Below are 144179 nucleotides of genomic sequence, written 5' to 3'. Positions count from 1 at the left end.
CCATGGAGGTGTTCTTCCTGTTGTTGCATCTTTCTTTCAGCCAACTTTTCCTTCCCACTGTATACATGCTTTGTTGATGATGGAGGCAAGGTACCTCCGACAATATGTGGGGCAAACACTTGCCTATGCCCCCTCTGATAAGTATGCACCAGGCTACCTGAACCAACCCTTGAAGACTTGCTGCTTTGACCCTGATTACCTAGATTTTCTTTACCACTATCCTGTTTCCTGTCAGGTGAAGGAATAGGTGCATGTGAAGGTGATAATGGAGGTGAGGGTGGATGTGATGATGATGACATATTTTGAACATTCTGGGTGGAAGCATGAGCGAAAATGGGGTTGGCAATGAATTTACTCCAATGTTAAGTTCTGTAAGGTGATAAAGAACTATGATATTTATGAGAGCATGATGAAATATCCTTTTCAATTGATCTTTGGGTTCTCTCTTTTCGGCAATGTAAGCGATTTTTTCCACACTCCTTAAAAGACAGTAGGGTATATTTGGAATTGTAGTCCTAGTGAAACGCATGAGCAATCTAACGTGATAGGAATAGACCCTAGAAAATCTTCCCTCACATGAAAAATATTTCATACTAATCTTCATCATAGGTGCATGTTTATCAAGGAGGTATGAGAAAGGAAAATAGCCCTTCCTTTCATGTTTGTATCTAGGTTTGATGTATGGTTCATAGAAATGTGCTTCTATTTCAACCTGGTTGAACCATTTTTCTCTAGCTTCTGGAATCTCGATGGTAGCTGATATGGTGGCAACAGACAATGTGAAGGTTATGCCTGCAAGAGTGACTTCATTACCTTGAATCCCAGTTATGAAAATCCTAGTCAACTGAGGGTGGTACTGAACTACTTGGACTTGCTCACAAAACTCAAAACACCCTAACCATTTGAAGGATGTCACTGTCATGGGAGAGGCTAGAAGGTCTTTGAGATGTATGGGCTCAAATCTGTGAATATTCCCTCCTTTATGTGGTATTCTATGTTCTATGTTTCCCTGTCTGTCTAGTCCATCTTCTTCACTGTGTGGTTTGTATTCCTCATCAGCCATGGTGTTTTTGAAATGAAACCTCATGTATATGGTATGGTAATGCAAGGGTGTAGGGAGGAAAAAGGAAGGGAAGGGTAGATGAGAGTAAATGAGGGTCTCATGGGGTAAGGATAGAAACTTCTGAGAGGGAATATAGGGTGTATATTAGGTGCTTTTGGGGAAACGGGAAATTTGCTTGTAAATCTAGGGTTTAGAGTGACAGACTAACACCATACGATTTTCATTCTTCAAGCATGAAGGGAATAACCTTAATGAGATGGAAATTACAATACTTACTTGATTTAGGGCTTAGGAGAGATTTTGCAAGCTTGAAGACTAAAGGAGTGTAAAACTGGTCAAGTGCACAATGCATGAAGGGAGTGCACATGGCTTTAAGGGAACGTGCAGCTCCTGTCAAATGCATAGTGTCTAAAGAGAACGCCCAATCCCAAGAGGAAACATGCAACACTTGCTCTCCTTTCACAATTTTGCCTTGATATTGCCCAAAATGCAGCTCTGGTTTTCTCAATGCATGGTAATAGGTAAATAAAGGGAAAGAAGATATTTATAGGCCTTTGACTTTAATCATTAGCTCCTCAAACCCCTTTTTCTAATGTTTCTTTGCCTTTTATGACTTTCACCTTTTAAACCCTGTTTTGATTCTTTTTCTTCTTTGTGCTTTTGCAGGTGGACAAATGCTCAACTTAAATTGATTTTTGCAGTCGTGGTGTGTCTTGCAGGAAGGAGAAATATTTTGATGCAGCTAAGATGCACTATTACATATAGAAACTTAAAATGACATAAGAAATTCAAATGAACCAAAATACTCTGTTTTCACCTCAAAACCATGTTTCTAAGGTGAAAATTACATTAGGTTACAAAAATAAAAATTTCAGTAACTATGACTTTCAATCCATCATGGTTGATTTATTTATCATCTTCATACCCTTGCTGACCTTTATTCACATTTGAAAATAAGTTTCTTGACCTTGTTAATGAAACCCTAGACCTAATGAAATCAAACCCTAGGACCTAATGAAATGGACTGTAAATTGTTTATCAACCATGACTGAAAGCACTATGAAGGAGAATCAGCAAGTGTAGTCTATGAGGGAGGATCTAAAGAGAAAACAACCATCAGTGGATCCATATATCATGGCCTAATGGAATGATGCAATATTTATAGTATGGAACTCCCACTATGAAAATGCAAAAGAGAAAATTTTGATCCTTGATGGAAGTATGAAAAGACTGACACTAACATTGGCTCCAATGGGGATGGTAACTCCTTGGAGGTTCCAAGAAAACGGTAGACCTAGTAGCCTTATCCATTGGGCAATACAGTCAACAATTTTGAATACAAGAAACTGACTCAATGAAAACTAAGACTGACTCAATGCAAACTGAGACTAACTCATGACTCTAACTATAAACCAAATCAAAACAGCCAAACTCTACACATACCATTCAAGATTTATAGGCTTCACTTCAAACCCCAACCTTCAATGACTGTGTATTTGAAATCTTTCAAGGAAAATCAAATTGGTATATACAATGAAAGTGACATAATGTCAAATAACCACCTCAAAGGTAGTAGTGCTTTAGGAGCCTACCATCCACTAGCCCTCTTGAACAATCATGACCGTCCATCTCCTTGAGTAGAAGATAATTTTTTCCTCTGTATGATGAAATCTTATATGGTCCTCTCCATAAATTGTCGAACTTACGATGCTTTCCTTTGTCCTCATTTCATGCATCCCACCGTAGCACTACATCCTCTAGCTGAAACTTTTATGCTTTGGTTTTGCGGTCATAGATATTCTTATCTTCTCTTGTAACTGAAAAGTGTTTTGCAAAACTTCTTCCCTTGTTTGCTGCAAGTGGATCATTTGATTAATCCTTCACTGATTGTCATCCCCTTCACTACCAGCTTCCTGTAGTAATCTCATGACCGAGACTACAAGTGATGTAGGAAATACTGTATTAGTACCATAAACCAACTCAAATGGTAACATACCTATGGATTTCTTGCTGCTCATTCTGTCGGCCCATAAGCCATTAACAAGCTTCCGATGCCAATTCTTCTTATTTTCCTCCAACATTTTGTTGATTATATTCACCAAGGACTTATTTGATGACTTGGCCAATCCGTTTCCCTGTTGTTAGTATGTTGTCGAATGACCCAATGTAATCTTGTACTTATTGCAGAACTCCACCATCTTCTAGGACTTAAATTCCGTTGCATTATCTGTTATGATCTGGTGAGGGAAACCAAAACAAGACAACATATTAGATTCTAAAAATTGAATAATCATTGTATCCATGGCCTGCCTTATCGCAATGGCATCAATCCACTTGGTGAAGTAATCGGTAGCTGTCAAGATCCATTGATGTTGTGCTGATGATCTAGGATGGATTTCCCATATGAAATCAAGTCCCCATTGCTGGAAGGGTGCATTTACTTCAACTAGTTTCAAAGGAAAAGGAAGCAGCTTCCTTTTTCCTTGAAAAACTTGGCATTCATGGTAGCTCGTCACTGTTTTATAGAAATATGAAAGTAAATTCGGCCAATAGTATCCTACTCTCAACACTTTGTTAGTTGTTGTTTTCCAAAACAAATGACCGCTACAATTGCCTTTATGAAAATCATGCATCACGTGCTGAGCTTCATCTTCAACCAAACAATTAGGAAGAACTCGTCCCGGATCTTTCCAATAAAGAGCACTTTTTAAAATGCAGAATTTTGAAAATTTGAGTTTTAGTGATATACCTTTTCTTCTAGACATTCCTAGAGGTAGTGAAAAATGTTGAAGAACATAAATTATGTCTGAATACCATGGTGATAGAAGAAACATTTTTGAAACTTGAATGAGCGAGCCATCATACTCATCTTGTGACATTGCTACAATAAGGTTTATGTCTAGAACAAGCAAATTTGATTCTTCCATCAGTTTTGCTAAACCTCATCCTTTGATTAGTTTGGTGGGCTTAATTTCCAGATCATATTCCAACATTGGTGCTATCCACTTACCTCTTCTTCCCTCCAGATTATTTTGCATGAGGACATCCTTTACTGATGCATTAGGAACATATGATATGGTATGTGAATGTAGAATGTACACTTTGAAATCCTTTAATTCTTTTATGAGAGCCAACACCTGTTTTGCAATGATATTATACCACAAGGCAGCATCTTGAATAGTCCTACTGAAAAAAGCAATGGATTGGTCAATCTGATCTTTCTTTTGCATCAATACTGCAGTCATGGTGTGCTAGATGCAAATGAAAATATGATGAAATCTTGAGTGTAATTAGGACTAATCAAGATTGGGGTTGTGGTCAAATAAAACTTTACCAAATTAAATGAATTCATGGCATCCTCAATGCATTTTACAGTACTGTACTTTTTCAACATATTAGTCATTTCACATAAATGTTATGCCAAATTGGGTATAAATTTGTGTAAGGAGTTCATCTTACCATTGAATACCTGAATCTCCTTTTTGTTGCACGAAAAATATATATGTTGAATTGCCTCCACTTTTGAAGGATCAATGTGGATACCATCTTTAGAGATGATATGGCCAAGGAGCTTGCCCTTGTCCATGGCAAAAATAATTTTCTTCGGGTTGAGAGAAACCCCAAACTTTCTTCATCTCTGAAAGACAATCCTGTAGTGGTGCAAGTGTTAATCATCATAACCATAAAATAATGTCAAATCATCTAAATAAACAACTAAAAATACATCCTTCTCATTAGCAAAAGCAATGTCCATTGCTGACTAAAAAGTATCTCCAACATTTTTCTATACGAATTGCATTTTTGAGTACTAAAAAGTTCCCCAACGTGTTGTGAAAGTAGTTTTTTCTTGGTATTTTTCATGCACCAAGATTTTATTGTAACATGAGTAACCATCAAGTAGTGACATCCGCGATGCTCCAACCACTCTTTGCAAAATATGGTCCATCTTCGAAAGTGGATAGTTATCCTTTAAGGATACTTTGTTGAGGTTCTGGAAATCTATGCACAACCTTATTTCTCTAGTCTTCTTTCATACCGAGACCAAATTAGAAATCCAATCAGAAAATCTGATTGGAACAATGATGCCAAATTTGAACAATCTGTTCACCTCCTTCTCGATAGATGGTAGCAACTTTCGATTGGTCCTTCTCACAATCTGTCTGAAAGGCTTTTGATCTGGCTTGATAGGAATAGTATGTTGAATTATATCCTTTTCATACACCTTCAAATCTAAATAATCTCACACAAACACATCAGAAAATTCATAAAGTAATCTAACATATTGGGCCTTTACCTTGGGAGACAATGTTTTTGATAGCTTTACAATCTTGGGCTTATTAGTTGTTCCAAGATTGACATATTCAACTCCTTTTTCAGTAGGGATCAAGCTTGGTGTTCTAGCCACATCATTCTGATCGAAAAGCTCCTCTAAAGATAAGAGACCTCTAGGAATAATGTTATCTTTTAGCTGCAATATCTCCATCTGATTCACTTCAATCTCTTGTTCATTGGTATCATAGTCATCATATATGGAAGCATCCTTGAATTTTCCTTCATTCTGCAAAAAGGTATTGATTTCATTATCATCCAAAAACACATGCCAATACCCTAAATTACCCAGAACAACAAGCCGGTGTTTTACATGAATTTCAAACTTTTTACTGGAGTTCATTGGGTTCTTCAAATTACTTGGGATTTCAAGAAACATTCTCAAAACATCTAAGACTACATTTCTATAGGCTCTCATCTCTAGATTCTTTGCTTCATAATCTCCCTTTACCTATTTGATCACCAACTCTGAATCACCATAGACAGAAACTCCTTTTGCATTCAATTCCTTAAAAATTTTAAGACCTATGATCAAAGCCTCATACTCCACGTCGTTTTTAGAGAAATCAGAAGCCAACTTGTAAGAACATACCCTAACATTACATGGGACTTTCGTGGGCTAAAAACATGGCTATAAATCCAAATACCTATATCGACTCCATCCTTACCTACGGCACCATCACAATCCATGCTACAAAGGCCTACTTCACGTTCTAAATGCTGAAATTTTACTTCCTTCTCTATCTTACATTGACTGATCACTTCATTTTTCTTCTCTTCACTAACCTTTTGTTGTTGTTGTGTGGACTTCTTAGAAGAACTTGCTATTTTTTCTTTTTCCTGATTGAGGACTTCGTTAAAATTCTCTGAAAATTTCGACACACTATCTACTTCTACAATCTGAATATTTGCATCATTTAATCTGCTATCAGAGTACAAAACAAATGATTCTAAATCAGTATGTACAACATTTATTGGATGTTTGAGTGGCTCCTCTTTGCTAGTGATCATGTACTTCATTTTCTTCTCCCTATGTAACTTTATCAACTGGACAAAAACAAGAATGGTAGCATAGGAAAAGTCAAGTTGTAAAGTTCCCTTAAGTTTAGCATCCAATGATCTAGACAAGAACATACCAAATTGCAGTGGAATATCAGCAACAACCACATCCATCAAAACATTTTTGGCTGGGATTTGAACTAAGGATACTACCAAACCTTCGATAAAACAAATGCAATGAACTCTACCAGAATTGAGAGAGTACAAATCATGGTATCTCCGAGTAATATCCATGCCCAACTTCTCCATAATGGCTTTATGCATCAGGTCATGAGAAGCTTCAGAATCAAAGATGACATTATGGAGAATGTATTCATGCAATCTGAGACTTAGATAAAAAGGAGGAACTTCAATATATTTAGACTAACCTTCTATGGCTAGACCAAAAATGAGCTTAGGATGATCATATTCTACATTTACCATATCTGACAAAGGGTCTATTTGCAAAATTCTGGACACATGATGTTTATAACTATTGTTCTTAACCAGCTCAGTCAAGGGAATGGACACTTTAATTTAGCAATTTCATTTTCTAAATTAAAGGATGAAATTTTTTCTACCTCTTTAAAAGTGAGGTCCTTCTTCTCCACTTTCTCTTTCGTTGCATTTTGCTTATTATTATTCTTGTTTACGGTGTTATTTGCTGATGATATTTTGCTAGAACTTAGGTCAACAAGCTATTTTCCATTCTTTTGAACATTTGAGAAGTCATTTGTCAATTGCAGTTCTTTTCTTTTCTGAATGGGATTGATTGGCACATCTATGCTCCTCAGAGAATATTGCTTCTACTGTGCTGTCAAAGCATTCGTATAACCTCGTTGATAATCATCAGACTCATCCTCAAAAACTGCATCATTAGCTAGTATGTAATCTTCATCCCTTTGGGTGTCTGGAACCTCTACATATTCTTCATCTTTTGTCAGAAAAATGTGCATACCATCGGCAGTGAAGAAATTGTTTTCTTCAACTACCGGATCATCATCATCTTCATCTTCCATTCTTCCATTCCCTAAACATAATTCTGTTGCAAAGGAGTTATGATCTATTGTTGTTGTGCTGGTTGGTTTGGTGCCTTTTGTTCCATTTTCTTGATCTAGAATTGTGGTTGTTGCTATCCTCTAAAGTTTGGATTCCTGATTGACAGTTCAAGTCCATCTACAATACTTAACCGGTCAACCATCCTCTCAACTATTCAGATCAAAGTATCCATCTTGACATATGAGGTAGATGCGTCCTCTTTTATAGTCACTCTCCTTTTGGATCTCATTCTTGCACTTTTGGCCAACAGATTTGCTTCTACACTTACGAAATTCTTCTACATATCTTCAAGTGTGGTGGGATCTCATTCTCGTAACTGATATTCCATATCAACATTAAAACCATCTGGAAACTTGGGCAAGGATAACCCCTTTGGTGGTTTAATGTTGGCTAGAATAACATTATAAACTGCATTAAACCTCACACAATAGTCTTGCACACTTTAACCTGTATTCCTTTTGATATTCTCGTATTAAGATAAAATTTGGAGTGGATTCGTCTTTACCTCCCAACGATCCAGGAATTGTCTATGCAGGACTGGAAAAGTGGTGATAGAGGTTGCAGGTAAAGCTCTGAACCACTTTCGAACTTCACCTCCAAAGCTTTGGACAAACAATCTCATAGTCACATCTTCTAGCTCTACCTCATGATGGTCAAAAAATTCATTCATTCTATCAACATGTTGTTGAGCTGTGATGATGTTTTGAGTGGCATCAAAAAGTTGTATCTTACTTTGGTAATCAACAAGCATAGCACCGAGATTCTAAGGTAAAACAAGGGGTGCATACCATGCAGCCATGACTTGAGGTGGGGGAGGTGGATTTAAAGCAAGATTTGTGGTACTTGATATATTCAATGGAGTAGCAACAATAGGTGGATTAACAATCTGCAAAGATGAAGGCAATGGGTAGGGGATTGTTTGAGTTACAGTAGATGTAAAAGAAGTACTTCAAAGATCAAAAGATGCCCTATGTTTCACCAAAGTGTCTACCTTTGAGACAAGATTTTGTAACTGATCAAGAGCATGGATAATTTGTGATCCTGATTTACTTTCGGTAAAGAAATCTTCAACGGGGTTATCAAGAGATATTGAGGAGTCAAAAACTATTTGATCAATCCAACTCAAAGATTTACTTTGAAACAAACATTGCTCAAAATTTATATCAATTTAATATCCTGTAGGGTATCTAACCTTTCTGGGAGTGAGTCGACACAAGGAATAGAAACTTCACTTGATTGTTCAGTCAATTGCTCTTCAGCAACATTGAATTTCTCTATAGGTTTCCCATGTTTCTCCCCAATATTGTGAGTATCATTGATAATGACTGGTGGATTTGGCTCTCAATTGGATCTGGTGTGCCTTCTCGAAGCGGGTATGCTTAAATTTTGAAGTTTTTCTATATTGCTTTACAACTTTCCTATTTCAACCTAGAAATTCTAAAACTCATCATCCGAAGTTCAAGAATTTGAATGAAATATACTACTGGGGTGATTTATCTCTCATTCCCCTATATGGTAGCCACTATGTTATCCCCTAAATTGACCTCAAGCTAAAGGGAGGAAATTTCGAGGGTAACCAAAAACCAAGCTTAGCCTAGTAGCTAGCCCTACTAGGTCAACAGAGGGATCTATCTGTAAGGATCTTAGTCAAGATGTCTGGATTAGGTAAAGGATTTTAGGCTAGGTATAGTAGCTCGAAAGGTTTTGATTAAATTTGTTGGTGTTTTGCTGGATCAAATGGAGCTGGACATTTTAGGTCTAGGAATTAGGTTAGAAATGTAGGGTGTTCTATGGGGCAAGGTAGGCATAGGCTTTAGCACTTTAGGCTTAATGGTGTGAGGTGTTCAATACTGATGAGGAGTTGAGGAGGGCATGTGAAAATCATGGATCCTTCTAAAAAAGTAGAAAACATGAAATATTGAATGATTTCCCAAGGCATAGCACTGTTACAACGGATTCTACCTATCAAAATTGATAACACCCAATAAGAAGCAATGAAATGGATGATGGCATACATAAAACAAGTAAAAAAAAATTACAAAAGAAGAAACTGTGCTAAAACTCCATACCACAGGGATCTCATCAAAATAGCTTCAAATCTCATTAATCTCCTTGCCAAACTGCTTACAATGATGTACAATCAAGCTCTGAGCATCCAAGTGAGTCCAACCCACAAAATGATTGAGAAAGTACATAATAGAGGCTTCAAAATAGCCCATCCTAGCCTCAGAGGTCGAATCCATGAGAGGAGGATCAGTTGCACAAAAAACTGATTTGGAAGCTAAAGACTAGGGAGGTCAAACTGACTCATCCCTAAGATGATGCAAACTAATTCATTACATGCCACCTAGGCCATTTATCTGATGTATCTACCCTAGATAACCAAAATATAGATTAATTACATCATGCTTTTACATTTTATCACTGAAAAGATAAAAATCCCATAGGTGAAAAGCAAATTCTAGAAGAAACAGTGAAAAAATCGGCAATCTATCAAGTGTGCAGTGCTAGTGTCAAACGCGCAATGCATGAAGGGAGTGCGCAGTTTCCAGCTAATTTTAACTGCCTTTCTGACCTCCAAATCTAGCTCATGATAGCTCATTCGAAAGCTTCTCCTGTCTAGTTTCCAAAACATCCCTTGGTTTCCAATTTGAGCTTGATTTGACCCTCCAAACTTGAAATCTCCCAAGATTGCTCAAACGCGCAGTGCCAGGCTCAAAAAACAGGCTGAAACATGAAATTTTGGTTTTTTTTTGGCATTTTCACCTCACAAATTTGACTTTCACACATGGAAACATTGTTTTTTTTCATGTACGTGGCCTTCTGAATCCGATGGTGGTGGCCATTTCTCCAAAAAGTGCCCCAAAATAGTGTGCAACACCCTAGGTGCTATGCATTTGACCAGTGGATTGATAAATTAAATGCCTGAAAATCACAGAATATCTAGGAAATAAAAAACTAAGCCAAGGCTCCTCAAAAATGTTTATGATGGCTGATGTTATAGGTGACTAGGCCTGTAGTAAAGCCTCCACCAATAGGTTAAGATTATCCTTCTCTTCCTGGTGAGCTAGGGCTTCAATTTTTGCTTGAGCCCTTTTGAGCTTAGCTCTAGCAATCTTGTCCCTCATGGCATAGTGTTTGGCCATCCTCCTTTACACCTCTACATCTCTAGTGGCTTTGGCCAACAAGCCCTCAAGGTGAGTGTTAGCCCTCTCAAGCCAATACTCCCTATTCTCATTCACCATTTTTCCCATTTGTTCATTCAAGGTAAGCTGATTCACAAGTTGGGCTTATTTTTCCTTCTCAAACTCCAAGGCTCTCTTTAGGCCTCTAGTCCTATGCCTTCTCATGGGAATATCTTCCTCCATGGGCTCACCATATTCACCATAAGCTTCCTCAAGTTGCACCTTAACCTTTTCTCCCTCTCTTTTGGCCTAGATGAGCTGAATATCCATAAGCTCATGCTTACTCTCCAATTGCTTGTTTTCCTGTTTGTAATAAGAGATGATGTATTTGGATCTTTGCAAGTTCGCTTGTAACTCAACTATCAGTTCCTTTTGCTCTTTGATGAGCATTCTAGTGTTTGTATGTCCACGCTTCTCATCTAAGTTCACTAGCTTAAAATCTTGTTGAGTTTCATGGAGGTGTTCTTACTGTTGTTGCATCTTTCTTTCAGCCACCTTTTCCTTCCCTTTGTGTACTTTCTTCGTTGATTATGAAGGCAAGGCCCCTCCCACAATATGTGGAGAAAACACTTGCCAATGTCCCCTATGATAAGTATGCACCATCATACCTAAACCAACCCTTCTGGACTTGCTGCTTTGACCCTGATTACCTTGATTTTCTTTGCCACTATCATGTTTCCTGTCAGGTGAAGGAATAGGTGCATGTGAAGGTGATAATGGAGGCGAGGGTGGATGTGATGATGATGGAATGTTTTGAACATTCTGAGTGGAAGTGTGAGTGAAAATGGGGTTGGAAATGAATGTAATCCATGCAATTTTAAGTTCTTTAATGTGATAAAGAACTATGATCTTTATGAGAGCATGATGAAATAGGATTTTCATTTCATCTTTGGGTTCCCTCTTTTGGGAAACGTAAGCCATTTTCTCCACACTCCTAAAAATATAGTAGGGTATATTGAGAATTTTAGCCCTAGTGAAATGCATGAGCAATCTAATGGGATACGAATAGACCCTAGGAAATCTTCCATCACATGAAAAAGACTTCATAATGATCTTCATCATAGGTGCATATTTATCAAGGAGGTATGAAAAAGGAAAATAGTCCTTTTTTTCATGTTTTTATCTAGGTTTGGTGTATGGTTCATAGAAATGTGCTTCTATTTCACCCTGCTTGAACCATTTTTCCCCAACTTCTGGAATCCCGGTGGCAACTGATATGGTGGCAGTAGACAATGTGAAGGTTATGCCTCAAAGAGTGACTTGATTATCTTGAATCGCAATTATGAAAAGCCTGGTCAACTTAGGGGTGGTACTAAACTGCTTGGACTTGTTCACAAAACTCAAAAGACCCTAACCATTTGAAGGATTTCGTTGTGATGGGAGAGACTAGAACCTCTTTGAGATATGCGAGCTCAAATTTGTGAATATTCCCTCCTTTATGTGGTCTTCTCCATTCTATGATCCCCTCTTTGTCTGATCCCTCTTCTTTACTATGTAGACTGTATTCCTCATCAACCATGGTGCTTTTGAAATGAAACCCTAGGTAGATGGTATGGGAATGCAAGGGTGTAGGGAGGAAAAAGGAATGGAATGGTAGATGAGAGTAAATAAGGGTGTGATGGGGTAAGGATAGAATCTTCTACGGGGGAATATAGGGTGCATATTAGGTGTTTTTGGGGAAATGGGAAATTTTCTTGTAAAACTAGGGTTTAGGAGAAAGACTTAGGATTTGGAGTGAGAGACTAACACCATACGATTTTCATTCTTCAAGCATGAAGGAAATAACCTTAATGAGAGGGAAACGGCAATACTTACTTGATTTAGGGCTTAGGAGAGATTTTGCAAGCTTGGAGACTAAAGGAGTGTAAAATTGGTCAAGTGTGTAGTGCATGAAGGGAGTGAGCAATGCCTTAAAGGAATGCACATCGCCTGAAGAGAACACATAGCGCTAAGAGGAAACACGTAGCGCCTACTGTGTTTTCACAATTTTTCTTTGAAATTGCCCAAAACGCAGCTCTAGTTTGCTCAATGCATGGTAAGAAGTAAATAAAGGGTAAGAAGATAATTATAGGCCTTTGACTTTAACCTTTAGCTCCTCAAACCACTTTTTCTAATGCTTTTTTGCCTTTTATCACTTTCACCTTTTAAACTCTGTTTTGATGCTTTTTCTTCTTTGTGTTTTTGTAGGTGGACAAATGCTCAACTTAACTTGATTTTTGCAGTCTTGGTGTGTCTTGTAGTAAGGAGAAATATTTTGATGCAGCTGAGATCCACTATTACATATAGAAACTTAAAATTACATAGGGAACTCATATGAACTAAAATACTCTGTTTTCACCTAGAAATTCTAAAACTCATCATCTGAAGTTCAAGACTTTGAATGAAATATACTATTGGGGTGATTTATCTCTCATTCCCCAGTATGGTTGCCACTATGTTATCACCTAATTTCACCTCAAGCTGAAGGTGGGAAATTTCTAGGGTAACCACAAACCAAGCTTAGCCTAGTAACTAGCCCTAGTAGGCTAGGAGAGGACTCTCTCCATAAGGATCTCAGGAAAGATGACTGGATTAGGTAAAGGATTTTAGGCTAGGTATAGTAGCTTGAAAAGTTTTTATTGAATTTGTTGGTGTTTTGTTGGGTCAGATGGAGCTGGGTAGTTTAGGTCTAGGAATTAGGTCAGAAATGCAGGATGTTCTATGGGGCAAGGTAGGCATATGATTTAGCACTTTAGTTTTAATGGTGTGAGGTGTTTAAGACTGATGACGAGCTAAGTGTTGTAGGGAAAAGTATCCGACTCGGATGACCCTATCCCACTCTAAGGGTGACAGTTCCTTAGCAACAACTGTAAAACAAACTACTAAAGGTTTACTTCTTTATGAAAGCAAAAGAGAATGGAGAAATGCACTAACCGCTGCCTTGCGCTTAATGTCGAATCCAAACTCTTCTCTTTGGCCGCTTGCTCCTAGCTCCTTGTTGTTTTGCTTGCCCAGCTACAATGAGATCCTGCAAAAAAACAAAGAAGGAAACTACAAGAGACATGCAATCATAACTGGTTCATGGATTAGTGTAAACCAAACATGCAATCATCGCAATATATTATTGAAACAAGAGCACATAGAAGAACCTCAATAGCTTTTATTAATGTAGAAGAAAAGGTTCTGAGAGTATTACAACCATTGAAGGCTCCAACCCAGCAACACCTCCCAGCAGAAAGAATTGCTCTTCTTCACCTCTCTCAAACAATCACCCAATAACTCAATAGTGAAACCAACAACATATCATTACTTTGCACAAAATTCCAGCCTCCTGAGCTCATAGGAGAGAGCTCAATATATAGATGAATTGAGAAAGGATGAGTCAGCTTGCAACTGATGTGTAGCTGCCTTGTGTCCTCTCTCTCTTCAGTTAATCTTTAGTTGATCTTCAGTTCTTGAGTCCACTTGGAGAACCTTGCTTCCACTTGGAGAAACAGAGCCTCTGACTCATCACAAGGCGAAATACCTGAACCAAGTGTCATTTTGGAAGATTTCAAAGCAATGACTCATTGTGCCACTTGTCCCATCTCGCTCAGCGCAGGTGGCCTTTGTTCCACTTGCTTTGCAACGCAGGTACACCATGGAGCAACTGAGTTTCAGCGCAGAAACCTAGTGGAGCACCTGCTTTGATTTCAGGATTGCTTGTTTTTGAGTGTTTTCAGGTGGAGAACTGATCTGAGAGCTGTTGGCTTGCTGACCTTGTTCCTCTAGGGGTAGGAACATCATGTTTAGGGAACTTTGGATCCCTTGGATTATTGACAATTCATACTTGTTGCTGTAAGGCACAAAATTGTCTATAACAGATGCCCCCTAAAGTATGAGGTCATTTATCGGGTGAAATGCTTTATTGAGAGGATCTGAAGTTCATTCAATCTGCTGAGAAGTGTCCTGTAATAAGATACAATACAATACATTATTTTTCATACATTTTCATGATCTAGCTGAGGCGGGCATTCCCATGCTCAGCTTTATAAATACATTTTGGTACATAGAACAGACGATCGTCTGATTATAGACTGATAATTCTCTGCTGAAATTATCATCCTTTGAGAAGGATGATCATCTGCTGTAATGATGTACATATCAAATGTCTTTATGTCCTGAATATATATCGCAGCCCGGATGGATGAAACTAGATCCGGGGTCTTCAATCTCTTCCGATCTTCACTCGATGTACAAGTCGATCCATGTGAGAATTTCTTGAAGTCGAACATGGAAAGACATCGCTTGATTACCGGTCAATGATGTAAACCGTTAACAAGCGCGAGAGGAATCACCGATAAGGATGATGACCCTCAAGGTACAGCAGTACAATCCACATGGTGGGAATAAAGGACTTGGCGTCGACCACCATGCAAAATCTTCTGGTCGAAGGTCATTGATGTATACCTGTCGCCGGAAGTGAGAAACTTGCTATTGAGGCATGCAAGCTTCAAAGTACTGAAGGGGGTGTTCCTAGATCAACTCCTTGGATAATGAGCTGATGTCGACAAGGAGTGATCCGTCAAAGGAGGGCCTTAATGAATCCCACATCAGTGACACGGAATGGAGCTAGTGATTGTGATGAGGTGAAAACAAACTGTGATGTATGATTCAGGGTGGCGGTCATGAAGTGGATGAAGGATAATGTATGGCAGTGGGTGGAACACAGTTGACTCTTTACAGAACCACATCTCTTGAACATATAACGACACTGATGTGATGGATTGGTAGCATTACCCCAATTGCGGATGGTGTGGCGAGGACCATGGTTACGAGACCGGTGAATGAAACAACCCAACCCGATGTGATACGGAGGACAAAGTGTCATGTTCAAGAGCGGCTTGCTACCATTAATGCTGTGAGGTTCTCCCAATTTTTCCCCAGTCATTGCTGACCAGTACCTCTTTATTTTTGTCAAGCTTGAGGAGGATAACATATGCTTGTTCTATAACCTGCCCTTCAGGCAAGCCCATCGCTATGTTTTAACGAGCCTAGCGATAGGGAAACTCGTTCTCGTCTAAAGAGAAGTTTGTCGCTATTTAATCATTTTAACGAGTCTAACGACAAGGAAAACTCGGTCCTTTTCATTTTTAGAGAGTCTGAAAAGGTACGAAAAGTTAACTCCACAATTCCTTTTTCGTCTTCTAGTCCCTTAAGTCCGAAAAAGTATAAAACCATACAGAAGGGATGAATTTTCGATTTCTTTAACGAGCCGAACAAGACAAGCGCTCGATCTTTTTGTGCAATAATCCCTCAGGTCCAAAAAGATTAAAATCTAGAGGAGGGATGGCTCTTCTTGTCCTTTAACGAGCTGGAAGGCCAAAACTCGGCAAACTTTTCATATTTTACGAGTCAGTGAAAAGAGCTCAAAGAAGACTCGTCTTTTGAGGAACGAGTGATGAACAGGGATAGCAGCAGATTCCAGGTATAGGTTGGAATTCTCCAATCACGGCAGTGTCACAAGGATGGCTAAGTGAAATCACTCTTCGCAGCTGTTCCTCAAAATGGGTAAACACACATATGGAGGTGAACGATTGGCCAAATGAACGGATGGAGGTGATGGCATATAAACACGACCAAGGGCTTTTAATATGGCTTTCAAAGGTTACATTTCTCCAGGTTATTTACCGGTTCATTTTTTCTGGATGAGCTTGAACTGCTTGGGAAAGATTGCTCACAACTTGTGTTTATTTTTTAACGAGCATGAACATTGCTAAAACTGCTCGATTATACCAGTCTTAATACAAGGAATGCCTTAGGTGAGGTAATCTTATTTAAGGAGCGATACCCCACTAATTACTCCAATTTGGCAGGTTTTAACTTTTGCCCTTCATCCTTTCTTTATGCAAGCTGGAAACGGCTAATCCTACGAGTTTAACAGGTTAGACCTACAGGTTTAAAGGGAGGACCTAAAAATTTAAAAAATAAATAGTCGTCCCGTGCTTGCACTCCAAAAGGTTTGCATGCCCCCAGGGATAAAGTATAATTTCGAGATTCAGTCCTCTTACTTATTATCCAAAAAATGGCTTTGTTTGCTGCCGCAAACTAAACTCTCTTTTCGGCGATGTCTATCATTAGGTTGCTAAGGATGGTGACTACTTGTTACAGCAATTTCCTCTCTTTCTTTGAAGACTGCCCCTACTTCTCTTTTAAAACATATTGTTTTAATGGGTGAGGCTTGACATTCAAAGATGGTGCCTTCTTGCTGCCACAAACTGATCCCCTCCTTAGGAGAGCCCACTTCTTTAGACAAAGGGAGCGATTCCTCCGCTTCTACATAACTTTGACAAAAGAATTTTATCCTAGAACAACCCTCTCTTCCTTTTTCAGACGGGGTACAGACTAGTCCATTCTTCTGCGGAAATTTACTTTATACCTAAGGTTTTCTCTGCCTAAGGCAGGCCAGGGTGCATGCCCCCTGGGTCCCAGTTCTTTTCTTCTCGAACTACTCGCATTCATCGGGAAGTAGAACCGGGGGCGGTGGCATTCCTTGAGTGAATAAACCGTTAAGAGATGGTATTTGACTATTTGCAATGCGTGATCCTAGAAATGAAAGTTGGTCTACGAGCTTGACCATTCTTCCTTCGTGCGGAAAACACGTGACTCTAAAGAGCGAGGACACTATTGCCTCCATGCAATATATATAGTCTCGTCCAAGGAGTAAGTTATAAACCAAGGGTCCCTAGACGACCATAATGTTCATATGAACTGTCTTCCCTTTCAATGTAACTGGAACATTGGGGAGAATCCCTAACGGGTGACTGGTTCCTTTATCAAAACCTGATAGATTTCTCATCTCAGGTAAAAGCGCCGGGCAACCCAGTGCTTTCCAAGCAACAGAGGAAAGGATACTCACAGATGCCCCTTCATCAATGATAGTTCCAGCCATCACCATTCTGTAAATTTCGACTATGATTCTGAATGGGATACTGGCTGGTAACCGGGGTCTGCCTAGTTGATTCCAATCAAAGGACACAACTAGGTTGCTTGGTGGTGGGACCGAATATACGGCCGGATACGACTCTGACGATGTTCCTTCCTGCGATAAAGGAATGGGCGCATTGCCCTGATGCTCATCAGAGTATGTGTTGATGAAAAGAATATGGATGGTGTCATCCTTATCCTCTTCAGTGAGGGCGTCATTTGAGGATGGGTCCTCAATGACGGAGTCATTGGATGATGAAACCTCTGAAGGAAGAACCGGGTCAACTGCCGTTTCGACCTTTAGACTTTCGTCTGGTCTGGATTCAGTAGGTTCATTCTCAATGACCAACACTTCAGCTGACCACTTGAGCGGGTCAGCTGGATTTTCAACTATCGAGGGATTAGGCGTGAGTTTTTGATATCCAGGAGGAAGTCGTAACGGTGAAACCGGACGATCTTCTAAAACTCTCTTTGCCTCATCTAAGAATGGACATCGGTGGATGGCATGCTCGCCTTCACACAACATACAGGGTGATCTTGGTCTCCCTCTTCGTCCTTCACTCTCGCTAGTTGACGGACTGCAATCAACATGACTACCAGAGGTTGATGCTACCGGATTGTGCAACCTTGGGGACCAGTCCCTTAGTATCCGGGGAATACAAGGACAATCACGATGGAAGTGGGTCCCTTTGCAAATGACACATGGCGATTTAGGCCCGGTCGGTGCAGTGTGTGGGTTTTTGTCAGCTGTCTTCTGCTTGCCCCCAGTCGCCTTCGCCATAGGCCCCTTCTGCTTCTTTTCTCTCTTCTTCTTTTCCTTCTTCTCCATGGGAGGCTGACTTTTGCCGGCTCTACCTCGTGAAGATGAAGGATCAAAGGAAGAATTGTAAGAAGTGGAAGGCTGGTGGGTAGCTCTAGACTGTTCTGACTGTTGATTCGACTGCTCAGGATTAGTGGCGATCTGGACTACATTAGTTGAAAAGAGCCATACAGGTAGGCCAATTTTCAATCCTGGAAGTGACAATGTTGCCATATGAGGCGCACCAACATCTCCCCAAGAGGAGAAGGGATTTGGACTTCCTCCAAGGTTATTTCCTTGGTTGGTGGGCTCCATACTTTTCAACTAAAAGATCAACGTGGGAATAACAGGTGATTATGTTCCGCTTAAAATAAATTTTATTAACGACGCTTTTAGACACAAACTTTCTTTTTCATGTTTTAAGAGTCGAGAAAAAGCTAAAGATGACTCTAGTCGCCTTCGATGTTTTAACGAGCCCGAAGTGACAAATGCTCGGATGGACTTTTTCAGTTATAGAGTTTGAAAAAGGCCAAAAGAAACTTCTCTGGAGTTCTAGGCAGAGGGTGTGCCAAACTTTTCGCGAAACCACAGAATACGTTTTACGGTACGGGTGGTCGATCTTCGTGAATGCTGTGTTCACTGCATCGCGATCAGTAGGGCGGTCGACACGGCTTCCTATGGATAAAGGATAATTGCCTATAGGGGTCTCCCAATATATACGCGACGGTACGTGGGAGCACAAGTTCGTATTAGTACCACCGACTCTCAGGAGGAATCACCCACCTTCGTAGAGATCGACAGTCACTATGTTTAACGACGCCGGAACACGTCTCTACCTAGACCTCTAGATGTTTGCGTTATGTTACAAAGCGTTGTTATGTAAATTGGATTTATTTTAATGTTGATCTTGCTTAACAGTTTGCCTTTAAGGATCACCACAAGATGTATATAACAAATTCCTGAATGCAATCTAAGATGAGAAGCAAACTTTTCAATATTTCAACTTTGAAAACCTTAACTACTAAGGGAAAAGAAAGGCAAACCTTTTCACACAGATCATAGAGCACACACTAAATGCAAATTTTTCCTAAATCGTCAAGCAAACAGTCAAATGCAAAATGCACAATGCATGTATTTTCTTTTCCCTTTCTTAATGTGGATGGATACAAAAAGAAAGTGGTTATATAACTTTGATTTCGGTTTAGAGCGAAAACAAACAAGTTTGTCCAAAAATCAAAAGACACCTTAAGATTCACTTGCTTAATCACTGGAAATACATGAAATCAAACCATACTAACGAAAGTAAAATGACTAATCAGCTATGGACAGCAAACAAGCTAACTCTTTAGACCAGCAAAATGCCTAACACAGGTTCAGATCTAAGAGGCCAAAAGCAAGACTAGTTTACTCTTCGTTATGGGAAATTGTAAATGAGTAAGAAATACAAAGAACAAGTACAATTTCGTTATATAACAGAGGCAGAATGATGGCAAGTAATATTGGTTTCAGAACAGGTACAAGACTGACACTTAGCAGCAAAACTAAGTGGAAACAGGCAAGAGAAAGGAGGAAACCCCAAATGCACTAGGCAAATTTGGGCCAACGCAGGCTCTGCACAGCCAATCTGGCTCTCACCGCAGGTAGCCCCTTCGGGACCTGCGTTGCAAAGCAGGTAGCCTGTGTACTACCTGCTTTGGAAAACGAGAATTGCGTTTTCAGAGTTTCCGGGTCATAATTTTCTCAAAAATGCACGGTTTTTGCTCAAATCAGAGACAATCAGTCAAGCACACTCAAAGGGATGATTAAGAAGGTGAAAAGCTATCACTAAGAGCTTACAAGGATCCTTGTAGATCAGCTCTTCAAATCATGAACTTGCTCAGAAATGAGCTAGAGTAGCTCCCCTCTACTTCGCTTTTGATATAGTCAAAAGCTTTTCGATTTGGTACTCTTTTGTTAAGGAAATGAATAGCAAAATACTACAAACACAATCAAATGGATACGGTCCCCAGCGGAGTCGCCAGTTTGTTGTAGGGAAAAGTATCCGACTCGGATGACCCTATCCCACTCTAAGGGTGACAGTTCCTTAGCAACAACTGTAAAACAAACTACTAAAGGTTTACTTCTTTATGAAAGCAAAAGAGAATGGAGAAATGCACTAACCGCTGCCTTGCGCTTAATGTCGAATCCAAACTCTTCTCTTTGGCCGCTTGCTCCTAGCTCCTTGTTGTTTTGCTTGCCCAGCTACAATGAGATCCTGCAAAATAACAAAGAAGGAAACTACAAGAGACATGCAATCATAACTGGTTCATGGATTAGTGTAAACCAAACATGCAATCATCGCAATATATTATTGAAACAAGAGCACATAGAAGAACCTCAATAGCTTTTATTAATGTAGAAGAAAAGGTTCTGAGAGTATTACAACCATTGAAGGCTCCAACCCAGCAACACCTCCCAGCAGAAAGAATTGCTCTTCTTCACCTCTCTCAAACAATCACCCAATAACTCAATAGTGAAACCAACAGCATATCATTACTTTGCACAAAATTCCAGCCTCCTGAGCTCATAGGAGAGAGCTCAATATATAGATGAATTGAGAAAGGATGAGTCAGCTTGCAACTGATGTGTAGCTGCCTTGTGTCCTCTCTCTCTTCAGTTAATCTTTAGTTGATCTTCAGTTCTTGAGTCCACTTGGAGAACCTTGCTTCCACTTGGAGAAACAGAGCCTCTGACTCATCACAAGGCGAAATACCTGAACCAAGTGTCATTTTGGAAGATTCCAAAGCAATGACTCATTGTGCCACTTGTCCCATCTCGCTCAGCGCAGGTGGCCTTTGTTCCACTTGCTTTGCAACGCAGGTACACCATGGAGCAACTGAGTTTCAGCGCAGAAACCTAGTGGAGCACCTGCTTTGATTTCAGGATTGCTTGTTTTTTAGTGTTTTCAGGTGGAGAACTGATCTGAGAGCTGTTGGCTTGCTGACCTTGTTCCTCTAGGGGTAGGAACATCATGTTTAGGGAACTTTGGATCCCTTAGATTATTGACAATTCATACTTGTTGCTGTAAGGCACAAAATTTTCTATAACACTAAGAAGGGCATGTGACAATCATGGATCCTTCTCAAATAATAGAAAACATGAAATATTGAATTATTTCCCAAGGCAGAGCACTGTTACAATGGATTCTACCTATCAAATTTGATAACATTCAATAAGAAGTAATGAAATGGATGATGGAATACATAAATAATGTAAACAAATGATTACAAAAGAAGAAAGTGTGCTAAAACTCCATATCATAGGGATCCCATAAAAATAGTTGCAAATCTGATTAATCTCCTTGCCAAACTACTTACAATGATGTACAATCGAGCTCTAAGCATCCAAGTGAGTCCAACCCACAAAATGACTAAGAAAATACATAATATAGGATTCAAAACAACCCATCCTAGCCTCAGTGGTTGAATCCATTAGAGGAGGAGCATTTTCACAAGAAACTGAACTGGAAGCTAAAGACTAGGGTGGTCAAATTGACTCATCCCTAAGATGATGGAAATTGATTCGTTACATGCCACCTAGGCCATTTATCAGATGTATCTACCCTAGGTAGCAAAAATATACAATAATTACATCATGATTTTACATTTCATCAGTGAAAGATCAAAATCCCATAGGTGAAAAGTAAATTCTAGAAGAAACAGTGAAAAAATTGCAATCTGTCAAGTGTGCAGCACCAGTGTCAAACGTGCAGCACCTAAAGGGAGTGTGTAGTGCCAACTTCCAGCTAATTTTTAGTTGCCTTCCTGACCTCCAAATCTGGCTCATGATAGCTCATTGGAAAGCTTCTCCTGTCTGGTTCCAAAACTTCCCTTGGTTTCCAATTTGAGCTTGATTTGACCTTCCAAAATTGCAATCTCCCAATACTGCTCAAATGCACACCGCCGGGCTCAAAAAGTAGGGAGAAGCATGAAATTTTCGTGTTTTTTTGGCATTTTCAACAAGTAAATCTCACTTTCACACCCAGAAGCATGGTTTTCCTGTATGTACATGGTCTTATGAATCCAATGGTGGTGGACACTTCTCTAAAAAGTGCGCAGTGCCCTAGACGTTGCGCGTTTTGCTAGTGGACTAATAAGTTAAATGCCTGAAAATCACAGAACATCTAGGAAATCAAAAACTAAGCCAAGTCTCCTCAAAAATGGTTGTGATGGATGATGTTGAAGGTGACTAGGCCTGTAGTGAGGCCTCCACCAATAGGTTAATCTTATCCTTCTCTTCTTGGTGAGCTAGGGCTTCAATTTTTGCTTGAGCACTTTTGATCTTAGCTCTAGCAATCTTGTGCCTCATGGAATATTGTTTTTCCATCCTCCTTTGCACCTCTACATCTCTAGAGGCTTTTACCTACAAGCCCTCATGGTGAGTGTTAGCCCTCTCAAGCCAATATTCCATGTTCTCGTTCATCATTTGGCCCATTTGTTCATTCAAGGTGAGTTGATTTGCAAGTTAGGCTTCTTTTACCTTCTCAAGCTCCAAAGCTCTCTTTAGGCCTCTAGTCCTAGGCCTTCTCCTGGGCATATCTTCCTCCATGGGCTCACCATATTCACCATAAGATTCCTCAAGTTGCACCTTAGCCTTGTTTGCCTCTCTTTTGGCCTCGATGAACTGAACTGCCATAAGCTCATGCTTACTCTCCAATTGCTTGTTTTCCTGTTTGTAATAAGAGATGATGTATTTGGCTCTTTGCAAGTTCACTTGTAACTCACCTATTAGTGCCTTTTTCTCTTTGATGAGCATTCTAGTGTTTTTCTATTCACCCTCCTCATCTAAGTTCACTAGATTAAAATCTTGCTCAGTTTCATGGAGGTGTTCCTCCTGTTGTTGCATCTCTATTTCAACCACATTTCTCTTCCCCTTATGTACCTACTTTGTCGATGATGAAGGCAAGGCCCCTCCCATAATATGTAGGGAAAACACTTGCCTATGTCCCCTCTGATAAGTATGCACCATGGTACCTGAACCAGCCCTTCTAGACTTGCTGCTTTGACCCTGGTTACCTTGATTTTCTTTGCCACTATCATGTTTCCTATCAGGTAAAGGAATAGGTGCATGTGAAGGTGATAATGGAGGTGAGGGTGGATGTGATGATGATGGCATGTTTTGAACATTTTGAGTGGAAGCATGAGTGAAAATGGGGTTGGCAATGAATGTACTCCGCGCAATGTTAAGTTCTTTAAGGTGATAAATAACTATGATATGTATGAGAGCATGATGAAATAGGCTTTTCATTTCATCTTCGGGTTCTCTCTTTTGGGCAATGTAAGCCATTTTCTCCACACTTCTGAAAAGATAGTAGGGTATATTGAGCATTTTAACCCTAGTGAAATGCATGAGCAATCTGATGTGATAGGAAGAGACCCTGGAAAATCTTCCCTTAGATGAAAAATACTTCATAATAATCTTCATCATAGGTGCATATCTGTCAAGGAGGTATGAGAAAGGAATATAGCCCTTTATTTCATGTCTGTATCTAGGTTTGATATATGGTTCATAAAAATGTGCTTCTATTTCACCCTGCCTGAACCATTTTTCCCCAGCTTCTGGAGTCTCGGTGGTAGCTGATATGGTGGCAGTACACAATGTCAAGGCTATGCTTGTAAGAGTGACTTGATTATCTTGAAACCTATTTATGAAAAGCTTGGTCAACTTAGGGTGGTACTAAACTGCTTGGACTTGTTCACAAAACTCAAAACACCCTAACCATTTGAAGTATGTCACTATCATGGGAGAGGCTAGAAGCTCTTTGAGATCTATGGGCTCAAATCTGTGAATATTCCCTCCTTTATGTGGTCTTCTTTGTTTTTTGTTTCCCTTTTTGTTTGATCCCTCTTCTTCCCTGTGTGGTTTGTATTCCTCATGAGCCATGATGTTTTTTAAATGAAACCCTAGGTAGATGTTATGGGAATGCAAGGGTGTAGGGAGGAAAAAGGAAGGGAAGGGTAAATGAGAGTGAATGAGGGTTTGATGGGTAGAAAATTTTGAGGGGAAATATAGGGTGCAGATTAGGTGTTTTTGGAGAAATGGGAAATTTTCTTGTAAAACTAGGGTTTAGAAGAAAGACTTAGGGTTTGGAGTGAGAGACTAACACCATACAATTCTCATTCTTCAAGCATGAAGGGAATAACCTTAATGAGAGGGGAATGGCAATACTTACTTAATTTAGGGTTTAGGAGAGATTTTGCAAGCTTGAAGACTGAAGGAGTGTAAAATTGGTCAAGTGCACAACACATGAAGGGAGTGCGCAATGCCTTAAGGGAACACACAATGCGTGTCAAATGCACAACGCCTGAAGAGAACGCATAGAACGTGCAACGCCTACTCTGTTATCACAATTTTTCCTTGAAAGCGCCCAAACGTAGCTTTGGTTTTCTCAATGCATGGTAAGAGGTAAATAAATGGCAAGAAGATATTTATAGGCCTTTAACATTAATCTTTAGCTCCTCAAACCCCTTTTTCTAATGTTTTTTTTTTCCTTTTTATCACTTTCACCTTTTAAACTCTGTTTTGATGCATTTTCTTCTTTGTGTTTTTGCAGGTGGACAAATGCTCAACTGAACCTGATTTCTGCAGTGTTGGTGTGTCTTGTAGGAAGGAGAAATATTGTGATGCAGCTGAGATCCACTATTACATATTGAAAGTTAAAATTACATAAGAAATTCAAATGCACTAAAATACTCTATTTTCACCTCAAAAACAGGCTTTTGAGGTGAAAATTACATTAGGTTACAAAAATAAAAATTTCAATAACTCTGACTTTCAAGCCATCATTCCTGATTTATTTATCATCCTCATACCCTTGCTCACCTTTATTTACATTTGGAAATCAGTTTCCTAACCTTGGTAATGAAACCCTAGACCCAATGAAATCAAACCCTAAGACCTAATGAAATGGACTACAAATTTTTTATGAACCATGACTGAAAACAATATGAAGGAGGATCAGCAAGTATAGTCTATGAGGGAGGAGCTGAAGAGAGAACAAGCATCAGTGGATACATATATCATGACCTAATGGAATGATGCAATATTTACAGTATGGGACTCCTACTATGAAAATGCAAAAGAGCAAATTTTGATCCCTAATGGAAGTATGAAAAGACTCACACTAACACTACCTAAAGAACTTTCACATTTTGACTTTAAAGGATCTTACACATGAGTTTTAATTACTTTTATTAGGACCTAGATGGATGACTTATGATAATTTAATAATTCACTCAAAAATATGATGTATGTAATAAAAGTGAAAACGAAAGATGCAAAGTAATACATATGGTTGTGATATGAAGTATGACATGTTCGTTCGAGTTCTCTAATAATATGGGATGACTCGTGAAGCTATAACATATCTACAAGAAAACCATGACCGACCATGGGAAAGAAAAGGTAAAAGTCAAGATTCTTGTTATACATTATTATATTACATCGAATTCCCACCACATCCAAAGCACACCTATGAAACATTAATGCCATGTTGAAGTAAGAAACTCATACATGAAACCATATTAGATAAACTAAAGTGAACAAGATAAACCAAGATAACATAGTTCCATGTTGTGAAAGTATAGTGTGTCATATGTAAGTGCATTTCCATTCTACGATGTACTATGTAGTAGTTGACATATCATGGTTGAAGCATGTAAAAAAATTGAGGAGAACTAATGTGAGATGAGATTATCATACCTCTAAAGGAGAACTAGGAGAAAGTGTTGAAGGATTTTTAACTTGTCCACTCTTTGTACTCATTTTTAGCCTCAGAGGTTATGTTCGAAAGGGAGGTAGAGTTTGTACACCACAATAGACTTTACCACTCAAATTGCTACCCAAATATGGGTCCCTCACGCTACAAACAAGGAGCCCTCATGGACCAATGTGGTGGTGCAACAGTCAAGGGTATTTCATACACCAATTTATTAATCTCATAATAAAGAGACTCTCATCCATCAACTTTTTTTGTTATTATTGTCAATAGAGCTCAAATCCACATTTTATATTATTAATATTTTACCATCCTCATATTATAATTATTAGCCATAATTAAAATACAAAATCTCAAATTAAAAACTCTAAATATAAAAAGTTGATAATGAATTAACATTGAATGAGTTAAAGGTATAATAAAAAATATGTTGTAATAAAATGAAATACTTAATTCATTTAAAAACTTTAAATTGCAAAACTAACTAAACCCATTTCATGCCCCACATATGTATATAATTTTCCTCCATAAAGGTCATCCATGCTCGTGTGGAGGTCATGATCTTTTACATAAAACATTGAGATGTAAAAGTATTGACATGTCAAATTTATATTAAATACTTCATTATATTATAAATCAAAAATTATATATTTTTCATAATATGAATAAATAGCTTTTAATATATATATTATTCCCCAAGAGAAATCTAGTCAAAATAGTTGTTACATAAAACATTGCAGTGTAAAAGTATTTACTAATATTAAATGCTTCTTTATATTGTGAATTAAAAAATTATTTGTTTTTCATATTACTAATAAATAACATTTAATGCGTTTCATGACTGGACATGACTAACGATTTCTAGTCGGCTTGAAATTAGGTTTTCCACATCTCCACTATGTATTTAACTGCACTTTTCTCTTTTGAGTTACTGTGGTTCACTTTCTTGCTTATTTCTTTATATGTGGTAAAACTCCAGGTAAACTCGATCGATCAGCAAATTGGTCTTTAAAGTGTGGTAATGGAGGCTATTCCGGAGGATGTCGTTCGAAAGTGTTTGCTGAAAATGCCTTACAAATCACACGATACTCTGAAAGCTGTGTGCAAAAGCTGGGAGGCTATACTAAGTAGCCCTACTTTCTATGGTGACAGGAAGAAATTTTGGACCAGCGAGCATCTTCTTTGCTTCGTTCAAGAAGAATACAAGTTCCTTCCAAATGAATACTTCCCACATGTACTAACGGTATACGACCCTGTGAAGGACACCTGGGAAAGGCTACCTCCAATCGATGATCCCCCCAATACTAAAATACCATGAATCGCAAGCTACTTCTCATAGGCGGATTCCAATCAACAACTTTGATGAAGACAGTTTATATTTAGGACTTTGAGTGTGGGAGATGCCGACACCTCGAGCATTCTTTGCGTGCTGTGTCTCTGTTTCCACCGGACTTGTCTACGTGGCCGGCGGGATCGACGAGCTTGACAACCCTCTTGCCTCTGCGGAAGCATATGACGTGGAGAAAGACAAGTGGGAAACATTGCGTCCTATGATCGAAGCGCACGGGCAGGAAAGCCGCGGTGGGTTGGTGGAAGGTAAGTTCATGGTGTTAGACAACGATGGTGAAAGGGCAGAAGTTTTCGATCCTTGTGAGGGAACGTGGAGAAGGGCACATTTCAGGATAGAACCTTGGAGAAGTTGTGTCATTTCTTCTTCTTCTGGTGGGGGGCAGTTGTACGTTTTCACCCTAGAAGGACGGGTGGAGAAGTATGATGTGGGGAAGGACATTTGGAGTGTTGTATCTACTATTCCCATTCCCCACGATATTGGCTTCCGATTTACGTGCGGAAAAACATATATCTTATCTATATATCTTATCTATTCAATATGTCAACCAGGCAGTTGACTGAACTTCACTGTTCTGGTGGGAAGCGCTTTGTGGGCATCATCCTATCTGCAGCAACGGTGGAGATTTGATGCACGCCCAACTTAATCATTGTGTTGTGTTCAATTCTATTTTAGTTATTAGTTCTCGTTGTTCATACGGGAAATGGTTTTTCTTTCAGTTTTTTGCTGGTTAAAAAATTCTGTATATAATTTTAAAAGTTGGTTTAATTATTTTCAACTTTTGAATCTATTTTTTTTAAGTTTTCCTGTAAAATAGAATTTAATTTAATACACCAATGTGAAGTTTTCTTCTCCACTTTTTGTTGAGACTAGTTATTCAGATATAATTGTTTCTTTATATTGAAGCCTAATAATTGTTTCAAATTCTTCTTTAAAATATAGAAAATAATATAAAGAATAATATTAGTTTAATTTCATTTTTTTTTCTTTTTTTCTTTTTCTTCTACTAGTACTAGATTTACTAAGTTTGATGTATGCAAATTATGTGAAATAACTAATATTATTTATTAATTTTGATTTATTGAGTTTCAAAAATGGAATAAATAACTAATATTATGTGAAATATAGAAGATGTTATAAATGAGATGGAGTGTGCATGGAATAGTAACCAATGACCATGGTTGTTTGGTTGTTGTTTGAAATGCAAAGGAAAACAACAAGATCTCTCACTAAACAAAATGCACACGTCTAATTCACATTTGTAATTAATTTTTTAAATAAGCCAAGTTTTCAATTTCTAATTCATTAATTCCAATTATTTTTTTAAATAAAATACTTAAACCATCAATGAATAGTTAAGCTAATTATTATTTCAATACCTTCAACATTTTCATTTTAATATCAAAATCTGTTATAACAAACATATATCTTCAAATTCTAGATAAAAAAATATTTTAATAAACAAATTTCTGATAATAATTTTATTACTTCTCGTTAACAAGTTTTCATAATAACATTTCACAAACAGATAAAGTGCATCTGCCAATTCCGGGTAGATCCCGGTAAAATAAAAACATAAAGTAGATCTCACATAAAACCGTAAACATGTAAACTTAAATGTAAATGTAAATGTAAACAAGATGTATGGTAAAGAAATAAAAATATAAATAAATTAGAGGTATGATAAATAAATAAAACCTTTTTTTTATATATATATTTACACCAGAGGTATGACAAGTAATTAAAAATATAAATAAAACTTTAAGTATGGCAAATAAATAAAAGCTCCTTTTATATTTATTCCATAAACCTCTTTATATTTAGGTTAAGACTATGGGCCAAATACAGTGGGACAAATAATTAATAACGTCATGGGCCAAATATAAAAGGGGTTTAAAGAGGTATGATAAATAGATAAGAATATATCAAATAGGATTATAAATCAACATCTAATTATATATCAAGCTTATGGGACAAATACCATGGCAAATAAAAGAGATATGTTAAATAAATAAAAATAAAAATAAATCAGAGGTATGGTAAATAATAAAACCCCTTTTTATATTTACTGAATAAACCTCTTTATACTTACTAACACTCAAAAAACAGGTTTTATTTAGGTGAAGCCTATAACCCAAATACCATGGGCCAAATTATTGTTAATACCATGAAAAAAACATTATTAAGCCTAATATTAATATTAATAGATTATTATTGTTAATATTAATGGACAAATTTAGTCATCCTTTCATTTTTATTGTTAATTTAATTTTTTATTATTATAAATAAATAAAATTTTAACTTCTTTTGAAAAAATTTGTGTGTGAAATGATTTATACTTAATTCAAAAACCATTTTCAATGCAAAGGAGTGAATTTATTATTTTAGCACTTTTTTAATGAAGAACATGTCATTGAATTTTGAATTGGATTAACACCATCATCACACACACACACATAAATAATGAAATGATTGGTAAGTATTACATTGAAATTATGGTTTAAACCAAATTATGAAAATGAGAGAATCTATTATTTTATCAATTTTTTATGAAGAAAATGTCATTGAATTTTGAATTGAATGAACACTGTCATTATACATAATTTTTTAATAAAAATAATGAAATGATTGTTAAGTATTACATTCAAATTATCATCTCAACCAAAGTAAACCATTTTTCATATTATATTTTGAAATGATCATGATATTAAGTAATATTGGAAGATAAAACCTTATCACCAATGGAAAATAAACAATTTTCCAATCTAAATTACCATTTTTAGATGAGTGGACCATATGAGATCTATTTGTGGGAAATATCAAGAGATTCAAAATCCATTTTCAATACCAAAAAGTGAAATTATGATTTTATCAATTTTTAATGAAAAACATATCATATTGAATTGGATAAACTTTTTCATCACAATAATTCTTTTAGAAAAATAAATCTTTCAAATAAATCAAATTTATATGATTAAATATAAGAAAATGAGTTAAAATAAAATAAATTCATTAAGATGTTGAATATGTTAACATAAACTACAAATTTACAACCATACAATCAAAAATTCACATGAATAGATCTAATGGACAACATAGCAACACTTGTCATCTCTCCCCACCATCAAGAAAATGTCCACCACCAACTTTAAATTAGGTACCCATTAAGACACTATCCAAGAACACTAATGTTCATGAAATGTGTATCACGTGCATGTGAGTGGGATAAAAAGATTAACTCGCTTAATGTCATGATATATCACATGCAAATGACCACCACATAATAACTTAAAATACCTTGCCATACAAATTTGACCACCTATGGAGCCAAACATGCATGTGGTACAACCTGCACTATGTTATCAACTCTACAGCAAATCAATGCAAGTGATAAAAATGATTGGAATCTTTATGCAATTAGCTTTATTGAGAAGTTAGAGAGTGGATTTTGTCCTTGTTTGGCCAATAGGTAGGATCCTTACTCTACTTAAATTAGTTGAGAAGTTAGAAATTATAATCCAAACTTTGTACTACCTGAATTTCTCTAAAGAACAAAATATTTATTAAACACGAATATGCTATAGGAATAATATCCCCATGTTATAATTGTTTCTTTATATTGAAGCCTAATAATTGTTTCAGATATAATTGTTTCTTTATATTGAAGCCTAATAATTGTTTCAAATTCTTCTTTAAAATATAGAAAATAATATAAAGAATAATATTAGTTTAATTTCATTTTTTTTTCTTTTTTCTTTTTCTTCTACTAGTACTAGATTTACTAAGCTTGATGTATGCAAATTATGTGAAATAACTAATATTATTTATTAATTTTGATTTATTGAGTTTCAAAAATGGAATAAATAACTAATATTATGTGAAATATAGAAGATGTTATAAATGAGATGGAGTGTGCATGGAATAGTAACCAATGACCATGGTTGTTTGGTTGTTGTTTGAAATGCAAAGGAAAACAACAAGATCTCTCACTAAAGAAAATGCACATGTCTAATTCACATTTGTAATTATTTTTTTAAATAAGCCAAGTTTTCAATTTCTAATTCATTAATTCCAATTATTTTTTTAAATAAAATACTTAAACCATCAATGAATAGTTAAGCTAATTATTATTTCAATACCTTCAATATTTTCATTTTAATATCAAAATCTTTTACAACAAACATATATCTTCAAATTCTAGATAAAAAAATATTTTAATAAACAAATTTCTTATAATAATTTTATTACTTCTGGTTAACAAGTTTTCATAATAACATTTCACAAACAGATAAAGTGCATCTGCCAATTCCGGGTAGATCCCGGTAAGATAAAAACATAAAGTAGATCTCACATAAAATCATAAACATGTAAACTTAAATGTAAATGTAAATGTAAACAAGATGTATGGTAAAGAAATAAAAATATAAATAAATTAGAGGTATGATAAATAAATAAAACCTTTTTTTTATATATATTTACACCAGAGTTATGACAAGTAATTAAAAATATAAATAAAACTTTAAGTATGGCAAATAAATAAAAGCTCCTTTTATATTTATTCCATAAACCTCTTTATATTTAGGTTAAGACTATGGGCCAAATACCGTGGGACAAATAATTAATAACGTCATGGGCCAAATATAAAAGGGGTTTAAAGAGGTATGATAAATAGATAAGAATATATCAAATAGGATTATAAATCAACATCTAATTATATATCAAGCTTATGGGACAAATACCATGGCAAATAAAAGAGATATGTTAATTAAATAAAAATTAAAAAGAATCAGAGGTATGGTAAATAATAAAACCCCTTTTTATATTTACTGAATAAACCTCTTTATACTTACTAACACTCAAAAAACAGGTTTTATTTAGGTGAAGCCTATAACCCAAATACCATGGGCCAAATTATTGTTAATACCATCAAAAAAACATTATTAAGCCTAATATTAATATTAATAGATTATTATTGTTAATATTAATGGAGAAATTTAGTCATCCTTTCATTTTTATTGTTAATTTAATTTTTTATTATTATAAATAAATAAAATTTTAACTTCTTTTGAAAAATTTTGTGTGTGAAATGATTTATACTTAATTCAAAATCCATTTTCAATGCAAAGGAGTGAATTTATTATTTTAGCATTTTTTTAATGAAGAACATGTCATTGAATTTTGAATTGGATTAACACCATCATCACACACACACACACACATAAATAATGCAATGATTGGTAAGTATTACATTGAAATTATGGTTTAAACCAAATTATGAAAATGAGAGAATCTATTATTTTATCAATTTTTTATGAAGAAAATGTCATTGAATTTTGAATTGAATGAACATTGTTCATTATACATAATTTTTTAATAAAAATAATGAAATGATTGTTAAGTATTACATTCAAATTATCATCTCAACCAAAGTAAACCATTTTTCATATTAGATTTTGAAATGATCATGATATTAAGTAATATTGGAAGATAAAACCTTATCACCAATGGAAAATAAACAATTTTCCAATCTAAATTACCATTTTTAGATGAGTGGACCATATGAGATCTATTTGTGGGAAATATCAAGAGATTCAAAATCCATTTTCAATGCCAAGAAGTGAAATTATGATTTTATCAATTTTTAATGAAAAACATATCATATTGAATTGGATAAACATTTTCATCACAATAATTCTTTTAGAAAAATAAATCTTTCAAATAAATCAAATTTATATGATTAAATATAAGAAAATGAGTTAAAATAAAATAAGTTCATTAAGATGTTGAATATGTTAACATAAACTACAAATTTACAACCATACAATCAAAAATTCACATGGATGGATCTAATGGCCAACATAGCAACACTTGTCATCTCTCCCCGCCATCAAGAAAATGTCCACCACCAACTTTAAATTAGGTACCCATTAAGACACTATCCAACAACACTAATGTTCATGAAATGTGTATCACGTGCATGTGAGTGGGATAAAAATATTAACTCACTTAATGTCATGATATATCACATGCAAATGACCACCACATAATAACTTAAAATACCTTGCCATACAAATTTGACCACCTATGGAGCCAAACATGCATGTGGTACAACCTGCACTATGTTATCAACTCTACAGCAAATCAATGCAAGTGATAAAAATGATTGGAATCTTTATGCAATTAGCTTTATTGAGAAGTTAGAGAGTGGATTCCGTCCTTGTTTGGCCAATAGGTAGGATCCTTACTCTACTCAAATTAGTTGAGAAGTTAGAAATTATAATCCAAAATGTGTACTACCTGAATTTCTCTAAAGAACAAAATATTTATTAAACACGAATATGCTATAGGGATAATATCCGCATGTTAAGTTTTTAAAAGTTATGGAGTGGTACAGAATAAGTCGAAAGTACATTATTATGTTATTTTTTTCTACCTATTATTATCGAATAATTTTTTTGTTCACTTATATTCCGTCAACTTCAGGATTAGTAAACTAAAATCCAGGTCAATTTCGTGATTACTAAAACAAAACCCAATTAATATGTCATTAGCAAATGAGTAGGTTACAAATATTAGAACATTTGAGCAAAGGGATCAAGAAATTGGCTTCTTGTTAAAAGAGGAGGTGGCCTTCATTTATCATTGGTACTAATGGAGCCATGAGTAGCCATTACAGAAACTCTACTCAACTCCAAATCTGAGTCAACCTGCTTGAACTTGCTGCCATGAGAGTTAGCATGCACCTTGTTTCCTTTTAAAACATAGCCCTCTTCATTCTCCACTCGATTAAAACCATTGCCTCCATCTGCATGTCCTCTGGTTGTCTCTAGGCTATCTGTGCTCCCAACTCCATTTTCTTCCACTTCCAAATATCGCAGAGCAGTAACATAACACAAACATACACAAACATACGATGCCCATATGCCATTTTATAAAGGGTTTTCAACCCCTCGGCTTGGTGTAATTGGAATGTTAATTGATTTCGAAAAGGCTTGTTGCCATGTTTTCTAGAAATTGTATGACTATTGAAAACTCATTCGAGGAAAACAAATATGATTCAAAACAAGGTTAAAATTGTCAAATGAAACAGAATCTAGTGCAGCCATCTCCCAACTTATAGAGAATATTAGGGGGCTCTTAATGAAATTTGTGGAAAAACTATGACAAGTAAAGTAAATGCAATTCTTTTGAGAGGAAACCAGTGTAACTTGAATAACTGTAATTGATTAATACATGCAGTTATTTCAAAAGGAAAACCTACATAAGTTGAATAACCATAACTCATTAATACTTGATTAATACTTGTCTAAAATCAATAGAATGGTTTAGACTATTTTAATTGTCTAACATTCGGATCAACGGATCATGAAGGTATAGGTGGCCAAGGAGGAGAGTTACTTTCACATGGAATGCCTTACTAAGTAATTATTATTATTATTATTAAATCCAATACTCATATTAATATATTATAATAGTAATATTATTAAATTTACTAACTCTCGATTAATACAATATTAAATTTGCTACTTTATAATATATATTAATATATCATAATATATATTAACTCTAGATATATATGGGAGGTAAGAACAAAGATAGATTAATAGTGGTGTAGAGATAGGGGGAGTGACAAGGTTGAGATGGAGAGAAAGTTTGTATGTTTGGGGGTGAGATAAAGAGACAAAGAAGGAGAGATGGAGAGAATGGGGGAGAGAATGAGAGAGGAGACATGGAAGAATATAGTAAAAGGGTTAGAGAGAGAGAGAGGATGTGAGAGAGTGGAGAGAGGGAGGTAAATAGAGATGGAGTTGGAGGGGTGAGAGGGATGTAAGGAGAAAGAATTAGAGAGATAAAGGTGGATAGGGAGATGGAGTGATAAGGAAGATGGAGAGAGAGGTAGAGAGGACAAAAAGAGGGAAGAGATATAGAAGAAGTGGAGAGGGAGAGCAGGGGAAGGGAGGGAGAGAGATGGAGAGGAGGGAGGGATAGATAAATATATAGATGGTGTCTCCACGCCTATTCAAATCCATGTAGTAGGTAGTTTTTTTGTAGTTAAGAGGTCAATAACTTCTAGTACATGAGAATGAATAGCCTATGAAGCAGTGTCCATAAATATTGATACTTAAATAAAATTTATTTAAAAAAAGACCACATTGCAGAGTATAAACCCTGGTATAAATAAATATATAATATATATAAAAAAATTTGAAGCTCTGATTTTTTTATAGCCCCTTCATTTTGACCTTTTTCAAAATTATTTGAAAGTTCATGGTGATGTGTTTATGTTAGAATTAATTGTAATCTACGGCTAAAAAGAAGAAAAAAGGGTAAGCCATCATCAAATTTAAATCCTTTCCTACATCAACTCACCTTTTTCACATAAATAAAGAATCCCGCAAATTAGGGTTTGAAGGAAAAAAAAATCACTACTCATTTTAATCTCATATTGCACTTTCAACTCACACAAGTATAGGAGGATTTAGAGATTGGAGTTCTTGCTATACAAACACGATTCTATTTCTCAGGTTTTTGGGTTCTCCTCTGCTCACACAACATCATTCCTACTACCATGAGGAAAGCACTATTGTCCCTATGCAAAAATAACATCTCCATTCATCGACTTTCTTTCTACAGTTTGAGAACCATTATAGACACACACATAAAACACTTTGTCATGTAAAAATACTTTAAGAGGCACTTGATACCTTCAAGGAATTGCTATCACCTAAATCTACACCCATCCCCTCTCTCATCACCTACAATATCTTGTTGAGTAGCTCAGTTCGACAAAATCGATATAAATCTGCATTCTCTATTTACAAAATTATGATTGAAACCAACATTATTCTATATCTCATAACTTTGAATCATCAATTGTCATTGTCAAACAGGCAGACTCGATTATGCATTGAAAGTGTTCGAAGGAATAGAAGAACATGGATATCTTCGAGATGTTGTAAGATTGACTACACTAATCAAAGGGCATTGCAAGAAGTTTAGAGTCGAGGACGCTATCAAGGATTTCAACCAAAGGAGGAGCAAACAACAAGCACCTAGTCTTGTTATGTATAATACCCCAATAGATGGCCTCTGCAAGGCCTGAAATCCTACGAGGCATTTGGATTGTTAGTTGTTATGTTGAAAAAGGGCTATGAACCTGAGACATTCACATTCAACACGCTCATGGATCAGCTATGCAAAGAAAGTAAGCTACAAGAGGTCTACAAACTATTGTATCTCATGATATAATAGGGGTGTAATCCAAATGTTATTACATACAAACTATTGTATCTGATGATATAATAGGGGTGTAATCCATCTGTTATTACATACAATATACTTATTGAAGGCTTATGTAAAGAAAGTAAGTTGGATGAGGAAGGAATCTCTTCTCTAAAATTTTTGAAAAAAACATATCCCGTGATGTGGTCACATACGATGAATTTATTGATGGTTTATGTAAGGAAGGAAAGTTGGATGAGGCAATGAATCTCTTCTCTTAAATGCCGGAGAAAAAAATATCCCCTAATGTGGTCATGTACAATTCGGTTATTGATGGTTTATGTAAGGAACATATGTTGGATGAGGTGAGGATGCTCTTTTCTGAAATTTCTGGGAGAAAAATATACCTTGATGTTGTCACATACAATGCATTTATTGACTCTTTATGTAAGGAAGGTGAAGCAGGAAACCTCACATATACCCACAATATTCATGTAAAATGCATATATCTATTTTCCCCTAGGAATTTTAACTCTCTACTGAGTCAAATATTAAATCCTTAATGGCTAGGGCCCTTTCAATAGATTTCTATAGAATGATTTATTAACTAACATAGTCTGCCCTTCATTAATCCTATATATCGGGACTCTATTCACCTCATAAACCTTCTATACCTTAAGCTCGCACATATATAACCAACCCCATTCTTACTTTGGTTATAATTGGACTTAACCCATAAAAACCTTATCATAACTCCCATTGATACATAAGGTAAAACATTACAGTAAAAAAAATTAAAATTAAAAGTATATCGATTATGTCGATTACAAAGTTGCAACTCGTATATCTAAATCATAACATTTATTAAATGGATACAACTGAGTAAATATGACATGACTTTGCTGTAAGAGTAATCTCGGAATATCATTTTGGGTTATGTGTCCGTGTTGTCTCATTTATTTCCAGTGCTATTGGATTCACCCTCCATGACTATTGTTGCTAGACCCATGGCAAATCCAACTCTCTGGTTTCTCTAAATTCAACATCTTACAGTTTGATGAATTGCTTTTTCACTAAACTAGTTTTGTATTAATTGCCTACTCCATTCCTTGGTACATGGCGTAGGCAGGTCCACTCTACCACAGGTATCACCCTGAGACCCTCGTTGGGCTATCCTACGAGTGGATCTGTTTCAGTGTCTTACACCTCCCTTTGTGCTGAAACGATGACTCACTTTCCAGTTGCTTCCTTGGCTCCTGCTCCGATTCCTGCTCCCGTTCATGAGCTCGCTCAATTTTCATTCTAGGATTTGGATGGGGTCCTCTCAGAGGTTTGAATCATGGTCATTCTCTTAGTGAGCGTGTCTCGGGTGAGTTCAGTAACAGGTTAGGTTTGCTTGCCTGTTGTATATTTTATTAACAGTTGGATGAGCTTTCTTTGAGTTATGGAAAACCTAAACTCTCACCTTGTTTCAGTGTATGTCTTTTGTAGGAGATCTCGGTTACGGGTCCAAAGTTTGTAGCTGTTACCGAATGGCATGCGTGGCTAACCTGAACAGAGACACCATTCAAGGGTTTCCACCAGGTATGATGGTCTACAATCCTAATAATAATTCAGTGTTGGTATATTGCTAGGTACTGAAGCTAGAGCTTCAATTCTATTTCAAATAGGGTTAATCCTTTTCCTCTATTTTAGGTTAACTATTTTTTTGGTGAATGCCTTTAAGGGTTTAAGAATTGCATGTTATTTAACTCCGTTGTATATTCAAGTGTCCTCCATTTTCGGTTTTTGGTTCAGAGTCCATGATCGTGGACATATTTATTATGTTAAGCTTTTTTTCGTTTGCAGATTACTGTGGTGTGATTTTTGCATAGAGTTCGGATTTTCCACAGTGTTCATGTTTTTTAGTCGACGTTTCGAGTCTGAAACTAGACTCATCATCAGGACAAAATGTGAGGAGAAAAGAAGGAAATGCAAGATATAAATATGAAAAACCTAGGTTGTGAAGACCAATGGCCGACTCTTTATCTCATTGATGATTTAATTTATTATTATCTTTTAAGTTTTTTGATTTTATAATTAATTATTTAATAACTCCTTGTAATTATTTTTAATTTTTATATTAATATTACAATTTCATATTTTGTCTTATTTTATCATTATGCTTCATAATTAAATTTATGCTTTATTAATTATGGTGTATGCTTATTGATATTTATGATGCTATTTTTAATTGATTAAATTGAGATTTTATTATCATTGTTATGTAAGTTTATTTATTATGTCTTCTTATAAATTAATTTATTTGTTATTAAAAACTCTTTTTGTAATTCTTAGATTATTTAGTATTATTCTTATTAGTATTTTAATATTAAATGCTTTTTTTGTTTATATTTATTATTTTTTTATTGTTAATGTTATTCTAGTTCTATGTTATTATTTTGCTCCTATTATCTATATTATTATTAATGATATTTACTATGATATTAGCTAAAGCTCTTCTATATATACCTATTGTTATCTACTCTAATTGATAATTATTATGATATTTATTAATGCTCTACTATGTATACTTATTAAAATATTTATTATTTATCTATTATGATAGATGTTTTTCTTATTGATAGTTGCTAATCTATATTATTATATATGTTATTTACTGAGATATTTATTAATGTTCTTCTATACATGCTAGTAATATCTATTACAAACTATTGAGCCAACTTTGGCTGGCTTCCTGGAGTCACAAACCATGTGGGATTTTTATTATGTTCTAAGTCATGATTTTGAGTGTCACTTAAATCTAGAATTCCATTTTGGTTTATATATATATATATATATATATATATATATATATATATATATATATATATATATATATATATATATATATATATATATATATATATATATATATATATATATATATATATATATATATATATATATATATCTTTGTCGTTCTCCAAATGTTCATGAACTTCATATTCCTAGTTGTGCACAGTTTTAGAATGGTTAGAATTGATTATTGAGGTGTTGCCCTGAATCTTACCTTTCTCTTATTTTTCATTTCCTATTTAGTTACTCTACTCTATACTATTTCTGAATAGAAATCGTCTTTGTTTTCTTTGCAAAGTAATTTCCGGATTTTTTTGTTCATCTTGGTTAGAAGTTAAATTCCGTAGGGTAGACTAAATGGGGGTTTTGGAATAGTTTGGGGTTTTTAGTAAGACTCCTGCAAGGATTATGGGATTTGTAGGTAGGGTGATAGAATCTACTTAATGAAACCCCCTAAGCTTCCTCGGCGCTTTGCGGTTCTCCGAGGTTTAAACCAGGGTTGACAAACTCACGGCTTTTTGGTTCTTACCTCATTGTACACTGGTATTCTCTTGAGAATAACTTAGTTTAAATTCTCTGCTTGCAATTCAGTTCTATACATGGACAATAGAAATGGTTCTCTGTTTCTCTGCCATGATGGTTCTATTTTTTTTAAGAAAGTTCATCCCGCTTCTAAAACGTTCTATGCATTTTGGTTATTAGACTTGATTATTTCAAAATTCATGAGTGTTTTCACTTGCATATGTTTTCCAGTTCTTATTAGATATTTTCCAAACTGGTTCCATGATTAGAAAGTTCCATTTCTTAAGTCTCTTACATATGAAACTTTTTCCTGGACCAGAAAGTTTCAATTTAACTAAAAGTAACTGCTACTGTAACAGAATTAAAATGATTGGTTCCAATTAAATTTGACTCTATTTCTTGTTTTCTCGATACTTAATGAGTAAATTAAAGTAACATATCTATTGTGGGCTTCATATTCATCATACCACTAGATAATTTTCTTACACTATAAAACGCATTATTTTTCTTTTGTTCTATGCTTCAGAGTGTCTTTTCCAAGAGTTTCCACTTAACTGGAATGTTGTAGTAATGAAGCTCTCCAAAGACTAGGATCACCTATGTTCTCCCACTAATAGTCAACCACTTGTCCTTGAGATTCGTCTTTCGAGACCAAAATCTCCCCCCTAGCTCACTTGCAAGACAACAGTCCTCAACAATTTTCTCGCACTCAGTGCATTGCTATCTGGTCATCACCAGACATAGCCATTTCGCACTTTCCTGCGTGTCATAACAACGCAGTTTTTCCCTCCCCCCACTTCCTTTTCTTGGAATCATATTCTAGTTATGGGAGGTAGCTAGGGTTTTATTTCCAGCAACTCTCTTTTCCAATTTCCTTTTCCTAGAAGTTACCAGTTCTGCTCATACTTAAATTATTTCTCATTTTCACTAATTAAAAATATTATTCAATTCAAATAGGTAACAACACTAAATATTCAGTTTGTTCTTACTGCGGTAATAAAAGATATTTATGGTTTCCTAGGGACATTACATCTCCCCCTCTAGAAATGAAACGTCGTCCTGATGTTTCCCAGCCACTAACAATCTTGGATAAGCTTCTCTCATGAGATGTTCATCCTCCTAAGTGGCCTCATATGGCCCAAAGTGCTACCATTGCACTTTAACATGGGTGATGGTTCGTTTATGCAGCGTTAATTTGTTATGATTGAGTATATTCAGTGGCTCCACTAAGATTTCTCCTTTTGGCTCGACCTGAAACACACAACATTTTAAGTCATTATTTTTTTCCTTCTTAACCACAATTATGATTGGTTTACCTAAGACTCTTTCTTACATGTATGTCTTTCCAACTGATTACATGCTTAGGGTCATAGACATATTTTTTTAATACAGATACATGGAAGACGTTGTGGACTCGAATATGACTTGGCAGAGCGAGCTGGTATGCCACTGGTCCAACTCTCGCTAGGATCTAAAAAGGTCCACAAAATTCGAGTGCGAGATTGGTGCTCCCATTCCATTGTAATGTGCTCCTCTTAGCTCAAATTCTTACATACACATGATCTCCTACTTGGTATTCCTTAAAATTCCTCTTTCGGTTGGCGAAGTTCTTTTGTCTATCTTGGGTTACCTTTAAATTAGATTATACCTTCTTGACCATTTCTTCCATCTGTTTATGCATTTCAGGACCCAACATCAACCTGTCTTCTAGTCCACCCCAACTTGAAGCGGTGCGACATTTTCGTCCGTACAATACTTCAAATGGGCTCATTTGCAAGGACGTATGATAGCCATTGTTGTATGCAAATTCTACCAAGTGCAAATAATCTTCCCACTTGGATGGTTGTTGCATTACATATGATCTTAGAATATATTCTAAAAATTGATTCACTCTTTTTGTTTGTCTGTCGGTCTAGGGATGATAAGAGGTACTGAAATTCAGTTGAGTTCCCAATTCCCCAAACAGAGTTCTCCAAAAGACCGATGTAAATTTTACACCACAGTTAGAAATTATTATTTTTTGTAACTCGTGCAACCTAAAAATATTTTGCATAAAGATATGAGAAATATGCATTGCCTTGTAAGTAGATTGCACTGGTATAAAATGAACTGATTTGCTTAGTTTGTCCACCACCACCATGATGGAATCATTCTTTCTTTTTTACTTGGGTAATCCTGTTATGAAGTCCATAGAGATGGTTTCCCATTTCCACTCTAGAATTAGTAGTGGATGTAAGAGCCTAGCAGGGTGCTCGTGTTCCGCTTTAACTTGTTGTCATTCCGAGAAACGTGTTAAGTATTCTGCCACGTCTTTTTTCATTCCCGGCAAATAATATTCCTTTCGGAGTGCAGTAATCATCTTCTGATACCCCAGGTGCCCAACAGAATGACTTTTATGAAGTTTATCTAAAATCAAGCTTTTAATGTTATTTTTGTTGGGCACATGCAACCTTTTTCTATAATACAGCATACCATCAACATCCATAGCATATCCTTGCTCATTTTCATTGTTGGTTGAATTTGAACCTATTGTCCTACTTGTTGATATCTCGCATCTCCTTCTGCAACTTTTTTAATCATTTCATTGAAGGTACTACGCCCCTCGCTACAAGAAATTTCATAGAGACATTGCACTCTTTGACTTAAAGCGTCTGCCACATGGTTCTCTTTCCCTTTCAAATGCTTAATCTCGAAGTAAAAACCACTTATGAAATCCACTCACCGTTCCTGCCTAGAATTTAAGGTAGGCTGACTAAAATAATTAGTCAAATTGTGAGGGTCTGTCAGTAATAAGAACTTTTTACCCATCGGATAATGGTGCCACATCTTCAAGGCATGAATAATAGCTAGCAACTCCAAACCGTAGGTGGAATATTTCTACTCATGTTCTTTTAATTTCCTAGACTCATAGGTGATTACCTTTCCTTCTTGCATCAATATTCCTCCTACGCCTTCCTTACTTACATCTATACACACCCCATAATCCTTGCCTAAATTAGCTATGCTTAGTATAGGTGCAGTGGTGAGTAGATGCTTGATTTTTTCAAAACTCTTTTGGCATTTTGTTGTCCATTTGAATGTTTTCCCCTTTTCTGTAAGGACATGATAGGGTAAGCCACTCTCAGAAATCCTTCCACAAAACCGCCGGTAGTAACCCGTTAGCCCCATAAAGGATCTTATGTCCACCATGTCCTTTGGCACAGGTCATTCCATTATGGATCTTATCTTTTTCGGGATCCACAGTGATCCCATCCTTAGTGATTATATGTCCTAAGTACTGCATTTGTTCCTTAAAGAAGTTGCACTTGCTATATTTGGCATATAATTAGTGTTCTCAGAGAGTTTTCAATAACATTCTAAGGTGCTCCTTGTGTTCCTCCATATTCTGGGAATATATTAGTATATCGCCAATAAGAATTAATACAAACTTGTCTAAATACTGATGAAATATGATGTTCATTAAGCAAATAAAGGTTGCGGGGGTGTTGGTTAACTGAAAGGGTAACACCACAAACTCATAGTGTCCATAACGCGTTCTAAAAGAAATTTTGGCTATGTCCTCCTCTTTAATTCTGATTTGTTGATACCCTAACCGTAAGTCAATTTTTGAGAATATCGTTGCCCCTTTCACCTGATCAAAAAGTTCATCAATATGGGGTAAAGGGTATTTATTCTTAAATGTCAACTTATTCAACTGGCGATAGTCCATACACATATGAAGGGTCCCATCCTTCTTTTTATCGAATAGCACCAGGGCTCCCTAGGGTGACAGACTGGGGAGGATGTAATTTTTGTCCAACAACTCCTGCAACTTCATTTTTAGTTCTATTAATTCTAGTGTGCTCATTCAATAAGGAGCCCGGGATACCGGGGCTACCCCTAGCACCAATTCGATAGTGAACTCTATGTCCCTCTTGGGTGGTAGTCCTGGTATCTCCTCTGGGAACATATCTGCAAAATCTCGTATCACCGGGATACTTTCCAATGTGGCAGTTTTGTCTTTTGAATTGGAATAACCCACATGGATGGCATAAATCTAACATCCTTTTCTAATACATTTTGCCAACTGAGAAGCGGTTATTGGTTGAATCTGCACTGGCCTCTTAAAACCTTGCATCTCCTCCTTCTCTCCTAGCTCATCCATGTAGTAGATAGTTTTGTTTTATAGTTTGTAATGGACCATTGTATTTCCAACCATTTCATACCTATCAACACATCATACGAACCAAGGAGAAGTAAATTTAGATCTACCATCATCAATTGTCCTGCTACCTTCAAGGGGTAGCTATTGACCTTAGCTAACACACGTCTCTTTGCCCCTGTTGCTAGCTGTACTAGGAAAGGATCTTTAAATTTAACAGTTTGTAACTTACATTGCTCCAAAAACTTAGTACTAACATAGATTAATGTAGCTCCATGATCAATTAAAACAGTTACAGTATAATAAAAAATCTTACCTTCAAATTCCACCATGGTCGGTTGGTATTCTACTTGACGATTTTCTAAAGCAGAATTAATTCTTGGTAAACTCCGTCCCACATCACCAACTGTAGATGCTTCATGGATCTGTGAAACCTGTTTGGTACCCTTTCGATAAGGACAATTTTTAACATAATGAGGCCCTCCATAGCCCCAACATTGTACTGGAGGCCTTGTTGTCCCTTCATTGTCAATTTTTCCAGATTGTTCACTGATTCTGGATTCAATGGGTGGCTTTAATCTGAGTGGGTTCTTTTGTAAATTTCTGTTATTTTTCCCTTTTGAAAATCCTTTGTTAACACTACCATGATTTCCTTTAGTGTTCCCAGCCATCTTATTACTTCTCTTGTCCACCCACCTCTTTCCTAGAATTTTTCCCTTTTGCTTACTTTGCTCATAACATATTCTGGCCTTTCATATCACCTCATCCATCGTTTTTGGATTATCAAAATCAACTCTTTCCTTCATTTCCAAGGGTAAAATACTGATGAACCGTTGTACCTTAGCCTTCTCCTCTCATATGTAGGGTTCGTAACGGAGTAACGAGGTGAATCTGATGATAAACTCATCCATCGTTTCCTCTCCAAGTTGTAGGTCATGGAATTCGCTTACTTTCTCATCATAAAATCATTCAGTCAAGTATCTTTCCTTGAAATATTTTTGAAAATTTTCCCAGGTTATATTTTGTTCCTTACCCTTCATACAATCTTAACCTCTTCCCACCACAGGGTGGCCTTCCCTTGCAATTGGAAAATGGCCAGTGCGCCTTGAGGTTGTGATCATATTCGTATAATTGAAAATATTTTTTTATGTTAATCAACCAAGCCTTGGCTGCCTCCTCTAGCTCTCCATCGAAGTGTGGCGGTTTTATTTTTCGGAACTCGCTTTGTAATTCTATCCACTACATTTTTGATGTCTAATGTTCGGAGGCATTATCCAACTTTTCTTCTCGATTCTCTTCCCTTCCTTCTGACTCTTCCTGGTCAGTGTGGTAGCCTTTTTCATCCGACACTCATTGCTACTCAGGGTTGGGGTTTGGCGGGTGCTAATTCTGCTTGTCAGATAGGCTCCTCATGATCTTTTCTTGTTCTATACTTAATCTCGCATTATCCTGCCGCAGGTGGGCCTTTTGATTCATTAATTCCTGAACTAATCTAATATCACAAGATTAGTATTACGAGCCTCCTCTCCTAACTATACCCATATCTCAGGATTAGTTTCAGGCCTATTTTAGGTCCCTGACCTGCCACAAAACTATGTGGAACACTATCTGTTCTCCTCATATTCTGCTGTCATCTGCTTCCTCCTTAACACAGGGAGAGAAATAAAAAAAAAAAAAACTTAACGCAATAATTGTTTTTTTTTAAATAATAATTTACACATTATCTGTTTATTACCATTTTCACCATTTCGCAACAGGCCATAGTTTTGTAACCTTGTCTCTGATACCACTTGTTATAACTCCCGTTGATAGATAAGGTAAAACATTACAGTAAAAAAAAAATTAAAGTATATCGATTATGTCGATTACAAAGTTGCAACTGGTATATTTAAATCATAACACTTATTAAATGGATATAACTGAGTAAATATGACATGACTGTGTTGGAAGAGTAATCACAGAATATCATTGTGGGTTATGTGTCCGTGCTCTCTCATTTATTTCCTGTGCAATTGGATTCACCCACCATGACTATTGATGTTGGACCCATGGCAAATCCAACTCTCTGGTTTCTCTAAACTTAACAGTTTACAGTTTGATGCATTACTTTTTTGTTAAACTAGTTGTGTATTAATTTCCTGTTCCATTCCTTGGTACATGGAGTAGGAAGGTCCATTTTGCCACAGTTGTCACCTTGGGGCCCTCGTTGCATTGATGGTGGATAGACTGAAGGGAGATCCTACGACTGGATTTGTTTTGGTGTCTTACACCTTCCTTTGTGCTGAAACGATGACTCACTTTCCAGTTGCTTCCTTCGCTCCTGTTCTGATTCTGGCTTTCATTCACGAGCTTCCTCAGTTTTCGTTCCAAGATTCAGTTGCAAATGGGGTCCTCTTAGAGGTTCGAATCATGGTCTTTCTCCCGATGAGAGTGTGTACCAGGTGAGTTTAGTAACATTTCCATTCCATGATATAGTGTGTCATATGTAAGTGCATTTCCATTCTATGATGTACTATATAGTAGTTGACATATCATGGTTGAAGCATGTAAAAAAGTTGAGGAGAACTAATGTGAGATGAGATTATCATACCTCTAATGGAGAACTAGGAGAAAGTGTTGAAGGATTTCTAACTCGTCCACTCTTTGCACTCATTTATAGCCTCACACCTTCTGTTTTAAAGGGAGGTAGAGTTTGTACACCACAATAGAATTTAGCACTCAAATTGCTACCCAAATATGGGTCCCTCACTCCACAAATAAGGAGCCCTCATGGATAATTGTGGTGGTGCAACAGCCAAGGTTATTTCATACACCAATTTATTAATCTCATAATAAAAAGACTCTCATCCATCAACTTTTTTTGTTATTATTGTTAATAGAGCTCAAATCCGCATTTTATATTATTAATATTTTACCATCCTCATATTATAATTAATAGCCATAATTAAAATACGAAACCTCAAAGGTAAGTTCAAGGTGTTAGAGGAAGATGGTGAAAGGGCAGAAGTTTTCGATCCTTGTGAGGGAACGTGGAGAAGGGCACATTTCAGAGGAGAACCTTGGAGAAGTTGTGTCATTTCTTCTTCTTCTGGTGGGGGGAGTTGTACTTGTTCACCCTACAAGGACGGGTTGAGAAGTATGATGTGGGGAAGGACATTTGGAGTGTTGTATCTACTATTCCCATTCCCCACCATATTGGCTTCTTCTTTACATGCGGTACACAGTGGCATGACCAATTTTTTGTAAGCGGAATGGGGCAACGAGAACCGCCTCCCTACCCAGAAAAGCATATATCTTATCTATTCAATATGTCAACCAGGCAGTTGATGGAACTTCACGGTTATGGTGGGGAGCGCTTTGAGGGCCGATCCTATCTGCAAAAACCGTGGAGATTTGATGCACGCCCAACTTATTCATTGTGTTGTGTTCAATTATATTTTAGTTATGAGTTCTCGTTGTTCATACAGGAAATGGTTTTTCTTTCAGTTTTTTTTGCTCGTTAAAAAATTTTGTATACAATTTTAAAAGTTGGTTTAATCATTTTCAACTTTTTATTTTTAATTTTAGTGTAAAATATAATTTAATTTATTATACCAATGTGAATTTTTTTTTCCACTTTTTGTTAAGATTAGATATTTTTCATATAATTTTTTTTTATCGAAGCTCAATAATTGTTTCAATTTTTTCTATAAAATATAGAAAATAATATAAGCAATAATATTAGTTTAATTACATGTTTTTTTATTTTTATTTTTAGTACTAGATTTATTAATTTTGATTTATTAAGTTTCAAAAGTGGAATAAATAACTAATATTATGTGAAATATAGAAGATGCTATAAATGAGATGGAGTGTGCATGGAATAGTAACCCATGTTTGATCGTTGTTGTTGGTTGTTGTTTGAAATGCAAAGGGCAACAACAAGATCTCTCACAAAAGAAAATGCACATGTCTAATTCAAATTTGTAATTAATTTTTTAAATAAGCCAAATTTTCAATTTCTAATTCATTAATTCCAATTATTTTTTTTAAATAAAATACTTAAACCATCAATGCATAGTTAGACTAATTATTATTTCAATACCTTCAACATTTTCATTTTAATATCAATTTTTTTTTATAACATACATATATCTTCAAATTCTAGATAAAAAATTATTTTAATAAAAAAATTTCTTATAATACAAGTAATACAGTAAAAAGGAAGAGCATTTAAGTTTGTCCAAATAAGGATAATTCTTTAGTAATAAATTCATATAGCTAGAAAGTAACACTGTGTTTTACTTCTAGTTTTCATAGTAAAATTTCACAAACAGATAAAGTGCATCAGCCAACCAATTCTTTGATTGCATATGAATTTGAATCATAAAATATATACCCAATTCCTTATATTGGGCTGAGAGGCACTCTACAACCCAGTATTAGGGTAGATCTCACATAAAAACGTAAACATGTAAATGTAAATGTAAACAAGATGTATTGCAAATAAATAAAAATATAAATAAACTAGAGGTATGGTAAATAAATAAAACCTTTTTTTACATTTACACGAGAGGTATGATAAATAAACATACCACATTTTATATTATTCCATAAACCTCTTTATATTTACAAAAAATCAAAAAATGTGTTTTGTTTAGGTTAAGCCTATGGGTCAAATACCATGGGACAAATAATTAATAATACCATTGGCCAAATACCATAGGTATTGTAAATAAATAAATATAAAAGGGGTTTAAAGAGGTATGATAAATAGATAAGAATATATCAAATAGGATTATAAATCAACATCTAATTATATAGGCATGGTAAATAAATAAAAGCTCTTTTTATATTTAGTGTGTAGATCTTTTTATACTTACTAACACTAAATAAAACAGTTTGTTTAGGTGAAACCTATGAGCCAAATACTATGGGCAAAATTATTAACCCTAATATTAATATTAAGAGATTATTATTATTATTATTATTATTATTATTATTATTATTATTATTATTAAATCTAATACTCATATTAATATATTAAAATATGAATATTATTAAATTTAATAACTCTGGATTAATACAATATTAAATTTGTTATATTATAATATATATTAATATATCATAAATATATTAACTCTAGATATATATGAGAGGGAAGAGCAAAGACATAGATTGATAGAGGTGTAGAGATAGTGGGAGTGACAAGGCTCATATGGAGAGAGAGTGTGTATGTTTGGGGGTGAGATAAAGTGACAAAAAAGGAGAGATGGAGAGAATGAGGGAGAGGAGAGAGGAGACATGGAAGAATATAGTAAAAGAGTTCGAGGGAGAGAGAGAGAGAGGGGATTGTTGGCATTATGTTACAGATGTTGTACTTGATGGCAACTCCCATGTCAAGGCTCTCAATTTATGAAAAATTAAGAAAGACGCAGGATATCAGTTCAGAAGGTGCGTACCTGCAGGTACACCATGCAGGGACCGCGTCCAGAGTCGCAGGCCAGCCATTCAGGAGGTGCGTCCACCCAGTGCACACATTTCTAGGCAGAGAAACGCCCACGTGGGGGTTTCTTGTGTTTTACTCTTGGTATCCAGCCGACGGTATTGTGTTATTATGGTGTCGGCTCGTGGTATTGTTCCATTTTTTGAGGAGGAGCTTGCCTATATAAAGCAAAGGAGATCATTTGGTTTGAGATGTCTTTGGTTGAATATCTTATTGGGTGAGATCTGGTCTAGATCTAAAAGGTGAATCTACTGAAGGACTGAGATCTCTTTGGCGCAAGATCAGATCTGTAGATCTGACTGTTTGGGTTATACTTAAAGTCTTGAAATCATTCATACCCGAAGGGACGCAGGTACAATGAAAGGAAAGCGCGCCGGGACGCAGTACAGAAGCTGGAGATCTGCGTGGGGACGCAGGGCAGACGAAGTTCAGGTGCGTCTGGGACGCCGCTCAGTGACTGGAGATCTGCGTGGGGACGCAGAGCGATCAAGGTTCAGATGCGTCTCTGAAGCAAAAGGATGCGGCGCGATAGTGTTTTTGGGTGCGACCCTGTAGCAAAAGGACGCGGCGCGATAGTGTTTTTGGGTGCGACCCTGTAGCAAAAGACGCGGCGCGATAGTGTTTCTGGATGCATCCCTGAAGCAACAGAACGCAGAGCAGTTAAAGGAACAGTACGTGGGCACGCAGCGTAGCAGAAGGATATCTGCGTCTGGACGCAGGGGAGAAGAAGGTTTACTGCGTCTGGTCGCAGGCCACAGAAGGAAAAACTGCGTCTCTGTCTTAAAATGTTCTGTTGATTGAACTTCTCTGTTGATAAGGTGTTCTGGGTTAGTTCTGTTATTGCTGATCTGATATATGTAGTGGACTGTAACTGTTATGTACTTGTTGATCATCTGATGCTTTATGAAAAGAAGTAGGGGGTTGTAGCTCCCTTCCAGGAGTAGACTGGAAAACGAGAGAGAGAGAGAGAGTTGTAGCTCTCTGCAGGTTGCAGCCTGCGTACTGGTAAAGGACTGCACCAGTACAAAATCATTGTAAAAGAAGTTTCTAATTTGAAAGAAGATAGAGACATATTGCAGCAGGTGGTTTTCACCCACATTGGGTTTCCACCTTACATCTTGTGTTCTTTGGTGTGACTATCTGTTTTCTTTGTTCATGCTCATTATTTTATGGTACTGACATGCAAAAATAATTCAAAGATCAAATAAGGAAGATTTATTAAATTGCTAGATAATACTGATTCACCCCCCCTCTCATTATTATTTCCAACAATTGGTATCAGAGCAGGTCCTTCAGAGAAGCTTGATCGCTTGAAGGTAGATCGTTCATCATGAGCAACTACGAGAGAGAAGCATCAATCAGGCCACCGGTTTTTGATGGGACAAACTTCAATTATTGGAAGGAAAAAGTTATTGCATATCTTCAATCTCTTGGTATAGAAGTTTGGGACATTGTAGAAATAGGCTATGCTTTTCCTTCAGCTACTCCTACAGATCCAGCTGAGAAAAATAAGTATGAAAGAAATGCAAAAGCAGTCAGTACTCTATTAGGAAGTATATCCCAAACAGAATTCATGAAGGTAATGCACTTCAAATCAGCAAAAGAGATATGGGACAAAATGGTCACGAGCTATGAAGGAGATGAACAGGTAAAGCGAGCTAAACTTCAAACTCTCAGGATTCAGTATGAGACTCTCAAGATGTATAATGATGAAAGTGTGGCTAATTATTTTCTTCGGGTAGATGAGATTGTTAATTGTATGAAAAATTTGGGTGAAGAAATAAAAGAGGCTATAGTAGTTGAAAAGATTCTAAGAACATTATCCCCCAAGTTTGAATCTAAAGTATCTGCAATAGAAGAAAAGGAAAATCTCTGAATTCTCACTATGTCTCAGCTACATGGAATTCTAACTGCTTATGAAATGAGAAAGGGAGGTCCATCAGACAGACAGGAAGCTGCTTTCAAGGCATCAGGCAAGGAAGATTACTATGAAGCAAGCCATGTTCCAGAAGAAGAGGAAGAAGAATCCAATTTTGTCAGAAATCTTCAAAGGGGTTCTGGAAGGTTCAGAGGTAAGCTACCTTTCAAATGCTTTGCTTGTGGAAGAGTAGGTCATTATGCTGCAAAATGTCCTTATAAGGATAAAGGAAAGGAACCTGCTAGATGGAACAAGAAACAAAGTGCAAATAAGAAAAGCTACTACACCCATGAAGATAGTGATGGTCTATCAAATAGTGATGAAGATGAACGAGGTAATGAATATAAGTTATTAATGGCATTTGAAGATGATGATTGTATGGATGCTATAGATGTGGATAACCTTTATGATGAAATCACTAGACTCAAGAGATGTATAGAAGAAAAGAATGTGATCATTGATACTCTACAATCTCAAATTGATGAAAAGAAAAACATCTTGAAAAACTAGAAGGAGAAATTGTTGGTCTTAGAAAAGAGATTGAGAAAAAAAAAGCTATTAATATTAAGTTTGTCAAAGGATCTGAAACCTTGGATAAGATTATCAATGTGCAGCGGTCTCCTCTAAACAAGACAGGTCTGGGCTACAATGGAGAAACCTCTCAAGCATCCACCTCAAAGAGTTATCTTGATGCAGCAAGAAGAAATGAGCAAAAGAACAATGAAGATCATCAGGTAAAGCAGGGACGAATTACAAACAGAAACTATCAAGGGCAATCCATCTTAAGGGTGAACCAGCCACAGGTAAAATCTTCTCAATTTGGTCCAAGAATAGATGAAAATAGAAATTACAATCAGTTGGCTGGTAGATTCGATAACCGCAGAAGTTTCTTCAATGGACAATGCTTTTCTTGTCATAACTTTGGTCACAAAGCAGCTCAATGTGTTGCATATAAAACAATCATGACTAGGGAAGCTCAAAAACAAAGAAGTATGACAGGGATTACAAAAAGGACCTATAACAACTTTTCGGTTCTTGAAAATGAAGTCGAATGTTCTATTTGCAATAATTTTGGTCATGAAGAATCTGAATGCAGGAGCAGGTTTCAGCAGAAAAAGGAGCAAGCCTCAAGCACCAAAACATGGAGAATAAAGGAACCTCAAACAGAAAGATGTGGAATAGCATTTTATGCAGAGGGACAGGAAAATCTATGGTACATTGACAGTGGATGTTCGAAGCATATGACAGGTGATAAAGAAAAACTTGAATCTTATTCTGCTCTAGAAAAGGGAAAGAAAGTCTCTTTTGGAAATGATACTCCTGCAACTATAAAAGGAAAAGGGATTGCTCAGTTAAAAGAAAAGGTCAAAGCTGGAAATGTTTTGTATGTTGATGGATTGAAGCATAATCTTCTAAGTGTCAGCCAGATGTGTGATCAAAGAACTGAGGTTTTTTTCAGATCGAATGGATGTCTTGTTCGTGATCTTGATACAGGTAAAACAGTTCTCAAAGGCAAAAGAACTCCAAATAATCTGTACATATTTGAAGAAGGACAACAACAATGCTATCTGAGCAAGGATGAAGAGCACTGGTTATGGCATCGAAGGTTGGGACATCTAAGCTTCTCACAAATAAGGAAAGCATGCAAATATTAGGCAGTTCGCGATCTTCCAGATATCAAAATTCCTGACAACACCATATGCAGATCATGTCAGTTTGGAAAACAAACCAGAACTAATTTTCCAGAGAAAGAAGGATCAGCTAGCATGCCTCTTGAGCTAGTACATACAGATACATGTGGTCCATTCAGGAAAAGAACACCTAGAGGAGAGGAATACTTGATATTATTTATTGACGATTTCTCCAGGTTTGTCTGGTTAGGACTTATGAAGCACAAAGATGAAGCATTCGAAAAATTCAAATCCTTCAAAGCCTTGGTTGAAAATGAATCAGGTCACAAAATTAAGTGCCTCAGATCCGACAGAGGTGGGGAATTTACTTCAAATGAATTTTTCGATTCCTGTGATGAACATGGGATAAGGAGAGAATTCTCTACAGCTAGAACTCCTCAGCAAAATGGAGTTGTTGAAAGAATGAATAGAACAATCCAACAAATGGCTCGTGCTATACTTGATGAATCAGCAACTCCCGCAACTTTCTGGGGTGAAGCTGCACATGCTGCGGTTGTTATTCTCAACAAAACAAATGTCCGGGTGAACAGCACTCAAACTCCTCATGAGCTTTGGAGTGGCAGGACTCCTTCGGTAAAGCACTTCAAAATCTTTGGGAGCAAATGCTATATCAAGAATACTGATGAGCAGCTTGGCAAACTTGAACCTAGGGCAGATGAAGGCATTCTTCTTGGTTACTCTCCATATAGCAAAGCATACAAGTGCTACAATAAAAGACTTGGCAGAATTGTTGACAGCATTGATGTAGTGGTTGATGAGAAGGGATACATTCCTAGGCAAGTCCATCATGAAGACATCGAAGAAGATGAAGGATACCCTCAAAGACAAAATGATGAAGAAGAAGAACCTCAAGAAGAACCTCAAGAAGAGCCAGAGGAGCAAACAAGAATAGAAGAAAAGACTCCATCCAGATATGTTCAGAAGAATCATCCAGAATCTCAGATTGTGGGGCAGAAAGAAGCAGGTGTACAAACAAGAAGAACAGTTGCAGAAGCCTCAAGCTATTTGGCATTACTCTCCTCTACTGAACCACAAAATGTGAAAGAAGCATGCAAAGATGAATGTTGGGTGAAAGCAATGGATGAAGAACTTGAGCAAATCGAAAAGAAAAGCACTTGGGAGCTGGTTCCTAGACCAAAGGATAAGAATGTTATCGGAACAAAATGGGTCTTCAAAAATAAATTGAATGAAAATGGAGAAGTAATTAGAAACAAAGCCAGACTTGTTTGTAAAGGGTATGCGCAGCAAGAAGGAATAGACTTTGAAGAAACTTTTGCTCCTATTGCAAGACTTGAGGCCATCCGAATGTTCCTTGCTCTCTCAAGTTTTCAAAACTTCAAAGTATTTCAAATGGATGTGAAATCAGCCTTTCTGAATGGAGACTTGGAAGAAGAAGTGTACATTGAACAGCCAGATGGGTTCATTCTTGGAAATGATCCAAATCTTGTATGCAGATTGAAAAAGGCTCTCTATGGTCTCAAACAAGCTCCAAGGGCTTGGTACTACCGGTTGGACAAATATCTTCATCAACAAGGTTTTTTAAAAGGTTCAGCAGATAGCAATCTGTATATAAAAGTTGAAAATGACAAATTGCTAATACTTGTTGTGTATGTAGATGACATTATTTTTGGCAGCAATGAAGAAGCTATGAGTCAAAGCTTTGCCTCGGTCATGCAGAAAGAATTTGAAATGTCCTTGCTAGGAGAACTGACATATTTCCTTGGTTTGCAAATCCAACAAAAAGAAGGAGGAATATTTTTATCTCAAACCAAGTATCTCAAACAGATTTTGAAGAAATATGGCATGGAAGATGCAAAACCAGTATGTACACCCATGGTCACAGGATGTAGTCTCAGTGCAAATGATGAATCTGCAGCAGTACATCAACCAACCTACAGATCTATGATTGGAAGTTTACTATATTTGACAGGTACCCGACCAGACATCATGCATGCAGTTAGAATAGTTGGAAGATTTCAGGCAAATCCGAAGGAGACTCATCTTCAGGCAGTGAAGAGAATTTTCAAATATCTTCAAGGGACTCAAAATTATGGCTTATGGTATCCTAGAGATACAAATCTTACTCTTCATGCTTATACAGATGCAGATTGGGCCGAAAGCGTGGATGATAGGAAAAGCACAAGTGGTGGTGCGTTCTTTATGGGTTCTAGACCGGTATCTTGGTTCAGCAAGAAACAGAGTACGATTGCCTTGTCTACAGCTGAAGCGGAATATGTTGCTGCTGCATCTTGTTGCACCCAACTTCTTTGGATGTGATAACACAAGTGCAATCAGCATCTCAAAGAATCCGGTTATGCATTCAAAAACCAAGCACATACCAATCAAGTATCATTTTCTCCGGGAACAAGTGCTTGAACAGAAGGTCAAGTTGGAGTATGTTCCTTCTAAGGAACAAGTTGCTGATATTCTCACCAAACCATTGCCCAGGGACACTTTTGAGTACCTCAGGAAAAAGCTGGGGGTTGTTGATGCATCATCTTATTGTTGAACCTTTTCTGATTGATGGTACAGGTTCAGGGGGAGCATATAATGCATTGTTGGCATTATGGAGGATGGTCAGAAGGAGATCTTGGAAATAGCTGCAATATGCCTCTATCTCTTTCATGGAGGATTATGGTTCTTTGTTACAGATCTGGTTCAGGGGGAGCATGATCTTAGGGGGAGCATACCCCTTTGCCCTTGATGTCAAAGGGGGAGAATGAAGCAAGCTGAAGCTTGTAAGGTTGCCATCAAGTCCAAAGGGGGAGATTGTTGGCATTATGTTACAGATGTTGTACTTGATGGCAACTCCCATGTCAAGGCTCTCAATTTATGAAAAATTAAGAAAGACGAAGGATATCAGTTCAGAAGGTGCGTACCCGTAGGTACACCATGCAGGGACCGCGTCCAGAGTCGCAGGCCAGCCATTCAGGAGGTGCGTCCACCCAGTGCACACATTTCTAGGCAGAGAAAAGCCCACGTGGGGGTTTCTTGTGTTTTACTCTTGGTATCCAGCCGACGGTATTGTGTTATTATGGTGTCGGCTCGTGGTATTGTTCCATGTTTTGAGGAGGAGCTTGCCTATATAAAGCAAAGGAGATCATTTGGTTTGAGATGTCTTTGGTTGAATATCTTATTGGGTGAGATCTGGTCTAGATCTAAAAGGCGAATCTACTGAAGGACTGAGATCTCTTTGGCGCAAGATCAGATCTGTAGATCTGACTGTTTGGGTTACACTTAAAGTCTTGAAATCATTCATACCCGAAGGGGCACAGGTACAGTGAAAGGAAAGCGCGCCGGGACGCAGTACAGAAGCTGGAGATCTGCGTGGGGACGCAGGGCAGACGAAGTTCAGGTGCGTCTGGGACGCCGCTCAGTGACTGGAGATCTGCGTGGGGACGCAGAGCGATCAAGGTTCAGATGCGTCTCTGAAGCAAAAGGACGCGGCGCGATAGTGTTTTTGGGTGCGACCCTGTAGCAAAATGACGCAGCGCGATAGTGTTTTTGGGTGCGACCCTGTAGCAAAAGACGCGACGCGATAGTGTTTCTGGATGCGTCCCTGAAGCAACAGAACGCAGAGCAGTTAAAGGAACAGTGCGTGGGCACGCAGTGCAGCAGAAGGATATCTGCGTCTGGACGCAGGGGAGAAGAAGGTTTACTGCGTCTGGTCGCAGGCCACAGAAGGAAAAACTGCGTCTCTGTCTTAAAATGTTCTGTTGATTGAACTTCTCTGTTGATAAGGTGTTCTGGGTTAGTTCTGTTATTGCTGATCTGATATCTGTAGTGGACTGTAACTGTTATGTACTTGTTGATCATCTGATGCTTTATGAAAAGAAGTAGGGGGTTGTAGCTCCCTTCCAGGAGTAGACTGGAAAACGAGAGAGAGAGAGAGAGTTGTAGCTCTCTGTAGGTTGCAGCCTGCGTACTGGTAAAGGACTGCACCAGTACAAAATCATTGTAAAAGAAGTTTCTAATTTGAAAGAAGATAGAGACATATTGCAGCAGGTGGTTTTCACCCACATTGGGTTTCCACCTTACATCTTGTGTTATTTGGTGTGACTATCTGTTTTCTTTGTTCATGCTCATTATTTTATGGTACTGACATGCAAAAATAATTCAAAGATCAAATAAGGAAGATTTATTAAATTGCTAGATAATACTGATTCACCCCCCCTCTCAGTCTTATTTCCAACAGGGATGTGATAGAGTGGAGAGAGGGAGGTAAAGGGAGATGGAGTTGGAGGGGGGGAGAGGGAGGTAAGAAGAAAGAATTAAAGAGATAAAGGTGGATAGGGAGAGGGAGTGATAAGGAAGATGGAGAGAGAGGGAGAGAGGATAGAAAGAGGGAAGAGATATAGAAGAAGCAGAGAGGGAGAGAAGGGGAAGGGAGGCAGAGAGAGATGGAGAGGAGGGAGGGATATATAGATATATAGAAGGTGTCTCTGAGCCTATTTAATTCCATGTTGGAGGTAGTTTTTTTGTAGTTAAGACGTCAATAACTTGTAGTACGTGAGAGTGAATACCTTACGAATACTTTAGTAGCCCAACGCTTATTGGTGACTTAGCCCATAAGAATCAGGACGACGAGGTGAGCAAGGTGGTACCATTCAATTATTAGTGCCAAAAAAAATTCGGTGGTCCCAAATTTCAAGTACATCGAATTGGTGCATGATACAAACTAGAGCTCAAGCTATGGCAAATGAGAGGATTGACAGCCTTGAATCACAATTGAAATAGGTCGTGCTGCAGTTGCAGAACTTAAATGAAACACTCTCTGAGGGCAAGGTGGAGGCACGCGAGTGGGCATATATTGGCAATGGAAACACTAACGGTGAGTCTAGCCAGTCTCTTCACCTCTTTGGCACCCACCAACAATCCCATCCACGACCACCCAAGCTGGACATGTATAAATTTGATGGCTCTCACCCGACCGCACGGATAGTACAAATGGAGCAATATTTCACACTGAATTACATCCTGGATAATGCGACTTAGCTTAATGTGGGTATCATGTACTTGGACAATAAAAGATGGCAATGGTGGCAATGGCATCAACGTTGCTATGGAAGGCCCTTGACTTGGGATACATTCAAAAAATCACTTATGGATCGCTTTGACCATGAATCTGATTTTTTGGGTTGTCTCACTAAGCTCTGACAGATAGGAATAGTGAACAAATATATAGGCATCTTTGAAGCCTTAGTTTTCCGCACTGGAGGTCTACACGATGAGTTATACGTGGAATGTTTTGTCTTGGCTACATGCTTGCAAGATAGCTCGTGAATTAGAACATGCGTTAGTAGCCCAGTCCAATCGCCCAAATTTCATCAGCAAGTGTCGCCCCCCATAGGCTCAAAGTACTACCCAAACACTCAAGGTTCAAAAGGTGTCACCAGGAGAAATGGCGGAAAGAAGAAAGAAAGGATTATGTTACTACTATGATGAGAAATACTCCCCCGGGCATAAATGCAAGGAGCCCAAATTCTTTCAAATTGATGCTACTAATCACAGCTCATCGGAGGAAGTCCCACCACTTGAGGAACCAGAAGAGGAAGAAGAGGACAACCAGCAGGACAATGTACTGAAAGAGCAATTATCTCGCTACATGCTTTGGTAGGAATTTCTTCACCCCAAACTCTCAAAATCAGAGGTTTTATTATGCATCACCCAGTAGTAGTCTCCATTGATGGTGGCAGTACACATAATTTTATCCATCAAAGAGTTGCGGAAGCAGTGCATTGTTTTGTCTGAGCAGTTTCTAACTTCCAGGTCCAAATTGCTAATGGGGGGACAATGAAATGTGAAGGCCACTGTGAAAATGTCAAACTTCAAATGGGGTATTATCAGTTAAAGACCTTTCTATCAGTTTCCAAAGGGATGGGTTATCGCTGCTGAACCCTTGACTGATAAGTTGCCTAGTTTTATGAGTGTGTGATTTACTCTTTTGAAGTAGCTTAGTTGTAGACAAGCATCTGTTTAATTTTGTATTTCTGAACGTTGTACTACTAACATTACTCTGCCAAATGATAGCCTCAGACTGAGACACTCTTTGAAATAACAAAACGCTCCTGGATTGACATATTAATGTGAGGTAATTAGAGGTGAAAGAGACCCTTTTTATAGCTCTACAGAGTCTGACAAAGGTGTAACTCAGTATCTTCTCCATGTTTAGAGATTTTGAAAAAGACACGTAAAAGAAAACTCTACATGGTCCCTTTTCGTACATTTGGGTCTCTCGATCCCAAAAAGGTAGAAACCAATACTTGAGAGAACCACTTGACCATTTCAACCAAGGAGTACCTTTTTCGTAAATAGCGCTTCCCAACCTGAAAAAGGGGTAAACTTATATTGCACGCACGAAGTTTCATATCTGCTAACTAGTTCAAAACGACAAGGGCTCAGGCATCTTTTTGCTTTTAAAGTGTTGGAAAAGATCTGAAAGCGGACCCCCCATTTTTATTTTCTTTAACGAGTCAAAAAGGAAAAAAATACTTGGCAATCTTTTCATTTTTTATGAGTTGGAAAAGAGCTTAAAGGTGACTTGTCATGATGGAATGAGTGGTATAAAGGGTAGAAATTGGTTCCGACAATGGAGGAACTGCTCAAAACACATAATGGTCAAGAGGTTGGCTAATAAAATCACTCATCGTTGTAGTTCCTAAGGAAAGGAAAATGACCAAGTGAAAGCATATGATTGGCCAAAGATATGGTGGCAATGGAATGAAACAACCAAGGCTCATCTAGTAGAAATTAGGTGATTAAAATGACAATCACGAGATGTAAATTAGGTGTGAGTTCATTTTTACACTAGCTTGAACCATGGAGAACTCTGCTTGGATTTGGTTTCATGTTTACAAAACTTGAAACAAAAAACTATGCTAGTTATAAGTTCGCATGCCCCCAGTATAATGACTCAAATCGAGGTACATGCCCCCCAAGTTTCATTTCATTCAACTAGGTGGATAGAATGAAGGTTCACTTTCAAGATCTTAGAAAGACTCGACTGGGATTTTATGAGATCTTGATCAAAGACTTGATTTGGAAAAGGGAGTTGTTTCAGTTTTTTAACGAGGTTGACACAGTAAAAGAACTATCCTCAAGACCCTTGTTTCATTTTTTAACGAGCTTGACACAAGACAAGGAACTATGTTGCATCTCTCCTTGGTTTCATTTTTTAACAAGGTCGGCACAAGAAAAGAACTATCCTCATATCTTGTTTCATTTTTTAACAAGGTTGACACAAGACCAAGAATTATCCTCATGACCCCTTGTTTCATTTTTTAATGAGGTTGACACAAGACAAGGGACTCTCATCATCTCTTGTTTCATTTTTTTAATGAGGTTGACATAAGACCAAGAACTATCATCATCACCCTTATTTCATTTTTTAATGAGCTTGACACAAGACAAGGAACTACGCTCAGGACCCTTGTTTCATTTTTTGATGAGCTTGACACAAGACAAAATCTATGCTCACAACCCTTGTTTCATTTTTTAATGAGGTTGACACAAGACCAGAAACTATCCTCATGACTCCTTGTTTCATTTTTTAACAAGGTTGACACAAGACCAATAATTATCCTCATTACCCCTTGTTTCATTTTTAAATGAGGTTGACACAAGAAAAGAACTAACCTCATCTAACTGTTCATGGACCATATGAGAACATGGCTCCCAAAAGGTCTTTACTAGATGGAAGGACCACAGTATGGGAGGAATACATGTCATTTGGTACCAAAGATAGATCATGTTCCAATGCCCCCAGTACATAATGTACCATACCATCTGTGTGATCATTAGCAGACGTGGAGACGAAACTAGTAGCCACATAATTAACCTAGGTGGGGAAGGTACTGTTTGCAAACAAGAGCTGATAGGGGATGATGGATGCAAAGGAGATGCTTGGTGACCAATGAACGAAAATTGATCAATAGTCACAATTCTTCCTTCATGCATAAAACAAATCACATGGAAAAGCAAAGAAACAAGAGCTCACATGACATAAACATAGTCACATCCAAGGAGAAGATTGAAATCTAACGGACCTTGGACTACCATCACGTCTATGTAGACGATCTTTCCTTCCAAAGTAATAGGGAACTGCGGAAGGATCCCTAAGGATTGACTAGTCTGTTGAAAGCCAACAAATTATAGGTGATAGGCACAAGCTATGGGGACCCCAAAGCTTGCCAAGTAGTAGAAGACATGATTATAACAGAAGCACCTTCATCTAATATAGTTCCAAGTACTACCATATTATAGGCTTGTACTGTGATCTCAAAAGGCACATAAGATGGGATGTGGAAAGCAATCAAGTGACTCCAATCAAAAGAAATGACATAACTACTTGGTGAGGGTATCATTTGATTGCCCCCATGCTCTGTAGGAGTAGAAGAAGGACTTTCCTGAACAACTGGGATGGGAGGGTCACTCTTCGATTCATGAGAATTTGAGGAGACAAGAAGAACATGAGTAATATGATCACCATTCTCTTCCAGAATAGAGTGAGAAACTGGTGGTGAAACCAAGTCGACACTCTCTTCGACCAATGGTCGGTTGGGAATAGACACAAGAGAGTCATGCTTAGGAAGAGCATGACGGGAAAGACATGAATCCAATTCAATCTCTTTACCAACCGAGAGAGGTCTAGAAGAAAGCCTCTGATAACCATCAAGAAGTTGGGGTTGAGGAGTTGCAAGGTCTTCCAAAAATTTGGAAGATTTATCCATAAGAAGACAAAGGTGAATAAAATGCTCTCCTTCACATAACCTATAGGGAAATCTAATCTTCCCCTTCTTCTTACCATCACTAGCCAAGAGTGTAACATCGACATGATCTCGAGAGGTCGATGGGGATGGTCGACCTAGATTTTGAGACCATACTTCTAAGACTTTGGGAATGCTAGGACAGTCTCAGAGGAGATGGTCACCCTTACACAGCCTGCAAGGGAATTTGACCTTTCGTGGAGGATCAGAAGGTTTTTTGAGTAGGAAGTGCATTTGGAGTAACAACCACACGGTCGACCCCTTGCATAGTTGACTTCTTCTTCTTAGTCTTCTTCTTCTTCTTAGCCTCCTAGTTACTAGACTGGAGACTTTCACCAGGAAAAGTAGAAGAGGAAGGTGAAGAAATAGGGGAAGAAGGCAAGGGGTCATCCTTAGAATCAATGTGAGGTGATTTGAATGAAAGATACGGTCGGGCAGGAGTTGGAACACTTGGGATCAGTGAGGTCGAAAATAGCCAGACAGGTAAACCAATGGTTAACCTAGGGAGGGATAGTGTTTCCATATAAGGAGCACCAGTGTTTCCAAAATAAGGAAAAGGACCAAGATTCCCATCTGAAGGGAATCCTTGACTAGCGGACTCTAGAAATGTTGCCATTGGAATTGACTCTAAAGAATTACTAAGGAAGATAAATTTTACCAGGAATATTTCGTGGCATGTTAATTTTAAGACACTGAAACAAAAGTTTTCCTTTTCATGTTTTAAGAGTCAAGAAAAGGACGAAAGGTGACTCTATCACTTTCAATTAGAAACAAGCTCGAAATGACAAGTGCTTGGATGATCCTTTTACTTTTAGAGAGTCTAAAAAGAACAAAAGTGACTACTCTAGAACTCTAGGAAAAGGGTTTACCAGGCAACTGTGAACTTCAAAATACCTCACATCAAACCAAGAAGTATGAGCAGGAAATCTCCCCAAATGTTGTGTTTGGTGTATCACGTTTGCAAGGCAGCCGACGCGGTCTCCTATAGATAACAGGATTGCAACCTAGTGGGGTCTCCCATCATATACATGACAGTACAGGGAGCACAAGTCCGTACTAGCACTTACTGAATCACAAAAGGAGGAATCACCCAACCTTAGTGAAAACAACAACCACTAGGGTTAATGACACTAGAACATGTCTCTAGCCTAGACCTTTAAATATATTAGCGTTAAGTTCCAATGCTTCCTTAGGTTAATTATATCAATTTTAACAGTTTATCTTGAATTAGATCTCATTTGAAAGGCCCTACCAAATGTATCTTAAAAAACTCCTAGAATGCAACCAAATGAGAAAAGAGACCATTTCTTTTTAATGAACAACTGACTAAAGAAAAGTGAGAGGTTCATTTCAGAGTAATCAAAGCAACAAGCAAGCAAATGAAAAAAGGTATTTTTCATCATTTCTCAAGCAAACCAATCAAGAGGAAATATTTATGCTTCTATCGTTCACTTAACTTGCAAGAATCTAATTAAGAAAATGAAAAATACATCCTTTCCTTGTCAACTTCTAAATGTCAAGAATTTATTGATGCAAAATATTGTTCTCATTTCCTAAGGAAAAATGAATGTGATTTTTCATTTATTCGAATAGATGACAAGCAACCAAATGAAAAACTCAAAACAATGCTAGTTTTAAGTCCTTTCCAAATGAAATCATTCAATAAGTAAAGAGAAATATTCCACCCAGAAACTAATCAAAGACTTAAAACAAAGAATATGTTTCCTTTTGCAAAAGCTTGAAAGATTTCTAACTGATCGGACAACAATGTGTTCTATGCCGAAGTGACGGAAGGAAACCAAACAAACAATACTTGAAAGTTTTGATAACTAAACGTCACATACTAATTAGGAAGATGAAAGAACAGTCAATAAGGAAAAGCCTCAAAGAAAGCAAGTGTTATACAAAAAAATGACCTCCTCATCAACTCAGAGGTGAAAGACAGCATGACTAAAGAAAATACCACAATTGCAGGCCTTGAATCTACACTAACATTGGTTGCACACTATAAACCTTATTTATAAATCTTGTTACCAAGCCTAAGGGTGCATTAGCGACCCAGCTAACTCAAGTTGTTAGACCAGGGGCAGTGTTAGTGAAGCTATGGGAAGTTCAATGGGTCAAACCAACGAATCTGCTCACAACTATCTAGATATTTATCCCTAAATTTTCTCAAGAAAAGCAAGGGAATTCCAAAAAATCAAACTATTTGGGGAAATTCCAATCTGAAAAAGAAGGCAAATGGGAAAGAGATAGAAAATAGGGTAGGTTCATTTCTTTTTCCCTAATGAACTCTATGAAGATATTTACAACCCTAATTCATCTGCTACATAAGCAGTGAGAGGTCCATTTGAAGGGCTAGTATGTATTATTATGCATATAAATAGGGGTTAGGGATTTTTACTGAACTAACATAGTTTTGACATTATTATTTTTGGGCTTTTAATTTGTTTAGAGATGCTACTACCTAAAGCACTTTCACTTTTTGACTTTAAAGGATCTTACACATGAGTCCTAATTACTCTTATTAGGACCTAGATGGATGACTTATGATAATTTAATAATTCACTGAAAATATGATGTATGGAATCAAAGTGAAAACGAAAGATGGAAAGTAAAACATATGGTTGTGATATGAAGTATGATATGTTCTATCGAGTTCTCTATTAGTATGGTATGACTCGTGAAGTGATAACGTATCTAGAAGAAAACCATGACCGACCATGGGAAACAAAAGGTAAAATTCAAGATTCTTGTTATACATTATTATATTACATTGAATTCCCACCACATCCAAAGCACACATATGAAACATTAACACCATGTTGAAGAAAGAAACTCATACATGAAACCATATTAGATAAACTAAAGTGAACAAGATAAACCAAGATAACATACTGCCATGTTGTGAAAGTCTAGTGTGTCATATGTAAGTGCATTTCCATTCTACGATGTACTATATAGTAGTTGACATATCATGGTTGAAGCATGTAAAAAATTGAGGAGAACTAATGTGAGATGAGATTATCATACCTCTAATGGAGAACTAGGAGAAAGTTTTCTATAAATATATGAGCAAGAGAGCTCATTCAAGTTGGAAAACCAAATGAGAGGGTGTCTCTCAAAGTAGTTACCACTATGGGGGAAAAGCTCACTTGAAGCAACTCATTTCTCTCATGGCTTAGTTGATCCACTCAATATAGAGAATTATAGGTATATGATCTAGTGCTCCAGGAGCTATGGCACTCCCTTCCATTTCCCTAGACAATGTGAGAAAGGTGTTACACTTATTTCCCTTTTGGCATATCCATTCATTTATGTGCCCTTGTTTATTAGTTCATTATTGTGAATAATTTAGAAAAATATAACTTGGCTCTCAAACAATCTATACCCATCAATAACTTGTGTTGAAGGATTTTTAACTTGTCCACTCTTTGTACTCATTTATAGCCTCATAGGTTCTATTCGAAAGGGAGGTAGAGTTTGTACACCACAATAGACTTTAGCACTCCAATTGCTACCCAAATAGGGTCCTTCATGCCACAAACAAGGAGTCCTGATGGACCAATGTGGTGGTGCAACAAGCAATGGGATTTCATACACCAATTTGTTAATCTCATAATAAGGGACTCTCATCCATCAATGTTTTTTGTTATTATTGTTAATGTCAGACCAAGAGGTAAATCCTCAAAACAATTCATTGATATTCATTCAGGTTTGCCTTTATTATATACATGAGGGAGAGACTGTTCATTTCATCTCCTGGTGGCTCTTCATATTTTCTATTATTTATTTACATCAATTTCAGTTATTTACACAATCCTAATGATTAGGTGTCAACATTCCCCCCCTTAGTATGAATGGATGTTGGTGAGTCCAAGCATTGTTCTAAATCTTTCAATCTTTTCTCTTCCAAGCGCTTTGGTGAAGATGTCTGCACTTTTCTCATTAGTGGAACAATGGTGGAGATGGATTGTTTTGGACCCAACGTGATGTCCAATCAAATGATATTTAGTATTGATGTGCTTCATTCAATCATGAAACTTTGGGTTCTTGGTCAACTTTATTGCTGAGGTATTGTCAACCATGAGTGGAGTCAATTGTACTTGTTTTACCTACAAATATTTAAGAATTTTCCTGAGCCACACAATTCCTTTTGTTTCCTCAACTATTGCCACGTATTCTGCCTCTGTTGTGGAATCTGCTAGAACTGATTGTTTGTGTGATCTCTAGGAGACAACTCGTGATCCAAGACTCATAGCATAACCTGAAGTAGATACCCTAGTTTATTTGTCTCCATCGAAGTTTGAATCGATGTATCCAATCAAGCTGAAGTCGTCCACCTGCGTTTACTTGATTCCAAAGTCTTGAGTTCCCTTCAAGTACCTTAGAACTCTTTTTGTAGCAGACCAATGTCCCTCACAAGGCTTTTGCATAAACCTGGAGAGGATTCCAACAGCAAATGAAATGTCTGGTCTAGTAGTAGTTAGGTAGTTGAGACTTACTACAAGCTGTCTATCCTTTGTTGCATCCTCAAATTATTTTCCTTCAATGGATGTGAGCTTTATGTTATGTTCCATTGGAGTAGTAAGAGGATTGAATTTTGTCATGCCAAACCTATTCAACACATCTCCAATGTACTTCTTTTGAGAAAAGAATATGGACATCGGATGTTGAGTTACTTCAATACCAAGATAGTAATGAACATAGCCCAAATTAGTCATTTCAAAACCTTTCCCCAATTCCTTCTTTATGGATGCAATGTAGCTTTCATTGTTCCTATCATCAAAAGATCATCTACATATACCACAAGATACACAACTATTTTGCCAAATTTCTTCACAAATAAAGTTGCGTCATCAAGATCATAATGTTTGAAATTGAGTTTCAGAAGACGCTTAGTTAGTTTTTCATATCAGGCTCATGGTGCTTGTTTGAGGCCATACAAGGATTTCACAAGTTTGCATACTTTATTTTCATGTCCTTTCATAGCAAAACTTTCAGGCTGCTGGGTCATAAAAACATCTCTTTTAAATCTCCATTCAAGAAAGCAGTTTTTACATCCATTTGATGGACTTTCCAACCGTTCTGAGCTACTAGGGCAAAGAGTGTCTGGATGGTAGCCCATTTTTCTGTGGGGGCAAAATTATCCTCATAATCGACCCCTTACTTCTATGCAAAATCTTTTGCCACAAGCCTAGCTTTGTGGTTGTCAAGTGAGCCATCAACTTTATACTTGTTCTTGTAGACCCACTTGCAGCCAATTGGTTTGGTTCCTAATGGGGGATCAACCAACTTCTAAGTGCCATTATTTTTTAGGGCATCATACTCCTTTTGCATTGCTTCTTTCCATTCATCATGAGAAGCATCTTCTTTGGAGGAAGTTGGTTCGGAATCTGTAGACAAATTCAATTCACAATCATAAGAAACATCTATATCAACAGGTGAATCAGAGTCATCTACATCACCTCCATTTTGCCTGTTTGAATTTCTAGTTCCTGTCTTTCCAACCTCATCAGGATGAAAACTTTCAAGTGTCTTTGTTAGCCACTTTTGGGAACCTTTCTCAGATGGTCCAGGCTGCTCCGTTGATTGAGTTGGGACTGAATCAAGATTGAGTCTCCCAATTCTATCGATCACATCACTTAAAGTATCATTCGTTGTTGAAGTTTCATGCGGGGGAGAGAGTGCTTCAGAAGAAGAATCAATAAGTTGATCTAATATAGGAATCCCCCCTTCAAGATGTGGAATTTGATTATCGAATTCTTGAAATGATTTTTCATTTGCGAATCTATCCAAGCGATCAAGTTGTCGCTCAACAACATTGTCAATTTTGTATGTTTCAAGAAAGATTACATCTCTAGATATAACAAACTTTTTATTGAATTCATCATAGAGACGGTATACTTTGGAGGTGTTTGAATACGCCAGGAAGATACACTTACGACTTCTTGCACCAAGTTTGTTTCTATGTACATTTGGTATCAAGGCATAACAGGTGGAACCAAAGACCCTGAGATGCTCTACTGAAGGAATGTGACCATACCACATTTCATAGGGAGTCTTGTTTCTAATAGCAATAGACGGACATCTATTCTTTATATATACATCACATAGAACTGCATCAGCCCAAAACATCAATTTCACATTTTTGAAAAACAACATGGAGCACACCATATTTAAGATTGTCCTATTCATTCTTTCAACTACACCATTCTATTGGGGATTATAAGGCATAGTTGTTTGATGTTTGATCCCATGTTGGCAAAGATAGTTTTCAAATTCATTTGAAGTGTATTCTTTTCCATTATCAGTGCGAATAGAGCCAATATGAGATTGTGCGTCATTTTCAATCCATGTATGAAATTTCTTCAATGTTTGAAAAGGATCAGATTTGTTCTTCAATAAATAAACCCAACACATTCTGGTGTAGTCATCAATAAATGTTATCATATATTTATTTCCATTTGCAGAAGGAATAGGCATTGGACCACATAAATCTAAACTAATGAGTTCAAGTTTTCTATGTGCTCTTGAATGTGAATCATGAAAAGATTGTTTTCTATGCTTTCCTAGAATGCAAGCATCACATTGCTTAAGTTTCCTAGGAATTGTAAGCAAACCAGTAACACCATTTTTCTTCAACAAGCGGAAGCTCTCATAGTTCAAATGCCCAAATCTAGCATGCCATAATAAACTTGATGGAAGTGTACCTTCTTCATAATGAGAATTGTATGATAAATGTTATGCACGAGCAGAGGTACCCTATAGCTTGAGAAGCTTTTCTTCTTCTATCTCCCTCATGTATATAATAAAGACTAACCTGAATGAATATCAATGAATTGTTTTGAGGAGTTACCTCCTAGTCTGACATGGTATCAAAGCCAGTGCCATTTTTGGCTTCCCTCTTCTTTGTAGCTCCCTATTCTGCCTATGGTATTATGAATCCTACGTAGACTGGCTAGCTTGGCAGCTCTGATGCTTCCACTGGCCTGAACACATCATTATTCCCCTGCGACTCACTAATATTGTACTGATTTTGGCACCCTCCATAACCATCAAGCCTACCTCTGATGCCTTATCTGCTACGCTGCTCTTCTTGCTGCTCCACCTACATATAAAACACTCAGCCTTTCTGTGCTTTCCACACTGGTTTCCATACCCATACAAACCTAGCACCCTCACGGTTTTCTTCATCTGGATTGCCACCTGCACTGTTATTAGGTGCGTTTTCTGGATTATAACTCACCCCATCATGAAATGGAGAACCCGGTGCTGCAATTGAAGTTGACGCTAAGCTTGAATGCACCATACCACTCCTAGAGCTATGTATGGGCTCTATTTGCAATATTAGAAGACGACTTTTAGAACTTTCAGCTCCATCCACAGCCCTCCTCCATACACTGCCCTCTTATACCTTGACCCTTGGCATACAGCCTACAATGTTGAATTTGGAATGAGAGGTGCGAAACTTTTTTTAAGACTATATTGTATGACAGATGTGCGAAATTGTGTGGCCCACACCATTGGTTTGAGCTTGCATACCTTCGCTTTGCGTTTCTTTGAGTTGACATACTCTTGGTGATCACGGTGGGACTCTCACCACTAAAATTTGTGCACTGACGTGAAGCAGCAGAATTTTTTAAGGGATTCATTTGGTAAACTCAAATACATTGGATTTTTTGAAGGGATTCATTTGGTAAATTGAATGTTGTTTTCATATATATGCTGGTATATATAAGGTTGTATCCACCGCAATGTTGTTTTCATATAAACGATATCCCATATATAACACGTTGTTGGGCTCCCATAATGTTGTTTTCATAACATTGTTTTCAAAGTAGCTAACATAGTTAACGCTCGTGCGTTTGACTGTATTTAATATATTGTTTGTAAATACTGCCGTGGGGCCCAAAAACACTTTGATATCCACTCTAACGCCTCTATCAGAATCAATTTTTTTTAGCAGCAGAGGTTTTTTTTTTCTTCTCGACAAAAGCAAATTTTTTGCCAGCAGAAGTATTTTTATAGCAGTTAGATTTTACAACACATTCAATCATATCTATTGTGGGAGTAGTGATAACTGGCAAGGAGAACTACCATGAGTGGTCTCAGAGGATAAAACACACCCTCATTTTCAATGAGTTGTGGAAAGGAGTGTGTGTTGGAGACGGAGACAAAGAGCTAGAACAGCCTAGCTCAGACAAGGAGTTCGCCATTTGGGAAAATAACAAGTGCAAAGCCTATGCATTAATTGCAACATCTGTAAGTGAAGAGGTGAGTCGACATATTTCGCCATTTTCAAATGCTTTCGAAGCCTTACAAAAGCCAAAAGAACTCTATGACTCACATTCTGCACTTGAAGTTGTTCAACTCATGATTAAACTCTTCACTCTTGAATTACAAAAAATGATCCTCTTGCTCTTGCATCAGAAGTAAAATCCATAATGCATGATATCAAAGTCACTAACGTTGAACTAGATATTCCTCTGATAGCTTTTCTCAAGGCACTTTATCCTACTTACTCCAATTATCTTGAGTCATTGCAAGCAAATGGAAATCTCAAAGATATTACCTTTCACTCTCTTGTGAAAAAATTTACTGAAAGAGAGAAAGATTTTGGAAAGAAGACAACCCTTGAATCTTCTGAAGAGACTATGTGCCTTGCTCATAAAGAAAAGAATCTTGCCCAAGATTTTTCCAGAGGAAGAGGTGGTCTAAGAGGAAGAGGAAGATATTTCAGAGGTATGGGGGGCAGACACTCTCAAGGAGAAAAGTCAGATTTGCATTGCATACACTACAAAAGAAATGGATCTCATGATGCCTCCACATGCAAGTTACCTTGGGACAAAATTGAGCAGCAAAGAAACCAAACCAAAGGTAAAACTAATGACATAGACAAAGGTAAAGCACCTGAATCCACTCATTATTTTGTGGCACAATGTAATATTGGAGTAAATGAAGACTTGTTTAATGCTTCACTTGCTTCTTGGAAAAATGATTGGTTGCTTGATTTAGGAGCAACTTGCCACATGACTCATAGAAAAGATTTTTTTGAAGAATTTACTGACAATGTTGATGGAGCAGTATATCAAAACTCAAGCCATCAGGGCTTGGCATAATTAGGCTTAAATTGCTTGGCCTTCGAGACTTCCTGCTGCATCATGTTCTGTATCTCCCAGAGCTGAAGAGAAACTTGCTATCCTTAGTCCACATCTGCAAGCAAGGTCACTCCATTCATATGTTTGATGGCAAGCTTGAGGTGAGAAAAGCATCTAACCACTCACTTGTCATGAGGAGGATAGAAGAAAAAGGCTTCTCAAGTTGTAGGGTACCTCAAGTTAATAGAACTCAAATTCACATTTTATATTATTAATATTTTACCATCATCATATTATAATTAATAGCCATAAATAAAATACAAAACCTCAAATTAAAAACTCTAAATATAAAAAGTTGATAATAAATTAACATTGAATGAGTTAAAAATATAATAAAAAATATGTTGTAATAAAATGAAATACTTAATTCATTTAAAAACTTTAAATCGCAAAACCAACTAAACCCATTTCATGCCCCACATATGTATATAATTTTCCTCCATAAAAACTCATGTGGAGATCATAATATTTTACATAAAACATTGACATATAAAAATATTGACATGTCAAATTTATATTAAATACTTCATTATATTATGAATTAAAAAATTATATATTTTTCGTAATATAAATAAATAAATTTTAATATATATATATATATATATATATATATATATATATATATATATATATATATATATATATATATATATATAATTCCCCAAAGAGAGTCCAGCCATGGTTGTTGTTACATAAAACATTGCCATTTAAAAGTATTGACTAATATTAAATGCTTCCTTATATTGTAAATTAAAAATTTATATATTTTTTATATTATTAATAAATAACATTTAATCGGTTTCTTATCGGCTTGAAATTAGGTTTTCCACATCTCCACTATATATATAACTGCACTTTTCCCTTTTGAGTTACCGTAGTTCACTTTCTTGTTTATTTCTTTATACGTGCTAAAACTCTGGGTAAACACGATCGATCAGCAAATTAGTGTGCTAATGGAGGTTATTCCGGAGGATGTTGTTCGAAAGTGTTTGCTGAAAATGCCTTACAAATCACACGATACTCTGAAGCTGTGTGCAAAAGCTGGGAGGCTATACTCAGTAGCCCTACTTTCTATGGTGACAGGAAGAAATTTGGGACAAGCGAGCAGCTTATTTGCCTGGTTCAAAGAGATATCAGGATTCCCGTCCTCGAGCATGCTTTGCCTGCTCTGCCTCTTTTTCCAACGGACTTGTCTACGTGGCCGGCGGGATCGACGAGAGTCGCAACCCTCTTGCCTCTGCAGAAGCATATGACGTGGAGAAAGACAAGTGGGAAATATTGCGTCCTATGATCGAAGCGCACGGGCAGGGAAGCCGCGGTGGATTGTTGGGTATTTTTAATTGGAGAAAATACCAAAAACCAAATAAATTCAAACACACAGAGGCAATGCTCTGTTTTTCCTCCACAGGATCTTCTTGTGCACAGACAGCTTAATTTTTTTGAGGAACAGAGTATTTCACCATAAAAGATTTCTATTCATTAAAACAAAAAAAAAATCACTCTGTCTTCATATAAGAATTTACACTGCTGGAAAATTCCCAATAACTTTTACTGCTGTAAAACCTCCATTCACATTTACTGGTGTAAAACACTTTTACATACTGCTGTAAAAACAAAACTTACAGAGTTACAAAAAGGAACACGCACCACCATTTTCTTTATGCACTGCTTGTGCAAAAACCACACATGGTTTTCTTACATACCTGACAAGAGCATTACAATCTGTTCCTTATGATTGTGCATACAACTCTCTGTTCTATTTCGCTGCTGCGAACACACACACATTTTTCTTCCCGAGTGTCATACATAAAAAAATTAACACATAAAAACATGCCTATTAAAACATACAACTAACACACATAAAAAAACTTTACGTGCCATAAAAAAACATGAAACGTATACCATATGGGACATATGCCCATAATCAAAATTAAAGCCTCCACCTAATATCTACGAAGACACATTAAAGACCATTGATTCCACTACGGCGGTCAACGGAAAAATCATTCACTCCACGCAACAATCGATTTGACATGGGCCCGTGCACCTTCCGGAGATCAACGGCGGAGATTTCGTGCCCAGATCACTTGGCTGATCCAACGAGGTTCGCACACCAACCTTGGGCAAAACAAACGAACTTTACTGTCCGGGGAAAATGGTTTTGGGGGGTTCGTACAAGAGATGCGTGGCGGCAGGTGAGAGTGTTCGGAGGGCTCCAAGGAAAAACAGCCTTTGTCAAAAGGCGGTGCGATATCCCTTCAGCCGGTTTGTGGTTTTGCTGAAAACCACCGCGCGCTGTAAAATTACAAATTTAACACTCCCCTTTAATTTTAACAGCTGCGCGTTCAGTCATTCCCAAACACTTTCTCAAAAATTCGAAACTCTTCTGAACCAGTGGCTTTGTCAAGATGTCTGCTACCTGTTCCTGGGTCCTGCAATGTTCTAGGACAATTTCTCCATTGCTCACCAATTCTCTGATGTAGTGAAACCTTGTGTCAATGTGTTTCGTTCTCTTATGAAACACTGAATTCTTTGACAAAGCAATAGCTGAGCTATTGTCACAAAAGACCACTGTCGCTTTTGCCTGCTCTTGGCCTAAGCTTCTCAACATCCTTCTCATCCATACTGCCTGACATGCTGCTGCTGTCGCTGCCACATACTCTGCCTCTGCTGTAGATAATGCTACAATGGACTGCTTCTTAGAAGCCCATGAAATGGCTCCTGAACCCATGTTAAAAACATAACCGGAAGTGCTCTTCCGATCATCTACACTTCCAGCCCAATCGCTATATGTGTACCCAACCAAATCTGAATGTTCTGAGGTATGATATAAAATTCCAAACATTTTAGTGCCTTTGACATACCTCAAAATTCTCTTTGCTGCCTGCCAATGTGCCTCCTTTGGCCTCTCCATGAACCTGGAAATCAAACTAACAGCATACATAATATCAGGCCTAGTTGCTGTTAAATACATAAGGTTGCCCACAATGCTTTTATACAAGCTAGGATCAAAATCCTTGCTGCTGTCCTCTCTGCTGAGCTTTAATCCCATTACTGTGGGAGTGATGGCTGCCTTGCATTCTTCCATCTTAAATCTGCTCAAAATTTGATTTACATATCTTGCTTGAGATATAAAAATTCCTTTTTCATTTTGATCTACTTCTATGCCTAAGAAGTATCTCAAGAAACCCATATCATTCATTTCAAATTCATCCTTCATGACTGATTTAAAATTCTTAATGAGCTGATCATCATTACCTGTGAAAATCACATCATCAACATACAAGACAACTATTAAAATCTTACCATCATTTTCCTTGATGTAGACTGTGGGTTCTCCTTCACATTTGTCAAATTCATTCTCCAATAGATATGAATCTATCCTGCTGTACCATGCTCTTAGCGCTTGCTTCAGCCCATAAAGAGCTTTCTTCAATTTGCACACTTTGTGCTCTTCTCCTTTCTTCTCATATCCGAGAGGCTGTTCCACATAAACCTCTTCCTTTAACACTCCATTTAGGAATGCTGATTTCACATCCATTTGGTAGACTTTCCATTTGTTTTGTGCTGCTATGGATAGCACTGCTCTCACGGTTTCCATTCTTGCAACCGGGGCAAAAGTCTCCTCATAATCTCTCCCATACTGCTGCTTGTAGCCTTTGACAACCAGCCTTACTTTATGCCTTTCAATCTTGCCTTCAGCATTGCTCTTGGTCTTGTAGACCCATTTCACACCAATGACTTCTTTGCCTTTTGGTAATTCAACCAAATCCCATGTTTTGTTTCTTTCTATGGCATTGATTTCCTCATCCATAGCTTCTATCCATTTCCTATCTTTAATAGCTTCTTCAAAATGGATAGGATCATCAACATGACAAAACAAGGCAAATAAGGAATTCATTCCTTCTTCATAAATTTCACTTAGATTTCTAAACTTCTTACCTCGTTCACTTGGTGTGTAAGTGCTTGAAGATGCACTTGAGTTTCCTCCTTGTGGTGTGCTTGGAGAAGCACTCTCATTGATCCTCAATGGTGTACCTTGCTGTTCTTGTGTTGGTGCTGCTGTTTGGGGATTCATTTCAGCCACCTCTTCTTCATCCTCATCATGAGACAAACAGTTTTTAACATTCACTGTTTTCTCTATGCTTCCATCCCAAGCTTCCTCTTCAATGAATTGAACATCCCTGCTGACAAAGAACTTCTTGGTAGATGGAATGTACAGCCTGTAGGCTTTGGATTCATCACTGTATCCAATGAAGATGCATTTCTCCCCTTTGCTGTCCAACTTCCTCCTTAGCTGATCCGGAATGTGTGCATAGGCCACACACCCAAAAACTCTCATGTGGGTGACTCCTTGCTTTCTCCCACTCCATGCCTCTTCTGGCACTTTGTTCATGACTGCCTTTGTAGGACACCTGTTCAAAATATACACTGCACAATGTACAGCTTCAGCCCAATACTCATTTGGCAAATGCTTTGCCTTCAACATGCTCCTTGCCATTTCCATGATGGTTCTGTTCTTCCTTTCAGCAACTCCATTTTGTTGTGGGGTGTACCGAGTTGTGAACTGTTTATGTATTCCATTTTCTCTACAAAACTTTAGGAATTCATTTGAGATATACTCACCTCCTCTATCAGTTCTCAATACTTTTATGTGCAGCCCGCTTTGGTTCTCCACTAGTGCTTTGAAGTTTTGGAATTTCTCAAAGACTTCACTTTTGTTCTTGAGGAAATATATCCATGTCTTTCTTGTAAAATCATCAATGAATGTCAAGAAATATAGGCTGCCAGCTAATGATGGAGCTTGCATTGGTCCACACAAATCTGAGTGGATAATCTCTAAGGGTGCCTTTGCCCTTATGCTTTTCCCTGATGGAAAACTTTCTCTATGTTGTTTGCCCAATATACAACCTTCACAAAGGCTGTACGGCTTCTCTATCAATGGTAATCCTCTTACCATTCCTTTTCTGCTCAATAAGTTTAGACCTCCAAAATTTAGATGCCCGAATCTCAAGTGCCATAACCAGTTCTCATCCTTTGGCACGCTTTGGAAGGCCTCTTGGGTGACTGCTGCCATTTCCCTTTTGTTTTTCATGTCTGCTCTTATTCTAAGAGGGAACATTCTGTTCCTTGTCATCTTCACTTCAGCAATGCATCTTTTGCTGGGTGGTATGTCCATGATGGTGCACACATCATTTACAAAATAAACATTGTAACCCTTTTGGATAAGCTGTCCAACACTCAATAGGTTACATCTCATTCCGGGGACATAGTAGACATCTGCTATGGTTTTCTTTTCTCCTTGTTTTGTGAATATGTTTACCTCCCCTTTTCCCATAACAGACACTTTACTATCAGTTCCTAGTGTGACCTCTGATTTCAAATTCTGATTTAAGGCTGAAAAGAGGGCTACATTCCCTGTCATATGGTTGCTACAACCTGAGTCTAAAAACCATATGTCCTCACTATGTGTTTCAGCCATGTTACAAGCTAACAGGACATTTTCTTGACTGTTGTTTTCTCTTGTAACATTTGCATTCTGTCTGCTGTTCATATCATGATGTTTCTTTCTACAATCACTAGCATAATGTCCATACTTTTTGCAATAATAGCATTGAACATTAGATTTATCATACCTTTGTCCTTGAGCCTGATACTGTTCTCTTTGTTGGTTGCTGCCTTGGCCTTGGTTCTGATTTGGATTGCTGCCTCTTCCTTGTGCATTTGCTGGGCTGTTCCTTCCACCTCTGTTCTGGCTTCTGCCTCTTCCTCTTCTGTTTCCTCTTCCTTGACCTCTTCCTCTTCCAAAGGACAACTGGGTCTTGAAAGCTTGCTCAAGAGATGAGTTTTCATTCCTACTCAACCTCTGCTCATGAGTTATCAGTGATGCATGTAGCTCATCAACTGAATATTTTGAGAGATCCTTTGTCTCTTCAATGGTGGTGACTATGGCATCAAACCTTGAGGGTAAGACCCTCAATATTTTCTCCACTATTCTTCTATCTTCAATTGTTTCTCCATGAGTTCTCATTTGTGTGATTACACCAATCACATGAGTGAAGAATGATTCAATGTTGTCTGACTCCTTCATCTTCAAGTTTTCAAAATCCTTTCTCAGCATTTGCAACTTTGCTGTCTTCACTCTCTCCATGCCTTGATAGGCTGTCTTGAGGGTTTGCCATGCATTGTGTGATGTTGTAGCTGTTGCTATCCTTGGGAATATACTCTGGTCCACTGCTTGATACAACAAGACAATGGCCTTTGCATCCTTCTTCCTATTGAGCTTCAGCTGATCCTTCTCTCCCTGAGTTAATGCATTGAACTCAGTTTCATCTGCTGGTTCCTCAAACCCATATTCTACTAGTTCCCATATATCTTGAGCGATGAACAAAGCTCTCATGGTTATAGACCAGTAGTCATAATTCTTCCCATTAAAGTGTGGGAGCTGGGTGTTGAACATACCCATGCTTGTGCTTGCCATTCCTTGCATCTTGAACTATGGTTTTAAATCCTTGACTCTGATTTTTTTTAAAAAAAACTGACTGTCTTCAGCAATAACAAAAGAAATGCTTTTGAAGAATACCTGAATCCTTCACTGTCTGAGTCTTCTGTCTACCTGAGGGGTTTTGCTGCAGCAACAACCTTCTCCCTTCAGCTTCTTTGTCTCCTACAAAGAGCCTAAGCCTTGCTCTGATACCACTGTTGGGTATTTTTAATTGGAGAAAATACCAAAAACCAAATAAATTCAAACACACAGAGGCAATGCTCTGTTTTTCCTCCACAGGATCTTCTTGTGCACAGACAGCTTAATTTTTTTGAGGAACAGAGTATTTCACCATAAAAGATTTCTATTCATTAAAACAAAAAAAAATTCACTCTGTCTTCATATAAGAATTTACACTGCTGGAAAATTCCCAATAACTTTTACTGCTGTAAAACCTCCATTCACATTTACTGGTGTAAAACACTTTTACATACTGCTGTAAAAACAAAACTTACAGAGTTACAAAAAGGAACACGCACCACCATTTTCTTTATGCACTGCTTGTGCAAAAACCACACATGGTTTTCTTACATACCTGACAAGAGCATTACAATCTGTTCCTTATGATTGTGCATACAACTCTCTGTTCTATTTCGCTGCTGCGAACACACACACATTTTTCTTCCCGTGTGTCATACATAAAAAAATTAACACATAAAAACATGCCTATTAAAACATACAACTAACACACATAAAAAAAACTTTATGTGCCGTAAAAAAACATGAAACGTATACCATATGGGACATATGCCCATAATCAAAATTAAAGCCTCCACCTAATATCTACGAAGACACATTAAAGACCATTGATTCCACTACGGCGGTCAACGGAAAAATCATTCACTCCACGCAACAATCGATTTGACATGGGCCCGTGCACCTTCCGGAGATCAACGGCGGAGATTTCGTGCCCAGATCACTTGGCTGATCCAACGAGGTTCGCACACCAACCTCGGGCAAAACAAACGAACTTTACTGTCCGGGGAAAATGGTTTTGGGGGGTTCGTACAAGAGACGCGTGGCGGCAGGTGAGAGTGTTCGGAGGGCTCCAAGGAAAAACAGCCTTTGTCAAAAGGCGGTGCGATATCCCTTCAACCGGTTTGTGGTTTTGCTGAAAACCACCGCGCGCTGTAAAATTACAAATTTAACATGGATTGGTGGAAGGTAAGTTCATGGTGTTAGACGAGGAAGGGCAAAGTGCAGAAGTTTTCGATCCGAGTGAGGGAACGTGGAGAATGGCACATTTCAGGGGAGAACTGTGGGGAAGTTGTGTCATTTCTTCTTCTTCCGGTGGGGGGAGTTGTACGTGTTCACCGAACACGAACAGGTGGAGAAGTATGATGTGGGGAAGGACACTTGGAGTGTTGTATCTACTCTTCCCATTCCCCACGATATTCACTTCTTTTTTACGTGACCAATTTTTTATTAGCGGAGTGGAAGTACAACGACTACCGTATTGGCTTCTTTTTAACGTGCGGTACACAATGGCGAGACCAATTTTTTATTAGCGGAGTGGGAGAACAACGACCGCGTCCCAACATGTCAACCATATATCTTATCTATTCAACATGTCAACCATGCAGTTGATGGAACTTCACGGTTCTGGTGGCGAGGGCTTTGAGGGCATCATCCTATCTGCAGCAACCTTGGAGATTTAGAGTTGTTAATACAGGAAATGGTTTTTTCTTGAAGTGTTTTGCTTATTCAAAAATTCTATATACATTTTTAAAAGTGGGTTTAATAATTAATTATTAAATCTATTTCTTTTTAAGTTTCAGTGTACCATAAGCATAATAAAATTATCTGACAAAAACGAGATTGCATAAATGACTGTGCTGTAGCGTCAAATCATGGTTCTTTGGGCAGGACCTTCTGCTGAGCGTAAACTATCTATCATATAATCTGTTGAAAGAAACTCCATTACGTTCATCGTCTTCCCATCGCTATCCAATTACCTGTACCTTCGCCACCATTTATTAAATTGTTTATAGAAATCGAATATGAATTTGTTTTTAATTCGTTGACTATCCAATTACCTGTACCTTCGCCACCATTTATTAAATTGTTTATAGAAATCGAATATGAATTTGTTTTGAATTCGTTGAAAAATTTCAGAAAAAAGTAGCATGCCAAATCAACTATGGAGGTAAGCACTATACAAATGATAGTTTAAATATATCGATTAATTCCTAACAAAGACATAGAATGAAGGGCTTTACAAAAATACATATTGAAAATAATTGTGATTAGAATAACCAAAAATTAGATGGGATTTGAACCATGATCTATTTGCCTACTTGAAATAAAAAATGAGTCCACAATTCTTCTCCCAATATTACCTCCAAAATCACAAAAAACAAAGAAAGAAATAATTATTCTCATTGGCATTGAAAACTAATCCAACTTCAAAAGGTTGACCACCCCACCAATTAGAAACATAGATAAAACATACAGTATCAAATTCACAAAAATAGAGGGAATCCCAACCCAAAATAAAATAAAAATGTCATACCATTGCTTAGAGATATATATAAAACCAAAAAGATAAATACAAATACATATTAAAATAAAAAATCCCAAATCCTAAAGACAAGATTTGCATAACTCACTTGAGTTGCCATATAGGAAAAATATGATGACTCTTGCTCTCATCTGGCATGGCTCCCAAAAATAGATTTTTAAAGATTCCCACACCCCTAATGCAGGGGTTAAGGTGATATTCCCAAGAATTTTGGACAAAACACATTGGCCCAACACCATCAAATTCCCATCTACTATAGAATTACTAGGAGTAACATCCATTTTCACACCTCTTAGAGTTCTCTCTGCATGTAAATTTATATGCTTCTGTGAGATATAATAATGAAATTCTCATGAAATTACAGATACCCCTTCAACGAAGTATTGGGTGTGAATTGCAGATAAAATACACCACCTTCATACTAAAGGAAATTTATAGCTAAGAGCACTTGCAGAGCATAACAAAACAATGCAGATGAATTTGATTGAATGTAGGGGTCAGGTTTATATGGATTTCCTTTATTGTCTCCTTGGAGCTTCTCTGCTCTGATATATTATCTAAAAACCAAAGTCTCTTGTTGGAAAACGACTAACTACCTGTGTAAAAGTCACGAATGTGCTACTCTGCTATGATATATTATATATAAACTAAAGTCTCTTGCTCAAAAATTGAAAATGAGTCACGACCTACACAAATGGACACTAGGTATCTTGCTCGAAAACGAGTCACAACCTACACGAATGGAGACTAAGTCTCTTGCTCAAAAACTATTCACGACCTGCACTAATCGAGACTAAGTCTCTTTCTTGAAAACGAATCACAACCTGCATGAATGGACACTGAGTCTCTTGCTAAAAAATGAGTCACAAGCTACAGGAATGGAGACTATGTAACTTATGTAGGAGAATCCCCTAAATTCAACCATGCCCTCAATTTGCAAACTCGAAATTTAATGCAATTGCAACTAAATCCAACCTCCAACCCAGCAAATCGAGAAATTTCAAGCAAAGCCAACCTCCCAAACCAGGCGAATCAGGCTTTGTGTTTTTTATTTGCTTTATTAATTTTTTGGCTAAAATGTAATAAATATTTAGTTTTTAAATAAATTTTGCATTGTTTATCTTCTTTATTTGATTGTGATATTAATTCTCTCCCTTGATCAATTTATCAACGGTTTCATTAATGCTACACCATTCTTGAATCATCACTGAACCTTAGCTGGAATCATCATCATGTTGACTGTGAGCAGTAGAGAGCATACGTTATAACAGAAGTTCCGAGATAGTGAGACTAAGACTATATGAAGACAATCAGGATTCTGAGGTTCCTTCATCACATACATCCATTGTCATGTAATAGGTCCACTGAGATTGTGATTACACTCTTGCCCTGAGATCCTTACCCTTTATGTAAGCTGAGACTGTGAGTGATGTTGTCACTCCTTGTTATGTCGAGAAAGTGATATACATATATACGTATGTCGAGATTGAGGTAGCATGATCATTGAGGTAGCATGATCTCCAAGAAGCTGAGACTCCATCTGAGATCTACTAGCATGAGGTCCCTTCTTCATCAATCCATGTATTGATTCATAGATATGCCGAGAGTATTTAGCCCAATACATTGATCAGTTCTATGTCCACATTATACCTCCAATTTCTTGTCATGACCACACCTGATACCCTAGCTGAGGTGCAGTCAAACCCTAGTGTAGACTTTCCTCTCCACGTGAGATTTGAGAGTGAGATCTTCTTCCTTGATTGCATTCTCTATGCCTTCTTGATTGCGACTCGTTCACCCGAAAATTTAGAGAGACAAAAATGTGAAATTTCTTATGTTCTTTTTGGTGACCCTCTCCTGGGCATTTATAATAGTTTGCCCATATATGCAAGCTGACATGATTTTGTGAGCCATCATGACTCTTTCTTGACCCAACATGACTTTCATTTTCTTAATTAATTTGATATTGCAGCCAACATGAATATCTTCTTCTTGATTTCACTAGTAGACTTCTTTGGAGGATTATGCTTGGTCATTGGAGGGCTTCTACACACCTTTGTGGACTTGATTATATTTACATAAAGTCATGAAGAGTTTCTATACACATAACATGACTCTTTGACACAAATAAATCCTAAAGACATAAAGAACAAGTATTTCACCTAGTGACACTTCTTACTCATGAAACCCATGTGGCAAGATTACAAATATAATTTATTTCCTTTTATTACAAATACAAAGATCATGTCAATATGAAGACCAAACCTAGTTACACTTTCTTCAACACTCCCTCTTAACTAGGGAGGTATTCATAATGGTACTTGGTCATTCTCAATTTGAAGAATTTCTCATAAGAAGAATCATATTTGCAATCCATATGTTATAGCATCATTTCAACCAACATTGTTTCCATTTAGCAAGGCCTTGCCTAACAACTCCATCACTCACTTAGTTTAGAGCACAATGTTGGCGAGACCAATGATTGATAGACACACATCATCATTGTGGCTCTTAGGTTCATACCCACCTGGGTGTCCTCCGAGTATGCCCTATTAGGACTATTCTCATCATGGGTTCCCAAACCTCATGAATATCGACCCTCTTACCCACTCTTGCCTTGGATTCCCTACCGCATCCTCAAAGGGTGTTGGATGCCAGATGATTACACAATCCTCTTTCTTGGCTTTACATCTGGGGCTTACTTCATAAGCTCATCTATCTTCACTTTCCTTCAACAGTGATTGCTCTAGATCACAAGGTACATAGTTGTGACATATTTCACAACTCTCCTTTTCTTAATCCTGCACACATACCTAGCATTTTTCCAAGAGGTCAGATACCAAAAACAAATTACATATTACCTTTTGGTGATGGCCTTCTTTGAGTGACATATTCTTGTAGGTATCAATCATCCTGTATAGATGTTGACACATCTTCCAATGATATATGTTGTCAAGTGTCCTCATCCTTTCAAACTTCCATCAAAGTCTTCACATATTTCCAAGAGGTTTCTTGGTCAAGTCTTCCTGATCTTTTGGATGTTGATTTCCTTCATCAAGGTTGCATACTTCACAATCTCTTCGATCCTCATATCTTTCATTCACAAGAGCTCTTAGAGTTCTTCAATTGTATCCAACTACCTCATACTTCATATGAGGGCATATTATGTTGATTTCATCTAGTTAGACTTATGTCTTTTTGCATCCTTTCAGAGGAGGAGATCCTTTCCCTTTTGATCATGCTTGATCCATTTTATCTGCAACCATATATCATGACATTACAATATCAAATGAAAATAAAAATACAATCATACATACCTCATTTCTCCTTTAGGTATCTTTCAACAACTTTCTTGATTAAACGGATCTTCAATCCCTTGATCTTCTTCATCATGTCATCAGTCCTTTGTCTCATGATTTCCGTAAGTTGGAAATCCTAATGAAACTCTTGTTGCCTTTCCAGACTAGGGGATCCTCCGCTGAGGTTTCTATCAAAGACACTTTAGCATCTAGAATATTCCTATTTGGAAAATGTTCCCTTTGACCTAGATGACTTCTTCCTTTCCTTTGATATTAAACGAGATTCCCAAGAGCTATGTTCTCCATGATTCATATGAGATCTTGTTTCCATGATGCCACAATGCATATTCTTACCATGATCATATATGCAAGGACTTCTAATAGGATCCTTTTGAGAGGGACACCATCTCATTCATAATGGAGATCTATTACTCCCTTTTCCCTGATCCTTTCTTCAGCCTCCTTCACCCTTCCAGAAATATAGTATTGTTCTTTCTTGTCAACCTTCCCTTTCCTTTCCACACATATTTGAGTCCTTTCAAGTTCTTTCTCTACCTAGCATAGAGACCTCAAATTGTTACACAAGGAAATTTCCATATCCCAAGGACACATGACATCTTGCTTACTAAGAATGTAGATGATTATTTTCATATCATCTTTTTTAGATCTCCCAAATGAGATCTCATGAATATATTTCTTCTTTTCTTCATGTCAGATATTTCCTTCTCTAATTTGTATATATCTCCTATTTATATCCTTTCTTGCTACATAGAGATGAGAGGACTTTTAAGAGTTCCTTCTCATGAGCTTAAAGGAGACCTATTCACTGACTTCTCTTCCCTATAAGGATTATGTCAATCCCCTTTATTCCGTGCAAGATAACCCATATATCATATAGATCTCCTTGCATTGGTGAAGCCATTTCAAAGAAAAAATGATTGCAAATCTTCAACTTGCATTCTATTTAAGTGACACAGAACTTGCATTCTCTGTCATTCAGATGTATGCAAATCTTCAACTGAATGTAATAGCCCTCCAAGACCAAGAGCAATCCCCAAATGCAAGAACGCTTCTCCAAATACAACAACACCAAAGTATGTAAATAGAATAATGAAGATCTTCATTTTGGCTCGAAAATGAATTAAATTAAAGAAATGGAAGTAACATCACCTAAATAAAATAGTCACAACGGTTCATTATTTTATGTCGTCTTGCATATATGGACATAAACACTATAATACCCATCTAGGGTCAGCAAAAATACATGAAGAAAAAATCTTGCACGCCTATGAATTTCACATATAGGAGCAGATCCATAGTAGGGTTTGACTGCACCTCATTCGGGTTTTAGGTGCAGTCATGATCTCAGGTATATGGAGTAGGAAGGAGAAATCTCGGCCAAGTCTGCAACTCTAGGTGAGGATAGGATCTCGACATATCTATGAGACCCTTTGCATGATTGTAAGGTGTAGTTCTCAGATCACCGTAATTGCATATGGTACAACAATGCCTTCAAGTGGCACAGTAAGTTTTGATAGTGACTATAAAGCCCTCACATATATCCTTGTATTTTTTATCTAGGCATATATATGTGTATCTCAGTGATCACACACTATTACAGTCTCAACATAATAAGGAGCAGTAGTAATCATTACAATCTTGACATAATAAGGAGCAACAGTAATCATTACAGTCTCATCTTAAATGGAAAGTAATATCTCAGTGCAGGAAAGAAAGTAATCACAATTTTGGTGAACCTAATTCATGGCAGTCAATGCATATATGTGATAGAAAGAATCTTGGAATCCTTACTGTCTTCATATAGCCTCGGTCTCACTATATCGGCTTAATAAGCATCACATTGATTCTATCGTTGCCCTCACTGTCTTGGAACTTTTTTCATAAAGTACACTCTCTACTACTCACAGTGAGCATGATGATGTTTCTAGCTAGGGTACAATGATGATCCAAATATGGTGTAGTAGCAATGAAGCCCTCGGTGCATTGTGATGAGCCTCATAAATGGGTAATTATATGGGCTCATGTTACCTCCTAACCTAGTCAAACCAACCATTCTCTTAGCTTAGTGTATGATTTTCTGATTATATTTATGCTTAGAGGGTGAGTTGAGTTAGTTATGATGCCATGTGGTCTAATATGTGTTTAGTGCATATTGTTGATGAATTTTGTGGTCAAAGTCAAGGATGCAGTGGACAAATGGTAGCAATAACTCGAACTGGAAAAAGAAGAGGACTTATAGGAGGGAATCCCCCTCATTTATTACTCCTCACTTCAAATTCCCCTTCATTTATCTTAGAGAACAAGAGCCAAGTCATGCACTAGAAGGCAGCCGAGCAAGTGGAGGATGACTGATGATTATCTTGAGTTTTGGGAGCCAAGCCTCCCTGATTTTAAGGAAGTTGTTGGTAGTTTTACTTGTATAAGTAGAGACGCCTAAGGCCTCATTAAGGTTGGATTTTTGTTGTAGTTTTGCTTATGTAAACTCTGCTCAACTTCGAGCTTATTATCTTGACAATTCATGTAATCTTGTTATTGTTTTGGGAATAAAGATGGAATCCTTTTTGAGTTAGCATTGTGTTACCTCAGAGGGTTGAAGCTCTTGGGTTAGGGCCAAATCCAAGTAGCCAAGCTCCTCTTTACTTGTATTTGTATGTTTCATTTCATTTTGTAGATTAGGTTGTTGTTAGATGCATTTCTTTTATGGTTAAGAATAGGTTGCTTTTCATGATTCAGTAGGTTGCTTCCATTTGTGCTTTCTATAGCAGGTTAAGAAGTGATAAAGAAAAGATCTAAAAGGCTAGCAACAGTCCCTTGGCCTCTCTTCCTCCCTTTGGGACAATGATTTGAGGCAAAGACCCTCTTGCTACCCCAAAAACACAAATTTTCCTCATTCATAGGACTTCTAGTGTTTGTAGCTTTTTAGTTGGTTAATAGTCTAGTTTTTCTTTGCTTCAAAACTTCGTCATCATGATCACTTATTTATTTACAATAGTCCTCTTTCATGCTTTTGTTTCATGTAGTAGTTATCAGCATTTCCTTTCATAGATCATAGTTTATTTTGATGCAAAATCTCTGTTTTTCTAGATGCACTTATTCATTTCTTGCTTAATCTCATTGGTTGATTGTCTGTTGTTTATTGCTATGGGGTAAAATGCACGATGGATATGGAATGAAAACTACCCTCAAAGGCCTTCCCGGGACCTTCGACAGACTATAAGCTTATCTACAAAAGCTACCAAGTTACACACATGTTCATCTATCAAACATAAATTAACAAGGTATGGAAAGAGGAGGATCACTGTTGGTTTCTTCTAGATTTGCTTGGGGATCTCTATGTGGCAAGAAGAACTCCTTCAAGGCCAGCTCCAAGACAATTCCTGCACAAAGGACAAGGCAAACCAATCACAGCATATGCTCTTGAAAACTAATGTAAGAATGCACAATAAACATATATTAGTGTATAACTTAACTACTCATCTCGACAAGCATCAAAATGAACAAATAAATGAACAACATTACCGACACTATGGAGTAGGGAACACAACTGCAGTTCTATATTTATAGTGGAAGAGTGATTACAACCATCCGTTGTATCAACCTTCCCTTGCCCCTTCTTCCTCTCTCTCTCTCCCTCTTTCAACGATCTTCTTCAAGAATATGACAGTTTCATAACAGATCAATGGGCTATCCTTCCAAATGCTCTGACCCTTTTACAATGGCCCTCTCACTGCTTATGTAGAAATCGATTAGGGATACCAAGCTCCTCCTAGAGTTCATTAAGGAAAAAGCCATGAACCTGCCTTGTTTTCAAGTTTTTTCCCATTTGCCTTCATTCTCAAATTAGAATTTCTCCAAATATCTTGATTTTTGGAGTTTCCTTACTTTTCTTGAGCAAATTTAGGGATAAATATCTAGATATTTGTGAGCAAATTCATTGGCTTGACCCTCTAAACTTCCCTTAGATTCACTAATGCTCCCCCTAGTCTAACAACATGAGCTAGCAGGGTGACTAACGCTCCTCTATGCTTGGTAACAAGCTTTATAAAGCAAGTTGACAGTGTGCAGAGAGCGTTATTGTGGAGTCAAGGCCTGCAATTGTGGTCTTTGCTTCATTCATCTTTTCTTTCACCTTTGAGTTGATGAGGAGGTTATTTTGTCCTATAATATATGCCCCCTAAAGTATGAGATCAGAGGCAAAGACGATGACCGAAATACTTCATGAAAACTATAATTTTCTGTCAAAATTTTGTAGAGAGAGAGAGAAGTTTCGGGCGGCAAGGAAAACCTGATACAACACATACATATATATAAACTGCTAAAATCATGTCTTGAGTCGGGCATTCCCATTCTCAATAGCTATATCAGAGTAATTTTCTCTTCTGAGATATAATAATGGTGGCTGCCGATAAGCACAGAGTGGATCCAATGTCATAATAGGTCATCCTAAAATAGTTGTCTCCAAAGAACAATTTCCGCAGCTTGGGAGAGGAAACAAGGCTGAATGATGCAAGCCTCTACCCAAGGTCTTGATTTCCGCTTCACCAAATAGCATAGATCGGTACATGTGATAAGATGTGTTGATGTCGAACATGCACTAAATCATCTGATTACCAGCCAATAATGGAGACTGTTAATAGATGCGAGGAAGGCCACCGATAATGGTGATGGTCTCCAAGATGCACAGTGCAAACTAGTGAGTGTGAAAAATTTCCTTGTCGTCGAACACTCGTAGAATCGTTTAACGAGGAGCCAATAATGAAAACCCGTGATAAAACACAAGGTAACCTACAACTAATGTCTACAAGTAATAAGGCACTGAATGTGTTTTTGGGTTATCTTCCTAGATAGAATGTTGAAGTCGATAGGAAGAAACCTGTCGAAAGGTAGGCAATGACGTGTCCTACATCAGTTGACACAAAATCAGACAAGAATGATTTTTTTTTCGAGGAATCTTTTAAGAATTTGGGTCTAAATAACGGAGGGCATGATGAAAGGATATTTATGATTGATTGATAGAGGAAAAAAATGGGGACCCTTGAACAATAGAAGGCACGACAACAGTTTTAACCAGACAACACTAGACTCATGAACACTACAGAGTGTTAAGATACGAAGATGCAATTACATTAGGGTTTATAGGCTAAAACTCATAAGTTGGTAGGGTTCATATTGAGAGGCTATCAAAATGAAGGTTTATATGAGGGAGTGCCATGTTCAAGGGAACGATTGCTACCAAACCATGCTTTCAAATATAGAATACAGTTGTATTGTCCACTTTCCCTGTCTGATTTTTTAATGAGTCCAGACGGGTAAACTCATCAATCTTTTCATGTTTAAAGAGTCTGAAAAGTATCGCAAAAAAGAATGACTCTTTTCCCTATCTGATTAGTTTAATGAGTCTAGACAGGCAAACTCACCGATTTTTTCATGTTTTAAGAGTCTGAAAAGTATCATAAAAAGAACAACTCTATATCTTGTCTGTGTAATTTAAAGAGTCCAAACTAGACAACTCGGTGGTCTTTTCATGTTTAGAGAGTCTAAAAATATCGTAAAGAGAGACTCCATGGTGGTCCCTTTGTCATAGTTGTTAACCGGGTGAGACAAAAGGTTAATAGTATACCCGGATCGGTTATTTTTACATCTTTTAATCTATTGAACCTAGATAAAGAGAAACCCTTTTCCAATAGATGTCGACCTCATTTTGTTACGAGTACTCCTTACCAATTTAAGGTTTATGATTTTTGGTCTTAGAATAATACATATTTTTAAGTTAAACGTGTATTATAGTATTTTGGATTTACTTATTTATTAAATGCACTAACTTGAAAGATGAGTAGCAATGATGAAACTTTTGAAATATTTATGCATAAGAGTGACTTGGACACTCCTCACCAATTTAGGATTTATGATTTTTGGTCTTAGAATAAGATGTACTTTTATTTAAGTTAAATGCATCTTATATTATTTGGGATTTACATAATTATAAAATGCAATCTAAATGCAAACTCGAAGGTTGAGGAGCAGTGTTGAAAATGTTGAAAATTTTGAGATGCTTCTGCATAAGAGAGAGTTGGACACTCCTCAACAATTTCAGGTTTATGATTTCTGGTCCTAGAATAAGACGTAATTTTATTTAAGTGAAATGCATCTTATATATTTTGGGATTTACTTAGTTATTAAATGGAATCTAAATGTAGTAAACCGAAGGTTGAGGAGTAATGTTAAAACTTTTCAAATATTTTTGCATAAGAGAGACTTGGAGAAGTGTAGGAGAGTGTAAAGGGGGAAGGTGAGTTCTCAACAATTTCAGGTTTATGATTTCTGGTCCTAGAATAAGACGTACTTTTATTTAAGTGAAATGCATCTTATATTATTTGGGATTTACTTATTTATTAAATGCAATCTAAATGTAGTAACCCGAAGGTTGAGGAGTAATGTTAAAACTTTTCAAATATTTTTGCATAAGAGAGACTTGGAGAAGTGTAGGAGAGTGCAAAGGGGGAAGGTGAGTTCTCTTTTGGTTCTTGCATGGTTATCTTCTTGTTTCAATACAATGGTCTCTTCCCTCATTTTTTATCCGAAGGTTGAGGAGTAATGTTAAAATTTTCGGAGTAATGTTAAAATTTTCAAATATTTCTGCATAAGAGAGACTTGGAGAAGTGTCAGAGAGTGCAAAGGGGAAGGTGAGTTCTATTTTGGTTCTTGCATGGCTATCTTCTTGTTTTAATACAATGGTCTCTTCCCTCATTTGTTATTGAGGAACTATGTTTTTTGGTTGTTGCACCAAATCTACTTTTGTATAACATTATACATAGGAAATTTTATTTTAGCCTATTTGGTACATTGAGTGAGAAATTAAGGTAGGTAATAAAATTCCCTGATTTCCCAGGTGTATTGGGTGAAGGTGGAGGTTGAGGTTATATGTATTGTTTCATGTATGTTTATGTAAATTCAAGGAATCTTACATTATTTGTGATTTATCTAATTATTGATGCAATGTAATGCAGGTAATGTAGTGCAAAGGATATCTAGCTAATGTACTAAAATATTCTTGTGAGGGAGAGATTGCATTAGAGTGCAAAGGTAGAGTTGAGTTCTCTTTTGGTGCAAATATCCATATATGATTTGATTTACATATATATGAGAGGTGAATTCGTTTGCACCAAATTCGATGTAATTGGTGCAAAGTCTCCTTATTTCAATTACAATGGCACCCCTCACTCCTTATCTAGTTAAGGTTTATGATTTTTCATGTTTGTATAAGATGTACTTGCTTTTGCATTAGATTACTTGTAGCATATTTTGTGTTTTATACGTTTTCTCCTGGGTGTATTTAGTATTTCTTTTTAATACTTTATGTTTTGCCATGCAGGATGTTCTTTGTTGGCCAATGGATGATTTCTAGGGTTGCAAAGCATAGTTTGTCTCCACTATTTCTCTCTATTTGTTTCCTTTTTTTGTTCTTTCTCTTGTTTTTTGCTATTGTCATTTGTATCTTTCCCATTATTGTTGTTGTTTAGCTTTTAATGTGTTATCGATGTTGATATTTTACATTTGTAAGCATGGCTAACTTGTTTAAATTTTTCACACTTGGTGTTTGCTAAAGGAAGTTGGGGGATTTTTATGAAACTTCTGAAATATCTCTCTAAAAAATATTGGGGACCACTATAGTAGAGGCAGAGGCAGATGGTGAGTTTTTGTTTGGTGTAAAACCCATGTACGCTATATAATGAAATTGTCTTCATTTCAAATAGAAAGTTTTCTTTTAGCTATTTAGGGTTTCCCATTTTCGTCTTTGAATTCATGGTTTGTTTTTGTTTGGTTTAGTGAATGGGTGGTTAATGCAAGTCCTAAATTTCCAAGATTTCATATGTAGTGGATAGCGGTGGTATAGAGGTATCTTATAGCATTGGTCATTCATCAAATAAATAGTGCAATGCAATGTAGATAAAGAAACATGGAGGATCATTATTTAATTATAAGTGCAAAGCAATGTAGATTAAGAAACATGGAGGATGACGCAATGTAGATAAAGAAACATGGAGGATCATCATTTAATTATAAGTGCAATGCAATGTAGATTAAGAAACATGGAGGATCATCGTCAAGACTATTGAAATATCTTTGTGAGAGAGACATTAGAGTGGAGTGCAGAGGAAAAAAAGTGAAGGTCAGTTTACTATTGGTGCAAAATCCATATATAATTTGTCGTTTCTCATTGTAAACACTACGATTCTTCTCCCTCATTACTCCTTTATGGTTTATGACTTAAATTTTTTTGAATAAAATGTATCTTTGCTTATGACTGCAATTCAATCTTTGCTTAAGATTTTGGATTAGATATTTTGTCTCTGTTTTGTAATTCTCACAATATTTTGTGTGTGTTTTTTTAATATATTTGATAATATTTTGTGGTCTCTAAATAATACTTCTCTATTTTTTGGTGTGCATGGTTCCCTTGGTTGGCCATGGACAATTTAAAGATTTCTCATAAGATTTGATCTTTTAATATTTCATGGTTTGGTTTAGTGACTGGGTGATTAATGCAAGTCCTAAAGGTCCAAGATTTCATATGTGAAGTGGATAGTGGTGAAAATTGCGGTGGTATAGAGGTATCTTATAGTATTGGTCATTCATCTAATAAATAGTGCATTCATCTAATAAATAGTGCAATGAAATGTAGATAAAAAAACATGGAGGATCATCATCTAATTATAAGTGCAATGCAATGTAGATTAAGAAACATGGAGGATTATTGTCAAAACTATTGAAATATCTTTGTCGGAGATTAAGAAACATGGAGGATTATAGTAAATAGTGCAATGAAATGTAGATAAAGAAACATGGAGGATTATTGTCAAAACTATCGAAATATCTTTGTGAGAGATTAAGAAACATGGAGGATTATCCTCAAAACTATTGAAATATCTTTGTCGGAGAGACATTATAGTGGAGTGCAAAGGCAAAAGTGGAGGTGATTTTACGTTTGGTGCAAAATCCATATATAATTTGTTCTTTCTTGTTGTAAACACTATGGTTCTTCTTCCTCATTACATGTTTAGGGTTTATGAGTTTTGGTTTTTGAATAATATGCATCTTCTAGTGCATAAGATTTTTCCTAAGATTTTTTATCTTTATTTAAGATTTTGGATAAGATATTTTATCTTTGTTTTGTAATTTCCACAATATTTTGTGTGTATTTAATATATTTAATAATATTTTGTGGTCTCTATTTAATACTTCTCTATTTTTTTGGTGTGCAGGATTCCCTTGGTTGGCCATGGACAATTTTGGAGTTGTGGAGTATAGTCTGTCTCTGTTTGTGTTTTATTTTCATTAATTTTGTTGTTGTTTTTGTTTTGTTCTTTTTCTTAATTTTTTTATTTTTCTTATTTTTTTAAATTATAAATTTTCTTATTTTAATTATTGTTGGTGATTTTTTTTGTTATTGTTTTTTTTTTTGTTTTTACCATTATATATTTACATTTATGAGCATGGCCATGCTAATTTGTGAGCATTTTCTTAATTGTTGTGTTTTTTTAATTTTTTTTGTTTTAATATTTTTTATTTGGTTCAATGGGAAAGAAAATTAAGGAATACCTTAACAACATATAGTGCGGGTTCAAGGATAATGCGAAGTCCATAGGTGTAATGGGAAAAGGTGAACAAGGTATGTACATGCTAATTTGTGAGCATTTTTTTAAGTATTGCGTTTTTTATTATTATTTATTTTTGTTTTTTGTTTGATATCTTTTATTTGTTTTAATGGGAAAGAAAATTAAGGAATACCTTAACAGCATATAGCCGGGTTCAAGGATAATGGGGAGTCCATAGGTGTAATGGGAAAAGGCAAACGAGGTATGTAACATGGGAATTTACTTGTTTATTAGCAAAGGCAAGAAAGGTATGTATTGGTGAATTTACACATTTCTTTACCACATATGTATATGGTTTCACACCTATTTTAATTGAAGCCATTTGTTACTTTAGCATTATATCATGCGTGTTTGTTGAAATTTAGATGCACTACAGACTGGGAAAGGTGAATGAACATTGGTGAAGCTATTGAATATCTTTGTGTGAGAGAGATGTTGGGCACTATAACAAAAGTAGAAGTAAATGTAAAGAGTGAGTTATCTTTTGATTCAAGACTATATATTTTATAGTGAAAGGGTTTATGATTTTTGGTGTTAGAATAAGATGTACTCGTATTTAAGTTAAATGCATCATCTTATATTATTGGGGATTTACTTATTTATCTACGTTAACGTAGGTAAATGAAGGTTGAGGAGGAAAGAAGTACTTGTTTATGGTTTATGACTTTTATTTTTTTGAATAAGATGTATCTTTTGGTGCATAAGATTATTCTCAAGATTTTCAATCTTAAGCTTATTTATCTACGTTAACATAGGTAAATGAAGGTTGAGGAGGAAAGAAGTACTTGTTTATGGTTTATGACTTTTATTTTTTAATAAGATGTATCTTTTGGTGCATAAGATTATTCTCAAGATTTTCAATCTTTGCTTAAGATTTTGGATGAGATATTTTATCTTTGTTTTGTAATTTTCACAATATTTTGTGTGTTTTTAATATATTTGATAACATTTTATGTTCTCTAAATAATACTTATCTATTTTCAATCTTTGCTTAAGATTTTGGATGAGATATTTTATCTTTGTTTTGTAATTTTCACAATATTTTATGTGTTTTTAATATATTTGATAACATTTTATGTTCTCTAAATAATACTTCTCTATTTTTTTTTGATGTGTAGGGTTCCCTTGGTTGGCCATGGACAATTTAAAGATTTCTCACAAGATTTGAACTTTTAATATTTCATGGTTTGGTTTAGTGATTGGGTGATTAATGCAAGTCCTAAAGGTCGAATATTTCATATGTGAAGTGGATAGAAGTGAAAATTACGGTGGTATAGAGGTATCTTATAGTATTGGTCATTCATCTAATAAATAGTGCAATGAAATGTAGATAAAGAAACATGGAGGATCATCATCTAATTATAAGTGCAATGCAATGTAAATTAAGAAACATGGAATGAAATGTAGATAAAGAAACATGGAGGATCATCATCTAATTATAAGTGCAATGCAGTGTAAATTAAGAAACGTGGAGGATTATTGTCAAAACTATTGAAATATTTTTGTCGGAGAGACATAGTGGAGTGTAAAGGCAAAAGTGGAGGTGATTTAATTTTTGGTGCAAAATCCATATATAATTTGTTCTTTCTTGTTGTAAACACTATGGTTCTTTTTCCTCATTATATGTTTAGGGTTTATGATATTTGGTTTTTAAATAATATGTATCTTTTACTGCATAAGATTATTCCTAAGATTTTTTATCCTTATTTAAGATTTTGGATAAGATATTTTATCTTTGTTTTGTAATTCCCACAATCTTTTGTGTATATTTAATATATTTGATAATATTTTGTGGTCTCTATTTAATACTTCTCTATTTTTTGGTGTGCAGGGTTCCCTTGGTTGGCCATGGACAATTTTGGAGTTGTGGAGTATAGTTTGTCTCTAGTTTGTCATTTTGTGTTTTATTTTTGTTAATTTTGTTGTTGTTTGGTTCTTTTTCTTATTTTTAAAATTTAAATTTTTCTTATTTTAATTATTGTTTGTGATGTTTTTTGTTACTATTTATTATTATTATTATTATTTTTATTACCATTGTTGCTTTTATATCTTTACATTTGTGAGCATGGCCATGCTAATTTGTGAGCATTTTTTTAATTGTTGTGTTTTTTATTTATTTTTGTTTTTTTTTCATATTTTTTATTTGGTTCAATGGGAAAGAAAATTAAGGAATACCTTAACAACATATAGTGTGGGTTCAAGGATAATGTGGAGTCCATAGGTGTAATGGGAAAAGGCGAACGAGGTATGTAACAGGGGAATTTACTTGTTTATTGGCAAAGGCAAGAAAGGTATGTATTGGTGAATTTACACATTTCTTTACCACATAAGTATATGGTTTCACGCCTATTTTAATTTAAGCCATTTGTTGCTTTATCATTATATCATGCTTGTTTGTTGAAATTTATATGCACTACAAATTGGGAAAGGTGAATGAGCATTGGTGAAGCTATTAAATATCTTTGTGTGAGAGAGATGTTGGGCACTATAACAAAAGTAGAAGTAAAGGTAAAGAGTGAGTTATCTTTTGATTAAGACTATATATTTTATAGTGAAATCCATTCAATTTTTATAAAATGGTTTTCCATCATCTTCACCTTTTTAGGGTTTATGAATTTTGGTGTTAGAATAAGATGTACTCATATTTAAGTTAAATTCATCATCTTATATTATTGGGGATTTACTTATTTATCCACATTAACACAGGTCAATGAAGGTTGAGGAGGAAAGAAGTACTTGTTTATGGTTTATGACTTTTATTTTTTTGAATAAGATGTATCTTTTGGTGCATAAGATTATCCTCAAGATTTTCAATCTTTGCTTAAGATTTTGAATTAGATATTTTATTTTTGTTTTGTGAAAATCTTTGCTTAAGATTTTGGATTAGATATTTTATTTTTGTTTTGTAATTTTCACAATATTTTGTGTGTTTTTAATATATTTGATAACATTTTCTGTTCTCTAAATAATACTTCTCTAATTTTTACTATCCAGGGTTCCCTGGGTTGGGCATGGACAATTTAAAGATTTCTCATAAGATTTGAACTTTATGAACTTTTAATATTTCATGGTTTGGTTTAGTGATTGGGTGATTAATGCAAGTCCTAAAGATCCAAGATTTCATATGTGAAGTGAATAGCGGTGAAAATTACGGTGGTATAGGGGTATCTTATAGTATTGGTCATTCATCTAATAAATAGTGCAATGAAATGTAGATAAAGAAACATGGAGGATTATCATCTAATTATAAGTGCAATGCAATGTAAATTAAGAAACATGGAGGATTATTGTCAGAACTATTGAAATATCTTTATCAGAGAGACAGAGAGACATAGTGGAGTGCAAAGGCAAAAGTGGAGGTGATTTAATGTTTGATGCAAAACCATATATAATTTGTTCTTTATTGTTGTAAGCATTATGGTTCTTCTTCCTCATTACATGTTTAGGTTTTATGAGTTTTGGTTTTTCAATAATATGTATCTTTTACTGCATAAGATTATTCCTAAGATTTTTTATCCTTATTTAAGATTTTGGATAAAATATTTTATCTTTGTTTCGTAATTTCCACAATATTTTGCGTGTATTTAATATATTTGATAATATTTTGTAGTCTCTATTTAATACTTCTCTATTTTTTTGGTGTGCAGAGTTCCCTTGGTTGGCCATGGACAATTTTGGAGTTGTGGAGTATAGTCTGTCTCTAGTTTGTCAATATGTGTTTTATTTTTGTTAATTTTGTTGTTGTTTTGTTCTTTTTCTTATTTTTTAAAATTTAAAATTTTCTTATTTTAATTATTGTTTGTGATGTTTTTTGTTATTATTTTTATTTTTTTTTGTTTTTTACCATTGTGGCTTTAGTATTTTTACATTTGTGAGCATGGCCATGCTAACTTGTGAGAAGTTTTTTATTGTTGTGTTTTTTTAATTTATTTTTGTTTTTTTTCATATTTTTTATTTGGTTCAATGGGAAAGAAAATTAAGGAATATGTTAACAGCATATAGTGCGGGTTCAAGGATAATGCAGAGTCCATAGGTGAAATGGGAAAAGGCGAACGAGGTATGTAACATGGGAATTTACTTGTTTATTGGCAAAGGCAAGAAAGGTATGTATTGGTGAATTTACACATTTCTCTACCACATAAGTATATGGTTTCATGCCTATTTTAATTTAAGCCATTTGTTGCTTTATCATTATATCATGTGTGTTTGTTGAAATTTAGAAGTTCTACAGATTGGGAAAGGTGAATGAGCATGGGTAAAGTTGCTAAATATCTTTGTGTGAGAGAGATGTTGACCACTATAGCAAAAGTAGAAGTAAAGGTAAAGAGTGAGTTATCTTTTGGTTCAAGACTATATATTCTATAGTGAAATCCATTCAGTTTTTATACAATGGTTCTCCATCCTTTTCACCTTTTTAGGGTTTATGATTTTTGGTGTTAGAATAAGATGTACTAGTATTTAAGTTAAATGCATCTTATATTATTGGGGATTTACATATTTATCTATGTTAACATAGGTAAATGAAGGTTGAGGAGGAAATAAGTACGTGTTTATGGTTTATGACTTATTGTTTTGAATAAGATGTATCTTTTGGTGCATAAGAATTTTTTGGTGTGCAGGGTTCCCTTGGTTGGCCATGGACAATTTAAATATTCATCATAAGATTTTATCTTTTAATATTTCATGGTTTGGTTTAGTGATTGGGTGATTAATGCAAGTCCCAAAGGTCCAAGATTTCATATGTGAAGTGGATAGCAGTGGAAATTGTGGTGGTATAGAGGTATCTTATAGTATTGGTCATTCATCTAATAAATAGTGCAATGAAATGTAGATAAAGAAACATGGAGGATCATCATCTAATTATAAGTGCAATGCAATGTAGATTAAGAAACATGTAGATAATGTAGATTAAGAAACATGGAGGATTATCGTCAAAACTATTGAAATATCTTTGTCAGAGAGACATTATAGTGGAGTGCAAAGGAAAAAGTGGAGGTGATTTTACGTTTGGTGAAAAATCCATATATAATTTGTTCTTTCTTACCATAAACACTATGGTTCTTCTTCCTCATTACATTTTTAGGGTTTATGAGTTTTGGTTTTTGAATTATATGTACCTTCTGGTGCATAAGATTATTCCTAAGATTTTTTATCCTTATTTAAGATTTTGGATAAGATATTTTATCTTTGTTTTGTAATTCCCACAATATTTTGTGTGTATTTAATATATTTGATAATATTTTTTGGTCTCTATTTAATACTTCTCTATTTTTTTTTTTTTGTGCAGGGTTCCCTTGGTTGGCCATGGACAATTTTGGAGTTGTGGAGTATAATCTATCTCTCGTTTATCATTTTGTGTTTTATTTTCATTAATTTTGTTGTTGTTTTGTTCTTTTTCTTATTTTTTTTAGAATTTAGAATTTTCTTATTTTAATTATTGTTGGTGATATTTGTTTGTTATTGTTCTTATTTTTTTTGTTTTTACCATTGTGGCTTTTATATCTTTACATTTGTGAGCATGGCCATGCTAATTTGTGAGCCTTTTTAATTGTTGTGTTTTTTTATTTATTTTCATATTTTTTATTTGGTTCAATGGAAAAGAAAATTAAGGAATACCTTAATAGCATATAGTGCGGGTTCAAGGATAATGGGGAGTTGATAGATGTAATGGGAAAAGGTGAACGAGGTATGTAACATGGGAATTTACTTGTTTATTGGCAAGGCAAAAAAGGTGTGTATTGGTGAATTTACACATTTCTCTACCACATAATGTTGAAAAGTGTGCAACAAGAAATGCTTGTTGAGAGTGCAACAAGATGATGGAGCTTAGTGAAAAGAGTCGCCTTCACTAAGTGGGCCCGCAGGCTATTTTTGGCGCAAGTCTATTTTTAGACTATGTCTATTTTTAGACATATGGATCATGTCTATGGATGATTGATCAAGTTGGGAAAAATAGATGGACTTCTATTTTTGATGAAAGTGTGAGTGATCACAGTGTGAGTGATTACAGTGTGAGTGATCACAGTGTGAGTGATCAAAGTCAAAAATAGAAAAGTCAAATATTATTATCTCACAATAATATTTGGACTATAAACTTAATCTTATTCTCTTGGAGCACTTCAGTTTGAGCTACGGAAGTGGCACATGCAGCTGTCAGAAGGAAATTCGTTTTTCTTATGAGTCAGTTGAGTTGTTGCATGCATGACTTCAGTTAGAACTCAAGTGAGTTGAGTTTAGTGGACTGGAGGTACAGTTGATGGAGTTGTGTTCAGTTTAGCTTTGTTAAACTGGTTGTATTTAGTCTAACTGATCAATAGACTAAAGATGAGTTGGGTGAATTAGTTATTAATTAATTCACAAGTTATTAACTCATAATGCAACTATAGAATACATCAGTTAACTCAGTTGCATGTCAGTGCATGTTCAGTTCAGCAGGGACAGGTGTTAGAGGATCAGATTGCTATCAGTTGTGACTATAGCTGTGCATGATGATTTGCACAATCAAAGGATTGAGTATGCCAATGAGTTTGCTCACGTATCTTCATGATATTATAGCTGTTGCTCACGTCCAACATAGTGTGGGTGACTATTTTGCAGTGTAAAATCGAGTTTGGGAAGCAATTCTCATTAGTTCTCGAGCAGGTTTGAGCAGTGGAGGCAGGCAAGCAGCGGGAGAGATTTGGAGATCAAATCTGAGCTGTATTGTGTGTAACAGGTGGAGATACTTGTGAGAAGTATTATGCTTTGTATTGTTACATGATTCAATCAATATAATATACAGATAGTGTGGGGTTTTTTGCGAGATGCTTTCCCCGGGATACATACTGTGTTTATGAGTTTGATTGATGCTTCTATGTGTGCCTGTGGATGTTTCTGCTTCTGTAATTTGATGATCAACGTAGAGGAGATTATGTATTATACATGTTCCGCTTAAATTGTATGATCAGGATAATCTCTGTTGAATATGTGTCATATTATTCAAAATTTCTACATGGTATCAGAGCAAGCTAGATAATTGTAGAAAAAGTTTATACATGGTATCGGAGCAGCTTGATTTGTAGAAGAGATTTTTACAGGATATCAAACGAGGATTGATCATCAGATCTACTATTCAGGAAGTGTTTACATTCTATTTCTTCAGGCAAAGTCTGTAATCGGGCCAGGTAGCCTCTGGATTCATCCTTCCTTTGGAAGGTGAAATATCCGGTAAAAGCCCATACAGTCAATCTCTGTACGAGAAATATTTTGTTCTCACGAATTCTAGATCGGAAGCAGTTGAGTTTTGTGCGGGTGGAATTTGAATTTAATTCCAAAGCAAGAGATAAAACTCAGAAACATTCAGTGTGAGAATGGAGACAGTATGCCCCAGTATCTCACGAAGTTCACCTAATGCCGGGATGAGCTGGGAAATTTGGGGGTGATTGTCGGATGAGGATGGTGAGTCTAGGACACCTTGACCTTCCTAAGAGTTAGCATAGCTACCATGACTCGGTGAATGGAAGGGAGAAACTGCCAAATTGGGAACGACCATGGTCGGATTTGATGCAGGAGGAGATTAGACGGATCACCAGAGACAGTTCTTCATCTATGCATGATGAGGAGAACTGTGCCTTAGCGAGTAAGGCAAAGAAGGGGAAGGAGAAGGTTTCTCTTTTCGAACCCAGTTCTTCCAGTGATGGGAAGAAGGTTGACAAGTCGAAGGTGCGATGCTTTCGTTGTCATGAGATTGGTTCACGGGTCAGGAACCTGTATGCTCTTGAGGTTCAAGATGCATGCGAAGCCTTGAGCAGTGAGGCAACTGATGGAGACTTGGTGGTTGAGAGGGAGCGTATATTACCTCTCAACATGCAGAGCCAGAAGAAGTCTCAGACGATTGTGGAGGAGCCACGATTGGTGCAGCAACTTCAGGAGGTTGTGGAGCAGCCACAACAAGGGAAGCTGAGAGGAGATCGAGTAGAGACATCTACTCATCCAGAGACCTCCAGTAGGGGGAAACTTCAAGCCAGGTGGGCTGAGGGATCGCATGCATCCATACCTCCAGGTAGGAGGTGGGGTGATGTGGATTGATTGTCCCAAGGAGGAGGGGCAAGATCCTTGAGGTACCCAACCTCTTGGATGAGACCTTGCTACGGGAGCCCCGATGTGTAGTAGCAGGAACTGACTGATTGGGTAGAGACAGATGCGGATGGAGCGGCAGAGAGAGCGACAGTGCAGGGAATCCTAGGACAGCGCATAGCTAGCAGGCTGTAGCAATGCGAGAGGCACAAGTGTTTTGCACAGTGTTAGGTGGCACAGAGAGGTGTGCAATGGTGCGAGATGCATGGAGATGTTGCAGTAGCGCAGATGTCAGAGAGGGAGCACTTGTCAGCAGCAGGTAGAGCTTCAGCATTAGAGGATGTTTCTATACCAACAGGGAGGTCAGTTGGGAGGTGCAGTGCGGATGCAATGCTGGGAGATAGAACCAGCAGCAGCACGGATGCAGTCAGAGATCAAAGTGACAGAGGCTAGAGTAGTCAGATACTGAAGAGCACAGAGATGCAGAGTTTCAGTCGACAGAGGCAATAGCAGTCAGAGACTTTGATGACAGAGCAAGTGGACCAGCCAGATGTGTTGCATGGAGAACATTCCAGAGTTACAGGATCGGGTTTGAGAGGAAGCCTTTCTTGTTGAGAGGGAGTGTTGAAAAGTGTGCAACAAGAAATGCTTGTTGAGAGTGCAACAAGATGATGGAGCTTAGTGAAAAGAGTCGCCTTCACTAAGTGGGCCCGCAGGCTATTTTTGGCGCAAGTCTATTTTTAGACTATGTCTATTTTTAGACATATGGATCATGTCTATGGATGATTGATCAAGTTGGGAAAAATAGATGGACTTCTATTTTTGATGAAAGTGTGAGTGATCACAGTGTGAGTGATTACAGTGTGAGTGATCACAGTGTGAGTGATCAAAGTCAAAAATAGAAAAGTCAAATATTATTATCTCACAATAATATTTGGACTATAAACTTAATCTTATTCTCTTGGAGCATTTCAGTTTGAGCTACGGAAGTGGCACATGCAGCTGTCAGAAGGAAATTCGTTTTTCTTATGAGTCAGTTGAGTTGTTGCATGCATGACTTCAGTTAGAACTCAAGTGAGTTGAGTTTAGTGGACTGGAGGTACAGTTGATGGAGTTGTGTTCAGTTTAGCTTTGTTAAACTGGTTGTATTTAGTCTAACTGATCAATAGACTAAAGATGAGTTGGGTGAATTAGTTATTAATTAATTCACAAGTTATTAACTCATAATGCAACTATAGAATACATCAGTTAACTCAGTTGCATGTCAGTGCATGTTCAGTTCAGCAGGGACAGGTGTTAGAGGATCAGATTGCTATCAGTTGTGACTATAGCTGTGCATGATGATTTGCACAATCAAAGGATTGAGTATGCCAATGAGTTTGCTCACGTATCTTCATGATATTATAGCTGTTGCTCACGTCCAACATAGTGTGGGTGACTATTTTGCAGTGTAAAATCGAGTTTGGGAAGCAATTCTCATTAGTTCTCGAGCAGGTTTGAGCAGTGGAGGCAGGCAAGCAGCGGGAGAGATTTGGAGATCAAATCTGAGCTGTATTGTGTGTAATAGGTGGAGATACTTGTGAGAAGTATTATGCTTTGTATTGTTACATGATTCAATCAATATAATATACAGATAGTGTGGGGTTTTTAGCGAGATGCTTTCCCCGGGATACATACTGTGTTTATGAGTTTGATTGATGCTTCTATGTGTGCCTGTGGATGTTTCTGCTTCTGTAATTTGATGATCAACGTAGAGGAGATTATGTATTATACATGTTCCGCTTAAATTGTATGATCAGGATAATCTCTGTTGAATATGTGTCATATTATTCAAAATTTCTACACATAAGTATATGGTTTCATGCCTATTTTAATTTAAGCCATTTGTTGCTTTATCATTATATCATGTGTGTTTGTTGAAATTTAGATGCACTACAGATAGGGAAAGGTGAATGAGCATTGGTGAAGTTACTGAATATCTGTGTGAGAGAGATGTTGGGCACTATAAAAAAAGTAGAAGTAAAGCTAAAGAGTGAGTTATCTTTTGGTTCAAGACTATATATTCTATAGTGAAATCCATTCAGTTTTTATGCAATGGTTTTCCATCCTCTTCATCGTTTTAGGGTTTATGATTTTTGGTATTAAAATAAGATGTACTAGTATTTAAGTTAAATGCATTTTATATTATTGGGGATTTACTTATTTATCTACGTTAACATAGGTAAATGAAGGTTGAGGAGGAAAGAAGTAGAAGAAAAGTTAGAAGGTGAGTTATCGTTCAGTGCAAGACTGATTTATGTTCTATAGTGAAATCTTTCTAGTTTAGATTCAATGGTTCTCCACACTCCTCACCAATCAGGGTTTATGATTTTTGGTATTAGAATAAGATGTACTTTTGTTTAAGGGGAATGCATTTTATATTATTTGAGATTAATTATTGATTAAATGTGATCTAAATGCAGGAACCTGGTTGAGGAGAAATATTGAAACTTTTGAAATATTTCTGCATAAGAGAGACTTGGACACTCCTCATCAATTTAAGGTTTATGATTTCTGGGCTTAGAATAAGATGCACTTTTATTTTAAGTTGAATGCATCTTATATGAATTGGGATTTACTTATTTATTTAATGCAATCTAAATGCAGGAACCCGAAGTTTGAGGCGCAATGTTGAAACTTCCAAAATATTTTTGCTAAGAGAGACTTGGACACTCCTCACCAATTTAGTGTTTATGAGCAATGTTGAAACTTCTGAAATATTTTTGCATAAGAGACACTTGGACACTCCTCACCAATTTAGGGTTTATGATTTTAGTCTTAAAATAAGAAGTACTTCTATTTAAGTTAAATGTTTCTTATATTACTTGGGATTCACTTATTTATTAAATGTAGTCTAAATGCAGGAACCCAAAGGCTGCAGCCCAATGTTGAAACTTTTGAAATATTTTTGCATAAAAGTGACTTGGAGAAGTGTAAACTTTTGAAATATTTTTGCATATGAGTGACTTGGAGAAGTGTAGGAGAATGCAAAGGGGGAAGGTGAGTTCTCTTTTGGTTCTTACATGGCTATATTCTTGTTTCAATACAATGGTTCTCTCCTCTCCTCTATTATTGAGGAATTATGATTTTTGGTAGATTTGAGTGGAAAATTAAGATAGGTTCTAAAGACCCTTGATTCTGCAGGTGTAGTGGGTGAAGGTGAAGGTGAAGGTTGAGGTTATATGTATTGTTCCATGTATGTTTATGTAAATTCAAGGCATCTTACATTATTTCTTATTTATCTAATTATTGATGCAATGTAATGCAGATAATGTAGTGCAAAGGATATTTAGCTAAAGTACTAAAATATCCTTGTGAGGGAGAGGTTACAATAGAGGGAAAACGTAGAGTTGAGTTCTCTTTTGGTGCAAATATCCATATATGATCTGCTATTACCTATGTATATATATGAGAGGTGAATTCTTTTGGTGCAAATTCGATGTGATTGATACGAAGTCTCCTTGTTTCAATTAAAATGGCTCCCCTCACTCTTTATCTACTTAGGATTTATGATTTTTCATGTTCACATAAGATGTATTTGCTTTTTCATTAGATTACTTGTAGGATTTTTTTGTGTTTTATAAGATTATCCTTGGATAATTGGGCGGTTGTTTCATATTTGTAGTAAGATACTTAATTTGTATTTAGAATTTCTTTTTAATACTTTATGATTTGTCATGTAGGATGTTCTTTGTTGTCCAATGGATGTTTTCTAGGGTTGCAAATCATAGTTTTCCTCCACTATTTCTCTCTATTTGTTTCCATTTTTTGTTCTTTCTCTTGTTAGTTGCTAATGTCATTTGTATCTTTACCGTTATTGTTGTTGTCTAGTTTTTAATGTGCTATCGATGTTGATATTTTACATTTGTAAGCACTGCTAACTTGTTTAAAGTTATACACTTTAGTGTTGCTAAAAGAAGTTGGAGGATTTTTTATGAAACTTCTGAAATATCTCTTTGAGAAAGATTGGGACCCACTCTAGTAGAGGTAGAGGCAGTGGTGAGTTTCTGTTTGGTGGGAAACCCATGTACGCTATGCCATGAAATTGTCGTCATATCAAATAGGAAGTTTTCCTTTAGGTATTTAGGGTTTGCGATTTTGGTCTTTGAATAAAATGCACTTAATTCTACAAAATATTTTTGGTCTTTGTTTAAAATTTCTTGTACTATTTTTTACTATCTACCTAATATTCTCATGAGAATTTGGATGTCTAAAAAAGATTTCTCATAAGATTTGATCTTTTAATATTTCATGGTTTGGTTTTTGTTTGGTTTAGTGGATGGGTGATTCATGCAAGTCCTAAAGGTCCAAGATTTCGTATGTGTAGTGGGTAGCGGTGAAGATTGTGGTGGTATAGTAGTATCCTGCAGTATTGGTCATTCATCTAATAATAAGTGCAATACAATATAGATAAGGAAACATGGAGTCGGCAAAATTATTGGGGTATCTTTGTGAGAGAAACATTATAGTGGAGTGCAGAGGCAAAAGTGGGGGTGAGTTTACTTTTGCTGCAAAATCTATATATAATTTGTTCTTTCTTGTTGTAAACACTATGGTTCTTCTTGCTCATTACATGTTTAGAGTTTATAATTATTGTTTTTTAATAAGATGTATCTTCTGGTGCACAAGATTATTCCTGAGATTTTCAATATTTGTTTAACATTTTGGATAAGATATTTCATTTTTGTTTTGTAATTATTACAATATTTTGTGTGTGTTTAATATATTTGATAATATTTTCTAGTCTTTATTTAATACTTCAACTATTTTTTGGTGTGTAGGGTTCCCTTGGTAGGCCATGGACAATTTTTGGTGTGCAGGGTTCCCTTGGTAGGCCATGGACAACTTTGGAGTTGGGAGCATAGTCTGTCTCTGTTTGCCATTTTGTGTTTTCTTTTCGTTAATTGTTTTCTTGTTGTTGTTTTTTATTCTTTTTTCTTATTGTTTTAATTTTTAATTTTCTTAGTATTGTTATTTTATTTTAATTATTGTTGGTGATGTTTTTTCCTATTCTTTTTTTGTCTTTTTTTGTTTGGTTATTTACCATTGTGGTTTTATATCTTTACATTTGTGAGCATGGCCATGCTAATTTGTGAGCATTTTTTAATTGTTGTGTTTTTATTTATTATTTATTTTTGTTTTTTTCATATAATTTAATTGGTTTAAGGGGAAAGAAAATTAAGAAATACCTTAACAACATATAATGTGGTTCAAGGATAATGTGGAGTCCATAGGTGTAATGGGCAAAGACGAATGATGTTATGGGCGAAGGCAAGAAAGGTATGTATGGGTGAATTTACACATTTATCTACTACATAAGTATATGGTTTCATGCCTATGTTAATTTAATTCATTTGTTGCTTTATCATTATATCATGTGTGTTTGTTGAAATTTAGATGCACTATAGATTGAGAAATGTGAATGAGCAGTGGTGAAGCTATTGAATATTTTTGCGTGAGAGCGACGTGAGGCACAATAACAAAATTAGAAGTAAAGGTAGAGGGTGAGTTATCTTTTGTTGCAAGACTATATATTCTACAATGAAATTCTCTCAGTTTTTATACAATGGTTTCCCATCCTCCTCACCTTTTTAGGGTTTATGATGTTTGGTGTTAGAATAAGATGTACTTGTGTTGAAGTTAAATTCATCTTATATTATTTTGGATTTACTTATTTATTAAATGCAATCTAAATGCAGGAACTTGAAGGTTGAGGAGAAATGTTGAAACTTTTGAAATATTATTGCATAATAGAGACTTGACACTCCTCACCACTTTAGGGTTTATGATTTTTGGTCTTAGAATAATTTTATTCTCTTAACCTGCAAAATGATACCCAAATACAGAATATGCGAAGAAAAGATACCCAGAACACAGAATAGCAATGATTTTATTATTCAGAGAGTAATGTTCACTTGCCTCTTCGAGGGGGCAACCTCCAATAGAGCAGAGCTCAACTACAAAATAAGACACGATGCTCCTCGCAGGGAGTCTCTATCCTTTATATATGACTCATACATGCAATACCACGGGCCAATATCGTGGGTTTTATTAATACCATCTATCTAATACTACGGCCCATTTGCAACTAACTGTGGTTCCGTCATTAATTGCGGATTAACCACTTACAATTATTAATATGGGCTTTATTGACTCTTGATTATGACGTGATCCCATTACATAAATAAGGGGGTTAGGGTGGGACCCTAACATGCCCTCCCCCTTAAGACGAGCCTTGTCCTCAAGGCTGAAGCTGCGGAAACTGCTGAAGAATAGTAGCTGGTTCCAAGTTGCATCTTCCGGAGAGGTGTCTTTCCATTTGACGAGGACTTCCTTAATCATGCGGCCGCGCAGTTGCTTGTCTCGTGTGTCTAGGACCTGTTTGGGTTGAAGCCAGATGGACCCTTCTTCGTCCAATTCAGGTAGACTGGTCTGAATTCTACAATTGTTCCCAATCACTTTCTTGAGGCATGAGACATGGAAAACTGGATGGATTTTTGCAGTAGGTGGCAAGGCCAACTTGTAGGCCACTTCTCCAATGCGCTGAAGTACTTGATATGGTTCGTAGAATTTGGGAGAGAGTTTCTGACACCCCTTGTCCTTGAGTGATGTTTGCTTATATGGTTGTAGCCGTAAAAAGACCTGATCCCCTTCTTGAAATTGGTGCTCTGAGCGATGTTGGTCTACCTGTTGCTTCATGCGGTTCTGAGCTTGATGAAGATTCTCTCGAAGATGGGCAAACATGGTTGCGCGGTGTTGTAGGAGTTGATCCACTGCTTGTACTTTTGAGCATCCCTTGAGATACGAAGTAGGTCAAGGTGGGAGTTGACCATATACTGCTTCATAGGGAGTCATTTTGGTGGTGGCATGATAGTTGGTGTTATACCACCATTCAGTCAGAGGTAACCATTGTACCCAAAGGTGTTGCTTTTCTGAAGTGAAACACCTAAGGTAGGTTTCTAGACATTTGTTGACGGCTTCGGTTTGACCATCTATTTGCGGATGATAGGAAGTACTGAGTTTGAGTTGAGTGCCTTGTATTCTGAAGAGTTCTTGCCAAAAATTACTGGTGAAGATCGGGTCGCGGTCGGACACAATAGAAGTGGGCATGCCATGCAATTTGAAGATCTGATCCATGAAAGATTGAGTAACCAAAGTTGGTGTAAACGGGTGGGGTAGGGCGCAGAAATGAGCATACTTTGACAGTCGGTCCACAACCACCATGATGACTAACTTGTTCCCTAACTTTGGAAGACCTGTAATGAAATCCATAGAAACCTCCGTCCAAATTGATGCCGGAATGGGCAATGGTTGTAATGTGCCTGGTGTGTTGACGGTTTCCCCTTTGTGGCATTGACAGACATCACATTCTGCTACGAAAGTAAGGATGTCATTTTTCATGCCTGTCCAAAAAAATGATCTTCTGGTGCGAGCATACGTCTTCGAAAGCCCGAATGTCCTGCAATGGGAGATGAGTGCAATTTTGCCAAAATGCGACTTTTGAGGGTGGATGTTGGTGATATTACGACTCTGTCCTTGTAGCGAAGAATATCATCCTGCCACAAGTAGCCCTTGGTGGAATTTAGATCTACCTGCAGTTGAGAAATGAGTTGGGAGAGCCCGGGGTGTGAAAACCATTCCCTGCGAGCCTCTTCAATCCATTCTGGAATGGGGATGGAAATTGCTAGCAGAGTACTTTCCTCCTCAAATTGGTGAGATAATGCATCTGCTACACTATTGTCTTTCCCTTTCTTGTAAATGATCTCATAATCATATCCCAGCATTTTGGCTAGCCATTTATTTTGTTGTGGGGAGGATAGGCGTTGCTCCAAAAAATATTTAAGACTGTGATGATCTGTGCGGATTTGGAAACGTCGCCCCAATAATTAAGGTCGCCAGGTCTCGACTGCATTTAAGATGGCCATCATTTCCTTCTCGTAGGTAGATTGGCCCAGATTCCTCCCACTGAGTTGTTGGCTTGTGAAGGCCAACGGTCGCCCTTCCTGCATTAAGACTGCCCCAATACCTGTACCCGAAGCATCACATTCAATGACAAAAGATTTGGTGAAGTCAGGGATTGCTAAGACGGGAGTGGAACACATGGCATTTTTTAGAGCTGTAAAGGCCTGTTGTGCTTCCTCATTCCAGAAGAATGAATTTTTCTTTAGGAGTTGGGTGAGGGGCTTCGCTATGTGACCATAGTTGCGGACAAATTTACGATAATAGCTTGTGAGACCCAAAAATCCTCTCAAGCTCTTCAAGGTCTTAGGTTGAGGCCATTCCTGCATTGCCTGGATCTTTTTGGGGTCCACCTTGACACCTTCACGCCCCACAATGTGGCCCAAATACTCTACTTCTGCCATGCCAAATGAACACTTGGACATCTTGACAAATAATTTATGCTTGCGGAGCAGTTGCAAGAGTAGATCTACATGCTGAAGATGTGCGGCCCAAGTGCAACTATAGATGAGGATGTCATCGAAGAAGACAAGGACAAATTTCCTAAGATATGGTTTGAGAATGTGGTTCATAAGGCTCTAAAAAGTAGAGGGGGCATTACAAAGACCAAATGGCATGACCAGGAATTCATAACGACCTTCATGAGTTCTGAAAGCAGTGTTGGGGATGTCGACTTCCTTCATGCGAATTTGGTGGTAGCCTGAGCAAAGATCCAACTTAGTGAAGAATTGAGCCCCATTGAGTTCATCCAGCAAATCATCAACCACCGGGATGGGAAATTTATCTTTGACTGTCAACTTATTTAGGGCCCTGAAGTCGGGACACATCCGCCACTCCCCATCTTTCTTGAGCACAATGACCACTGGGGATGAATAAGGACTAATGCTGGGACGAATGACACCTGCTTCCAAAAGTTCCTTGATGATTTTTTCTATTTCATTCTTTTAGGCGAACGAATATCTGTATGGGCACACATTTGGGGGTTGGGCCCCTGGAACCAAGGTGATGCTATGATCATGTTCCCCTCGCGAGGGTGGAAGCTCATGAGGCTTGTCAAAGACCGGCATATGGTTATTTAAAATCTGTTGCATCTCAGGATGAATTGGCAGAGGCTTTGTTTCAACTGCCTGGATGGCATTAAATTAAGCTACAACTCCATGATTGCCCTTTTTTAACAATTTTTCCATCCTATGCGAGCTGATGATAGAGGGGGCTCCCGCCTGGAGTCCACGGAGGGTATGTGTGTAGTTGTTCTGCTTAAAACTCATATATAATTCCTGGAAATCCATTGTGATTGGCCCAAGAGGGCGGAGCCATTCAGCGCCGAGGACAATGTCGCAACCCCCCATGTGTATGGCAAACATGTGGGTTTTCAACTGATAATCCCCCATTTGAAGTTTGACATTTTCACATCGGCCTTCACATTTCATTGTGCCTCCATCCACAATTTGAACTTGGAAGTTAGAAACTGCGCGTACAAAACAATGCACTGCTTCTGCGACTTTTTGATGGATGAAATTATGTGTACTTCCACTATCAATCAAAACTACTACTGGGCGATTTTTAATAAAACCTCTGATTTTGAGAGTTTGAGGGGAAGAAACCCCTGCCAACGCATGCAGTGAAATAACTAGTTCGTCAGGGACATTGTCCTGTTGGTTGTCTTCTTCTAGTGCCTCATGGTCCTCAAGTGGTGGATCTTCCTCTGTTGAGCTGTAGTCAGTGGCATCTATTTGAAAAAATTTGGGCTCCTTGCATTTATGACCTGGGGATTATTTTTCATCATAGTAGTAACATAATCCTTGCTTTCTTCTTTCGGCCATTTCCGCAGGTGACACCTTTTGGACCTTAAGCGTTAGAGTCGTGTTGTGAGCCTGTGGGGGGCGACCTTTAGCGGAGAAATTTGGGCGACTGTATTGGGCTACTAATGCACGTTCCACGTTACGAGCTACCTTGCAAGCCTCTGTCCATGTGGGAGGATGGTGCAGTAGGACTTGAGCTTTGATGGCTTCTTTAAGACCGCTGATAAAACATTCCATGTAGAATGCATCTGAGAGACCCCAAGTGCGGAAGGCTAAGGCTTCAAAACCTGTAATATATTCATCCACTGTACCAGTCTGTCGGAGCTTAGTAAGACGACCCAAAAAAGAGTCCTCCTGTTCAAAGCGGCCTTGAAGAGCTTTTGTAAATTGGGTCCAAGTCCTAAAAGGTCCATGGCAACGTTGATGCCATTCCCACCATTGCCACCTTTCATTGTCCAAGTACATTCTCCCCAACATAAGCTAAGTCGCATCATCTAAGATACGATTCAGTTTGAAATACTGGTCCATTTGTGCTATCCATGCCGACGGGTGAGAACTGTCAAATTTATGCATATCCAACTTGGGAGGTCGCTGACTGGGTGGTTGGTGGGTGTGCCAGATGTGAGGAGAGTGGCTAGACTCACCCTCATTGTATCCATTGCCATTATACGCCTCCTCGTGGGCTTGTTCCTTGTCCTTCGAGATGAGTTGCGTGACCTGGCTACTTAGTCCGTTAAGCTGAAGGCTGAGGGTGTGCATGGATTCTTCAAGTTTGTCCATCCTTTCATTGGCCATTGCTTGAGCTCTAGTTTCTAGTTTCTACCATACACCAACCTGATGAAAATTTGGGATTGCCTAAAAATTTTCACTAATAATTGAATGGTACCACCGTGCTCAGCTCGTCGTCTTGATTCTGATGGGCTAGATCACCAATAAGCGCCCTGGAAGATCTCGGACTTTTTTTTTTTACTCCTTCCTTATCAATACTGCAGTGGCCAAATCCTCAAAATGTCAATGCGGCCAAAAGTCCTGCGAAAATTATACCCCGGTATAGGAACCCTTCACAACGACTCCGATCTGGTGGATCTGAGAGATCTGAATGGTGGATCTGATGGCGGAGCAGACTACTTCTGCAGATTTGATGGATCTAATAGATCAGAATGGCTGATCTGCGAACTTGAGACTGCGGGACTGATGTCTGCTGCTGCTGCACCCCTTTGCACAAGCGGGTCTGGAAGAGATGTTGTGTGATCCCCTGATAGAAAAAGGGAACTATGGTCTTGAGGAGTGTCAGGTGCTACAGATCGTAATATACATAAGGGTCTAGCAGTAGTACTCGGCCCAATGTTTCAGGGCTCTAACTAAGGAGGATCGGCCGTACCCTTCGCCGTACAACCCGACTACCCTATCGTACGGGCGAGTAATCTCCCCGAGTGCTGTTCTCGGTGTACTGTAGCCACAAGATGGCCGACGGTTTATCTATGGCGAGGTTTCAAGGGAGCCTAGGGGGCTTCCAATATACCCAGAGGGTACGTGGAAGACAATCCGTGCGCGGTTCTATCTAATGCGCTACTACTCGAAGGGGTACCCACAGGGGTTACAAGGGAATCCAACAGATGTGACCACCTCTTGTATTTCCTGCGTGCATGCCTCCCCAAATCCACAGGTTTATGCGCTCAACGATAGATCCCGTGGTTTAAAGACGTCGGAACACGTCTCTAGCCAAAAAAAAAATTTGCTAAGAAATGGAGATCCCACCGGCCCTGGAAAGTGCTCTGATACCACTTGTTATGCTCTTAACCTGCAAAATGATACCCAAATACAGAATATGCGAAGAAAAGATACCCAGAACATAGAATAGCAATGATTTTATTATTCAGAGAGTAATGTTCATTTGCCTCTTCGAGGGGGCAACCTCGAATAGAGCAGAGCTCGACTACAAAATAAGACACGATGCTCCTCGCAGGGAGTCTCTATCCTTTATATATGACTCATACATGCAATACCACGGGCCAATACCGTGGGTTTTATTAATACCATCTATCTAATACTACGGCTCATTTGCAACTAACTGTGGTTCCGTCATTAATTGCAGATTAACCACTTACAATTATTAATATGGGCTTTATTGACTCTTGACTATGACGTGATCCCATTACATAAATAAGGGGGTTAGGGTGGGACCCTAACAAATAAGATGTACTTTTATTTAAGTGATATGCTTCTTATATGATTTGGGATTTTACTAATTTATTGAATGCAATCTAAATGCAAGAACCCGAAGTTTGAGGAGCAATGTTGAAAATTTGAAATATTTCTGCATAAGAGACTTGGACACTCTTCACCAATTTAGGGTTTATGATTTTTGGTCTTAAAATAAGATGTACTTTTATTCAAGTTTAATGCATCTTATATTATTTGGGATTTACTTATTTATTAATTGCAATCCAAATGCAGTGACCCGAAGGTTGAGGAGCAATGTTGAAACTTTTGAAATATTTCTGGATAACAAAGACTTGGACACTCCTCACCAATTTAGGGTTTATGACTTTTGGTCTTAGAATAAGATGTACTTTTATTTAAGTGATATGTTTCTTATATGATTTGGGATTTACTTATTTATTAAATGCAATCTAAATGCAGGAATATGAAGGTTGAGGAGCAATGTTGAAACTTTTGAAATACTTCTACATAAGAGAGACTTGGACACTCCTCACTAGTTTAGGGTTTATGATTTTTGGTCTTAGAATAAGATGTTATTTTATTTATGTCAAATGAATCTCATATTATTTGAAATTTACTTATTTATTAAGTGCAATCTAAATGCGGGAACTCGAAAATCGAGGAGCAATGTTGAAACTTGTGAAATATTTCTGCATAAGAGAGTCTTGGAGAAGTGTAGGAGAGTGCAAAGGGGGAAGTTCAGTTCTCTTTTGTTTCTTGGATGGCTATCTTCTTGTTTCAATGAAATGTTTCTCTTCCTTCCTCTCTCATTCAAGAACTATGATTTTTGGTGTTGCACTAGATCTCCTTTTCATAATATTATGCTTAGGGATTTTTATTTTAGTCTATTTGGTACATCAAGTGGGAAATTAAGGGCAAATATCGAGTGGGAAATTAAGGTAGGTCCTAAAGACCCCTGATTCAGTAAGCGTAATGGGTGAAGGTGAAGGTTGAGGCTATATTTATCATTCCATGTATTTTTATGTAAATTCAAGGCATCTTACATTATTTGTGATTTATCTAATTATTGATGCAATGTAATGCAAAGGATATCTAGCTCAAGTACTAAAATATCCTCATGAAGGAGAGATTGCAATAGAGAGAAAAGGTAGAGTTGAGTTCTCTTTTGGTGCAAATATCCATATATGATTTGCTATTACCTATTTACATATATATGAGAGGTGAATTTGTTTGGTGCAAATTCGATGTGATTGGTGCAAAGTCTCCTTATTTCAATTACAATGGCTCCCCTCCCTCCTTATCTAGTTAGGGTTTATGATTTTTCATGTTTTTATAAGATGTATTTGCTTTTGCATTAGATTACTAGTAGGATTTCTACTAGGATAATTTGGCGTTTGTTTTATATTTGTAGTAAGATACTTAGTGTGTATTTAGTATTTCTCATAAGATTTTTTGGGCTTATTTTTTAATACTTTGTTTTTTTTCTAATGTAGTAGAGGCAGAGGCAGATGGTGAGTTTTTGTTTGGTGTAAAGCCCGGATGTTATGCTATGAAATTGTAGTCATTTCAAATTTAAAGTTATTCTTTAGATTTTAGGGTTTGTGATTTTGGTCTTTAAATAAAATGCACTTAATTCTCCATAATATTTTTGGTATTTGTTTAAGATTTATTGTACTATATTTTCCTACCTATCTAATATTCTCATGAGAATTTGGATGCCTTAATAAAATTTCTCATAATATTTGATCGTATAATATTTTGTGGTTTGGTTTTTATTTGCTTTAGTGGATGGGAGATTAATGCAAGTCCTAAAACCAAGATTTCATGTGTAGTGGGTAGCAGTGAAGATTGCAGTGGTATAGAGGTATCTTACAATATTGTTCATTCATCTAATTATAAGTGCAATGCAAGGTAGATAGAAAACATGGAGGTTCATCAACTAATTATATGTGCAATGCAATCTAGATAAAGAAACATGGAGGATCATCATCAAAACTATTGAAATATATTTGTTAGAGAGATTATAGTGGAGTGTAGAGGCAAAAGTGGAGGTGAGTTTACTTTTGGTGCAAAATCCATATATAATTTGTTCTTTCTCATTGCAAACGTTGTGGTTCTTCTCCCTCATTACCGGTTTAGGGTTTATGACTTTTGGTTTTTGAATAAAATGTATCTTTGGGTGCATAAGATTATTCCTAAGAATTTTTTATCTTTGTTTAAGATTTTGGATATGATATTTTATCTATCGTTTGTAATTCTCACAATATTTTGTGTGTATTTAATATATTTCATCATATTTTGTAGTCTCTATTTAATACTTCTCTATTTTTTGGTGTGCAGGGTTCCCTTGGTTGGCCATTGATAGTTTTGGAGTTGTGGAGCAAAGTTTGTCTTTGGTTTATGATTTTGTGTTGTCTTTTCATTATTTTTGTTGTTGGTGTTGTTTTTTTTACTATTAATTTTATTTTAATTATTGTTGGTGATGTTTTTCGCTATTTTTTTTTCTTTCGTTATTTACTATTGTGGCTTTTAAATATTTACATTTGTAAGCATGGCCATGCTTATTTGTGAGTATTTTTTTTAATTGTTTTGTCTTTTGATTTATTTATTTTTTAATATTTTTTTATTGGTTCAACCGGAAAGGAAAACGAGGTATGTAATGGGCAAAGGAGAACGAGGTATGTAACAAGGGAATTTACTTTTTTATGGGAAAAGGAAAGAGAGGTATATATGGGTGAATTGTTTCATGCCTATTTTAATTTAATTCATTTCTTGCTTCATTATTATATCATGTGTGTTCGTTGATTCATTTCTTGCTTTATTATTATTATATCATGTGTGTTCGTTGAAATATAGATGCGCTACAGTGTGAGAAAGGTGAATGAGCATTGGTGAAGCTATTGAATAACTTTGTGTGAGAGAGATGGAGGGTACTATAGAAAAAATAGAAGCAAAGGTAGAGGGTGAGTTATCTTTTGATGTGAGACTCATGTATTTTCTACTGTGAAATCATTCTACTTTAGATTTAATGGTTCTCCACTCTCCTCACCAATTTAGGGTTTATGATTTTTGGTTTTAGAATAAGATGTATTTTTATTTAAATTAAATGCTTCTTATATTATTTAGGATTTACTTATTTATTAAATGAAATCTAATTGCAGGAACTCGAAGGTTGAGGAGCAGTGTTGAAACTTTTGAAATATTTCTACAAAAGAAAGACTTGGACACTCCTCTCCAATTTAGGGTTTATGATTTTTGGTCTTAGAATAAGATGTACTTTTATTTAAGTTAAATGCATCTTATATTATTTGGGATTTACTTATTTATTAAATGCAATCTAATTGCAAGAACCCGAAGGTTGAGGAGCACTGTTGAAACTTTTGAAATATTTTTGCATAAGAGAGACTTGGACACCCCTCTCCAATTTAGAGTTTATGATTTTTGGTCTTAGAATAAGATATATTTTTATTTAAGTTAAATGCACCTTATATTATTTGGGATTTACTTATTCATTAAATGCAATCTAAATGCAAGAACCCGAAGGTTGAGTAGCAATGTTTTTTTGGCATAAAAGAGACTTGGAGAAGTGTAGGAGAGTGCAAAGGGGAAGGTGAGTTTTCTTTTGGTTCTTGCATGGCTATCTTCTTGTTTCAATACAATGGTTCTCTTCCCTTATTTGTTATTGAGGAATTATGATTTTTGGTTGTTGTACCCGATCTGCTTTTATGGATAGGGATTTCTATTTTATTCTATTTGGTACATTCATGGAAATTAAGGTAGGTCCTAAAAACCTCTCATTTTGTTGAAGAATGTAACTAGTGTCGGTCTTCATAATTGTATTTGGCTCATGACATGATGTAATTATTATTGTACTTTTCAAAAGAAAGAAAAACGTTTTTTTTATAAAATAAAATGATTTATTTAAAGCATGGGCTTCATGCTTAAAGTATTTGGATCCTAGGTCTCAACAGCGACACAAAGGAGGATTGGTGTGTTGGTCTTGGAGGGGCATATTAGGTCAAGGGTTAAGGTCTTGGTATTCATCAATTGGAATCTCTATAAGAAGAATTTAGTGCGGTTTTCCTCTCCAAGAGGGAGAGGTTTTGCCCCTGGCAGAATGCCAAATATCTTGTGTTCTTGTCTCTTTGTTTTGATAAGCTATTTGATGAACTAATGAAGACACACTCTAATAATGTCAAAGAGAAGAAACACTCTAATAATGTCAAAGAAAAGATCGTGCTATAAGAAAATGAAAAACATCCCCCAAAAGTTATTGAGTATAAGAAGAATCTTACTAATGCTAACTGCCCTAGATTCTTCAATAAGATGTAGGAACGGCTACACGTACAAAACTTTCCTTTCTTCAATTTACTCATTCTTGCAGCAAAAGTATTGAACCTCTGTTATGATGTGGATGCAAATTCCTTGAGATTTCTTCAAGGAGTTTGTGTCATATTTGACCTTCAATCTTGTTTCTTCTTAAATGCATGGTGACCAAAACTTATCACAGTTCGATACAAAACTGTTCCAATCTACAGGTAGAGCATTTATCGCACTAGTACCCGATTCCATGTCCATGAAGTGAATCTTTGATTTGAGAGATCTTTATAAGATATGAGGTTACATCTTCCTTCTTGATTTCTTAACTTCGTTTAGTTGTGGTGACTGCATATGGCCTTATTTCGGATCTCTGTCAGATAGGAGAGAACTACAACAAAACTTCAGATTGTATTATAGTCATGGTATCTCGGTTATTATGAAAGAAAATTTTAACACAGTCTTGCATCCATTCCACAAAGAGTAGCTTGGAATTCTTTGATTGCTTCAAACACGGATGTGAACTCGGATTGCTTCCTATCATAGGCAACAGTGGTCTCAAGGATGACTTGATCCGGAGAACATACCTAGACACTTCTAAAAAATAAATTTTCCTTTGATACAAATGCCCAAATGGGCCTTGACAATGACACTTTGACTTTGAATAAAACCTTCCCTAGTTAAGAATGTCTTGCTGAGGTTTTTTTCTCCTTTAGTATTTAAATTTCATATCGCCATCATTTAACAGTTTATCTAAAGGACAATTATACATTATAACTTGGTAGTTTATCCTGAAAGAGAATTATATAATGTCAAATAATATTGTTTAATTAGATCATTTTCAATAAATTTTAAAGTGAAAATTTTGAAAAAAAAAAAACTTGATTAGCCAGTACGATTCCAATTTCATGAATCAAAGTTTCAGAGACATAATTATTTGGTCTAAAAAAATCTCATCCGTTAAGAGATGTCGTTTTGTTGTTTGCTAATTATGTAGAATATCTTCAGAAAAGTAAGTTGTTTTAGATGACAGGTACCTTTGTTAATAGAATGGACTTTGCCTTACATGCGTTCGATGCAGGAGATGGGATCTATTCACCCTAATTTAACCAGGATTTGCACCTAGCATCATCTATTCAAATTTGCCACATCATTGCGTGTAAATTAGGTGTAGTGTTTGTTTTGAAAAACTTGGGTTGCTTTGCATAACCTGTTTAGTGATATGACTTTCAAATAAGAAAACATGGCAGGGTTTGAAATTTTCAATTTGGATTTTATGGAAATAATACCCTTTTTGGTGGTGGAAAAATTTGGACATGGTGTTATTATTTTTCAATTTTACGAAGGATAGTGATTATTGTTATTATTAAATTTCCATATTTTTAACTTTTATATTATTGTATTGGTTTGCTGTCAATTTGGTAAATGGCCCTCTATTGCCAAAGTAGACTCTATATCTGGCTTGGATGCCATAACTGGACTATCTGTTCTGCCAATTTCACCCAGGACTCTTATGTAGCCTTGTCCGTTGAGATATGTCATATTTGCATTAGATTACTAGTAGGATTTCTACTAGGATAATTTGGCGTTTGTTTTATATTTGTAGTAAGATACTTAGTGTGTATTTAGTATTTCTCATAAGATTTTTTGGGCTTATTTTTTAATACTTTGTTTTTTTTCTAATGTAGTAGAGGCAGAGGCAGATGGTGAGTTTTTGTCTGGTGTAAACCCTGGATGTTATGCTATGAAATTTTAGTCATTTCAAATTTAAAGTTATTCTTTAGATTTTAGGGTTTGTGATTTTGGTCTTTAAATAAAATGCACTTAATTCTACATAATATTTTTGCTATTTGTTTAAGATTTCTTGTACTATCTTTTCCTACCTATCTAATATTCTCATGAGAATTTGGATGCCTTAATAAGATTTCTCATAATATTTGATCGTATAATATTTTGTGGTTTGGTTTTTATTTGCTTTAGTGGATGGGAGATTAATGCAGGTCCTAAAACCAAGATTTCATGTGTAGTGGGTAGCAGTGAAGATTGCAGTGGTATAGAGGTATCTTACAATATTGTTCATTCATCTAATTATAAGTGCAATGCAAGGTAGATAGAAAACATGGAGGTTCATCAACTAATTATATGTGCAATGCAATCTAGATAAAGAAACATGGAGGATCATCATTAAAACTATTGAAATATCTTTGTTAGAGAGATTATAGTGGAGTGTAGAGGCAAAAGTGGAGGTGAGTTTACTTTTGGTGCAAAATCCATATATATTTTGTTCTTTCTCATTGCAAACGTTGTGGTTCTTCTCCCTCATTACCGGTTTAGGGTTTATGACTTTTGGTTTTTGAATAAAATGTATCTTTGGGTGCATAAGATTATTCCTAAGAATTTTTTATCTTTGTTTAAGATTTTGGATATGATATTTTATCTATCTTTTGTAATTCTCACAATATTTTGTGTGTATTTAATATATTTCATCATATTTTGTAGTCTCTATTTAATACCGACTGGGAGAAAGAAAAATTGCCGACCTTGGCGGTATGTCGATGGAGATTTTGTCGAGGTTCTAACAGAAGTCGTTGACGTCCCTTGGTCGAAGAAGGCGGAGTTTCACGTCCCTTGGTCGATGTCGATCGCCGCATTGCCCTCTGAATCGTTGGGCAGGGGCACCTGCTGGTCGGCTGTTACGACCATGACGGAATCGGCAGGCATTTCGGACTAGCTAGGATGGTTTTGCTGCCAATGGCCGCTGCCGTGGAATTGTAAATTGCATCATCCTCGTTGAAACAGTGATCGTGAGAATCCACCTGCTTGATCTGACGGTCCAACTGCTGCCAAGTGGTGCTCATCCACTGGCCAGATCTGAGGGGTGTGAGTCTACCAAATCTGAGGGTCCATGTCATGCCAAGTGGCCAACAGATCTGACATCTCAGCCGTAAGATTTAAAGAATCTGGACCATCAGATCCGTGCAATCTAGACCATCCAATCTGATGGTCCACCAGCTTGATCTGACGGTCCAAGTGGTGCTCATCCACTGGCCAGATCTGAGGGCTGTGAGTCTGCCAAGTGGTGGCCATCCATCAGCCTAATCTGACGGTCCATGTGATGCCAAGTGGCGAACAGATCTGACATCTCAGCTGTAGATCTAAAGAATCTGGACCATCAGATCTGTTCGATCTAGACCGTCCAATCTGGGCAATCTCTGCCGTCAGATCATTCTGATCTCATCCGTTCGATCAGGGAGATTTGAACCGTACGATCTGCACAATATAAACCGTCCGATCAACCCGATCTCGACCGTCGGATCTGAACGATCTAGACTGTCCGATCTACCCAATCTAGACCGTCTGATCAACACGATATGCACCGTCCGATCAACACGATTTGGACCATTGGATCTATCTGATCTCAGCCGTCAGAGCTATTTGATTTTAACGGTCAGATCTACTCAATCTAGGCCGTCGGATCTATTTGATTTAAACCGTCAGATCTACTCAATCTAGGCCGTCAGATATATTTGATTTTAACCGTCAGATCTACTCAATCTAGGCCATCAGATCTAATTGATTTTAACCGTCAAATCTTCTCAATCTAGGCCGTCAGATCTATTTGATTTTAACCGTGAGATCTTCTCAATCTAGGCCTTTAGATCTATTTGATATTAACCGTTAGATCTACTCAATATAGGCCGTCAGATCTATTTGATTTTAACCGTTCAATCTAGGCCGTCAGATCTATTTGATTTTAACCGTCAGATCTACTCAATCTAGGCCGTCAGATCTAAAGAATCTGCACCATTGGATTGGTGTGATCTTGACCGTCCAATCTGGGTGATCTCAGCCCTCAGATCTGTTTGATCTCAACGTTGTCAGCCGTCATATGTATTTGATCTCATTCGTCTAGTCAGATCGATCTACACCGTCCGATCAGTGGGATATGGACCGTTGGACATCAACGTTCTCAGCCGTCAGATGTATTTGATCTCAGCCGTCCAGTCAGACTGATCTGCACCAAATCTACGGTTTAGGTGGTGCCAAGTGTGCTTTTGACGGTACAATAGGCGCAGAGATCGTATTTTTCTCTTGCGATTTTCAACTGTTGAAGCCACGGCCCCGAGATCAGCGGATAACTGATATTCCATTCAGTGGATAATATTTTCGATAACTTATTCGTATAATTTATCAACTGATAAATTATTTATTGATACTTAACGCACATAAGTTATACACAGATAACTTATATTCTAATAACTTAACAAACTTATCCACCAGTAAGTTATCGCTGAACCATGATAACTTATCATTAGATAAGCTCTAGAAGATAAGTTAGCCACTTATAGTTTATGTATCGTAACTTATCATGAAACTTATTACTTATTACTTATCAGTACATAAGCTATCAGTGGATAAGTATGTCAATAACTTATCTCTGATAAGTTCTCTTTCGAAACTTATAATCGGAAAGTTACAACCAATAATTTATCATTAATGACTTCTAACACTAGCTTATCAGTAGATAAGCTATCATAATAACTTATGACTATATAAGTCCTCTATGTATAAGTTATCATCAGTTCTGATAACGTAATCTACCAATATCAATAAGTTATCAAAAATCACCCATGAAAACGTATCGATGAAGAACTTCTCCTTGTCTTCCGATAAATTATGTGGAGAACATGGTGAGCTTGAAGAGCTTCCGGTGGAACGGATGCCCTGAATTTATTCGCAGAAACATGAAGCTTACGGTTGCTGGTGAGGGTCGGAGGCAGAATTCCAGTCAAAGAATTCTTCCAAATCTGGAAAAAGTCGCCGATTCCTGCCGCTCAGACGTTTCAAATTCACCAGATTTTCCAGCTTCGAGATATCCCGGCCAGGAAATACCCATGGAAAGCATTGTGGTTGATGTCCAGGCTCCGCAGCCTGGTGAGATCCGCCGAAAGTTCATGTTTTTTTCTATTTCTATTTCACGCAAAGTCCGCTTTCTTTTTCTGTACCTTATGTTATCCTCAGAAAAAGCAGCCATGCCATAATTGTGTTTTATTAGTAAATCTAGAAACCAATTTGAAAATATAATATAATTGTTTACGATGAAGTTGAAATATGGCAAAGAGAGAGAGGTTAGATGCAACAAAATGAATCACCAAGATAAATATAGAATTTGTGTTCATTATGATTGGAAAGGATAGGCCTTCGATATAGAGGAATGTGGCTCTCCTAATTCCTCCACTATATAACATGGTTAGGACCATGCATCTAGGTCATCATGGATGAAATAAGAATAGCAATATGTGTTATTGAGCAACGAGTTAAAACGAAAACTATAAGCATGAACCAATAATTTCACCTCCACACTCTAACAAGAAAGTTGTTGGCTTAGAGGAATTTGCAAATGCTATTCAGGTGATGACAATGTTCATTATCTATGTAGAAGAATGCAGAGGATATTGTGCCAATGAAGGTGTTGAGTATGAGGAATTCCAACCACTCATCTCCAAGCAACCCAAAGAAGAAGGATAATCCGTATGGAAAATAAAATTCAAGTGGCAGCCTGGATGTGCTGGGTGTTGGATATGGTTGTAGGATTTGTGCCAGTAGCACCTTGACGGGCATTAGATTTGGCAGCCAAATTTATGCCAAGTGACGAACTGGCGCGCTTTGGATCTAGCAGTCGGATTTGTGCCAAGCGGTAGCTTGGCATGTACTGGATATGACCTCTGGATATGCGTTAGGTCGTAGCTAGTGGGTGTTGGACGTGACCTTTGGATATGTGCTAAGTGTTGGTCTAGTGAGCGTTTGATTTGGACACTAATGTGTGCTAAGTGGTAACCTGACCAAGGCCAAATATGATCGTCGGATTAGCCCAAGTGGTGGCCTGGAATGCCTAAGATTTGGTCATCGAATATCCACCAAGTGGCAGCCTGGAATGCCTAAGATTTGGTCATCGAATATCCACCAAGTGGCAGCCTAGCGGGCTTTAGATTTGGCTCCCAATCTCGCACCAAGTGGTGGTATAGTATGCGTCAATATACCCATGTGCCTCTTACAGAGCCTCTAGATTATGGTCATGTGGCCATTACAAAGTCATTAGATCTCTAATTGAGGAACGCAGTTGTTTCACTATCGTCAGATATGGCCATCAAATTCTCCAAACAAAGACATGCTAGATCTGGGCATTCAATTGTAGCCACGTGGTTGTCGCAGAACCCTCAAATCTAGGCCTCGATTCCTGCCACCTAGAACACTTAAAGTCATTAGATCTAAGCATTAGATTCATGCCACAAGATGAGATTAGAACACCAAATAATGACCATCATATTCATGCCACTTTGCGTGCTCACAGATGGTTGATCTTGTTATTGATTCATGCCACTTGGCATGCTCGGAAAATGGACAATTTGACCCTCTAATGCACGTCGCTTGGAAAGATTTCAGTTGCCACATTGCGTGCTCCAAACATCAATTGGAGACCACATGTTGAGTTGAAGCCACCAAATTTAATCCACATTGTGATTTGACAGCCACTAGGTCTAGTTATTGAATTTGTACCTGACCTTGCCATTCAATTTATCCCACATGGTGAGTGAAGAGTGGCCCAATTTGACTAGTGAATTTAACCTGTCAAAATTTGCACCTGTCATATTTGGTCATGGGTTTTCAGGCACGTGACAAGTGGGCTGATTGATCTGCTCGTTCCATTTTGCCCGCCATATTTCATCCACCATTTGTGATAGATATGGCTATGCACTCATAGACTATGTATTTTCATGCAATAACTAGATAAGGAGAACTTTGGATGAGCATTGCTCACATGATGTAGATGCCTTCGCCTAATGACTAGCTAAGGGGAACTGATCCAAATTTGTTTCGGGAGCTCTAGTTGTTCATATATGAGTGTTTCAATTAAAAAAAAAACCTTTACTATTGAACCCCTAAAAAAATACCTTTCCTTGGAGTTTGAGTGAGGGATATCTTTATTGAAGTTTATCATACCTAGATATGCACGAACACCATTGCGACAAGTGAGCTAACTAATTTGGCTGTTTGATTTGTCCTGCCATATTTCATCCATTTTTCATGATAGATATGGTTATGCACTCACAGACTGTGTACTTTCATGCAATAACTAACTAAGGGGAACTTTGGATGAGCATTGTTTAAGTGATGTAGATGCCTTCGCCTAATGACCAAAAAAGGAGAACCGACCTTAATTTGTTTTGGGCATTCTAGTTGTTCATACATGAGTGTTCAATTAACAAATAAAACATTTACTATTGAACCCCAAAAAAATCTTTTAGTTGGAGTTTGAGTGAGGGATCTCTTGACTAAAGTTTATCATACCTAACCTTATGTATGAACAACATTTCCTAGATATACACAACAATACCTAAGTGGATCTTGTTGGAGAGTCAAATAAGGCAGTTATTAATTCAAATTCTCCTTAATCTTAATAATTTCTTGTTAACTCCCCGGATGCGGGCGACACGACCGCGGAGAACGGAATGCCACCTGGTAACCATGGGCGGCCCCAAGCATAAGGTGAGCATTTACTGCAATCCGCCGCCATGGATTGCAAGCGTGAGTGCAGGCACAGGAAGGGACGACAATTCATTGCCTTGTCCGGGTTTCAACTACGATTTCAGTGTGCAGTTATGGCATACGGGGATCGAGAAAGAGCCGAGGGGCATAAGTATGGAGAGGGTCTGGAATGTCAGGCATTGGGTTGAATTCAGCTTCTGGAATTGGGATTTTGGTCGTCGGCTCTCAGAGCTAAGGTTCGAGTTGCCCCATTGTCAATTGAAGGAGGTTGCTGGTCTGCAAGGGCGGGTAACGGTGGTTGCGCACCTTCCATCTCCCCTTACCCTGCTCTGTTTTGCTCTCCTGCTTACAAGGAAAACATGGTCAAGCCTCGACAGTGCCTCATCAGCCGTCGAGGCTCTGGTAGAGGTGGTTCCTCACGCCCCTCAGTCGCAAATCCACCCTCTCGATGCTGCCGTTGTCTATGTCACCAGGTTGCAGAGGCTCATCCTATCCAGTCAAGCCAGTTCTTGGATTCCAGTAATCCTGATTCGGGCTCTGCCCCGCTACCTGCATTTGGAACCGCGGTCTTCTCCTTCAGCAGCGCCCAGGGCAATTCTCATATTAAAGCCCATGTCTCGGTCCTTTTTCTGGAAGAACCGAAGGAGGAGGGCGAGGAGCAACCCCGCACACAATTTCATCAGGCTGAAAGCTCCAGGGACGCTGAGGGTCTGCCAGAGGATCGCCCAGAGCCGGACGTCGTCCCTCCTTCGACTCAGGCTGCGCCTTCTTCAGGAAAGGAAAAGGTCGATTGGGGCCCTCCCCCGGAAGGTATGTGCTGGATCTATGAAGAGGAGACGGATGAATAGTCATCCGCCCGCTCAGGCTCTACCCTGCAGACAATGCTCAGGTTTTTTCTATGTATGGCTACGTTCGCCACAGCGGCTCACAATACGTTTTGGGTGTCTTTGTTTGGTTCAAGAAATATATAGTTCAATGTCTGTCTACGCCCCTGCGAGGGTTCTTGTTGAAGGTTTTCTTTTTCTCCTCTCTGCCCCTATGAGGGATGTCTATTTTTGCTCTCACTGTTCTTCAATGGTTTAAAGCCCCTGCGTGGGTAATCCGTCTCAGTGATGGTGCCCCTGCGTGGGTGTTTAGTCTCAGTAGTGCTGCCCCTGCGCGGGTGTCTTGTCTCCATGGAAGGGCCCCTGCGTGGGTGATCGGTCTTAGTGGTGTGGACTCTATATGGGTGCCTTTTTTTATCACTATCAGTCCAGAGTGCCATCCTCGGCCTCTGGCAATATGATCTCATGACTGTAATTGTTTCCTGTTTATGTACATAATAGAATAGAATAGTCTTAATGAGAAAAAAATAATATCTTGTTAACTTTATTTATCTTCTTGTATTTTATTAAATCCTTTCATCAAACAATTATCAAATGCATAAACAGTAAAGACAAAGGACACATAAATTAGGCTCCAAGCTAGGGCAAAACCCCTCCAAGGGGAAAACCAAGAAAAAACACTTATCTTCTTATAGAATGTGCTTCAAATGAGAAAGCTAAGACCCAAACCTCAAGACCAAAGCCTCCTCCTACACCAAGTCAGCCCTCCAAGAAGCCCTTCCAATTAGGTCAAATTCCATCCAAGTCAACAAGAGTCAAACCCTTCCAGAATTGCACCAAACTCATAATTTCGGTCCCCAACTTAAATATTTCGGACTTGCAGTAGGTTTTCAACTTCGGCCCCTACAACTGCTCAGTATCTTCTCATGTGTGAGAGATTAGGTCAAAACCTTGATCAAAACTTTGTTTTTTCTTCCTTCTTGCTTCAACTTCTTTTCTCCTTGCCTTTCTAGACTTTCTCCTTGAACTTCACACCTTATATTGAAATTCTTGATTTCATATGGAATTGGTTGCCAAATGAGGTCAATCAACTTCTATTTATACTCATTTGTGGAGGTTGAATAACCCTCTTTGGACGTACTTGTCTCTGGTAGGGTCGACTTGTGCTAGGAGACTTATTTTGAATGTCTTGACTCTAAATAAATTCTTTTACATGGTACATCTTACCCAAATGGGTCTTATATACATGACATTGACTCTCTTGACTCATGATAATAAATCTTATACCATGACAAACCCTATAATTATGAAGAACATGCTTTATCTAGAAGACCAATCAAAAGAAGCATGAAACCAATGCTTTAAAATAATAATGTTGCTTTCTTCTTTTGCTTCTAACATAAGATATACATATTGAAATGAGTACAATGACAATTATGAAGATCGAAACTAGTTACATTTTCCAACATTCCCTCTTAACAAGGGAGGTATTCATAATTGGACACCCTAGTACACATTTCTTCTCAAGCTGAAGAGTTATCATAAGAAGAGTCGGATTGGAAAATTATCTTTAAGCATCAACATCGTGACCAACATTGTCAACATAGTAAGGCATTGACTTTGACAAGCTCTTTCATAAGAGCATAATGTTAGGAGGCTTTACATGATATACCACACTACCTCTACAAGATACATACTCCATCTGGATGTTCACTAGGTATTTCCTTGTAGGACTATTCTTACATTAGATTCCCAATCCTCAAAGAATATCGGTCCTCTTTGACAACTCTTGTCTTGGATTTTTGTGCAATTCTCAAAGAGTTTCGGTTCATTTCCTATCTCGTATTTTTTCTATCCTCAAGGAAATCACAGATGTTTTATCCAATCCTCCATCCACCATTCTCCATGGCCTTCACTTAGACTTACAGTTGTTAGTCCTTGTCAAGTGCATGACACATGAAGAAGAGAATACAAATGTGATGTTCATCATCACTCCCTCTCAACTAGATAGTAGATCCTCATTCCCACTTGATTAGGGAATAGATCCTTGCTCCTATTTAAGGAGACTCCTTTACTCCCTCTCAAATCTAGAGGAGATTCTTGACTTCCTTTCAATTGGGAAGTTATAGCCAGAAGCTCTTTAGCTTGTCTTTGTTAGCTATCATCAATTCTTCATGGAGATAGTTGCAAGGCTCCTTTTCTTTTCATTTGTATCATATTGAGCTTCCTCCTTCCTAATTATTATGGAGTCATTTTCTTCCTTCAATATTGTGACAGGGTTCAGGTCATCAATCTTGCATATCACTTTCCTCTAGTCATCATCAATGGAGGCATTATATTGAGCCTTTTCAAACTTCAAGCTAGTCATAGCTCCCTCTTAAACATGAAAGTGATATTTTTTTATGAACATCAGGTTATCTTCTTTCACTACTACCTTTCAATCCCAAGGTGATGATGTGAACACATTGACTTCTCAATTTCCAAAACCATATACTCAATTCATATGTTCATTGAATTTAGTTTATCACCCACATTCGAACTTGTCTCAACTGTCATCGTGCATTCCTACAAAATCCTTCCAAGTAGCAAAACAATATGTTAACCAGATAACCAATATCAAAATATTAAATATCATACTTACCTTGTCATGATGACCCTTTCATCAAAGCATCAACTTACTTGAGTTCTTCGAGATCAACATCCTTTCGCATGATCCATCTCCATATGAGTCTTTCCATGCATTCATTTTAATAAGAGTACCATGGATAAACCTTGATTACCAAGCTACAATATCTTCCTTGAATTTGTCATTGTTAACTCCCTTTCTTTCTTCTGGAAACCACACTTGATGTTAATTAACATTATTATATGCCATGCAATTTTTTGAGAGAGTCTTGATCTCCATTTATTCCAAATCATGTCAAATTTATTATTTCAGGCATCATGCAGCCATATGGAAGACATACCAAGCACATTCATTAATAACTCTTCCTTCATGATTCTTATAGCTATGAACCATGCTCTAGGGAAGAATAACTTCAAATATGCATACCTTTGTTTTTCATATAATCATATAGCCATCCTTTGATCAAGCTTGCTTCTTATACTTGTCAAAGATAAGTTTCCTTTTCCAAGAAGAGAAAGACTTTCATTATGTCTTTCATATTGTAACTTGACCTTTAAAATTCTTTCATCCTTTAGTAATATTGTTTCCAAACTAGATGGAATACGTACCAGTCACAATGTTTCTTCCAAGAATCTTCCATAATGACGATTCTTATAGGATCTTGAGGATCTTGCTTTGCAAAATGACTACATCTAACATGAGTTTGGAAAATTCTTGGATGAACTATAATATGCAATACGTTTCCAAACTTATCAGTCTCTTTAAACTAGATATCTTTCTCAAAGCAAATTAAACAAGTAGACTCTAATATTTATACTATCATGTGCTTCTATCTATGATGCCATGCTTTTTACAAAACCAAGACTCTTCTAGAGTAATAATGTATGCTACTCTACACTTTACTTAAAGAAAGACAAAAATTTATAAAGAACCCGATAGAGATGACACTTCCTTCAATAATAGAGATCTTTGGATCCTTTCCTTTCGGCTTCTTCACAATTTCTCCATTTCCTCGGCTATGTGAGCTTCACTTCTTTCCTTCCTTTTGTAGTTCACTATATTGTTTAGATAATCCCTTTTAAAGTGTCCATACTCATTGCATCCAAAGAATTGAAGCTTGGGCATTCCTATCTTCTTCTTGGACTTTCCAAATTTACCCTTCCTCAACTTCTTGGTTCTTTCAATGAAGGCTTGAGATATTTCATTTGATTCCGTATAATCTTTTGTCTAGATCCTAGATTCTTCCAAGATACATTGAGCCCATAATTCATTGAAGGGTGTAGTATTCTTCTTTGAGTAGATGCTCCTTGAAAAATTACTCTAATAAGGTGGCAAAGAATTTAATACACAGATATTCATATCAGCGTCTGTAGCAATAACCCTAAGCCCTTGCAACTGGTCTCTTATTCGTGAGATCTTCATTAGATAGTTGGCCATGTCTTCATCTTTTGATTTCCTTATTCTACATAGTTGATTCCTCAAGGAAATATTTTGACCTTGTCTACTTATGGAGTACAAATTTACCAACTTATCATGCATGGCCTTTGATGTCTTCAAATCAACAACAAAGAGAACAAGATGATCTTTAATGGACTCAACAATGATCCTTTGTGCCCTTACATCTCCCTTTTTGTAATTTTCTAGCTCTTGAGTGTTATCTTTGTCTAATATATCTACTTCTCCCAGGAAATACTCCATGACTTCATTCTCTTTTAGTGCCAAGTAAATCCTCTTATTTCATGCTAGGAAGTTTTTTGATCCCACAACCTTGTCACTTTCCTTGAAAAATGTGGCCATGTTATGTGTAGATTGAGACATAAAAAATAATATACCACTTATTTGTCAATCAAGATTCCTCCTTCTAGATGATGTCTCTAACTATCTTGATGCTTTAAAGACCTCCAAGGAGGCTTCAAAATATTCCTTCAATAATGATGTCTTCTTCAAAGAGTGAATAATGAAGCAAATACTTCTTGTTGCTTCCTTATTTTCCAAGATGATGAACTTTACTAGAGAACTTTCAACAAGAAATTTGTTCTTTCCTTAATGAGAACTTGACAATGAGTTCTTCTTCAATGTAGTGACCCTTATTTTAGGTTAATGGGTCTTCTTCTTCTTTCTTTGTATCCTTCTTCAAATTATTCCCCTTGACTAGTAAACTCTTCTTCTTTGTATCCTTTTAGTTGTCGACTCTTGTTCACCTTAGCTCTGATACCTTGTTGGAGAATGCAATAAGGAAACTATTAATTCAAATTCTCCTTAATCTTAATAATTGATTATGAATTTTATTTATCTTCTTGTGTTTCTTTATTATATCCTTTCATCAAACAATTATCAAGTGCATAAACAGTAAAGACAATGGACACAAAAATTAGGATCAGAGCCAGGGCAAAACCCCTCCAAGGAGAAAACCCAGAAAAATCTCTTCTTGTCTTATAGAATCTGCTTCAAATGAGAAAACCAAGACCCAAACCTCAAGACAAAATCCTCCTCCTGCACCAAGTTATCCCTCCAATAATCCCTTCCAATTAGGTCAAAGTTCGACCAAGTCAACAAGATTCAAACCCTTCCAAAACTGCACCAAACTCAGAATTTTGGCCCCCAACTTCAATATTTTGAACTTACTGTAGGTCTAAAACTTTGGCCCCTGCAATAACTCAGTATCTTCGCACATCTGAGAGAGATGAGGGAAAAACCTTGACCAAAACTTCATTTTTTATTCCCTCTTGATTCAACTTCTTTTCTCCTTGCCTTTTTATATTTTCTCCTTGAACTTTGCACCTTAGATCAAACTTCTTGATTGCAAATCAAACTGGTTTCCAAATGAGGACAAGTGGCTTCTATTTATACTCATCCGTGGAGGTCGAATAGCCCTCTTTGGGTCGAATTCTCTCTGGTAGAGCCAACTTGTCCTATGAGGCTTATTTTTACTATCTTGACTCAAAATAAATTATTTTACATGGTACATCTTGCCCAAATGGGTCTTATATACATGAAATTGACTCTCTTAACTCATGACAATAAATATTATGACATGAAAAACCATAGAAGCATGAAGAACATGCTTTACCTAGAATACCAATCAAAAGAAGCATGAAACCCATGCTTTAAAATAATAATTTTCTTTCTTCTTTTGCTTATTACATAAGATATACATATTGACATGACAATGATAATTTTGAAGACCAAAACTAGTAACATTTAGGCTATTATTGATTTGGTAAAAGATAAAGAAAAAATTGTTTTGTGAAGCTACATTTCACAAGGCCTCTATCAATTGCAACATTGGAAAGTGTCACTTTGTTACTACAAATCTGTAAAAATCATTTTACAAAATGAAACATATCACAAGTATTAACACAAAGCATCATGTATTATGCATTAGGATTCCTTGCAACCCCATCACCCATTTAGCTTGAGAAGCCCATAACGGGCCTCCTTTTAGGCCTTACTCTATTTGGTTTTACCATAATGCACCTTGCCACAAATTCTCACAATTCTCAACTAATGAGGAACACAATTTAACTAACAAGCCCAAACACATTAATAAATTGTTTTGTATACTCCCTCTCCATGGCCAAACTTATAAAGCTAGAAAAAGAAATGCAAGACAATAACACATGACCCCTACACTGTAATAAATTGTTTCATATACTCTCTCTATCCATGAGCCAAGCTTACATGACTAGGAGTATGTCCCCAAAGCATTAAGAGCTAAATTGACCTATTTCTTTCCATTTGGTTGACCTATCATCCTCTTGCCATTTGATTTTCTTACATCATTACGAGAGAATATATATATATATATATATATCTATATATATATATATATATATATATATATATATATATATATATATATATATATATATATATATATATATATATATAATTTTTCCAAAAACCACCTCTTTGAATTTTGTAGTTGTTAGTGTTACATTGTCAACCAATATTTTTAGTCATACATTATCCACAAATTATTTTCTTGTGTTTGTGCATGTATATATTATCCATTAATAATTTAATAATGTGATTTTTTGACATTGGTATTTTGTTAGTGTAAACTACATTGTCAATCAATAAATACATTTTTCTTTGAATTTTTCATTTTGTTAGTGTAAGTTACATTATCAGTCAATAAAGCCACCTCTTTTTTCAAAAATTCCACGAATTTTCAATAGTAAACCTTAAGTTTTTATTTTCCCAAGATAATGTTCTGAGCACAACCACCACATTAGTGTTATAGAGCTTGATGCGACGGCAAGTACTTCATATCATCCTCATCACTAAAATGGCAAGTTGATGGTCGAGGAGATAGAAATAGGCGGCATAGAAAACACGGACCACTAATAAGTCAATGCAACACAAGATGTTGATGGGCTACAGAGCCCGAGCGAGTGAACAAAATTCGATGGGCTACAACGAAGATTTCTTTACAGGAAGATGTCAATGGCACAAGATGTCGATGGGCTAAAATGAAGCCTTTTCTTTGCAAGAAGAATCCTCTTCCCCCATCATAGCAGCGAGTAAAACAAGGAACTAATTACTTTCAATTCCAACGTGAAAAATGTTGTTTGAGATTTTATCTCTGAAGGGTGCATGAATTGGCTCACAATATCGAGAAACTATAAAGCCTTTAGGTATTATTTTCTTCTCAACCTTTTTTTTTTCTCTTGAAATCTTGATTTGGGCATCTTTTTATTGTTCTTCTTGATCTCAGTTTGAATAAATTTTGTAGAGATGCATTTTTTGGGTTTGACCCCACCATTGTGGCAACCTTCAATGAGAGAAAAATTGCATCAATCAGTGCAAAGCATGATATCATGGATGTAACCAAAATCAGAGGGATAGTTGAGAATGCCAAAAGAATTCTTGAGATAACTCTTACCTCTAGCTCAAGATTGTTTCATACTTTTGAAAATTGTTTCATACTTTTGAAAAGAGAGAAATTGGTATTGTAGGATTGTTAAGGTATTGCAATTAGCAATGTATTTCCATATTATAAAGTTTTGAAAGCTCGAATGGTTTCTTACATATTTTGGGCACTAGAATTAGACATCCTCTTTGCATTGTTTGCTTATTTTCCTATAAACTTCCATCTGGATAAGCCTACCCTGGTTTTTTATATATTTTCAGTATTGCCATTTAGATATCCCCTTTATGTTGTTTCTCTTTTTTTTATTTTTCTTTTTTCCATATAAACTTTTATATTTCTCTCCCTCCTTAAAGAGTTCGCATTCAAAAATATTTTTTCTTCTTCTTGATTTGTTTTGTTTCTTAAACAATGTTTCGTAAGGTTCATCTTTCTCTGAGCTCTGCAGTCTACCATGTTTTCTTTTGGTTCTATTCATATTAAACAAGAATTCAGCTCATTTGATAGATACACATGGGGCTTTGTGAATTTCAGGCCCATTATGAACAAAAACAAGTATGCAAGGGCCATTCCTACGAAGTCATCCAACGTAGAGACTAGCAAGGATCTGATGAAGCAAAATTTCTGCTTTATTGGCCCAACAATCATGTACTCCATGCAAGTTGAGGCTTGACTAATGATCATCTTGTAAATTGCTTCAGACATGAAGCATTAGAGAACTTTTGAGGTCTAAAATGGGCCTCCTAAGAAAAATGTAAAACCAAAATAAACTTTATAAGAATCAATAGGATCCAAGATGATGATGTCAACCATGGGAGGTGATTCACCATTTTTAGGGTTAAAAAGTTAAAAAATAATAAAACTGCTTTTTCAACTTATCTACCTAAGGTTTTACTCATTTTAATTTCGAGCGAGAGTACTCATGCAATGCAAAATTTAATTCCACATCTAAGTAGTACCCATGTTGCATACTTTCGACGGTCCCTGATACACGAAAAATGAGAAATACTTGAAAACATGTGATTGCAATCATGTTTTTCATGTATTTCTCATTTTTCGTGTATTAGGGTCCATCGAAAGTATGCAACATGGGTACTCCTTGGATGATGAATCAAACTATACATCCAACAAATGTTCCTACTTGGAATTTGAGTAAATCCATAGGGAGATAAGTTGAAAATACGAGTTGAAAAGTAGTTTTTTCTTTTTTTACCTCTAAAATTTGATTATGTAACCTAATCTTATTTTATTATTTCCACTATTATTTTATACTTTTCTTATGAGGCCCATTTTAGACCTCAAAATTCCCCTAATGAACGCCTTAGACTATCCCAACAAGAGAGTTGTAACTAGAGTGAATTTCAGTAACCAATGTGACAAATTTAGTTAATTGTAATGTTTTTAACTAAGTTATTGAGATTCTTATGACGAACGATGATCTTACTGAAGATCCATCTCCATGTTTGAACAAATGTGAGTGGAGAGTGAGAGTTCTATTGACCTAGTGACATAAGCAATAGTTGGTTTGCATTCTTGGATTGAATTCTTTATATATGTTAATTGTTGTACTCTAGGTGTTGTACTCTATACAAAAGCAAAAAAAAAAACCATATAGGACCTTAACATCACTAGCTTTGGTGTTTGTTTTCCATGCCATCATCTAGTTTTGGATTTTCATGCTCAACATTTGGTTTTCCATTTTTTACCACATGTGACTTCACATGTGATGGTTTATGTTCTTTCAAATGCTCGAGCCAAGCATCTTTAGATTCAAGATCTTTGTTGAAAATGTATAAAGCAGTCTCCAATTCCCTTATTTTTCCCTGAAAAATTAGCATTTTCTTCTAAAACCATTCTGCATTTGTTCAAATTTGTGAATAAAGAGTTGTTTCTCTTGTTAGGGAAAATCTTTGCCTCCTAATTGTTTGAACATTGATATAGAAAACCAATGATCTTCCCCCTTTTTCCTCTACTACGGCCTTGGAAGACTCAATATCCTTGTTAAAAGAATCCAAGATTGTTTCCAACTCCTTTAATTTTCCCTTAAGGCTTGCCTTTTTTATTCAAAAACCAATATTTTTCTATTCAATTCCATTTGTAAAGAGTTGTTTTCCTCATCAAGGAACATTTTTGCAGCAGCGAGTGATGAAAGTTGATTTTGTAAACCAAACAACTGGCTTCTTTGCTCCTCTTCCATAGCTAGAAGTTGACTATGTATATCAATTGTTTGACTCTCTTTTTCCTTTGCAACAACAAAAATCTCACTAAGCAGTTCAGTTCTTTGTTGCTCACCCTTGGAAGTAGATTATTTCATTTCTTCAAAAGAATATTTTGTTGACAACAACTCTTCTTCAAGTGCTTTAGTTATAGAGAATTCTAACAAGTTTTCAGACTCTTTTTTTATGGGATCTGACATGAATCATTTGATATTTTTTTTCAAATCTTCTTTTTTCTTGTTCAGTTGAATAGTTACTTCATCACACTTTAACTTCGTTGTCACCAATTTTGTATGCAATCCCAATGATTGGCTCTCTAGGATCAACAATTTCTTATCACTCCCAACATTTCTTTGAAATTTCTTCAGATGCCTTAGTTGCCTCCTTGAGACTTTGAAGAAGCAGAATTTTCTCACTTCCAAGAGAAGTATTCTCTCCTTGCAATAACTCAATCATCTTCCTTTCTTCCTTATTATCTTTCAACGACTCTAAGTGTTTTTCCTCTACTTGTAGATATGTCATGGCAGCCTCTACATGTAGTAATTCAAATTTCATCCTCTACTCTTCCTTCTCCTTCACTAGTTTGACATTTGTCCGTTGTTGCTCTACAATTTCCTTGCTCAACACCTTGACCAATTTATTAAGCCTACCATTTTTGACAACCAATTCTTCAACTCTCTGGTTTTATGTCTCGAGCAAACACCTGGTAGTGTCCACCTCCTCCTGTAGTATTTCATTTTGTTGTTTAAGAGAACGTTCTGTTACCCAGTATTGTTGAATTAAATAAAAGTGTTGTTTTACACCCCCATCAACTTGTTGTTGAAGCATGTTAATTTCATTTTCCATTGTTACAGTTTTTATAGGCGAATCTTCCAACTTCTCTTCATTGCTTGGAAACTTAGTTTTCAACTCATGCCTCTCACCTTCCATGGAAACCAGTGTAGCATTATATTCATTCACCTGGGTCTTCAAGAACTCCACTTCAATGATTAGCTCCATATTCTATTTTCTCATGGACCTCCTTTCTCTAGCCATGTATTCAAGGTTTGTTTGCAGCTTAACAAGAGTGCCCTCCAAATATTTCTTTTTCTCTTCCCACAAGCACTGACCTTCTTCAATTTTTTCAAGTAAGTCCCGCGCCTTTCTTTTGGAATCACTCAGTTAAGATTTCAATGAATTCAATGAATCTAATACAATGTTAAGCATTGTATTCTCTTGGGTCATTATTCCATTTTCACTCACCATCAAATCAAGTTTTATTTGCAACCCTACAATAATGCCTTCCATATTATTCTTTATAGAAATCGACAAACAGTGATCATATTCAATTATTTTGAATAAATCCAGAGTCCTTCCCTTATATTCATTTAACTTAGACTGCAAATCAATATTCTTTGTTTTACATTGATGTAGAAGCCTCTCATTTTTCTCCCTTTCATATTGCAAGTGAGAGTCTAGCATTAAAATCATTCAACTGGACCTTCAAAGACTTTGCTTCAGTGCTCATATCTCTATATCTCTAGCTCAATAATCCCCTTTCATGAGCCATCGAATCAAGTTTTGTTTGCAAATATACAACATTGCTTTCCAAATTTTCCTTTTCAAAATCCCACATATGTTTGACATCTTCAAGTTTCTCCAGTAATTCTTGAGTCCTTGCCTGTGGGTCATTGAGCTTGGATTTCAACATAATTTTTTCTGCTCTATATTGAAGTAAAATCATTTTGTTCTTCATATACATCTCTTCAACTATTTTTTCATATATGTCTAATAAAGACAATAATTTCTCTCTATCGGCGTTCCATGCTTTCTTTAACATTTGGCTATGTATAATTATCTCCTCAATCTCCTTTCTTGCTCCTTTCTTGCTGCTACGATTTGCGCTAAAACCTTCTCCATTTTCAACATCTCGGATTTATGTGTTGCCTCTAGCTCATTTTCATCTTTCAACCTTAAAACATAGTTTCTAATTTGAAGATTTCCTCAGCTTCATGAAATTTCCTACTAGCTTTAGAAATCTTACCCTAGTATTCCTCGTCTTCCTTTGCAAGTTGTTCTCTAAAGTTGTCCTCAAATTCCTTGAAGTTAACTTCAACATTTTTTGTGAGTTGACCATACATAGTATGTGGGCTGCAAATTTGGATAAAGATGCCTTGGGCATCTACTCTTCCAAAAACAATTCAACTCAAACCAACTTCACATCATTAGCATTGTATAATTTAGTTGGCCTATCTAGACTTGGCCATCCAATTCGTTGTCCCATTGACCTACCTACTCCTTCCTTTTACATTCACCTTCCAACTGCTAAAAGTGATGATTTATTACTTCTTGGCCCACCTGATCATCGTTTGACCTAATATTTTGGAGGACCGTTAACATTATTGGCTTTGGTGTTTGTTTTTCCAGGCTATCATCTGGTTTTGGCTTTTCATGCTCAAAATTTGGTTTTCCATTTTCTACCACAAGTGATGTTAAAGGTCCTCAAAGTACCAATTTGGTTCTCATTGTGGTCTCTCAAGTCCTTAAAATATAGACTATACAAATTTCTCAATGGAAAAATCAACATAATTTTAATGTTATAGTATGGGTTTAAACATAATTTTAATGTTATATTATGGGCTTACATATAAAGGTCACACTTTTTTAATTCTTTTATTATACACTTAATCATAAGGCTATATTCATCAATTATATCAAATTAACAATTATATAACAAATTTATAATGTATTGTTATGAAAAGTAAATATGATTTTTGTTTAAGGTCTTTTTTACCTATAACTAAAACTTATTTATTTTTAAATATTTTAATCATACTATTTATTATATTTCTAAAAATTAAAGTTATATTCTACATAGAAAGAATATACATTTTCCTATTGAATAGATTTATTTTTTTGCTTGATACATGGGTTATTATCAAGTTGAAAAAATGTAGTATCACATCATGATTTTTTTAATTAAGCTCTCAAATATTCCAAATAAAAATAAATAAATAAACATAATAAAAATGTAATTTTGTAATATATAAACAAATTATGTTCATAAAATTATATAATTAAAAATAATATAAACCTATAAATAAATACAAAAAATATTTCAAACTTTCATCAAACCTTACACAAAATGATCATAAAATAATTTTAACATAACATTTTATTAAGGAATATGTTTATGATAGATTTTCTTATAAACCACTATACTTTTATTTCTAAACTTCAAAATAAAAAATAAATAAATAAATAAAACATTTCTATACAAAAATATTTCAGGTTATTTTCTAATTTTAAAAAATTTAAAGGTTTTACTTAAACTTTTATTCAAAATAATTTTTACTATAACTTAAAATCTTCAAATACTAACCATATAAATATGTCAACTAAAAAACAAAATTTTAAAGCTTAATTGTAATTTCAAACTTAAAATCAATCCCATTCTCTCCATGTATAATGTATTAGTATGAAAAGTAAATATGATTTTTATTAAAGTCTTTTTTCTCTATAATTAAAACTTATTTTTAAATATTTTAATTATACTATTTTTTAAGTGAATAAGTTGGAATTATTTTTTGTTTAATACATTGGTTATTATCAAGTTGAGAAAATGTAGTATCACATTTTTTCTTTATTTATAATTAAGTTATGAAATATTCCAAATAAATATAGTTAACAAAATATAATTAAAAACCATAATAAAAATGTATTTTTTAAAATTTCTATATGTTTTAAGAAAAAATAAAAAAACAAAAGTAAATTAGATTCATAAGATTATATAATCAAAGATAATATAAACTTAAAAATAAATATAAAAAAGCATTTCAAACTTTCATCAAAGCTTACACAAAATGACCATAAACTTTTTTTAACCATAACATTTTATTAAGGAATAACATTTTATTAAAAAATATGTTTATGATAAATTTCTTATGAACCACTGTATTTCTATTTTTAAACTTTATAAGAAAACAAAACATTTCTATACAAAAATATTTCGTGTTATTTTATAATTTTTAAAAATTTAAATATTTTACTAATCCTTATTTGAAATATTTTTTACTATAAATTTTTCTATAACTTAAAATCTTCAAATACTAACCATATAAATATTTTAAACGAAATTTGAAAGCTTAACTGTAATTTCAAACTTAAGTCATTGTGGCACCTCATTCTCTCCATGGCTTGAAAAATAGGGAGAGTACCAAAATGCTCACACTATCTCCTTCTTGCATAATAAACACAAACAAATGGTGGCAATGTGAAAAAAAAACAAAAGGAACAGAATAAACAGAAACAGTGGTCGGTGGCAAAGTGCAAAAACTCAAGAGCAACACGAATCTTGTTGGTTTGAATTATATTGTCAATCAATATTATTAGTGATACATTGTCCATCAAAACATTTATATGTTATAAATTAATAATTTAGTAATATGATTTTTTGAAATTTTTCATTGGCGATATAATTTTATTTAAATATTACAAAACCAAAAATATAAATAAAATGACTAGCAAATATACAACTCAAACTTTATTTTAAATTATTATTATTATCACTATTTAATAAAAATGTAGGCATGTATATACAAAGTTTGCATTTTTTTTTTGTTCAATTCACATTGTCATTCAATATTAGTGATAGATTCTACATGAGCATATATTTTACAATTAACAATTTAATAATATGATTTTTTTACATTTTTTATTGGCCATATAACATTGTTTAAATATTGCAAAACCAAAAATATAAATAAAATGATTAGTAAATCTCAATAAAGATCCTGATACTACTTAAACTTTTATTATTATTTATTTAAAAAAAACATATATATATAAACTTTATTTTAAATTATTATTATTATTATTATTATTTATTAAAAAAAACAACAAAGTATATACATTTACTTTAATGTGACCATATCAATAATACCATGGCTTATAATACATCAAAAAAACGCACTACATAATTAATATGGTACTCGTTAAACAAATTTGCATCAGCCTCACTAAGCTAGGCCCATGAAAATGAAAATGTAAAATAAACGTTGATATAAAGTCTAGTGTTTAAATTCTCAAACCCATGGGAGCGACATAATCATTTATAAAAAATAAAAATAAAAACCAACTTCAATGCATCGATTCCACTAAGTAGAAAATGTAATAAGATAATTAATAACAAAATTTAAAACATAAATAACAATATTTACCCCTATCACTTATCTTAATAATAAGATTAATGAAAAGGTTCTTCATTTATCAACTATAACAATGCACTAATCTAAGCAAAAAAAAATAAAAATAAAGACCAACTTCAATACATCGGTTCTACTAAGTGGAAAATGTAATAAAATCGTTAATTACAAAATTTAAAACATAAAGAACAATATTTACCCTTATCACTTATCTTAATAAGTTTAATGAAATGACCATTATGAACAAGGCAGGGCAAGTTGTAAGGTTCTTTATTTATCAACCATAACAATGCACTAATCTAAGCAACTATATCAGTCGAAGAATCATGAGTTGACTTTAGGAATGCCTGCCTAGGATGTCGGTTGGACAATCGACCATGACAACCAAGCACCTTTAGTGAAGGAGGAAAATAATTAAAATAATACAAAATAATCAACTAAATATTCAAACTATAAATATATAATTAAAATAATACAAAATAATCAACTAAACATTCAAAATATAAATATATACAAAGTAATGTATATTCACTTCCACTCACCTTGGCATTCACACCATCGGGAATAATTCTGTTTTCTGACTTCCACTTCAAGTAGTCAGCTCTGGTATACTTCGTGAACCCCCTAAAATATGCATATAACAATGAATTATTGTGTGCCTGGTAATTGGGCGTAAAATTTTTACAAGTAATTGGTGAATTAGCATACCATTTTCTGCTGACAATAATTTTCTGCCTGCCAGGGAATTTGAACTTGGCACGACGAAGAGCTTCTTGGGCTGTGGCCATGAGTGCACAAGTTCCCTATGAAGCACTTGGCCTGTGGCCATGAGTGCACAAGTTCCCTATGAAGCCTCTCTCCCAATGAAGGATCATCATTATTGTTCAACATAAATACAAAAAATTATCAATTATTTTTTTTAAAGAATGCTCAAAGATAATTCACCTATTTTTGATAAATTAAAAAGTCTAGGATTTTAGAAGTACGTTTTGATGCAACAATTTTCAAATTTGATTTTCAGTATAATTTTTTATGCTACCACTTTTGCTTGTCACACAACACTCCTCTTCCCAAAAGATGGACAGAAAAATCTCTTTATCTTCAATCCAACTCTATATACTTTTTCAATCTACAGGAATTTCAATCTTGTTGAGATCAAAATTCTTACTCTGAAGTTGGATGACTAAAACTCATCACTGAAGTGGTAGAATTACATTATCGAACCTCATATTTCATATTTGATCATGTATATGTATAATACCATGCTTGAGTACACGCAAGCATGGGGATGTTGTCCATGTATGAAATTAAATAACGAAGTTACATATTTAGTGAATTATGCAACTTTAAAAGTTTGAAGTGAAAACTGTTTAAGAGGAATAACATATGAAATCAAAAAATAATGTCAGTTTAAAAAAGTGCAACTTCAGTGAGCTCAGAAACTTATTGCAAATGGCATTCTATTAGAGGAATATACAAATATGCCGCCTGACAACAAAGAACTACAGAGATATTGCCCATGTTTAAAGTTAGCAAACAGCTAGGGTTCAACTTAAAAAATAACTAGTGTTTTTGTTGGATTCAACTTCAAAAATTCAAGTTATAAAGATGTATTACACTAATAAATAATCACGATATATATTGAGTGTAGTCTGTAGAGATGCCCAATGTCTACATCATTTAAAGCAAAAACAAATGTTGATATGGACCTCAAAAATTCAAGCTATATAGAGACACTACAGTAATTCAAACCCAAAGTGCAACAAAAGACCATTGTGATATGATGCAAAAACTTAATTGCAAATTGAACACCGTTTTCATTTCCTTAGCAGAGATATTCAAGAAACTCAAGCTAAAGATTACAATGAATTTGATAAATCTGTCGTGAATGCAACAAGCCATGGGGGTACTATATGCTACACATAGATCTTACAAATCTCCAATACCCAACCATATAATATGATGAGAAATGGATGGAAAAATACTTGAACGACACTTTTTAAAACTTTTGGGCATGTGGATTATGCATTAGATGTTGAAATTTCAGATCAAAGCTATATTTTATATTCGATGGACTTTTCAGATGGAAGTTGATCTAATAACAAGCTATTCAGTGCCAAATATTCTCTACATGAATTGATAAGAAAAACAATCTCAAGAGGAAAACTGATGTGAACTCCCAAGGAAGTAATAAATTAGAAAATTAACTATGATATTTGTAGGTATGAGTGGAAGAAAATTAACTATGATATTTGCAAGTATGAGTGAAAGCCTTCACATTAGGGAGTTAAAACCACAGTAGGGATTTGTTGATATTATTAACATCCAACAAATGACCACAAGTGCAAAAGAAACTCCTAGGTAATCTTAAAAGCAAAATAAAGAAAGATAAAAAAGAGAAGTGTAGATAAGCATCTAACTAAGCTTATCACTAGGTCTAACCAACTCCAAAAGATATATAACAACATCATAGGGGCAATGATAGAAAGTAGGAGTCCAAGACTAAAAAATTGAACCATGCTCTAGGGAAGAATAACTTCGAATATGCATACCTTTGTTTTTCATATAATCATCTAGTCATCCTTTGATCAAGCTTGCATCTTATACTTTTCAAAGATAAGTTTCCTTTTCCAAGATGAGAAAGACTTTCATTATGTCTTTCATACTATAACTTGACCTTTAACATTATTTCATCCTTTAGTAATATTGTTTCCAAAGTAGATGGAATACATACCACGCATAATGTTTCTTCCAAGAATCTTCCATAGTGATGATTCTTATAGGATCTTGAGGATCTTGCTTTGAAAAATTACTACCTCTAACATGATGTTGAAAAATGCTTGGATGAACTATAATATGCAATACGATTCCAAACTTCTCATTCTCTTTAAACTAGATATCTTTCTCAAAGCAAATTAAACAAGTAGACTCTAATATTTCTACTATCATGTTCTTCTATCTATGATGCCATGCTTTTTACAAAACCAAGACTCTTCTAGAGTAATAATGAATGCTACTCTACATTTTACTTAAAGAAAGACAAAAATTTATAAAGAACCCGACAGAGATGAGACTTCCTTCAATAATAGAAATCTTTGGATCCTCTCCTTTCGGCTTCTTCACAATTTCTCCATTTCCTCGGCTATGTGAGCTTCACTTCTTTCCTTCCTTTTGTAGTTCACTTTATTGTTTAGACAATCCATTTTAAAGTGTCCATACACATTACATCCAAAGAATTGAAGCTTGG

At 36.3% G+C, this 144179-nt stretch overlaps 1 protein-coding gene across 1 annotated transcript; it reads left to right on the top strand.

Annotated features, from left to right (window-relative positions):
• The first annotated feature begins 27574 nt into the window (after window positions 1-27574).
• Window positions 27575-120393, top strand: LOC149242534 (F-box/kelch-repeat protein At2g44130-like). The gene is made up of 5 exons (XM_089370869.1): window positions 27575-27770; window positions 36414-36478; window positions 72349-72595; window positions 119663-119768; window positions 120162-120393. The coding sequence occupies exons 1-5, from the start codon at window positions 27575-27577 to the stop codon at window positions 120391-120393; spliced, it is 846 nt and encodes a 281-aa protein (XP_089226995.1).
• The last annotated feature ends 23786 nt before the right edge of the window (window positions 120394-144179 follow it).

This window comes from Pinus tabuliformis, chromosome 8 (assembly GCF_031772625.1).
Source record: "Pinus tabuliformis cultivar Carrire ecotype Pingquan chromosome 8, CPIR1, whole genome shotgun sequence".
Taxonomy (NCBI): Eukaryota; Viridiplantae; Streptophyta; class Pinopsida; order Pinales; family Pinaceae; genus Pinus; species Pinus tabuliformis.
Note: the sequence above shows the minus strand (reverse complement) of the source record. Positions and strands in the feature narration are given on the sequence as shown.

Excerpts from the sequence above, each read along its gene's own strand:
- LOC149242534 (XM_089370869.1), top strand. The coding sequence starts at position 27,575 with ATGCCGACACCTCGAGCATTCTTTGCGTGCTGTGTCTCTGTTTCCACC. Across the intron at positions 36,479-72,348 it reads ATGGATATCTTCGAGATGTT|GAAGAAATTTGGGACAAGCG; the intron begins GTAAGATTGACT and ends CTATGGTGACAG. Across the intron at positions 119,769-120,161 it reads AATTATAAGTGCAATGCAAG|TCTCTATTTAATACCGACTG; the intron begins GTAGATAGAAAA and ends CATATTTTGTAG.